Source organism: Nipponia nippon, unplaced genomic scaffold (genome assembly GCF_047370975.1).
Source record: "Nipponia nippon isolate SJK-2023a ecotype South Korea unplaced genomic scaffold, ASM4737097v1 scaffold_4, whole genome shotgun sequence".
Taxonomy (NCBI): domain Eukaryota; kingdom Metazoa; phylum Chordata; class Aves; order Pelecaniformes; family Threskiornithidae; genus Nipponia; species Nipponia nippon.
This window is the reverse complement of record NW_028262358.1, coordinates 76,207,285-76,329,180: the sequence shown is the minus strand read 5'-3', so window position 1 is coordinate 76,329,180 and position 121,896 is coordinate 76,207,285. Positions and strand designations below refer to the sequence as shown.

The window sequence follows — 121,896 nt, the reverse complement described above, 5'->3', positions numbered from 1 at the left end:
GGGTAGGGAAAAGTGAGGCGGCTGCGTCTGGTTTTGCCCTTTGAATTCGAGTGAAGGCGGAGAGCCAGGGCTAACGTAACCCTTGGGGAGAGTTACCGTATGCTTTGAGAGAACTGAGCGCTTCCCGCCGCCGCCTTCCCCCGGCCCGGGCGGCGCGGTCAGGCCCCGGGCCGGCGGGGGACGCACGGCCCCGGCGGGGAGGAGGTGCCGCTCCGGAGCTAAGGGAAGGCCGGCGGGGCAGGCGCCTTCCCCGCCGGGTCGCAGCGGCCTCTCCAGCCCGCCCAGCGCCGGCGGCTCCCCCCGGCCCGGCCCGGCGCTCCCGCCCCGTCGGGGCGGCCCCTGCGCGGCGCCGCCCGCCCGCCCTCCCTCCCCCCTTCCCTCCGCCCGTGGGCGGGCCGTGGCGTGCCGTGCGGTTAGGTTGAGGCTCGCTGCGTGTGTCTATAACTTTGTGTTGCTGCCGGTGGTTGTTAGGAGGAGGAGGAGGAGGAGGAGGAGGGATGTGGAAGTCGGCGGCGAGCAGGGTGACAGGCTGCTCGGGCGGGCTGCGGCGGCGGGCGGGCTCGGCGCGGGCGGATCGCTTGCCTCTCGCCGGCTGCTCGCAGAGGGAGCGGGCGGTTTGCCGCTTTCCCCTCCTTCGCCTTTAAAGGGAAGGCTCCTCGGAGCTGAAGGCGCAGGAGCAGGAGGAGCGGGAGCCATGCAGCAGCGCTGCTGCTTCCTCCCGTGAATTCGGATCCCGATTTCTGCCGGTGTGGAGGTGGCTGTTGATTCTCCCCCCCGCCTCCCTCCGCTCCCGATGTGGCTCTCCCTGCCGCTTCTGCCTGCGCTTTTTAAATGACTTGAGTGAAGGGGGGGGGGAAACTGTCAAGATGGCAGCAGCAGGAGCAAGGAGGTTATGAATGTGGTGTTGATGCTGGAACAAAACCTTTTCTCTTTGGCAGCCCTAGGGAGGGCTTAAAGCTTCTGGACCTGTTGGAAGACTGGCGATTTGATTTGCTCCCGTTGTGTTTGCTTTTTCCCTGCGAGAAGAAGGATTTATTTTTTTTTTTAACCGACCAGCCCGCGGGGTGGCCTTCTCCCGCCCCCTGCTCCGTCGGCTGTGAGATTTTGGGGGTCGCTTGCCTGTGGCTTGGGGGGGCACCGCAAAGTGACAGGCTTCACGCTAGCACGCAGCTGGATGTATGCTAAGACTTCGGCTCCCTTTAGGGCGTTTTGAAGAAGGAAAAAAGTCTTCGGCGGAATCTGAAGGACCGCTCTCCCTGCCCTGCCGCCGAGGGAGGGGGCACAGGACCAACCCCCCCGAAAAGGGAAGATATCTGCGGAGGAGACGAGGAGCGAGCTCGGGGGCGGGGGGCGTCCTCTCCCGGCTGGATACAGCGCGGTTCCCGCTGGAGCTACTTCTGCATCCGCATGGAGTGAAACATAAACAAACGCACACACGCACCGCGGGAGCGGCCGCCGCTCCGCCGGCGCGGAGGGCAGCGCCGCGGGCACCTCCGGCACCGCCCGGCCCCGCGCTGCCCGCCCTGCGCTGCCGCTCCGGCTCCGAATCTGATTTTTTCTTTTTTTTTTTTTTTTTTATTTTTTTTTCCCTCCCTCCCCTTCCCCCCCGGCTCCGGCGTGCGCATCGCCCGCGGGGAGCGGGGCTCGGGGTGCAGCGGGGAGCCTGCCAGCCCGTAGCGGAGAGCGGCATGCCCGCCCGGCGGCCCCCCGCCTGCTAGGCTCCATCGGCACCGAGGAGGCGGCGGAGGAGGAGCAGGGTCGGCGGCCGCCCGCCCCGTCGCAGCGCCCCGCTGCCGCCGCCGCAGCCGCCCGCGGGGGAGGCCAAGATGGCAGAGGCGTCGCCCCCCGCCCCGCTCTCGCCCCTGGACGTGGAGCTGGACCCCGAGTTCGAGCCGCAGAGCCGCCCCCGCTCCTGCACCTGGCCCCTGCAGAGGCCCGAGCTGCAGGCCAGCCCCGCCAAGCCCGCCGGCGAGCCGCCCGCCGACGCCGCCTCCATGATCCCCGAGGAGGAGGACGACGAGGAGGAGGGGGGCGGCTCGGCCATGGCCGTCGGCAGCGCGGCCCCCGCCGGCGGAGAAGCGGCGGCGGCGGCGGCCACCGCCGTCCCGGAGGAGGCGGCGCGGCTGCTGGCCCCGCTGCCCGGGGGCGGCCCGGAGGGGCCGAGCCTCTCGCCGGGGGGCCCGGCGACGGCGGGCGGCGGGGGGCTGAGCGGGAGCCCGGCGGCAGCGGCGCCGAGGAAGTGCTCGTCGCGGCGGAACGCGTGGGGCAACCTCTCCTACGCCGACCTCATCACCCGCGCCATCGAGAGCTCCCCGGAGAAGCGCCTCACCCTCTCCCAGATCTACGACTGGATGGTCCGCTGCGTGCCCTACTTCAAGGACAAGGGCGACAGCAACAGCTCGGCCGGCTGGAAGGTGAGGCGGGGTCCCGGGGACGCGGCGGAGCCTCCGCGCCGCCCCGACGGGCGGGCTGCCCGCGGGGGACGCGGCGGCGGACGGGGCGGGGGTGCCGGCGGCTTTCCCCGACGGCAGGCGGCCGGGCGCTGCTTGCTGCTGGCCGTGCTGGTGGTCGCGCTGTCGCCTTTGCTTACTTACTTATTTTATTTTTTTTAAGGGAGGGGGTAAGAAAAGTTTTGTCTCTTCACTGTTGCTGCGTGCAAGCGGTGAGGGCTCCTAACTCTGGGAGCAGGGGAGACGCTGGAGCGGAGCTGGCTTCTCTGGTGCACAAGCACATAAGCAGGGAAAGAAAAAGAGTGGGGGGGGAAAAAAAAAGGAAAAAAAATATTTTTAAGGGTGGGGTTTTGTTTCGTTTTGTTTTTTAAGTTATAGGTACCTTTGGTGTAACTCGTACTGGAAATAAGCAGAGTTGCTTTCATGCAGGGTCAGCCTGAGTCTCAAAGCTCAAATACAGAACTACTCTATTATTTGCATCAAGAAATACCCCGGCGGTTTCCCACATGTTCCTCAAAGGCAATAGAGGGAAATTCGGGTCTTGACATTTCTTCATAAAGTTAATCAAAGCGTGGAGTTATTGGCTGCTCAGCCATGGGAACGCTTGGTTTGCGTTTCCTGCGGTGCCAGCGAGGGCACCGTCTGCTGATAAATCCCCTATATCCGAGCATTTTCTGTCCAGCATTGCGACAGTTAGCAGCTAAGATTACTACCGTTTTAATAAGCGAGAAAAAAAAAAAAATCTGTTTTTGTGGCTTGTTTACTTAGCGCGTGCAAAAGCACGTTGCAGGCAGGCAGGCAGGCAGGGTTTTGCTCTCAAAGGCAGAGTCTCATAAGGCCTACCAGGAGCCGGTGCTGCACGTAAAGCACATTTGAAGTGATCTCCAGAACTGCTTTTTTCTCCTCGTTTTCCACATCCATCTATTGGTGTCTGTCAGACGCGGAAATGTCGCGTACTTGCAGCTATACAGAAATGCAGGTGCTGCCCGGTGTCGATACTGTTGGCAAAGGGAAATCCTGGTATGGTTCAGTTGCTGCCGAGGGCCGATGCTGGCAGCATCCGAGACCGAGCTTTTGAATGGATGGCTGAAGGCGAATTTGCTGCGAAGTTTTATTGTGTTACAGAGAAATTAAATTTCCTCTTTGAATCTCTCTAGCTTTGGATCGGGGGATAACTTACGGTATGCAAATCGGTCAGAAATACTGTATGGGTGAAGCATTTCTGGCAGTTTTTGTATTAGCAGCCCTGTCTCATATTTTGGTGCCTGAGTAGGACTTGCTGCTAGGAACTGAAGTACAGCTGTATGATTTTTACCTTCCAAATGGAGCACTGTAGAGGAAGCATTTCGCTGACAGACTTGTCTCGGGCTGGGGAAAATATAAACACAAAGTTTGTCGGTGGCATAGCTAATTCAAAACAAGGCTTTTAAAAACACAGATCCTTTTTACAGCTTTTGCATCCGTGTTAGGTGTTGAATTTTGATCTGGCTTTACAAGTGCGGCACACAGCGTGGCAAAGGGTTGCGTCTTCTGATGACTGCCCGTGCCTTCGTAAGTTGTCTGGTTTCACGCAGAAGCAGTGGCTTCAGATGTCAGCTGCTGTGACAAATCTAGCCTTTTTATCTGATAGCCTGAATTTTCAGTAAATTCTCGACACCTGAGTCAAACGAAGACGTATTGAGCAACGGGGCTGATACTCTTTCGGCTGGATTTGGTGGCAAAACTCCCATTCGCTTCAGCAGAGGCAGGATCTGGGCCGTAACACGAAGTGCTTACATTGATTAGTATGCTTAATACAGTCACAATTTTTCTGACAATTTATACTGTTAATTTGATATTGATTCCTTTGCTGAGCAGCATTAACTGGTACTTGGAGCTAATTAAAATGTTAAAAACTTGGATCCCTTGAGATTCCTCTGATATAATTTAGTTCAGAAGTTTCTCACAAGCCTTTAAGATGACCTTTCTCAGGAGATGCAAGCACACTGGTAGCAGAAAAATTCTGCCTCTTTAATGACTGTGAGCTGTCTCTGGAAGTTAGGGTAAGGCGTTGGATTGCCTTAGCGGCGGGTGCAGTTGTGCGTGGGTGGTAGGGGTGTACTGAAAGGGGCAAAGGAGAGGTCAGGAGCTAATAATTTGCCAGGCATCCAAAACTGCAAAATTTAATTCCTTAGCAGGGCTAGAGTTTCTTTTAATGTAGGCATATACGTTCAGAAGAAGACTATTTCAGAAGAGGACTATTTCAGTTTCTTGGCTGGAACGTAAATTAGTTTGTGCAGAGGCAATGCTCTTAAATAGAGACTCCATCTTAGTCTCCTGATGCTAAAACACATTATATGTTATTATCATCTTTGTTTCCCTCACAGGTAATGAATACAACTCTTCAGGAACTAATGTCAGCTTTTCACATCAGACTTTTTCAGATCGCTAGTTACACTGAGATTTTAAATGAACAGAAGATAGTTCTGTATCAGAAGGCTTTTATCTTAATTTAGAATATTTTTACACAGCTAAGTTCGTCTTTGAAGGCAGCAAGCCCATTTAACAATACTCTGCTCTGGCACTGAGTGGGAAAATTGTCATTTTAAACAAAGGGAAGGAGAGAACTTGGGTTTATTATCTTATGTATTATTATATATGAAGTATTAATACCGTTTCCAGTGAGATGTGCTGAATACCGTAATCCGTAAACATAGCTGGGATTATACTCCTGAAAACAATTATTTTAAGAGCTATAAATTGAAGTTACAACTATCACCTTTTTTTTTTTTTTTTTTTTTTTTGCCTAGGGCAGTAAAGCAGAAGTGAATATTTCAGATGTGGTTAGGAAGGCATATATTACGTTTCCGCTAATTCAGATAAGGTTTGCCCAATGCACCCCCCACCCCCCCCAACAATCTTCTTTGCTTCCCCCTCCCCCTGGCCCCGGTGGGACGTTAGCTAACCTAATACTGCCTGACAGCTAACTAGGGCAGCAGTGTACGGTGCATCGCCGTAGAGCCGGCACGCTGCGGACGCTGTCGTGTGCCACGGGCAGCCTGGTTCGATACAATCCCGTACGCTCCCGAATCACCGGGAAGGGTTTCGGTGCCTGCTTCAGTATCCGCTTACCGTCTTGAAAACTTGCAGAGGGTCAGTATTTGTATTTATCATCACTGGAGGGGGGAAAAGGTCTGAGAGTGAGCTGGTTTCGAGCTTGTGAAGTGCACTGTGCCCGGCGGCTGTTGCAGGTGCTTCCACAGGGCTCCTCGGTCACCAGATCTACCCGTCTCTCCAAATTCAGGTACCCGTTGCCCTGCAGCCACAAAACTAGTGTGCTGACTTAAAAACCAAGTTCCCCCCCCCCCCCCCGATATTTAGGATGCAGTAACTCACTTCACTCGATAATCTTGAAATAGAAAACGGAAACACCTTTGTGTCCATGTATATAGTAGAGGTGCCCAGTTTCACTATAGCTTAAGTACTTCCACATCTCTTCCTATAATGTTATTTTGTAATTTCTTGCAGCACTATCTTGTGAAACAGTCTTTTCTACATGAAGAGTACACTAGGGGGACTATTTTCCTCTTTGTTGAGCAGTGTGGCAAGACCACGAATCTGGTCCTTTATACACAGATACCAGCGATTCCCAAATTTACATGCAGCTGATTTGCTTTGATTTGTTTTTTTTATATCGGAAGCCTATTTGTTTTACACCTGTTGCATTCATCTTCCTCATGAAAGGTAAATACTGGCTGCTGGGATATTTACTTCGAAGGGGAGATTTTTGTAAACTTTGTAGGTGGACATTTCATCATTCCTTACCGTGTTTTATTGACCAATATATACCGAAGGCCTGCAGTCCCTTCAGCGTAGCAAACGCACGAGCCTCTTCTCTAATTACTGAGACTTGAAAAGACTTGAGAAATTTGCCAGCGATGTAGACAGATGTCTAAATCTGTTAGCCAGATGCTGATACGCAAGATGTGTCGGACTTTTTTTATCATCTTTTTGCAAAGGATGTGGGTAGGAAGCAACACCATGCTCTGTTCTTCTTATTTCTCCTTCCTCGGAGTGGCACACAGTGTCTTTATCAGGAGTGGCAGCGTAAAACTGGAGTTTACATCAGTTTCATTTTTTTCTCTGCTGTCTTTTTTTCTTTTTTCTCTTTTTTTTGTAAAGACTGTGTTTTCCGGTTAACTGCTAGCATGAAGATTTTTTTCCAGCCTTCTGTTATATTCTTGGTTGTTTTTTTTTTTTCCACCCTAATTTTGAGCTGCCTTGTTCATCTGTGCAGAAGTGTTTGGGTTACAAACTGTAGCCTGATTATTTTAAGTTTTGATCTACCGAAGCGAGCACGGGTTTAAGCACGTGAATGGATCCTTGGGACCTCACTGGGATTACTTGTGTGCTTAAACTTACTGCTTAAGCATCTTACCTGATCAAAGCCTTACTATGTTGTGCTTTAAGAAAATACTCAGTAACATTTGTAAGTGAATTTTGTGCTGAGCAACGTAGAGAGATGGGCGGTCCCTGCCCCAAAGTTGAAACCGCTAGATAACAAGCTTCTTGCATCGAAGAGGAGTATACTTTAGCATCAAAGCAACAAATGACTTTTTAAACTTTCCAGTAAAAAACATACGTAGATATTAGCACACATTATTATTTTATATCTGTAATGTACATCGAAGATCTCGCTTTTCCCCAGCTCGTGCCGGCAGGTGACAGCTATCAGAGGAGAGAGAGAGAGACCGAGTAGCTCTCCCAGAATCATTGACATTGTTTGATCCGCAGCCTGACAGTGAAGAGCACCTCCACTGAAGGACCTGTTAAATGCAGATACAAACACATCGCCTTGGTGGATGTCATCAGCTGCAAAGAGTCACAGGCTCTGATAAACTTAACTTTTGATGTGAGTGGGAAACCTCCAGTGAATGATGCTGGATAGTATCGGTGTCGGGTGGACCTGTGTGGTAAATGTTGGAATCAATGTTCCTCGGGTCTTTAGAGACAGAAGGTTACCTAAAACAGTCGTGCAACATCAGCGTTGTCTGTAATAGCTTATTAGTGTCAATATTTGAGCATATTTAAAATAGGAAGCTTGAGAGTCAGAGGCTGGCTCCTACACTTACTTGTGTGTTTGAAAGTACACGGTTAATGCTAATAAAAACTAAATCACTGTAGTGGCTTTTATACCCACTGTATTGTATTGGCTTGAACAAGCACCGTCTGAGACTATCATCAGGCTGGGGAAGAGAGGCGTCTTGGCGCTCCTGCCCCGGGACGTCCTGCTTCTGCTTGGTTTTGTCCTGGTAAAGCGAGCCGTGTCTTACACGCGAGGCCATTTTGTATTCGGGTCATTTTGGTGGTGCTGCACCACTTTGCTGTAATCCTGGGAGATTAGGGGAGGCTGGGCACGTGCTGGTGCATTTAGAAAGGCGAGCGATTAGGGTTAGCCGGGTGGTTTTGTGAAAGCTCTTTGTGCTGACGTGGACGAAGTAGAAACCCGGAGCGGGTGGCGTCCCTTGCAGAAGGCAGGCAGCAGCGCTGGGGCGGCTGCAGCCCCCTCGCGCACCCCTGCAGCGGCCGGGCTGTTTTCCGCCGGCTTGCGTGGGGTGGATGGGGAGAACGAGGGTGAAATCGCCCCAGAAAATTACGGTGGGTGCGCTGGGTTCAAAGGGAGGCCGAAGCGATTGCCTTGGAGATAAGGGAAAACTTGAGGATAAACAGCCAAAGCATTTCTCTAGGTGGCAGCCTCCTAAAGGTGCCATGCAAGATTTTGGCAGCCAGCTATTTTGCGTGGAAGTATGGAAAATCTTTTGTGAGGATTGTTTCTTATTTGCAATGCAATTACAGTGGGTCTCAGCGTAGTGGCGGCTTGCCAAGGGAGAAACTGAAAGTGTTTCCTAATGCAAGTTGTTACTTAGGCTAAAAATCTTTGCGTGTTCTTGTTTCTCTGCCACTTTTTTAAAAGCCTTACTGCTACCTCTGTCACAGAAGACGTGCCCAAGGGCAGGGTTATAAAATGGCAGCGTTAGTTTCTTTTAAAGGCACGAGGCCCTCCGTGTTTCGAGGCAGGCTCTCTGGAGGGAGGGCAAGCTCTGAGCGTCCTCCCACCGCTTTTTTGTTCCCCTTGCCATGAAAAACGGCGATTCCCAAGTGGGCGCGGGAAAGGGGCCACAGCCTCGCCAGGTCCCGGGGCGGAGGTACATCCAGGCCCCGCCGCACGTAGCGAGCATCCCGATAAAGGCCTGCCTGATAACACAGCGCTCGGGGAGCTGCAGGGTTTTTTTGATGTGGCTTTTCTTGGGGCTGACAATACGTGCGTAGCGCAGTGGTTCGGGAACAAAATAAAGTGTTCGAGTAATGTGCACCGTCATTCAGTTTTCAGTAGTGCTGGCTCAGCACACCATAAGTTAAGTGAAGATTATGCTTAACCTTTTATTTACTCTTTTTTTGTGCTTTTACAAACTTAGACTGTTCTTTTCTGTTACTATTTTGTGAGCGTTGCCACACACACAGCTTGGAAAATGAGGTGCATTTAGCCAATTTATGGTCTGACATATGTTAATTAACATTAATTACCTGCTTGAATAGTCCATTTAACACTTATTATTAAAAAGTGGCTTGTCTACAGAAGGGGATTTTTCTTCAGAGTGAGATGTTTTGTTCTAACTTGCTTCAGACAAAGTCAGGATGGGGTATCCCATGCTTCTCTGCACAGCTGTACCAGTTTCCCGATGTTCCAGTTGTGTGTGTGGGATACTACCGCACTACTGACAGCCACCAACTCCTTAGCCATGTGGATTTGACATTTATTTGACATCGGCTTAGCTTTCCCAAGCAAACCAGCGTGTTTCCAAGCAGTTTTTGCTAGTGGTGGGTACAGCTCTTGCTCCTCTGCTTGAGGCAGCTGGAGAAAGAGCCACGCTTCCTAGCTTGCCAGGAATTGCAAGGGGACCTGGAGGCCTGCAGTGATGTGGCCTCAGCCCCTCTTTGGGGTGGAGGGGTAGGAAAAGCTCAGGTGTGCAAGGCTGGAGGGGGTGCATAGGAGTTGCTGGGGCGCACCGTGGTGCCCTGCAGGGAGGGCGTCTTCAGCTCTGCATGGCCGAGGCTGATGGCCCTCGAGGCTCCCGCAGCCGCTGAGGGCAGGCCACCGCTGGAGTGGAGCGTGGTCTCCAACAACAGCAGGTTATGTCTTGCTGTATTCATCAGCTGCGTTATCTAAATTATCTCCTCGGCAGTGCGTTGGGCAAGGGTTGTCACAGGTCATTGGTCTAAAACCTGTGGGAGGAGGGGAGTAACAAGCAGAGAGCACTCGTTCAGTTTCCAAATATCCATATTTAAAAAAAAAAATTCCATTCCTCAATTCCCCATCCCCCAATTCCTCATTCCTGTCTTGGGAGACTCCAGGGACATTATGTCCTACTTCACCTTCTCCTTCCTTCCCTTCCTAACACCAGCCAGGCGGGTTGCATGGTGTATGGGGTGCCTCTGTGGGAAATGGAGGGCTGGCTCATAACTGCGCAGGGCACATTGCAGAGTGTAGCTGCATTTTGGCTGGGGATACAGCGTGGAGGCGATTAGGCTGCAGGACTGACGAAGAGCAACTTCAGGGCAGCATAAGGGGCTGAGAACAAGCGACGGAGCGCGTTAGTGCTCTGCCTCGTCCCTGTGGTGAAATAGCAAGGGAGCTGCCTTCCAGTGGGGCTGGAGGAGAGGAGCGTTGCTGCGTCGCCATTGCTTTTTGCCGGAGTGGTTCCTCCCGATGCTGCGCCTGGCTGTGAGGTCCCGGAGGATCCAGTCTTGCCCTGCAAAGCCAGAGTCCTTTCTCTGGGCCACCCCCCTTGCACATTTGCTCAAGGACTTATAATGCTCGTAATGCTGCTTTGCAGGGAATTTGAGGCAGGTCAGGAGTTAACAGCATTGGTGTCTTGTTAATAACTCTGTGTGTGTGTCCTACCTGGACTTTGCTTATTGGGGTAATTTTCTTTATCTGTACACTGGTACCTACTAAAAATAAAGGCTATTTAAATACTTCTAGTGATATAAAACACCTTTGTAAGATTTCACTGTCAGAGAAATGCCTTTCTGGGGATTTGTACTGGTAAAGAAATGCCTTGTGAAAATTAGCTCTTATAAGAGACTTGTGCTAAGGAATTGAATGGATTGCTTGCTCGATCACAACATGCTGTGTACGTGAGAGCTGAACGATGAAATGCAGGGATCTCACTTGAACACATTTATTTGGCAAGGTATTCTTTTGCTTTTCTTCGTTATTTTTCCCCTGCTGATGAAGTTGCCACTTGTTACGTGTAAAGGGATGTGTGCGGGAGGTGTGTGTTGGGACAGGAGGGCAGAGGCAGCCTGTGGATCATTGTTGGAGGGCTGGAGGAAGGTCCACTTGGAGCAAGGATGGTGTGTAGCACCGACACCTTGTCATCAGGACCTTTGCAGCTTGTGCCTCCAGGTCTCCCGGAGAGTGCTGCCTGCCAGTTTTGGGGGGCAGGAGGCTGCCCGCGGTGGGTATGGGGCTCTGCCTGTGCAATCTCTGGCTGCTGTACACCTGAGTGCTGCCGGTGGTCAGGTGTGTTTCCATGGGTGAGTCATTGGATCATGCCACTTCTGCATCCCTTCACCCACTGCCCGTGCTGAGGTGAAGGGTGGGTCTGTGCTGACGTCTCCATGCCAAAATCCTGTCTGGAGCTCTGGAACGAGGGCAGGAGGCAGGAGCTCTGCCAAAGGTGCTGTTTTTCTCCTTTGACACCTGCCTCTGAGGCTGCCTCATGCTTTGTGTTGTGCTGGGGGTCTGCCTGGAGGCTGCTCCTAACCCAGCCCTCAGCCTCGCAGTGCCTTCGGGCCAGCCCACCTCCCCATCTCTGGCTTTCCGAGACCTTCTGCTCTCTAGGGAGCAGCGGAGGCCATGGGGACGCCTGGGATTGTGACCAGCGGGTGGGATGCAGTCCTAGGAAAAATGTTTTCGGTAGGTTTGCTGGCTCCTGAGTCGCATGAGCAGAAAAGGGCAGGTCCGGGCTGGATGCCAGCACTTGAACAGGGAGGTAACATCTGCTTATCCCGACCCCAGAGGCGCAGGAGGCGGCAGATAAGTCGGGAGGCTGAGGAAGACAGAGAGCGTTCTGCTGGGGGAGGACAGATAGAGGAGCACCCAAACACGTGAGCACACGTCCACTTGGGCTTCCCTCTGCCTCCTGGCCGCTGCAAATGCTCAGTGCAAAGCAGTTCGTAGTGGGAACGAAAGCTGGGTGGCGTGGATGTGGCCCAGTTTATGATGGTGCAGTTTTCATGGGTACATGAAGTAAAAAGAGCAGGGCCTGACTCTTGTGCCTGCTAAAGGCCACGTTTAAGCAGCAGTGGGGCTCTCCTATGGTGCCGCAGCAGCATGCATTTGCAGTAGTCTAAGACCGAAGCCAGCAGTGCTTAAAATCCTGGTTGCAGCTAAGCCTGGACTCCCGGTGAAGACTGAGCATGGCCAGGGAGTGTTAGTAACAGTGTTGCGCTTAAGTAAACAAAGCTTTGTTTAAAAACATATTAATTACCTAATAATATTCTAATACAAACTACTCTCCTAGTCTAGACAGCCAGCACCTCTGACACTGTAGGTGATTTGCCCTTTATAACTGAGTGTTTTCTCGTGCCGTACCATGTTGGTTTCTGCATTTTTCCAAAATAGGATGAAGAAGAATAAATACATTATTCTAAAGAAACCATTTTAAGACATGACTTCCAGGGCCATATTTGTTTTATCTAGAACGTGGACTGAATTATCTTGATATATACTCCAGTTATGTGTCAGCGCTCTGTACTGTTGTACAGAGCTGTACAAAACCTGCTGTACTTGTTTTTTTTCCTCTCTGTGCTAGCTCTTTAAGCAGATATTTCAGCTCTCCAAAGATATGTTATGACCAAAGGTAGCCCCACTTTCTCACATGAAGTCTGCAGTGTAAACATACCTTAAAATGTGAGACTTGATCCAGATCAAAAGTTTCTGACTTTGCGGGTATTTGTGAAGTTAGGCTATGAACCCCTATCTTGTGTAAATATATTTGCTAGTACTTCATGGAGGATTTATCAGTTTCATATATAAAGTTCTAGATATGCTTCGTACATAAATTTGGCGTCTGATAAGTGAGAACAGCGCTCAACAAAGAACGTCTTTGTGTGAGGCTCTCGCAGGCTCCCACATTATCACCTTTTTTGCTGATTGGTTTTGCGCTGAGAGCAGTGATGTGGTTTCCTGAAAGCCTATAACCTACTGTTTGTTCTGCAAAACTACTCTGGACCTTAACTAATTTTCAGAGAATGTTTTTTTTCCAGGAATTTGTAGGAGAAGGTGACGCCAGTTCAAGTCATGTCCTGAGATGCTTGTAAGCTGAGACACGTAGAGCTGCTGTCCCTGCTTTTGTGCAACATGATCTGTTGTGTTTAAAAGTTTCGCTCTGTGGGGGAACTCAAAACCATTTGTCTGAGATGTCAGGTTTCAGAGCGAATGGTGCTTCTTTAAGTATTCATCAAGACCTACAGTGGGAGGCTGCTGGTCCTATGGTGCCTTTGTAGGAGAACGGCGTTGGCACCAAGAATGATGCTGCCACTGAGGAGCTGTAAAAACTCCGGAGCCTTTTCTGAATCTTACGCAAGCAGCTTCTGCGTTCGCGTAGCCTGAGCCATATATGTGGCCCAGATAAATGGGCCGCATCTAAAATCTTCGATTTTCAAATGGAAATCATGTCAGAGCTCTGCATGGATTGGGCCAGAGGCTTCCAGCCTACTTTGTAGCAGCCGAAAGCTCCAAACCTAATATTATTATTTTCATCATGATGTTGACAGTGTAATTCTCGCTTCCCATAGCATGTTGAGATTTATTTCTTGCCCCGTTGCTCTTATAGCCTGGTTCATGCACGGCAAAAATACTTCTGATTAAAATGTACTGGAAGGTTTGCACACGTCGGGTAGGAGAGAAATCTTTTATGAGGAGCTGTTTTTCAGAAAGCTCTGGGGAAGGGAGCCGTGTGCTTAAGAAGGTATTTGAAAATCAATAGTGAGGCCATTTTACATACAAAAAAAAAGAGGGAAAGTGTGTAGGCCATGAGGTAGTGGCATATGGGGCTGGGAGGAGGAAGGATTCTGTGAACTAGCAGTAGGGAGTAAATCAACCTGATGTATGTTCATAGACATCTGATGTCTACTGGGCCTGGTGGGGTAGCTTGGAGCAGGTGGAAGAAGCATACTGTTTACCTAATTAGAAACATAAATAAAATCTTTCCAACATTTTTTTCTAAATTAAAATGCATTTGAAGCATATGTCAGACTTCTCACATCCAGGAAAGATCTCTAAAACGCTGCTGATCCCCAGGGAGGCTGTTTCTAGCCCACCTTCTTCAGGGCTCTGCCAGGTAGCAAGTCCTCCTGGTCGGAGGATGGAGTGGGACGTGCGTGAGCAGTTGGAGATGTTGGGGTTCTTCCTGAGCGCATCCGTACTCCTCTGTAATCAGTGGGAAAAGGTCTGTCATTTGAGTTGATAGACCATGGAATTGGAAAAAAAACAAGAGAAGACGATCATAGTTGAAATCATTGAAGATAGGATTTCACCTCTGTGTATTTACTGAGGAGGCGGTGTGGTGGGGAGCAGGGCCTGGGCTGCTGTGCAGTCAGAGCAGCTCCATATCTCCAGTGTATTTTAGACACCGAGGAGACAAAGATGATGCTAATTGCAAGAGAAACTACTTAACTGCTTTGTATTATGCTTGAAATGAAGGGGGAATAGCGCTGATTGAATGACCTATTTTGACTTTCTCAGTATAATATGGTTAATGTTTTAGTCTTTTTCTGGACGGTGAATTATAATTTTATCAAATCCTGCTGGAAATGAGTATGTTGCTGGGCAAAGTATTTTATCCTCTCAGTTTTAACTGCAGAGTTACTTCTTGCCGCTTGACTCGATGGCAGGAGTTTTCTCTTTCGGCCGGAAAGGTCTTTTGCTATGCAACGCGGCGACAGCAGGGTTTTTTTAATACAAAATAGGGACCTGTCAGGAAGAATATAAAATAGGGCACTGAAGGAGTCTAATTTAGAAGGAGAAAGGGCATAAATCTCCACCTCTCTCTGATGACAGAAGGCCAAAGTAGAGCAGAAGCATTTCCTTGCTTGTAAAATGCTGGTCCTGATAAGAGAGGAGTTGTTCTGTTTAAAGGCACAGCTGTATCTACCCTCCTTACAAGTTTTTCGACATTATTTTCAGTACGTAACTGGATGTTGCATAAGGGGATTCTTAGACGATGAAGCGCCTGCGTTAGGGTCTGCTCTGCTTATTGTGCCGTTACAGAAGTTGTTTGCTGTTTTGGACCGGTGTCAGGCAGAATAATACTGAATAAGTCCCAGATGAATGTGGGTGGTGAAAGGAGAAAAATAACTTCAAATAAAGAGGGGTATTATCAACTGAGCAGCCAGTGTTGATCCTATGGTGCTGAAAAATGGAAGCAGGAAAAATAGTCTTTTTTTTTCTCTTTTTTTTTTGAAGAGGGAAAATCTTAGCTGAAAAATCCGTTCTGACGGAGTTTGGTACCCAGCTTAAACTCGCAGCAAATTGGCATCGGCGCAGCAACGTTGCAAAGTATTGAGAGGGAGAACAGAAGTACAAACAAGCTTCCAAAACTTGAGAGGATCCTCAGACTCCTTGTCCGTTTAGGACAGCATGACCTGTAGTGTCACTTGCAGCTGCTGGATCCAAGAGTATAAATAGTGAAAAGAACACTGATTTGGCCAGGATAAAATGTTCATTTTGGGTTTTTCCAACAGCTGTGTCGGGACTTAACCCTGGCAAAAGCTTCTCACATGTCATTTTTTATTCAGGCTTGTACTAAGCATGTGGAATGACAATGTTCTCTAATTGAAGGGAAAAAAAAAAAAGGGAAAAAAGTAGTAAATTGAGAAATAGTGTGGATTTGGTGTCCCTTCAGCCTGAAGGAAAAACAGTTTACTTGAACAGTATGACAGCAGTTGTTAGAGAAATTAAGTATGGATTTCCTTTGATTGTAGTTGAATCATGACATCTTACTAAATTTATCCAGTCTTTAGTGCCTGGTTTCTGGTTTGACATTTTTGTTGGATGGTTGTTGGTTTTGTTGTTGTTGTTTTTTTGTTTGTTTTTTTTTTTTTTTTTAAAAAAAAAAAGCTCTGCATGGGATGAGAGATGATAGTTTCTTTACTTTCTGTGGGAAACTGTATCAGGTATCAAACCACCGATCCTTCCAGGTGGGCACAGGCATGTGAGGGCCAGCAGCTTTCTCCCTAGGATTGCCACGATACAGGGGGTGGGTTCGAGCAATGCCAGTGATTGGCCTTTCCCATTTTCCAGGAGCAGACAGTGAGTAGGAAAGTTGGATTTCGCATGGCTTGACCATTAACTGCAGATCACTGGAGTATCTCCGTGGATAGTTCTCACTATTCAGTGAAGTGCCGAGCAGAAGTACTAAATAAGAGCGTACTTCATTTATACGGAAATCTACACTGCAAAAATGTCTCAATATAAAAGCCAAGTGCTCAGGAAGTACAAAATGTCAGAAATAAAGTTACCCCCAACTCTTGAAATTACTTCTCACGCTGGCTGTGACTCCGTTGTTAGTAACGAGCTCACACGCTCTATCCACCCCCAGTCTCCTTGTCGGGCTGGATGCTTCAAAGGGTATTCAGGGTTTCGGCTCATCCCCCGTGATCTCTGTGTGGGCCCTGTGCCACATTTGTTGCACTCAGCGCCGAGTAAAGACATATGCCCTTCCCGTTGTGCTCCTCTGTGTCATTCGCCTCCCCAGTCTCTGTGGGCTTCCCCGATGGGCACCGTCCCAGCCCCGCATCCTCTTCCCCCCTCCCCAAGACTCTCGGCCGCCGTGGTTTCCTGTCCCAGCCTTCTTCCCTGAGATTTCCAGTCCTGCTCCATGCATCCCTCCTTCCTTCTCCTGTCATCTCCCACCCCTCTGCCCACCTCCCCTGCTTTCCAGATCTGCTCTCCTTGTCCAGCTTGCCTGTTTTTTTTTCTCCAGCTCCTCATTCCACATTTTTTCCCTTCCCCAGGATTCCTTATTTCCCATGTCTTGCCTGTCCCAGGCTACTTACTTACCCTATTTCTAATCCCAGTTTCAGTTCAGATTTGCAAAGCAATTAGCAACGGGGAACAGGGTTTTATAATAGGAAGTGTTGGACAATATGAGGTGTAGGTGGGGCTCACGGTACCACCTATGATTTACAACACTGTTTATTTTTTTAACTAATCCACCCTTAGGTGAGCAGTCCTGGTGCCATCAGTGTGCAAATCCTTAGTCATTTGGGTAGTCCTGTTTCCTCTACTGATACTGTGTACAGAGGGATTGCTCATTTGTGTAAGAGATGGAGGATCCAGCCTCGCAGAGACTTCGATCTCTGTTTTGGTGTGGCCTGAACTAGACAGCAAACAGTGTCTGAGATTATGCAGTTCATAGGGCTACTGAGCTGTCCCTAAAATATTTTATGGTACGCGTAGTAATTGCTGTCATTTCCATGGTGAGAGGCTGTTCCTTTTTCCTTCCCTGTTGGTGAGAAGAGAGGAGACATACAAGTTCCTCACTGATAATATATGAGACATGAAAGTATACAGTCCATAGACACACCATATTCTGCATCCTCTAGTAGGTGCCCTCTGATCTGATGTATTTGGACTAGAAAATACAAAGAGCCTTTTCCTTACATAGCTCCCCGGTTTGCTTGTATCTTCTGCCTCTGCTGCTAACTTCACGCCTGGCCTTTAATGATTCTGGTAAATGCCTCCACATCTAGGTGGGAAGCTGATCACTGTTTTTTTGTTATCAGAATTAGACCGAGAAACTCATACTGAATTGTTGCTTAAAACTGCAAGGTGATGCCTTGGAATGTGGGAGGATGGGCACCTTTGCTGCTTTCACTGGGTGCGACTTAGTTTCTGTCAGTCAGTATGCAGCTTCCAATGGACTTGGTGCTAGATCAAGTCATTTAATGGTGTGAATAACCTTATACTGACCTTTTAAAGAGCTTATGCATAGCGTGTTCAGTTTATGAGTCCCTCGTTCCTTCGTGATAAAGTTCAAATCAGGCAACAGGGTGGCCTCTCCTCTTTCCATTGCAATAAAGTGCGTGCAAACACGCATTGCAACAAATAGCGCAAAGGCAAATCTGGCATGCCCTGCTTTCTCTCCTGCAAGAGAAATCTGTGGTTTATTCTCCACCACTGCTCCCCAAGCCGTTTCAGCAGCTCGGTCGGCTGAGGGGTTCGCTGGTGGTGGCTGATGCCTTTCAGATCCCGCGCTTCAGTTTCCCAGGCTATTGATAGCAGCTGTTTAGTCACAGCTCTCTGGGTCACGATGTACGGGGATTTTCTGATGGTTGTGGTGACCTTGGGGGGGAATTAGAGTGGATGTAATGTTTCCAAGAATTGGAGACGCCTGTGCCATTGAGCTGGTGCACATTGCCGAACCAATTACTAGCATTGGCAGGATTTTGCTTTAGGGGAATCTCGCAGCTACATCACAGTCTTGTTATTAGTAGACTATTGTTAATTGGTTTTAATACAGAGCCAGATATTTGCAGGGAGGAGGGACCTTAAATAGTTGGTTTCTGTCAAGTGTTTTCCCTGTACGTGGCACTGTTGCAGGGCATACCCTGGCACTGTATCTCACTTTTGGGTTTGGGAAATTTTTATCAGCTCCTGCGTGGAAATACACATTGGGTGTAGAATTGTCATCCTCAGGTGAGGAATTGCTGCGTGGTGCCCCAACCTCCTCCAAAGCCGGTGGTGACAACTGAAACTCTCCGCGTGGAGATGTTTTTTTAACTTTTTTGTAACGCGTTGAATCGTGATAAGGGGACTCAGTACCTTTGTAACTCGGGCTGCCGTGGCACGGGCCCCCGGCGAGCTTTTGCAGAGGGGCCTCCCAGCGAACCCGTCAGTTTTCATGTGCAGCCCCCGGTCTAAATCCAGGTCGCCGGCCTCTCCCGCACCCGTTGCAGTCAGGTGGCACGGAGCGGTCGTGATGCAACACGCTCAGGCGCTTTTAATTTATGACCTAACAGCTCGTGAATGCGCCTCTTGGCCCGTGACGAAGGAGCGCACCGCGACCCCGCTTCCCTGGCGCAAGCTGTGAGCTGCAGGGTTTCGCTCTGCGAGGTCGGGGTCAGGCTTAGGGCTGCTCCCCTCTTTCGCTTCGCAGTTTCATGCTGGGGCAGCCCGGTGTTTTCACAGGCCCGCTCGGCCGAAACCCGCCTTGGGTCAGCCCTCGCTTGCGCGGTCGCTGAAGTCACCGGGAGCCCTCTGTGGAAATGCGGCCCCCCTGATTCAGCCGGTCCGTTGTTTACCGTGTTCGTAATGGACTGTCGAAGTGTTGCGTTTAATTCAAGCGCTGGTAGGGTTTTCCTCAAAATGCCTGTGTAGCGCGTTAAGCCAGTTAGGAGTTACAAATGTAAATATGTTTACACAAAAATGAGGAATGCATGAAAGCTGGCATTGCTTAAGCAGCCAAAAGCAGCATGATTATATGCTGGAGGGACACTGAAAACGTAGGTTGCCGGAGTGAGCCTCCAGAAGTAAATCCCAACCAGAAGCGCTTGCAATCCCTGCCTTTCTCACGCGCTGTCTGCCTGCCACGGCTGCTGAGGTGCGCTGGGGGAGAGGGCCCGGGCGTCCGCGGGCACCCTCCTGCCGTCGTCAAGGGAAGTCTGAAATGCCAAAGGGAAGCGTCGGCTGTATCTCGACGGGCCCTTCTTAGAGATTTTCCCGGGCAGTAGCAACAGAGCTGGCAGTCGGGGGACCTCCGAGGCCCGTGTTTCGTAACTGGAAGTCTGGCATTTTTCACAGGCTGTCCTATTTCGGGTTGTGAGCGCGGGCGCGCACACACCCCCCTCCCCACCCCCCCACACCTCGCACACCCCCCGCACACCCACCCAGCGCATTGTTTACTTCCTCCGTACCTTCTGGGACATGCAGTACTAAGGAGCATGGTACGCTTGCATAAACACCCCAGCCAGATTTATCTCTCAAGCCTATCTTTCCTTTCCCATCTTGGAAAGTGATTAATCCGCAGCACACATTTTGTTCTTTGATTGCAGGGCATTATTCTGTAATCATTTACAGTTTTGCAAAGCTGTAGCTTGATGGAGTATTTCTGTCACGGAGCCATCGCTGTGAGCTGAAGCTTTAGCTGCGTAACGTGGAGGGAGCGCTACCGTGCAGCTCTGTGTCATGTTAAAACTGCTTTCTTTTTACATCGTGTGCTTTCTGCGCAGTCAAAAAAAGTCAAATCTACATATTTAAAGTGCAGGTAAGCGTCTCTGCAGCAATACGTGCTGGAGGCTGGTTTGTAGATTTTAGAAACAGTGTCAGTACTGCAGCGTGCTGGCTGCCAGCTGAGGCTTTCCTATGTGTTTGGGGAGGGTGGAGGAGTTTAAATAACTTCTGTTTTCCATGCTGCACATCGTGTATTGAAGCCTACACCAGTTAGAAATTGTCAAACGTGTAGATACAAGAACCCGTACGTATCACCTAGTGTCTGACGAAAACAGAAAAGTGAAGAGAGTGAAGGTGAATCAGAAAATCTGTCCTGTCTGTACTGCATCAAAGCTTTCCCATGTGCCCTTTGTGGTTTTTGTTTGTTTTCCCGTGTTTTCCAGCGTGCGAGGAAAGGAGGTAGGAGAGGTAACAACCTTGAGTTAACGTGCTGGGGGTTGAGATAAGGCTATTAAGCAGAGGTTTGGTTTTTTTTGATGCAAGTGTCCAATCTGTAAACCACTTCTTTCAGTAAAAAGAGGTGAAAAGTAGGTAGAAAAAATTCAAAGAAAACCATGTGACTTTGGGTTCCGACATGTTGGTAAGTTTATTTTTGCAATATATGTGCACCTTTCTCTCCTACAAAGAAGGAGTTTCTAATGGACCTGCAGTCGGTGGGTCTGGGCCAGTCACCCACGCCAATGAACGTCGTGTTCCAAAGAGTCTGGGAGATCTGGCCTGCACACCATGTTGGCCAAAACACTTTTCCCTCACCTTGTGAGAAAAGACAGAAGCCACAACACTTTGTACTACGTGCAAAGACCAGGGGAAACCAAGGGCGTTGCAGGTGCAAAGTGGCTGTTAAATGCGATGTCCAGAGGATCCCATGCCAGAAGTCGGGACAAAAAAAATCTTCCAACAGCCTTCCCTGTCAGTCTGATCTTGAGGGCAGGGCAGGGCAAAGGAGGGGGGTTCCCTCTGACTACAAATCCAGCAGTTGTTTTAAATGGGCAGGTGCCAGAAGAGTACCCTGCTCTGCCTCAGGGACCTGAGGGCGCCAGGCCGGGAGGAGCGCCAGCCTCACATCTCCAGTGGATGGGCTTTGGAGAAGGGAGAGCAGGCAGCACAGATGAGTAGTGACGTGATAGTTTTCTCTTAACCTCTGCCCCCTGATTTACTAATGTATAGGCGTATCTAGAGCATCTGATTACAAATTTCACTTCTCTATCCTAGAAGTGCAAATTTCTGTAAAGTCCTCATGCAAATTCCTTCAATATAAATAAAGGGGAACTTAAAAGCAAGGAGAAGGAAGACTAAGGCTCTTGGGGAAACAACAGCTGTTGAGGAAAACTACCAAATTGTGTAAGGAAGCGACAGGTTCAGAGCGTGTGTATTTATGGAGGTATCCAACTGCTTGGTTGGACTCAACCCCAGGATTAAGGTAGCTGTCCTGTGGTTGTTGGAGGGGAACATGCCATTTGGGATTGTGAATTTGCACCATCTCTGCTCCAGAGGGACGAGGCCCTTGGTTAGATCATGTCTGAGGAAGGGGCCAGGTAAATAACATTTTTCTGTGGTTGTGAATTACTGGCAACGGCAAGAATCTTAGCAATAGGCAACTCCTCTTAGCATCTGAGAAAGACCAAAAGTACACGAACCAGCGCTAGCCGCTTCCCGCACTCTGCATTCCCCTGAAACCAGATGGAGCTGCTGCTTGTCTCCCAGTGCAACTTCAGTCATGCGGCCGATTTTAAGCGCTGGTAAATGAGCAGAAGCGACTCCGCACAGGAGCCAGAGCGGAGCGCGATGCTGCCAAAATGCAGCCTTGCGGCGCTGGTGCCTGCGGCTGGGACCTGCTGGGGTGGGTTGCGGCTCAGCTTCAGGAAGGGAATAATTCATAGCCAGTGCCCTGCGGTGGGAGCTTCCTCTTGCTGTGCTTGGACGTGTGCCATGGGGTCACAGAGTCCAGGTTGAGCCTCGCTCACCCCAAACCCCTTATCGCCTCGAAATGGTTTGTAGCAGTTACATGTGTTTTACTTTAACAGCGAAAGATGAACCCCATTAATCTCTGTTGTTTATATCACTGTTCATCCAGAGTACAGCTGCCCACGGAAAGATTTCTGGGACATACTCGGTTCAGTACAAGGGAGCTTCATGCTGAAAACTTGAGGCCCCATCCTATCAGGCAGAAAGGAGCCTTTGCCTCAGTGTGGGTTAATTATTTGTTAATAGCTGGCTGAGTAGGCAGCACGGTCATGGACAAGGCATGAGGCTGCTCAGCTATGTCCAGAGTAACGTTTCTGAGAGTTAGGAGGGGTTTTCCTTAGCCCTCCAGAAGTGTCAGAGCTAATGTCATGCCAAAGTTATGAATCGTGCAAAAGCTTTGGGACGAAAAGAAGCTTTGGGCTTGAACGTGTTAGATTATGAAAGAATACATGCACTGAGAGCAAGATCCTCTTGAGGGGAACGGGTACCTCTAAGGGAGGTTTCGGATAAGGACCAGGTGCTGGGAACATCTGTCTGAACATCCTGACCGCTTGCCGTCTGCGTGCAGTAGAGAGCTGCTACGTGGAGCTCGGCTGAAAATGTAACGTTCCTGTGTACGGCCCCCTCAGCTCTGTAACTGTGGTGTTAATACTTTGACCTCCACACTCGCCTGGTGCGAGGGTGGATGGAGACAAGGATGTTTGCATGAGGAGGACCCTTTGCCAAGCTGGACGGGTGAGTTTAGGAGATGATGCTGTGAGTTTCAGTGCAGAGGAGCCGCTGGCTCCTTGTCGTGCATCACATCAGTGGAGAACCCCTGAACCGTGAAAATGTCCTAGAAGAGTGGAAGAGCCTGTTAAGTTGCACACTGCCGTTTTGTCCTCTTCCAGTGCAGCCAAAAAGCATGCGTGTTCTTTACCCAAGGAGTTTGTTTTTAGACAGAGTCAGATCCACCACTGCTAAGTGTAGCTGTTGCGCAACTGCACAATTTTTGGCCGTAATAGCTGCAGTTGGGTCAGATCTTGAGAGAGGACTTGTCCTGTGCAAGCCCCAGTAAGATATGTAATAAGCCCAGCAGAGACTGGAACCAACACCGGTGGTATCGGAGGAAACGGCAGATGACAGGCAGCTCCCCTCCACCACCACCCCAGCCCGCTGCTCACATTCAGTCCTTTCTTTTCCCTAAACCGTGAGGCATCAGAGGTCAAGTCTTGTTCGTAGGTCACCCAAAAGGGAAACTGGACATTAAATTCTGAACTTCCAACTAGGCTGACGTTTTATTTATTTATTTCACGCTAAAGGCTGGTTCTGGGCGCAGTCTTGAAAGCACCTCCTGTGCAACGTGGAACGGGGCTCGGAGAGAGGAAATGAAATCAGAAATGGAGAAAAGTTATTTTAATCATAAATAGCTGCGGTAGGAAGGTAGATGTTTATATGTGCAATAGTACAGTACCTACTGTGTGTATTTTAGGAGAACCTGAGAATAGCAGCTGCGCTGAAATACTTGACAGCGAAGTCAAATATAGTTTAGGTTAAAAAAAAAAAAAAAAAAAAAAGAAAAGTTGCTGGGGAGGATGGATTTGCAGCATGAAACCTGTCAGTGTTATCTTCACTGCACGGCACAGAACAGCCTGTGACTCCGGCGCTTGTTTGGGAGCGCGCAGTTCCTGTAATGGGATACATCCCACTCCTATCAGTGTCGTGTTGTGCCCGGGTAGGCGCTCCCCCGCCTCCCAAATTTCCCCGAGAACCACAGGAGGTTGACAGCTTTATTTCTCCGAAGGCTGCCTTTTCTGAAGCATCGCTGGTTTTGCAGCCGTTGGACCTCTTGAGTTTTAGATCTATAGAGCTCGGAAGCAGCGAAGCCACAAGCACTAAAACCGGAGCTCTTGCTAACGCACAGAGGTCAAAAGGATCAAAACCCGAATTAAACTTGGCCCTGAAATTTGGCTCTGAATCACAAATTCAGGAAGTTGTATGTGAAAATCGGTCCGGGCGCTGCTTCTTTCTTAAGAGTTCTTCAGCTAAAAATAATGTCTTGCGCTATAGTTATAAATAATACAGGCTTCCCCCCCCCCCCCCCAATCTAATTAAATTGTTACTCTTGCCACAACGAAGGAAAAGGGAGAAGATAATAACATGAATCTGGTTGAACAAGTATGTAGCTTGCAGGTTTCAGCTAGAGTGTTTGCAGCTGCAACCAATGCTGAATGTTACACTAGTGCATTTAATTTCCAAAAGTAAAAGAAGGTGCTCTGGAGAGATCAGCAATGGTTCCTCTGTGTCCGTCATTTGGGAAACCCTCTTGAAAGCTCACCCAAAGTGGGTTTTTCCTCTGCTGTCAAAAATACAGAAGAAAGGGATTTTTCTTATGAATGTGTTTTCTCTAAAATTGTGGTTGAACCATACAGTAAGATGTTTTCGTGGTCTCTGGTGCCCTTTGCTAACTCACTAAAATGACAAGCAGTGTCCACAGATAGCTCTGCCGTTATAAAGAGCAGCACTCAGCAGGTTTGCTGTGGGTAAAGCTAGAAAAAGGAACTTTTTGGGGCACCGAGATGCAATTTGAAAGCCACGTGGGCAACCTGGCCGTGGCTGTGGCCGCCTGCCTGCTTGCTGAACAGTAAGGAAGGGCAGCAGCCTGGTGAGACGGTGCCTATCACATCTATTGCTGCTTCTGTGTTAGCGCCCAGAAACGTTTCGTGTGTTTTGCTGCTGGGATTTGTCAGCGGCTGCTGGAGCCTTTTAGCAGCGTTCAGGGTTTGCGGTGGATTGCAGGGGCCATCGGAGAGGCCATTTAACGTGGCACAGCTCCTGGGAGCGCACCGATAATGGTCAGTGAAAGCAGTAATCCCAGAGGCCTAAAGGGATAACGACAGGCAATAACGTGGCTGCCAATCTTTAAGCTTAATCATGACATCTTTCAGGTGGCGAGAGGGTTATTTTTCCCAAATGAGGCCATGGCGGGGGAAAAAGAAGGGCCCTAAAAAGCAGGGTACTGCGGCAAAGCTGGCCTGCGTGGGTGATAGAGCTGGGCACAGGCTCAGAGATTGATTGTGCTGAAGTTCGCTGTCGCTGAAAAAAAAAGGCGGCGAGGCAGCCGCGTTATTTCACTGGCAGTGATGCAACGCTGGTGACACACCAGGACGGGAGGGACCGACACGTTCTGTGACAGCACGGCATGTACACGGCGTCCGCGGCGGAGCAGCGCCCCGCCAGCCAGCAGCTTCGCCTAGTGCCGGCCCTTCGCCTAGGCTTTCATTTCCAAGCCAATATTTGTACATAATGGCTGGAAGCATGTTTTGGGAAGTAGCGCGTAGTTACTGCACGTGTACAATTTCCAAAACACCCCCTTCGCCCCTCCGATTTGCTGTGCTTTAAGGGGTTTAAGACTTTTTTTTTTTTTTAAATGTATTTTATTACAGTGCAGACAAGGCATTTACTAATTTTTCATTCACTTGTCAACGGCTCTGCAAGAGTGAAAATCTCACAGGAAAACGCCATGCTCTGATAAGGTTGTAAACAGAAAGCAGAAATCCTAGTATTCATTTTAATGGTTTACTGCGTCGTCCTGAAGTCATCTGCTGCCCTCCAAAAGTTAGTGATGGCACAAGCAAAAAGAATACTGTAATACTGAAATGAAAGACCAGAAAAGAAGAAACTTAAGCATTTTTTTTAAGAAAAAATGCAAAGGCGGGGTGGGGGGGGGAGAAAGCTGGTGAGTAAGTGCATGTGTTTGTTTAAGGAATTGAATGGGTAGCAAATACTTTTCCGTGTGTGTGGAAAATATGAGCTGGCTTTTGCAATAGCATTTTATGGGAAGAAAGATCAAGGGTTCAGGAGCTGAAATACTTATTCATAAAACGTAGGGAGCAAAGACAAGCTACTTGTTGTGCTTCTGCCCGTTTGCAGTAAGTCCAATCTAGCTGAATCACTTCTAGGAATGGAGTGGGTAACTGAATTTCCAGCCTCCTCTCCGTCCTTGGCTTCTCTCCTGCATGGCTGCTGCCGATTAGTACTGGTCATACTGAGCTTTATGTGGAGGGTATGTGCCTGTCCACTTGATCGCTAAAGCTTTTACCGCCTTGGGATCTAAGCACAATCCACTTGAAACTGGATTAAAACAGCCAACTCGTTTTCCGGAGGCTTTTTAACAGCTCTCGGGCAGCAAGCAGAAGCTGACCCGGGTGGGATTTTGATCTGACGCTGGGGAAATGAAAGGCCCTTCCCCATCACCGGTCCCATCACCACACTCCATGTGTGGTTTCTGACAAAAGCAAACCCAACCCAAGCATTTCCCGCGCTGTCTGAGGTCTTCTGAAAGGTCTGCCGCGTGAGGGCAAGCTATGCCGCAGGTCTAACGTTTATTAGTTAGGTGAATGTGATCTTTTATTTGTATCTCCGAAGAAATTTGGGGTTGGGCTGCACGGGCTGCTCACCGACTGCTTCCCCCACCCCACGCTGGCCAGATGATTTGAGCCCCGCTCAGCTGCCAGGGCGTGAATATAGGTCAGTACAGCAGCCTGGGCTCAGCCGCCGCGCCATCCCGCGCCCAGCTTTGTTTAATCTGGACCCTTCCCAGCTCGTCTTAAATATTGCCGCATGCCTGAAGTCGGTGCAGCACGGCAAGGCTGAACCGCAGAGGCAACGTCTTTTTTTTTTTTTCTCCTTCTTTTCAATAAGTGTAATGGGGGGGGTTTAAAATGGCTGTGCAGAATATTTTTGAGAGCTTTGAGAGGGTGTGAGTCCCTGTGCCATCCGTGGGTTTCAGGAGGGGTTGATGCCACATCCAAGGAGTCGGTTTGTCCATCTGTCGAGAGGCAGAGGGGCTGGGCCAGTGCCACACGGGCTGAATTTGGCTCGGTTTGGTTAGAAAAGGCAGCCTCACTTACATTGCTGATGAATATAAACCGCTTTGGGTGTTAGCTACCAAGTTTTAGTATTTAGTATTTTTGAAGTTGGTTCTGAAAGAAGCACAGTTTGGAGCTTGTGTTCTTTTTCTCTCAAAAGAGGGAAGTGTTTTTTTAAGGGTGGTCTTGGTATGAAATGCAGGTTGTGTTCCAGCAGCAAGTGAAGGAGCTTTCCAGAGGAAAAAGGTTCTCAGTAAAACTGTCACCTCCACGTTTGCAGTTACCTTGCACTTAACAAACGGCTTGGGAGGGCTAACGAAGTTCATTAAAAGCAATTTGTTTACCTAAATAAAGCCTGCGTGAAAATACCATGACTGAATGGACTCAAAACCCTCTAATGATTTTGTGGGGAGGAAAGAAAGTTTTTTTCCGTGTTGTTGTTTTCAATCCTTAAATGTGATTCCCCTTCGCCCCTGGCTTTTCTAGCTCTGCGCCCGTTTGTGTGTACGCGCTTGTGCGGCTATCAGCCCAAATGCGGTTCCAGGTCCCTTGGGGCGGCAGCCTTGCCTTGTCTTATGGCTCCGAAAGGCCTCCGCACAGCCAAAAAGATCCCGGCAGTTTATGGTTACCACCCTGTTTTTATTGCATGCCTCTCGCAGGCTCCTCTGCCGAGGTGATGCTGCGCCAGATAAGAGACTTTTCTCCTGTTTTGGAGCAGCTGTTGTACCTCGAGGGGTATTCCTGCTGCCGGGGGCTGTGGGGGGAGGATGCTGGCAGACTGGGCAGAGCAGCTTTAGCTGGGATGCTTGCAGCTTTCCATCCCCTCTGCTCGGGTCTCCTCACTCCTGCTAGGGGCAACCAAAGGAGAAGGGTCTGTACTCCCCAACACGCTGTTGCAAACACGAATAGGGACATCTGAGGGGCCAGCATATGCTCACTCCCATACGTACTGCTCTGTCGTGGTGGCGTATGAAATATCCACCCCCGTTCCCCTTTCCCTAGGTGCTTCCTTCCCTTGCTGGCTGCCTCTTGGCTGGGTATTTCGTGTCTCAGCAACCTCCCGTTGCTTCCAGCAGCACGGCATATAGGCGTAGTTTCAGCGAGGTTAGGGGAGCACTGGCTAAGGCTGAGGGTCTGGCTGTTGCTGCAGCAACGAATTGTAAAGGGCAGACAACAACCGGCCTTTGGGGTGTGAGGACGGAGGCATCTTGGGCTGCCATGCTCCCGATGCAGTTTCTTGCGAGGCCAGGCTTCTTCTCCAGATGTTGGCTTTACATGTTATCAGCCGAAGCCAAGGAAATATTTCACCCTGCCTTTACAGCTCACCTCGGTGAACTTGAGTCCTTCCCTGTTTAAAACAGCATGAATTAATGTGAAAATTGGCCAAATCAACACCAGAAGGTTTATGATGGCAAAATGATAATTAGTGGCTGCTGTTTCTTTCCTTCTCGTGGGTGAAGGCCCCCCACCCCAAGCTGCCAGGACGACCTGGCCCCGGCATGTAAAACACATCGGTGCTGGTACGCAGGAGTTGGGCTGGGTGCTGAGGACGAGTGCTGTGTCCACCAGGACTTCTGCAGCCTTTTGGGACACCCGGTGGTGGGGACTTGCCTGTCTTCCTCAAGGATTCCCCTCTTCCCGTGGGGAGATGTCCAAGTCAGGGACTGGAGAGCCATAAAGAGAAGGTTGTAAATGTATGTGATACTTCAGTCAGATAGCATGTCTGGGTTTAAATACCTTTTTGGCTGCAGGAACTAGCCTCTCATACCTAACGCTGTCATTTAAAGGAATAAATAGCAAGAGATGGGACTGAATTGTTTTTTAAGTATTTTAAAGCTAGCCAAGATATAGATGCTCCCAAGACCTCTGGCAAAAATAAATTAAGTTGTTTTTAATCTAGTGTATTAAGAGGATCAAAGGCAACCTGTCTTTTAGAAACTTTCTGTTTCTTTTTTTCCCCAGCCACCTGGGGAAGCAGACCTCTTCCTTTAGAGGTAAATATTTCTTTATGGTGCTGGGACACAGTTGGTCTTCCCGCCTTTGCCTGCCCTTGCCACCTCTGGTTAATATTTTATTTAGGCAATTGTGTTTATTCTTTTCAGCCCAAGAGTTCGTTTCAAATTAGTGCTGTGCTTCCACATCGAGTCAACTCAGATCCTTCGTTATTATCTCTAATACATGAAGCAATTAAGATTGTTCAGTATTCTGCAAGATGAGCAAAACCCAAGATGTTCCTCTCTCCTCCCAGCCTCTTCCACGTTGTGCAAGCGGTTTTGCTCGGAGGCCGCGCATTTCGGGAGGTTTTCCGACTTCCTTGCATGTCGGGCCAGCAAAATTTAAATCCTAAAGGTTGAGAGGCAACTGTGTACGTGATCTTGCAAGTGTTGCCAGGTGCGGAGCGATCCTACCAGGCCATTTGAAGACGGAGGATGTTGACACGGTCTCTCAGGGTGTGCTTTACAGCTGTCCTCCCTTAGGCGGGAGGTGCCGGGGTCAGGCCGAGCCAAGTGACCGAAAGGCTCCATTCATTGCAGAGTCCAGGCAGGTAACTCAAAAACACGAACGTTTCCTTTGCAATATCTTAAAAAATTCATTCTGTTGTGAGCAATTAGGTATATTCAGAACAAACGTACAACTGACCACGTATTTCGTGCATCGTTTTCCTATAGCAAACATTAATAGGTTGCCATTAGCATTTGATCACCGTTTTGGTCAGGACCTACTTCTCCATACCAGAATGAAGATGTATTAATAATTACATCAGTGCATAATATGCTAGGTGAAATGGTTCCTCCTCAGCAGAAAGCATTTCAGAATTCAGATTTAATGGAACAGACTTGAGAACGGTTTTGTAAGTCACTTGCTTATTTTAGGTACTTCTCAGTCGTTAGGTTTATTTGCCCTCCAGTAACCCCTCCCTTTTCTTTGTTTCCAGTGATTATTTTTGTGTGGGGTTGTTTCGTTAGCCCTGTGTGCATGGTGGTCATAGTTTGCTGCCTGACAGGAGTTACTTGGATTCTAAGCAGGAAAAAGGGAAAATTAATTTGTAATTGCATACTTGTCATTTTGATTTTGTCCGAATACAGATGCAGGATTATGCCAGAGAAGTCTTACATGTACCTACTATTCCATATATTTTTGGTTTAATGCAGGCTGTTCTGCTGTGCCTTCTGACTCAGAAAGGAGGGAATGAAAATTGAGTTAATGTCATAATGTGACATTAATTTTGGACCACAGTTCTGTTTTTCCACAGACTCTTAAGGAACAGTGTGAACAACTTTCCCAAACAATGAAAGAACATATTGAGAAATATATTTTTTTTCCAGTTACCACGTTCAGGCATCATTTTACAAACTCTTGCTTTAGCATGACAGTTGCTCCATCAGAGTCAGTACGGCTGGATATGGGGAGAGGTTTTAGGCTGTGCTTAAACAAGTTCTGTCCAAGAAGCTGGGCACTTTCCCAGAAGCGTCCTCTTCTCGAGATGGGAAGCAACAAGACGAGGGGACATCACTGGGACTTGGGACGGTTCTGCAGTCAAGCCGGACACATCTGTGTGTGGACGACAATCGTGTTAAGGCAGCACAAAAGCTGGCTCATTTGGTGTCAAAAGGCTCCGCCGCCTGCCTCTCTGTGTCGGGATCCTCTGCGCTCGAGAAGAACGTCGTCTGGGAGTTGGACTTTTATTATTATTGTTTTCAGCCTGGCTCCGCGTGTTGCTGGAAAGTAGCTCAGACCTTCAGTGTGTTATGACAAGCTGACTGAAATTAATACCATATTTTACATTGTTTTAGAGAGTGACCTCTCCTCACTTGGGAAACATAAAGGAGCTCATCTTATTTCCCCAGCAATTCTTTCTAAATCTATGTTTATTTTCCCTTGGTTGGGCTGAATTTATAATGCTGGAAACAAAGTCAAATGCAGAAGATTTAAAAGAGCTGGTCCTTGAACTTTAAAAGTTCCCTTGAATAGACTGGGCACTTGTAAATGTCTTCTTACTTACAGCTTTTTTTTTTTTTGTCTTTTCCTTTCTGGAATTCCTGAGTCAGATGAAGGAGATTTCCAGTGTTACTGTGCTGGAAATTTATCTGTGCCTTCCATGATGCTTCAGCAAAAAAGATCACAAAAAACCCACCTATGCCAAAGCTGTATTTCTTTCCTTTTGCAGTGTTAATCTGATTACTTAAGTGTAATCTTAAGACGCCTGATAATCAGATAGAGTATACAAACACTCTTTGTTGAATATTTTGAATTGCATTGCATTTCTTAATTGCTGGCACCTGAATGAAGGACAACAGGGCTGACTCCACGGCAATCGCCTTCCATCTTCCTTTGCTTGAAGGATGGGTGGTAGTTGTAGCCTTGTACCCTGAACTCTCTAGGCACTTGTTATGATAAATTTGCAAGGTATTCTTTATTTTCTGGTTTCGTTTTTTTTTGTTTGTTTGGGTTTTTTTTTAGAAATTACAAGCAGTGGAGTAAAACTGTCCAAGATCTGGTATATTTTATCAGAGTGATTACCTATGGATTTAAATGTGTTGAACAGCAATGAGGGAGGTGCTTGTGTTCACCACTCGGTTGCCTCTTTCAGAGTTTTGGTCAAAAGTTTTAGGGAGCAAGTTAGTAGATTTTTCTTACCAAAAGCACATTTTTTGTTTATTTCTAAAATGGAAGGACCTGGTGTCTTCTCTCATCAGCAACTTTTCTCAGTTAAAACTTGTGATGGACTCTTCGGAAAATTGCTGTTTTTCTCTAACAAGGTTGACATAGTTGAGACAAGAGCTGCTTGGAGATTTTTCCCAGACCAGTCTGAGCCTTTGGACCCAAATGATCTTGGTATTGATGTACTTTCTGGGAGTCAAAGGCGGGTTCCTGTGGGGCTTTCAGGATCCCCGAGAGCTGCTGGAGACCTCAGCTGTCTTTTTGATATCCATGCCCCTTGCAGTGTGTTGTACCCGTATTTATGGGTTTCTAAGCACTGTGAGCACTGGCTCCGATGGACAGAAAGGTAAACTCTTGACTGATTTGTGTCAGCCAGCTTTAGCTGTGGTCTTCAAGCAAAGTGTTCAGTGGAGAGTTAAGATCTTCATGTAGCTGGTCTAGCAGCTTTTTGAGCATAGTCAGCCTTTGCCTTTATTAGCAAATTGGTGATTATTGCCTTAGGGTACCTTTTGCATCGTATTTTGTAATTTATTTTTGGTGGGAGGACCTGTTAGGCACAGCCCGGGTCTGCTGTTGTCTTGCTGTGCCCATTGCTCAAGCGATACTGGAGGACTGCATGCTCCTACACATCTCTTTCAGCTCCAGGGGCTTCTCTGAGTACTTTGAGTGACTGGACTTTTTACTTCTTTACCTCTTTCTGATGTTCTTAGAATTTCCTGCCTTCCAAGGCTTTTAATTTTCCCCATCTTTCAGTGATTCAGATCAGAGGCAAGTGACCAGCGGTTGTTGCAGGCTGTGGACCCAGGTTCCCACTCACAGAAGAAACCTGAGTGGTAATCCCATTTCGTCAAAGAGAACAAAAGCTGTGCATCCCTCGCCGGACAGCAAAATGGCTGAGCTGAGCAACTCTGCTCACTAGGTCTGTGACTTGCTTCATCTCCCTCCCATGCAGTTATTCACAGAGTGAAAAACTCCCTTTGCATATTTTAATTCACATCATCCAAGCTTGAGGACTCGGTCTAGAAAGATTCAACTTGTGTCCTGTGTTCGCTGCCAAGACGCTGCAATCCACCAGGGAAAAAATTAATTTTTTTGCTGAGTGAGAATTCGAAGCTATTTATTAATAAGGAAAAGAAAGTGCCAGATCTTTCTCCTTCCTGTCTTGTATGTGTGGGCACGTGAAGGGTACCGGTCCTGCTTTTGACCCTCCACCCCCCCTTTCCAAAGGACATTTTGTATAATTCAGCATTAGAATTAGTAGGTTTCTGAAACCAGGTGCAACAGAAATGGCTTTAATTTAAACGCCTTTTGATTTAAAGTCATTCCTGCTTTCCGGTGTTGCCGTTTGAACAGTAAAGAGGAGACTTTCAGGTGTACTGGAAGAGTTAGTCTCTCAACTCATGTTGGGTTTTACTGGGATATGAAGAAAAAGCTGTTGCTGCTGTCCTTGAAAAATCTCTCTGTAAATGCCTGGCATTTTGTGATGAGCTGGTTTTTCTCTCCGGGAGTCTTTGAAGCTGGTATTTTCCTGAACTTCTTACCAGAATTACCAAGCAAAGCTTTATATTCAAATATTTAAAAGATTGTAATTGCTTTAATTAAAAAAAAAACATGCACGCACCTGTATTTGATTTATATTACAAATACGTGTATTATCAGGTTGTATTTGCCAGAGTAAATACCTGAAAGGTTTTAAGAAACTCATTACGTTGAAGCTCATGGACTGAGCTGGCCTGTTTCTCAGGTTTCACAAGGTTTTGTCCTATCTTCCTATGTGTATGTATGTTTATATGGGTGTATATGTGTCCTTGCATTTACCCTACCAATAAGCAAGCAGCCTGAAGAGCTGTAATCATCCTTGGTCGGGATAAACACACATTGCCGTGTTTTCTACAACTACTGCAAACACCGGTAAAACTGTCTTGAATTGTGAGAAGAGATTTGGTTTGCTCCCACGTAGGCAGTCTGAGTCTCTCTGCTATGCAAACTAAAGCAAAGTGGAAAAGCGTTGCGGCGAAAGAGAGCCAGGCCTGGAGTCACCAGCCCTCTCTGCCCAGGAGCGCCCGTTCCCCTCCGTAATGCCACACGCGGCCATGTGAGAATTGCTAGCACGAATAAGAGGTGCGCAGGTGATCTTCTGCTACCTCGAGATTTAATTTTTTTTCCCCCCCTGTGTGGAGTTATATTGGTTGCTTCTGCTCCCACTTAAAAATACATGTTGGAAAGGAATACGAGGTAGGAGACAGCATTTTTTAACCTGTTCTGTAAAGGATTTAATGCACACTGTTGACAGTGTATCTCATCACCTGTACACTTTAGCATATATTTAGGATATATTTCTACAGCTGTAAGTCATGGTGCATCAAAATATGTCATGCGGGGAGTTTCAACTTGTGTCCTCAGATGAGTTGGGGACCAGTGTGAGCCACGCCACCCCCATTCCTTGCAGGAGTCAAGGTCAAGGCAGGGCTTCTTGCACTAAGCTAAACTTCAGGAAATCTCAGGAATTCAGAAGTTAAATTTCACTGAGAAGTAAGTAATGTAAATCAAATAAAGGGCAAATATTTTTTTTTCCCCCAGAACAATAGAATAGTCCGGTTGTATGTGCCTTAAACATGAAAATAGCAGGGGAGGCTCTAAGTAACAGGGGTGATGGGTGAGGATGGGAGGAGAGGGAAGGGAGTGGGAAGGTGGGAACCTCTTTTTTCTCACCTTTGTCCAAGGAGTGGAGCTGTAATGGAGGGTCTCACTGAATGGGTGGTGGGATTGGAAGATACACGTGCAAAATCTGAAAAGAGCTCTCAGTTTTGGGCACAAAAAAGCCATCTTTGTTTGAAAGTGGTCTTGGGAAGGAGCAGAGCAAACAACACTATCATAATGCATCTTCTCTTCCTTGGCGTGCAGTTGTCACGAGAGATTTGTAACTCTTTTCTTGGTTCATTGTTCGCTGGCTAGTGTGTACTCTCTATTCAGTAGTGCCAGAATTAAGATGAAGCCTACCCGTTTCAATAAGGCAGCTTTGTTGTCCAAATGGCAGCACTTGTATAGAAATTGGATTGACTCCAACAGAGCTTGCATGATACACTGCAAAACTGTTGTCATATGATCCTTTTTATTACTAAGAAAAAGCCTGTTCTCAAAAAAAGACAGACTAGTCCTTTTTTTTTTTTTCTTCTGTTTTGTTGGGGGTGGAAAAATCACCAGAAAATTCTTTCTGTTCATAATTAGCTGCAAATTTGAAAACTATGCCTAATGATTGAGTATAATAAAGAGATCGGATTAAGTGAAGTGACATTAATGTAGAAATATGATGGAGCCCTATCTACTTCATTTTATGTAGTAGCAGCCTTGATTAATCAACCCACAAGTGTAAGTAAGCACGTACCGTTCAACCTTATAGCAAGAAGGGATGGGAGGTGATGGCACGATGGGGAAGGGAGAGACGTTGGAGTGCTGCAAAGTGCCGCTGTGGTTGCTGAAAAGTATGTTTCTCTCACCTACCTGCATTTCCTCAAGACGTGGAAAAGAGACAGCTTGCTCTAAATAAGCTTTTTGAGAGAGCGAGCATCTCTTGGTATTCTGCATTCATATAGCACCTAGCACTACGAGTCTCTCATCCAGGCCAGGCACAAAGCAGGATGCATACTTACGAGAAAGACATTTAACTGCTAATGTCTGCTAGTGGTAATAATGAAAATTGCTGTCTCAACTCAAAGTATTTTATTCTCTACAAATTTTTTTCTCCATGCTGGAATAAAGCATCTGTAAAGAGAGCACTTCTTACCAACTAAGGTCCAGGTGGTGGATCTGAAAAGAGAAATTCTCCTCCCTTTATTCTTTTTTTTCCATTCATGTGCAGAAAATAGATGAATGCATTTTGTTACAATTATTGATACTAATGGTTAACCAAGAAATGTTAGTAAAAAAATGTGCGTTACCACTAAAGTAATGTGAGGAGAAATTGCCTTAGATCTAGATGAGTTTTATAAAGTGTCTTTTTTTTTTAATTTATTAGTGCACTTTTGTCTTAAGGTACACTAAGAAGCCTCCTTTTGCGATGCTTTGTGGCTTTTAAACTGTTTCTTCTTTAGCTTGTGTTTTGCAGCAATGTGATAATATTTGTATAGGTTTTGCTGGCTACAAAATGGAACTGAGTTCCTAGCACATACAGAGTAGAATTAATAGATTTTAAAGCTGGAGGGACCCATTATGCTCATTGTCTGAGGTCTGCGTGACATACAGGACATCAAATTCAATCTAGTAATTCCTGCGTTGAGCCCATAAACTCTGGCTGAGCTTGAGGGTACTTTAAAGGCATCCAGTCCTGATCTAAAGACTTGAGATGATAAAGCTCTTGGAAGTTTTTCCAGTGGTTAATTACCTTTTTTTAATAATAAGTTTGATACTGCTTTTCCATTCTTAATTTGTCAAGCCGCTGTTTTCTTTTTTGTTTTTTTTTTTTTTAATTCCGTTTTCGTGTGCTAACTTCAGCTGATGTCTGCTATCAGAGATCTTTGCATCGTCAGAAGGTACATATGACCAGGTCACCTCTTGGTCTTCTCTTCGATAATCTGAATCATTCGGGCTCCTCCTGTCCTCCCTGAAAGATGTGTCTTTTAGGGCTTTACTCTGATAGTCCTTTACTCTTCTTAATATCACTTATGCAAGTATTGCTCATTATGTTTTTGTTTTTTTCTGTTACAGACACTCTAAGCTTTTTGAAATAATGGAATTCTCTGAAACCATATTTATTGTTCCATCAGGTACTAGTTCCATATCCATCTGTAGGCACTACTATTTGTGTTTGGTAGGTGTGGAGAGTACGTGTTGGCGACTATTTGTGCATTGAGTGACTGTAGGATTGTCTATTTTTAGCTGCTCCAAGAGTCGGGAGGATTATATGCTAGATAGGTGTGCCAGGTGATGCGATGAGAGACAAACATGTCACGTTTTAGAAAATTCTCTCTCCTTCTCTCCCCCGTCCCTTCCCTGGCTGATAGTGGTTATTTGGAGATTGACACCAGGCTCCGGACTCGGGATGTTCCCGTGCAGGTCGGTGGGTGAAGCAGTGGCAGGAGCCTTGCCGTGCAGGGGCATCCTGACGGTGCAGTTGTCTGGGGGCATTTTCTAGCAATGAGGGGTGCTGTGGAATAGAAATTTGCATTTCACAGAAGGCTTTGGGTTTGACATTTTTGGCCTGAATCTGGAGAAAAGTGAAAGCACTACAATTTTCGGTCCAGCGAAAGGAGCAAAAGCTGCCGTTGTGAAATGTTTCAGCATTTTTCACCAAAATAAAATGCTGGGGAGCTCAGTTCAGTTAAAATGAAGATACTGCAGGGGCCTGTAGGAGCAAACCAGGGTCTTGACCTGATGTCCCAGAGCAAGAGAAAGCAGAAGTGCTTCTTCACTTACCAGATGATGGGGGAGAAGTTTGACAAAGTACTGATCTCTCAGAAACAGCTGAGAATTGAGGACAGTCATCGTTAGCTGTGTAACTTCCCTATGGACATTCCAGTGATCGTAAGCAGCGTAGTGATGGTTTCTCGAATGCGAGGGATTTCATTGGGAAGAAAATACTTAAAAGGAGTAGATGAAGATAAGAAATAAGCTAGTTCAGCCTAAATTGTAGGTCTAACAAATAATAATTATGTATAGTGGAGGCCAGTCAAGCTGTCCTCTGTAGTGTCAAGTGTTGTGTACACCAGGCGATGAATAAACTGCTTCTCACAGCTAGGGACTCGGGATCTTTGAATTCAGTTTGGTTGTGAAGCTAAAGGTACGAATGCGCTTTCCTTTTGCTCAGTAGCCTGCAGTGCTGCTACTCCACATGTTAGTGTCTGCTCCAGAGCATTTCTGCAGTCTTGATGGGAAAATGAGCTCTTATCTACAAGTTATTTCTTTTTCCTAATTGTAACTTTTTTTCTTCAAAGGTTTTTGTTCACATGGGACATAAAGGAACAAGTATTATTTTATACAGTTAGTGGAATTCAGTAGGCAGAGGTTAATGGAGCAGGCTTGATGGATGGGCTTTTTACAACATGAAAATCTCATCTCTGCTCTCCAGTGTCCCTGAGCTGCTGGCAGCAGGAGGGGTCACCCCGTGCCATCCCTCCTCTTGGCCGCTTCCCCAGACACCTGCTGTGGACCACTTGTGGCTACTGGGCTAGAGGGACCGCTGATCCCACTGAAGGTGGGGGAATTTATCGTGATGGTCCTGTATCACAAGTAGGAATTAAATCAAAGGTTGTGTTTACTGTTGGATAAACCAGCCTGTGGACTATGAACTGCAAGACTCGGTACTATTGGTCACTTCTTTATCTTGTATTATAACAATTCATATGAATAAATTAAGTGCTTTATTAATATTCGGGAAGGACTTAAAGGGGTGACTAGGTTACTGAACAGAGACATTAGGGATAAATATATTACTCAACAGACACTTCAAAACTCTGCATTAGGTGTTCATTAGGACACACACTGCCCTTTGCTCTTCAGATTTAACGATGAGGCTTGGAACGTCCTGTTGTCGCACAGACACGTCAAGGTCAAGTCTGTTTGCCTGTCTCCCCTACCTTTAGCAGTCACGGGGTGGGCACCAAGTCTAAATGCGTAGTCAGTGGCCCCTGTGTAGTCAGTGGAAGGAGAGACAGAGGGTGATTCCTCATACCCATCTTACTGTCAGCTGAGGCAGTCGTGACCCCCAGCTTTGTACGGACACCTGACTTTGGGGTGGCCAAAGCTGGTGGTAGGAGGGGACCTTTTCCCATGTTGATCTGGAGTTTTGTGGGAGCAGAACCCTCTTTGTGTACCTGCCTCTGCAGAGGCTTTCTTTGTAGCTAGGCACGGAGCTGTACTCCGCAGGACTGGGGACAGGAGCTCTCCCCTGCCTTTTCTTCTCTCTCGCCTACTTTAATACCTCCCGAAAAGTGTTTGCAAAGATGATTCATAGTATTTGAGTCTCTTCTCTTGCTCCACAGCTACACCAGTAGTATCTGTCTTTGTAACTGAACTCTCCATGAAAGTTCATTTCTATTAGAAATTTTGTTTTAATAATAAATTTTGTAGTCACTGTTAGTTGGGTTTTTTTAATTGAATTTGCTTTGTGGATTTTTGTTTGCTTGGCATTGTAATTGAATATATGTCTTATGTCAGAGTTCCAAAATCTCCGCTTCCCTCTCCAGACCTCTCTGTAGGGAAAGATAGATTTCTTTACCTACCCACATATGCTAAGTGTTTCATTTTGATTTAAGTGGAAGTAAAGTGGGTCTTGCATTCCTTTTTCTGTATTCTTGATCTGCTTTCCTGCTCTGCTGTGCATGTACTGGAAAAATTAGCTTTTTCTTATGTTACATGTTGATCGCTGCATTTGTAAAGGATTAACCCTTTCCAAAATTGCCTCAAACATACACCTCACCAATCGTTTACCTGGCAGGAAGGCTGATACCTTATGATGGTTTGTAGATGCAGGAACTGCAGCTCTTCTAAAACCACTGAACCGCCAGCCTCCATTTCCCACTGCTTTTTATTCGCCCGTTACCTTGCATGGCAGTTTGCACGGGGAAGCAGCGCTGAAGCTCTTGAAGAGAAGAAGGGAAATGATGAGCTCTGGAGTAGCAGAGCCAGTCGCAGGAGGCTGCAAACCCTTTTGCCAGCAAGGTCAGCAGCGTGTTGGGAACCTCTTCTGCCTGCATGAGGGTGTAAAAAAGTCAACGGAGACAGAGTGTGGTATAATGCGATTTTTTTCAGAGGTTGAAGAGGGAGCTGCTGTTCGTGTCATGTCTGGCAGAATTCTGTTCCTTGAAGGTTAGCCACGGACAGGGAGGTGCTTGCATCCGCTGATGGTTACAGCGCTGTCTCCGCGCAGGGAAAGGCGTAGACGTCTCCTCTCATTGGCAGGCCGCTGGAAGCTCCGTGGCAATTTTGGTTTGCTTCTGTCTTAGTCCAGATGCACAGCTTTCCAAGTGCGTGGCACAGGGGAGGTTACTATGGGTCACTTAGCAGTTTCTGAGCTCGGTGAAGCTGCCGTGTAGCGCTTATTAAAGGGATGGGAGTATAACAGGTAAGCCGAGTAAATGGATTAGCCGTAAGCAGTCCTATTGTTGGCACTGCCTGGAGATGGGTTGTGAACCAAGCAGTCGTGTCTTGCAAGCGATATTCTTTCATCCCCTGATTACAGAAGAGCAGCATAAATAGAGTGGCCTACATTGAAATGATTCCTGGAGGAAAGAGGCATTTAAAGCCAGGGACGGTTACGGGTACTTGGACCAAAGTGTTCAACCATAATACCCTTTCCAAGAAGGAGGGGAGAGGAGAAGGAGCATTAAGCCAAGCGTCTCTCTACCCATCTCTGTCTGAATGCTTGAGATGTTATGGACAAATGATTCCTTCGAGGCATGCAGCACGGCTTCTGTCGTCTTTAGGACCTTCATGGAACAGCTTTTACCTTTAACTGTTTTTAGTGGTTGGCTACTGTTGGCTTGAGGGGGAGTTACATGAGGAAGGTCGCTTAAGAGTGCGCTTTTGCGCTTTATTAACAAGACTGGTTGGGGAGGGGTAGGAGCATTGTATGCTTCTAGTGGTGCATGTTGACATTTTTAGAGAAAGCATCAGTCTGCAGCACAGGAATTGCTAATGAAAATCATGGTTTGTCCCTGTAATCCCTGTCCAGGAAGGATACTTAGCCTTTGAGCCCTCTCTGCCCTAAACACACGAGAACGTGGCTGGCCCGCGCCGGCTGGGCAGGCGGACGCCCGCCCACGCTGTGCGGTGGCAGCCGGGGTGTGCGTGGGACAGGAATGCCAGCCGGCCGGTGTTTGTCCCCAGGCAGAGTACCGTCTCTGGAGGACGAGCTCTCCTTTCCCCCGCTCTGTGGCTTGCCTTTCAGCAGAGCAGCTAATGCAGATTAGTTTTCACTGCGATACGGCATGGTGTGCTTGGTGGTGTGTTTTTGGTGTCTCCCCCCAGCCTCCTGGCAGGGCTTGCAGTGTTGCAAGTGTCTGACAGTGTGGCTCGCCATGATCAAAGGAGCTCAGGAGGCTTAGGGTTGGATATTTATGCATTTGTTTATTACCTACTATTGTCGCTCATATTATCTAAGATTAACTGAAAGAGCTTGGGCAAAACACAGTCACCTCCACAGTTTTCCCTGCCGTGTCCTCCGCGCTCCTGGCCTCACTGGGGGGAAGCGGTGGCACTGGGGCTGCCTTCCCCACCAGCTCCTCTGGGCGCTGCGGCATCCCCTGGCGTGTGGGCACCCAGCGAGGGCCGTGCGTGCCCAAGGCACCCCCTGGGCGAGGGAGGAGAGGGTCTGCCACATCACAGCTTGCATCGCCGCTGGGTTGAACCGTGCTCTCGAGGAAACTTGCTCCGCTCCCCACCTTTCCCATTCTGGCATATAGGTACCACTTAGGTACCACAGGTATCTAAATCTAGTCTCTTTAGGTCAGAAGACGACTCTTCCTCAATCCTAGCATCAGTTTCAGCTTTCCACCTGGGCATAAACAAGCCCTTTCAGGTGGGCCGAATGGAACTATAAATACACAAGAGGTTCTGGGCAGTTCCCCTCGTCCGTTCCCCGCCCTCAACCCTACCCTCTCTCTTTTTTTTTTTTTTTTCTTTTTCTATTTTATTAAGCTAATGGGATTTTGAGCTGATAGCAGGTCTTTGATGAAGATAAAAAGACATTTGCTATTGTGTTCACTAAAGCCCTATGTAAGGTAAATGTCTTCCATGCAAACCCCATAGTTTGAAGTGTCCTGCTGTTTCTGCCAGGTGGATCTGCAGGAATTAACACAGTTTTATCACCTAGAAACAATCTTTATCTATCTGCAGGCAAAAAAAGATTCTGGGAGATAGAACAAAAACTCAGAAGCTTTCTATGTGGAGACTGAGGCTGTTGAGAGAACATGTTAAGCATTAAAGGATTGTGGGGACAGCTTCCCTCTGGGACTTGTCCTCTTCAGTGTAACCCCTGTTCAGCACAGACGCCTGTGAGTGGGTTGGGGAAGCTGGGGGGGATGCGTGCATCCAGAAAACGTGCATATTGGGGATCAGCTCTTCCTCTCCTCCGCCTCGCCCACCGTTTGTGTCCATTGTCACGGACTCCAGAGCCATCTGAGTCTGTGGCAGATTTGTTTCCACATGTAAGTGGAACAAATTTTGCAATTTCTTCAAGTGCGTATCTATCTTTTGATGTTTCTCCCACTGAGTAATGGGATCGAAAGTCACAGCAGCGATTGAAGCCAAGTTAGAAATAGATCCCTCTTCTGACACCTCTCTGTCCCAGACCTGGCGTGATGGGCAGCCCGCAGCACTGCCCTGACACTAAGAGGGCCCACTGGTGTTTTGTTGGAGGCTGTGTCTTCCACGGCCACTGCCGCGGGAGGTAACAGGCTCCTTCAGCAACCCTTAAGAAAGCTCTCTGCTGGTGCAAGGGAGACGGGAACAGGCTAGGTGTTTTCTAGTTTAGCTGTTAGCACAGACAGACGTTGGGATCAGAAAGAACCATGTAGCTGCGTACCGTATCAATTTATCCAAACCTTCCTCTATCAGGTTGGAATCTGTTGGAAATACAGCATGTTTTTTAGAAAGGCATTGACTTTAAACAATTGGTCTAATAGGATTACTCATTTTCTGATGCGTTCGATTTTAAATCTTTGTAAATCTCCACATGGCTCATTTCCCCCTCAAAATTATTTTTTTTTTTCTGCGTGAAATATTCTGCAGTTATACCGAACAGAATTCATATTTAACATAGCATGGAAAGAATGTAATTTGAGTATGTCCAATTTTCATTTGATTTTTTTTATTTAAAGGATTTCTGTTAATGCAGATCTTAAAATACCATGCAACATTGTCTGCAAATATAGGCATGAAATGACTGCGCTGCTGAGGTCCCTGCAATTCACCAGCGAGGCTGAAGAGCTTTCTCAGTGCCGTGCAGCAGGTCAGAGGAACTACTTCAGCTGCATTCTTCCACTGCCGTTTCTGTGATTGCGCATTGCTTCCACCATAGGAACGATGAAGTGGTATTTCACATAATTTTGCTCCTTTGGCAGTTCTTCACAGAGAACTTTGTGAAGCTGCAATGATCCATTTGAACGCCACTTCAAGCGTTGAGCGTGTCAAAGAGTGGGTACGTGCCATCGGTTTTTGGCCTCATTTTACGTGGAGAATTGATGAGTTTCATTTCAGGAATGTTAACCGAGCCATTTGAGTTCAGGTATGAAGTCTTTACATAACTGCCTTTCGTCGAGGGAGTGAATTCACGTGACCCTGGCCTGTCCCTCCTCACTTGTGTCGGTTCTTTTTCTCACCGCAGCCCTGCTCCTAGCTTATTCCGTAATCTAGATTACGGCTGAAGGCAAGACCTACATAAGCATATGGTGCACGTTGCACGTTGCATTATCTGAAGTCATGAGGGTGTGATTAATGGGCTTTAGGGTTTTAATTTGGCCTGTCTTACTCTCGTGTCTCTCTCCAGTGAGGTTGCAAAGCCTGACCGGTGACTGCTGGGCGCGCGCGCCAAGTGGTGAGGTGACACTAATTTCCTTGAAGTGCTGGGCAGCTGCCGGAGGTAAACCTCTGCTGAGAGGAGGAGGAGGAGGGGGGCTTGTTTTTAGATGGCATTGTTTTGTCAAATCCTAGTGTCTCAAAGCAGCTCGGTCTCCGCCTTCTGTGCTGCAGTGGAGAGAGTGGGTGGCCTAATTAATGGGTCACGTCAAATGACGGCAGTTCCCTTTCAGGTGTCGCTCGGCCCCGTGGAGTGGTGTAGATGCAGCAGGTTTGTAGGAGGGAACTGCTCCCAGCGTACTTGCTGTGGTGGGGTTCAACAGATGTGCAAGTCCTGACAGAAGAGCACGTAGGAGCTGGACCAGGGGATAAAATCCTCCCTGCATTGTCAACACCCTTAAACCAGAAGTGCAGTCTGCCTTGTGAACTTGTCATCTGGAATTCGAAGAAGGTCAGTTGTACCTTCTTCATCAAAAGTAGTGCATAAAATGTTTTCTTAGTGCAATACATGGCTGTCCAGGAAAAAGACAGTAGGCGTCTGTCCCGCACAGACAGCAAGAGGCACTGGCTGGCCTGGCAGCTCTCTGTGTCTGAGAGACGGGGGCTTTATCGTGCTGTTTGGCACAGTGGGAGAGGTGGAGTAGATCAAAGCAGCAGGCGCAGAGGCTCCTGTATGTACACTGTATTCAGACTGAGCATTTTATTCCAGCCTAGATTTAGTCTGGTTCTTTGGGCCAAATGTCCCCACCGCATATGTATGTTCCTGAGGAGGGGAAGTGGAGAGGGAGGTGCTGATCTCTTCTCCCTGGTATCCAGTGATAGGATGCGTGGGAATGGTTCAAAGCTGTGCCAGGGGAGGTTTAAGCTGGACATTAGGAAGCATTTCTTTATCGAGAGGGTGGTCAGACACTGGAACAGGCTTCCTAGAGAGGTGGTCGATGCCCCAAGCCTGTCAGTGTTTAAGAGGCATTTGGACAATGCCCTTAACAAGATGCTTTAACTTTTGGTCGGTCTTGAATTGGTCAGGCAGTTGGACTAGATGATTGTTGCAGGTCCCTTCCAACTGAAATATTCTGTTCTAGTCTACTCTAATCTGTCCAAGCAACCACCTGTTTCAGATTCTTCAATCTCTGTTAAAAGACAGGTGGGCATTTGGTGCATCCCCAGAGCTGAACTTCCCATTTAGTTTTCTCTGAAAGAAATCTAGTTTGGGCCCAGCAGAGCCGCCCCATGAACAAAGCCAGGATGCAACAGGAGGGACGGCCACGGGGGTTTGCTTCAAAACTGCTCCGGACCACCCGCTTGTGTGGACACAGCCAGGGTGATCCTAGCTGGAGGCTTAGGAAGTCCAGGTTTCCTTTGCATCTCTGGCACCAATGGGAGACCACTGCCCCTGGGACTGCTCCGTCTGCTTCAAGTAGGGTGGCGTGAGCTCTCCAGGTGGAAACTGGTTCATTACATATAAACTACTCTCATTATATTTCCTAGCTGCTGGGCTAAACATTGCGTGTGTGTTGTGGTGGGAGATGGGCACCCTGCACCGCCTTCATCTTTCACGTTGTCATCTTTGCTGCTTTCACAGCAAAACTCACAGTTCATTCATACAATCTCGAACGTATAGCCCTGAGTATGGGACATGCTTGTCAAGGTATGGTTTGCTGTCAGCCACGCTACCTCGATGATATTTCAATGGCATTAGAAAGATTTGTGTTGACTTGTAGTAACTCATCTTAGAAGGAAAAAAAGGTGAAGCTTCAGTTTCCAGCCAGCTTGCTTAAGATGGTGAAATTAGCTTTAGAGATACAGGAATTGAAGTTGTATATCTATTTTATCCATGGTGCGGTGTTCAAACAAACTAAATTAGGAGCTTTGTTTGTGGACTGATAGTCAAAATTCTAAGTTTTTATTTATCTTGGAAAGATCTAATGGTTTGTTTTTAGTAATAACAGTTCTGCTAATTTTTATGTTAGGCAGCCAAATGTTGTTGGCTTAGATATCTGTGTCCCTCAGAACTGCTGTTTTTAATTTTTGGATTTGGAACAAACCCAGCATCCTAAGTTAAAAGCAAAACTTTTCTCAGCAGGTTGAGACAAAAAAGAAAGCGATTGTATCACAGAATATATGCACTTAACAACCGAGGTTTTTGATTCCATGGTTACAACAACAAACCCCCCAAAACCCATGCATATAGCCAGTTGGTGATTTTATTGTTTGAGTCGGATGGCCTTTCTTAAAATGAATTTTAATGGACAAGCAAGAAAGAATGTATTGCTGTACTTGTGCAACTGAAGTTTATGAAATAGGATTGGAAAAACAGACAGAATAATTGGGCACATCCTGTACTTAGTGAATCACCGAGCTAGTGCAATAAACATTGCTGCGTTCGGGAATTTAGATCTATACCCTGCTTTTGCCAAGAACACTGGGAATTGCTTGGGATCGCAGATGATCTGCAGCACGGGCTACCTGAACTCTGCTCTGTGCAAAGTTTTTCTTCTTTGCATATTTCGTGTTCTGAGGTAATTTTTGGTTTCATGACACAGGCGTTAGTCCAATTCTGTGACACCTCGCATCTGCTTAGACTAACTCGGTGGAACCTAGGAGACAAAGCAGGAGCCGTACAGAGCAGGACCTCTGCAGGCATGGGTATGATACGGGAAAAAGGTTCCTGAGCACCGATGTACGTGGTCTAACCAACATCTTTCTTCAGAGAAACGGTCTTTTGTCTTCAAACGTGAAAACAAAAGCTACAGACTTTTGATAGCTTCAATATTGTTTGCCAGATAAGAGGGATAAACTTGTGAACATGTTTAAGAAATTACTCAATTTCCAGAAAACAGGCTGTTATTTAAGGGATATGAGAACCATTACGAAGCCAGAAACAAACACAACATCCAAATCTGCTCTTGAATACACACGTGGCTCTTGCAAATTCTGAGAGAGCTGCACATGCACAGGCTTAATGGGATCTTGATGGAAACCATCCAGGGCTGGAGTCTGGCTCCTGGTGAAACTTGGACTGTTGTCTGGCTAGGACTGATGTTCGGGTCTCAGGCAAACTGATGGAGATGTTTTCTTCCCTCAAGGAAATCTGTGTTTAATTGTCAGCCAGGAAGACAGGACGGCTTGTGTGCAAGGCTTTTGCAGTGTTGCTTAGTGTTAGCTCTGGGCTTCTTCCATCTTCTTTACTTCCCCAAATCACGATAGTTCTTTTAAGGGGAAACTTTACTGTTTTTCCCAGTAGCAGAGGGAGTGAAACAGGTATAAACTGAAGGCTGTGCTCCTGTTCTTTCACCCTGCGAGGACAACTGCCATCCAGGAGATGCAAACGTCATGCATTTCTGGTACCATTGAACTGAAAGGCAGAATTTTAAGTTTTCAGTCAAAGCAAGCAGTAGTTTCCTCAAGTGTCTGCAAACATGGATTGATAAGTCCCCAAAGGGTCTTTTACAGTTCTGCTTTATCTAGGGAACAAGAGCCAAGAAACTAGGAATAGGTTGGAAAAGTCTCAGTAGCCCCAGAGAAGTGCCTCTGTTCGGAGTAGCGGGACAGACAGAAAGAAATGGTATCACCGAAATGTCTATGTTAGCAGAATTTGTGGAGGTTAAACTTTAAAAGCGTAGCCTTTTTTGCTAAAGATGTAGCCTCTCTTGGGGAGAGAGAGAAATGGATTCACCCAGCAGAAAGCGCCTGCTGGTCTTCTCGCCCTCCTGGATAAAAGCCGTAACAGTTCAGGACGTTCCTGGGGAGGGAAATGAATTTTCTGCACTCCTCAATGCAACGCAGATGCAGCCGTGGCCGTACAGTCAGTGACTCATTCTGTGGCCATCTTTTTAATGCTGAAACTATTATGTGCTACATAGCCCATTCAGGCATTTTGTTTTCCAATTCTCTACCCCTGGTTCCCAGAAACATGAATAATGAGGCTTTTAGCAAAGAGGTGGAAATGCTCCCTGAGACACACCGCCAGGGTAGGACATGCTGTTGGTTGATGCTGTGGATAATATTAGGGATATGGGGGCATAATTGGCTTGAACTTTTGCTCACCCCTAAAATTAAATCCAAAGCTTTTTTATCAAGTTCAGATAAGGTCCCTGCCTCTATTTGACTCCCATTAGAGCTCCGTCCATTGTGTAGCTCCTGGTGGTGTCTCTTGCTGTCTGCTTGGGGTTTCAGGTGGGAATGGCAGCGCGTTGTGCATGCAATAGTTGAACCCTGGCCTACAAAACCCGGCGAGCTCAGACGATAAGGAAAGGCACTTTATTACTCCAGGAGCTGCCTTTCCCACATCAAGTGGATTTGCATCAGGCAATTGCATGAATCAGATCTTGATCTTCATTACCATAAAATACAGCAAGGAAAATCCCATTTCTGAGAATCTTTCTACTGTACACAGATCCAGATGTAAAGCACTGCTCTGTGCACAGCAAACGGGACTCCTATGTATTTTATTAATGTAAGTGTAATGTAATTATTCTCTTGTCCATCTGGCAGGTGGTGTTTTCATTAAGAAGTGAATAATCTAAGCTATAGGCTCTGTAGAGGGGGATGAGTATGGAGGAGATTCAGGTCATCTGCTGTGGGACCATAAATAGAAGCTAACAAGGGAGCCCTTGCTGTCCTTGTCTACTAAAACTGAAAATCTGTTGCTTTTATTTTTCCTTTAGCAGACTGCTCGCAAGCTTAGAAGCTAGTCTATTAATGAAATCTTTTCACCATCATGCAGTTTAACTCCTCATTTATGGTAGCGGCCGGAGGCACAGTGTGAAAAAACAGGTGTTCTATAAGAGAATGAAAATTAAGTCCTTATATAAACCACTATGCATAGGAAGATAAGATTAAAACCACGCTGCCAGAGGTGCCCGGTACGTCTCTGGGTGCAAAGTACTGTTTGAAAAAGAAACATGGATTACTTAAGGTTTTTTATACATGTAGAAGGTCCTGATTAAAACAAAACAAAACAAAACAAAACAAAACAAAACAAAACAAAACAAAACAAAACAGACACAGAAGAACAACAAGCCTGAACTGGCCTCCAAAAATTTTTGAGAATGGTGGTGTGTGGAGCTTTCTAAAGGAAATCTGCTTGCTCTCAGACCGTCTGTGTGGCATCTTGTGTTTCCAGACAAAGTTTTCTGGTGTCCACATGGAAACGGGAGCAATTTCCTCTTTCCGTGTCCTAGCAAGACTTTTCTTGGCACAAGTGACAACGCAAGGCCTAGTTTGAGTTTTGCCCTGGAAAGATATAAATATCTTGGCCCCGTCCCAGGAACATTCAAGCAAGGATTAGGTTTTATTTTTTATCTGGTAACATTCAGGGAAGCCTATCAGGGTGACCAGGCTGGGAGTGGTGTTCATTTAGTAAAGCCTGTAAGTCAAGAAGAAAACGGAGCTTTTTAAAAAATTATTATTATTTTTTATTTTATCATTTTAACTTTAGAAGGGGATGCTGAAATGATGCTGAGCATCCTTTGTTTGTGTATGGTGTAGGTATTGCCAGGCAGGTTAGAGATTGTTCTTGCCCTTTTGTAAAGGCACAGATTGCCATTCAGATGGGCTTGTTCTTTCCCAGAGGATCCTGCTTATTTTCCTTCCCAGTAAAGCTCAGGTTCAGTTGCTGTTCAGCCAGGGTGGAGCATGGAGGCTGCCACACCACCACTTCCAAGGAAACACCTCTGAGTGTGCTCATCTCCGAGTGTGCCCGTCACCCTGGCTGCAGATAATGGGAAACTGAAACCAAACCTGAGCAACAGCCCCTTGAAAACAGCTTTAGAGGCTGGGTGCCAAACAGTTTAATGCTGTCTGGAGGTGCTAGTGTGATCCCGTCTCATTAAGGATGCCGCTGAGCTGCTTTCTTTTGTGGGTACTGAGAATACTTGAAAGGAGATGCTTAACTGCTGCGTGACTTACTCAGTACAAGGAGCAATGGGAGTACGGACAGTAAATAGAGCATCCCAGACAAATGGTGAGCTAGTGCTTTGCCAGGCTGTAATTAAGCATGGGTGACCCTTTGCCAGACATGCTTTTTCCTCTCTATTTAAAGATGTTATTTATCCCCCAGACTTCATGAGGAGTTATCTGGAAAGGCTCGCTGTGCAGATCAGTCTTTACCCTAAGCCTCCTTTGATGCGCTTCGCTTGGGGGGGGTTCCTTGGTTTCTGCAGGAGTCAGTGATCTCAATGTTTAACGGTTTTATTGTTTCAAGCGAGAATCTGCTTCTCTGAATGCATCAAGCCTCAGTCATTTGTATGTATGCGTGAAGGTCAGTGGGCTTGTCAGATACCCTATTGTAAATCCTGTCACTAAATCAATTTCTTTTAATTAAAAAAAATGCGTTGCTCTTCAGAAAAAGTGCACCCTTTCATCTGGACAAAACCCGTTCTATCCCAACACAAACAGGATAGCCGTGAGCTCTCTGCTAGTCTCACGTTGGCTGCTTGTCTCAGCTGGTAAGTTTGTGGTTTGGAAATCTTGGTGGTCAGAGGCGACCGCATTTCCCTTTCCTCTGTAGGAAATGGCTGCTGTTATTACTCTGTCATAATCTAACTTTGCAGCATCAGAAGCAGAAAAAGTCAATCACGGAAAACAGGTAGCCAACAGGTGAGAGACGTTCAAGCCCCCTCCTCGCTCCCCGGGTGCCTGCACCAGCAGCACACAGAAGTCTGACACAAGGGCTAAGAGCAGGACAGGATTTTGCATTCATTTAGTAATTCCCTTGGGGTTATATTCTTAGATGACTTAATGACTTAGTGTATACCCCGTCTGGAAGATAAGCAGGCATAATTCATTGCAAGGCAGGTCATTCATCCTTTGAGATAACCGGCAACTACACGCCATAGGGAGCAGGGAGATAAAGATACTATACATCAGCAGCAGTAGTTCAAGGTTTCAACCTCTCCGCCTCCTGCTGTGACCCAGAAGTCATTTGCAGTTGATTATTCAGCCATTTGCTTTCTTTAGAGAGAAATACACTGGCAGTGGTTGGTTGGAGCGAATACATTTTCCATTCCGCCCGTGCCTTTCAACGCAGCCATAGCATATCTCTACCTGGAAGTATGCATCTTCGTGTCGCTTAAAGGCTTTATAGCTGCATTAAATGCTGGTTTTGAAAACTTGTTGTAAACTGATTCCAGTTTTTCTGGTGTTATTTAAATGGGACTGTTCACCTACTGCTTGGGGTGCTTCTACATTGTTAATTTTAAGTTTCAGCCCACGAGAAGCTTTTAGGGGTCCAGTTTATGTGTTAGCAATATATATGGTCCAAACTGAGCCACAAAGAGAGAAAGAATGTGTATATAACATAGTATATTATATTTCTTGATTTTCTTGTAACAATAAAATTACTTTAAGTGTTGGCAGGTACATTTTTAAAACTGAACAAGTCACACAAAACTGTGCTCCTCCTAAGCCAACAAGTATTAGGATCAAACATACGACGTGACCTCTCCCTAGTTAATATTCCCTCCTCCAAAAATCTGCAGTCCAGAAACAGAAATCTTGAGATATCCTGCATTGCAAAGATAAATGATTGACTCAGCAGGTACTTTATGATGACTAACTCTCAGTGAAACATTTTTCTCTTGTCTACACGCACAGCAAAAGAAATAGCAAGTACGAGGCTTTTGATACAGACATGGCCGCGGTGTGATTCACAGTCTACGATGTCGTTTTATTTGAGGAGGAGGGGAGGGAGAGAAAGAAATGTCCAGTTTTGTTTGTTTTCTAATTGCTTGAGCTGTTTTTTCTTTGACTCAGCAACTCTGAACAGTACATACTGTACTACTGTAGCCAGCAGTCAGGGCTGGGAAGTCAAACGATGGTGATGATAAATGTAAATATCCTGCATTCTCAGAGGGATTAGGAGGAGATGGAAGAATTAGTTTCGTTATGGTTTTGTGTAGTGTCACAGTCCTTTTCTGCATCAATGCTATCCTGTATGTAATCTTGAGACCTCTGTTTCTCAAGTGACATACTGAAAACAACCAAGAAATCAGAATAGTTTTATTTTCACATATTTTTTCATTTACGAAACCCACTTGTTTAGATGATGAGCATGTTCACCTTGCACAAGAAACCATGCTGCAAAGAAAATGAAGGAGTCTTGTTGTTTTCAGTAGTGCTTATGGCCTGTTTGGAGAGTGTTTTGAGAACAGAGTGGAGAGCGATAATTTCGATGGACATGAAATAATTTGATAATTGACATGAAAAAATTTGATTGGCACGAAATACCCCATACCTCATGATGCTTTCCTGTCAGTCTGCATGCTGCGCCGTAAGAGTTGTACTCATCATGGCACACTTTCGCTTGGTTGTCTCATTCAAAACAGTCTGAATCCCAACTTCCAAGGTGAGCCCTTACTACTTTTAAAGGCGTTAAGTTGCATTTGTGCTTTCACATAAGGAAACGCTCAAACCTGTAATGGATTGCAAGGGATTCTGTCTGCAAGGGGAAGAAGTGCAGCCTGTGGACTGCTTTGCGCAAGAAGGGATGCTCACTAATGCACGTGTTATCTTCACATTCTGTGCCAACCTGCTTCATTAATGCAAGACATTCACGTGTCAGGATATGTTTAATACAAGACTTTCTGGCTCCTTGGGGGAAGAGCCTCACTTGAGCGAGGGTTGTTCACTAGAGTTAGTTGGGTGTGAATGTTAAGCAGGATATCCAGGCGGAAGAGTTGGTGTCAATGGTCACTGGGGAGCAGATTCGAGAGACCTTCTTTCGAAGATGCACGGCCCCTTGAGAACTGAGAATTGAAAACTGTTTCTTACTCTTATCTTATAGGCTAAAGGCACTTTGCAGGGGTGCACGCTGCAAAGGGTGCTCTTCTGAGAAGTTTCAAGCGATGAGGAGGCTTTGTGTAAAGACAGTGGGGTTCTTGGGAAGGATGGGCTTCCCACCCAGGTTCTTGCATGGGTAGCAGCTTCCATCTGGTTCCTTTCTAGAGGCTGCTGTTACAGATTTTTAATGCTTTAATGCTCTTTTTTTTTTTTTTTTTTTTTTTTTTTTTTTAATGCTCTTGCTTCTGATGTTCATCACAGTACTGGAAAACCTAAATGTGTCTTCTTGCAGCCTTTAATTACGTGATAAAAGCCATGTCCGTTTTAAAGCCTATTCTTTTTCCAGGCATGGTGACCTGTGGATGGCATTCTCTTGTGAAGAAATAGGACTTCACATTTGCTGTTGCTGGCTTTCCCTTCTTCTCTGTTCCTTATCATATTTTTTTCAGGTCAGAATGGTTATCTGTGATTGTAATTGCACTAAGTACATTCGGTAATGCAGAAGTGACCTATTTTGTGCACAGTTTAGCTGATTCTGCAGTTCCTCATAGGGTTTCCTGGTAATGTTCTTCACCCACTCCTTGGCTTACAGAAGCCTGATAAGTTAAGCATGGCCAGCACAACATACTGGAGGCAAGGAAGGTTCTAGGTAACCGAGGAGGATGAGCCACACAGGTGTGAATGGGTTGGACCGAGTGTTTATCAGGCAAGGTGGAGGCCTCTGGAACAGATTGGGAGGACTAGAATATATGTCGTTAAACATATTAAACTGTTGGAGGTCCTTTGTACAAGTTTGTTAATACTCCAGTGACATGGCCAGATATTGTGCCCCCGTAGGCTCAGCAGTTAATGTATGATACCTCTGGCATCTGTGGTACGTACTCAACTATAAAAAAATAGACGAGCTGGGACCCATTACCATAAACACTGTCTGCAGCGCTAGTCCTGGTAACAGATTGTTCTGTGCCTCATTAAAAAGGAGATAGCACTGTCAGAGGAGTCAGTGCTTCATTTTGCCGTGTTTGCTACATAATCAGTTAATTTTGCTTAATAGTGCATTGCGTCGCAGATGTGCAAAAGGGCAGAGTCGCTTCACTCTCTGCGTAAAACCTCCACTCTGGTGCAGCTGAAATTTTCATGGAGTGTGTTAGCAGGCAAGCTGACCTTGGCCGGTGTCCCTGCCTTACCCCCGTCCTGGGTTCTCCCAGCAGCGCTCTGGCCAAGCGCCGTGCTTGGAAAGACTCAAGGTGCAAGTTCCTCAGACTGGAAGTTAGACATACATGTTTATGAGAGTGGTCATTCAATGTCTGCTGTGCTTGTGCCTTTTTTTTTTTTCCAGTCTTGCATAAGGCGCTGTAAAGGACTTCCCCACTTTTCATTGGGAAATACTTTAGTGCCAGTCTTTCATCTAAGCATTACTTAGAATATGAAAGTTAGCATTACTGATTTCTAAGGCGAAGAATCCAAATATGTCTATCTTAACGTAGATCTTTACATTTTACTGCCCTTTGAGTGCAGCTTTTGGGAAGATTATTAACAAGTCAAATACGGTAAAGCAAACTATGAGGAGAAGCTGAGTTTAGACTGCTGTTTAGGGACAGATTATTAAAGATTACAACTCAAGGTTTTAGAAGATCAGCATATTACACAGTAATAGGGCATATCCAACAATTAGTGCTAATCGTATACTGCTTAAATTTGTAGTGAAACTGGATATGGGTAAATGGTTTTCTTCGGATGAAAATGAATATATTCAAAATAAGTCAGTATATTCTGTACTTACATATCCCAGTCTGAGAGTATTATAGGGGTCTAAAAATAACTGAGTTTATAAACTCTGTAGTGTGGTGTGAGCATCTTGTTTAAAAATAAAAAAAAAAAAAGAAACATGCAAAAAGTGATACTAGATTCATGAAGGGCTCCTGTTTAGAAAAATAGGTAGACATGTAATGAAGTTCATCTTTCTTCAGAAAAGCAGGCAAGCACCTGCTTAAATATAAATGTGCTTAAGTTGTGTTTAATTCAAGAAATACTTCAGTACCTTTGAAGTTAATCATCTACACAAAAGATTTTCCCCAATAAAGAGTTGCATGCACACAAAGGGAGAAAGGCTTCAAAACTTAAGTATGATTGTAGGTGTAAGTGATGGGTTTGATTTTTAGAAGAACCTGAAGGAAGTAAGTGCACAAATATAATTGAAATTCAATGAGTCTGGAGCATCTAATTGTCTTGGGTCCCTCTGAAGGCCTCAACCTCTTTTAAATGCTAACAACTGAGCAAGGTGCTGGCTCTTATGAACTGATGTCACATTAGCACACCAACACCTTACTGGATGTTTCTCCCCAAATGCTCAGTGTGAGAAAATAACTTGCTGGGTATGGTTTCTCCAGTATTGCCAAATACTGGTGTCGCTTTGAATATTTTTGTGAACTAAAAAAACCACATCAAAATCCCAGTGTGTTTACAAACTTTAGTATTTATCACCCAGGGAGAACTGCAGAAGATACAGGGCGGTGGCAGAAAGGGCGATTCCATTGTACAGCTAGGGAGCTATGAGCAGAAGAGCCTTCTGGAAGCTGGCAAGGCCCAGGTGAGATTTTTAATTAACAGATGCCTGACCTGGCCCCCTACCTTAGTCCAGGCATCCTACACAGGAAGATTTGGATCTAAATTTTGTATTTTGCTCCTTCTCTGCTTTTGAAAGATGAACCAAAACTTTAAAAAAATCCTTGAATTTGAGGTGCTTGGTCAGACTGATTCCATCTGAAGCAACTGGTTGCAGTTGGGCTGCAATTTCACACTCACTGAGGCTAGCTTCGTCTCAGGGCACAGAGAGGAGCGCTGCTTCTCACAGCCACATCTTCTATGGCAATGAGCTGACTCTTAAGAAGGGCTTCGGTTGTCTTGTGTCCTCCCTATTCTCTCCACGTCCCCCATGGTTTCCTCTTTCCTCCCTTTCTCCACCAACATCAATTCTTCTGCTCTTCAGCAGGCCAGTTCAGACAGCTGATCTGGCCAAAATCTGTCAGGAAGAAGCAAAAAAAAAAAAGACTGTGGGAGCTCTATTTGGACCCGCGCCACCCAACATGAGCCTGCACTCACATCGTGGTCGTGGAGCTGTGTGTAGGCAGGCAGCTCTCTAGAGTGGGGAACTACTAAGGGTGGAAAACAATACACCAGGGGAAAAGCCAGGGTATTTTTACATTGGTCTGGTTACCCACTCATGCAACCACCTAAGCAGCTCAAAAAAGTCCCAGGGGCCAGTGCAGGAACAGGCCTGGGCAGCAGGAGAAGAGACCTGCTTGAGGCAGCTTTGCCTCCGAAGGATGTGTTCCTCAAAGCGCGGCTTTCCGCCTGCTTGGCAGTTACCTGTTTCACAGCTGTAGCGGCGGAGGTGCAATGCTGCTGCAAACAGGTGCATTGGGACATGAAGATGAATGCCTTTAAAGAGAAAGAGGAAGGTTTGGGTGTGACTGGCATTAGCTCTTAGGACAGTAGAACGGGACTCTCTTTAGTGCCCTGTGCCCGGCAAGGGCAGCCAGCCCTGATGCTTGAGCTCTGTGGCCCATGGGGTCCACGGCCATGGGCAGGCAGTGGTGCATGCTACTTCCAAATTGCAGGTTGCTCAAATCATGGGGTCTTACGTAACGGGGCCTGCAGGATCTCTGGGATACCTTTTTTTTTTTTTTTTTATTATAAAAAACAACTGGCAGCAATATGCCCTTCTGAAGCTGGCATACTTCTCCATTAGCTCTTCCACTTGCACGTAGACACAGTCAAACTCGTGCAGCAGCCTGTCACATGCAATTTGTATTCTTTGTTTGAGAAGCAGCCTATAGACAAAACCCGTTTGCTTCTCCCTTTTGTTGCATTAAGCTATTACTGAGGGGATTTCGGAAGCACGGATGGGTTAGGCACCTGATTTTTGCTGACTTGAGTAGGAATGAAGGCCCCTACTACTGCTTCTGGTGACTGAAAATCTGTCCACAGGTTTTGGCTCGCTGAAAGCTGCTTCATTTTGTTTGGAAAAGGGTGAATAAATCTTTAAATAAAGGGTGCGTGCTTTTTGGGGGTGAAGGCCTTGTCTTGTTAAAGCTCTTGGTATGCAAGCTAAATAAAATGAAGCCTTAAATGCTAGGGCTAGTGGCAGCTTCGTTACATCTCTCCTTTAGTCACATTTTTCCACTGCAGGGAGCGAGGCAGATGGCCAGGACTTTCTGTTGCCCTGCCTGGTGCCTTCTTTTGTTAAATTTGGTGATGAGAGGAGAGACTCGCGTGTCTACGGGGCTGCGACACCAGCTGGCTTCCAGCTCGGGTAGTGTTCACCAGAGCCTGGGGAGAGAGGCTTGCAGGCAGGAGTTTGCATGTGGGGACTTTTAAAGCTGGGTTGTACCTGTGCTCTGTGTATGATGGCTGCTCCTTGGGATCTCTTTCTGAGCCTCACACCTTTTCCCAGGTTGTCTCCTGCAACACCAAAGTGCAATTCCTCATTTACTTTTCGATTTGATTAACGGAGTTAACCCTGGTTATTATATTTATTGGGGGGACATGGACTGTTAGATGCACGAGGAGCTTGCAAGTGCTGGAGAAATACCATCACACAGGTAACAGCAGGTTTTGCATAGTTAGTAGGTTTCAAAAGCTCACACCAAAGCCTGTTTTTGAACAGGGAACCACTTTGAAGGAAACCGAAAACATCTCGCATAGTGCAATCTGCACTCTCTATCTCAAATCTTTTCCTGTCTCTTTATAGTAGCCAGTCCTTGATATAGCATAAGCACCATAAAAACTTAATTTTCCCTAGATGGTGTTATGTTTAGATCAGTGTAAGTTAAAACGTTTAATAATTTAAAATTGTGCGTGCAATTAATGGTCAGGATCCCCGTCGGTGCTGCGTGGCCATTTCTGCACCCTCTGCCCGGGGTGCTGGGGTGGTGGAGTAGGTTCCCTCCGCTTTGCTCCCGCACGAGAGCTACACAGCTAATCTGCTTTAAAGCTTGTTTGCACTCACTTCTTGAACAATGTATGCTGTGTGCATTGTTTGTTTTTCAGGCTTTTAGTCAAGCAGAAAGGCGAATTTTTGCACTTCATGCCAAAAGCGATGGAAGTATTTTCCCCATGTTCGTAACTGGACTCAGTAGCGAACTTAACCATTTAGTACCTGTTGCAAAGGTACTAAAGCTACTAAAAGTACTAAGGTCAGAGGAAGGGGAAGGGTTTAAAAATTGTTGTAGTTTAGGCATGCACTGAAATGTACTTCTGCTTTACTGGGAGGTGCATGGGTATTCTGAGCAGTAAGAAATACAGAGGAACTTGCAGTGAAATCTTAAGCAATCATTAGCGTGATGATTTTGATGTGTAGATTAACATGCAACAAATAATACATGTTCTGGTTTTTGCGCCAAGGCTATAATTCAGCTCAGAGGCTTGATACAGTACAAGTGAAGGTAAGATCAAAACTGGCTCTCTTCTTTTTCCTACAACTTCTCTAACCTTTCTTCTAGTTCTTTGTTGGGTTCGCTAACAATGCCGGCGGAAAACTATGAAAGGCTAATGGGCATAACCTCTGATTTTCATGTCATTCTACCTATTTATATATGTTTTTTCAACAATTCTATATGTCTTCAGTGGAAATGAGCTAGCAGCAATACTGTGAGTCCCAGGAAAGATGCTTCCATTTTTCAGTTGAGAGGGCAATGCAGAATGTATTACAGGCTTGGAATAGCCCTTATTACAGTCACGAGTATTAAGGTTAATGTCATGACATGTGAATTGTTATTTTGCAATGCCAGTCACTGCAAGCATCCCCTGTTGCACTGAATGTAAGGAGCAGCATATTGGGTTGGGACAGTGGATTATCTGAGGGGGGGAAAAAAATGCAGACTGCAGTGTTTCCCGTAACATGCTGTTTATTTTCACCGCTTACCCAGACTGACCTTTTCTGGCAAAAGCCCAGCACCTACACCTGAGGACTCTGTGCCAAGCTTCGTAGGTCTGACAAAAACAGTACAGCAACATTGATTTTTTTGCAGAGATTTCTTTCGGTAGGAAAGGGCAGCGTGAAGGCTCTTCACCAGGATTGCTAATGACAGGGCGCAATATCCTCACCGCTGCCTTATTAGCGCAGTATTACGAACATGTTTCATGGAGTCTCCGTCAATAGCATTGCCAGCTTTTAATATGTATAGCAGGAGGAGCAAGGTCTCCACTAAGACTGTGACTCACGGGGTGGTGGGGTGAAGCTCGCGCCTTCTCCAGGCTGGGCAGGCAGCCGTGCTGTGCCATGCCGTGCCGTGCCAGCGGAGGTTCACCCTGGAGGGAAGGCAGGCGGCGTTGGTCCTGCCAGCCCTGTCCCGAGGGCTGTGTCGGGGATAGACGGCTTCATCTTATGGATAAGGCAGGAGACATAGCCTGATCCTGTGGGTGGGGATTAGAGCCAGAGGCTGCCAAAGGAGCGTACCGAATGAGTTTATATCCTGGCCATGCACCTTGCTGGCTGGTGGCACCCTTTTGGGAAGTGCTGGTGAGCCTCCCATCCCGACAGTCCTGGGCTACACTTGTGGGGTGCTGTCTGCCCCCCTCCAGGCTGGCTTTCCCTGCCCTCTGCACACAGTGGATGCCGCTGGACCTGGGCTCTTTCCTCAGCCCGACCTCTTATGCAAGCATTGGCACAGCCTTTTCCCCTGCATCCCACAATAGAGGCGAGTTTTGGCGTCCCCCTCCTCCTGCCACAGCAGCCTGGGGGAGCGAGCTCTTCGGGGGGCCGGGGTACCACCAAGGCAGCAGGGACAGAGCCTGAGCCCTGGCCGCTCAGGCAGCCCTTGAGCACACTCGGGTGCCTGTGTTGTGGCTCACACGCCTGCTCGCATCCCCTTGGGTCTGGGCTCTAATCCTGGCTTGAAATTTTAAATATTGACAGAGTTAATTCCTGACTGCTTCAGACTGCAGAAACCAGTCTCTGATAAGGCTGTGTTTAATAAGGATATTCGTGGTAAAGAGCTTTGTTGGCTAGACAGAGCTTTACCTTGCCGAGCTCTGCTCTGGGGGTGAGGAAGAGGAGGTCCCCTCCCAGTGCACTCCCTTCTTGCAGCCTGGCAGTGCGGTGGAGTAGGAGACACAGGGGAGTGATACCTCTTTCTTCCCCCCCCGCAAAATAGCCACAAAATACCTTTACACAGTTGGCTGCAAGCAGCACGAGGAGCCAGAGTATAAATGTACTGCTGCAATAAGCCTAAACTCTTAAACAAATGCCAAAAATAAAAGCTGCCTACCTTACTTTTTCCACCTTACATAGCAGTTTCCAACCACATCAAGTGAAAAGTCTAGGTGGGTGTATAGTGTTTATCATCACTGAGTAATACACATTACATTAGCTGGGACGTTTGTTTTGTTCCTGACTACTGGTTTTAAAATGGTTTTAGTGAGGGCAGGAAAAATGATTTAAGTTTATATTGTCACCTAAGAGATAGGAGACTGTTCCTGATCTGGGGAGGAAAGCTGGGAATGTAAGTAATACTTTTTTTTTTTTTTTTTTCCCCTACAACTGCAAGTAGGTTGAAAGGCAGACGGTGGAAGCGCAGAATCCAGCAACGCAGGCTTGCTTTCTGTAAGAGATGGTGTCAAAGTGGTTTTTGTGCCCGCATTCATCTGCAGCAATTGTGTCCTCCAGTATCTGAAAATTGTTTATGGAGGTGGCAGCAAAATTATATATCCAAAGCAATGAAAAACTGAAAACAGATCCACATCCGAGACTGTACTTTTTTTTCCCCTGTAGTGTCTGTTGTATGAAATACTGCAAGCCTCTTTCCAGGGAGACTTGGCCCTGGCTAAGTTGCACCCGAAGGCAAGTGCTAACCAGTGAACAGAGGAGGGCTCGCTGCAGTGTGGGAAGGAGGTGATGGTGCAGCGTCTCTGGCCTGGGGGTAGTACCTGGGGAGTGGAGATCGCTGAGGGAGCAGCAGACATGGTGCATGTCGTAGTGATGCTTTGCAAGTGAAGAGGGCAGGCTTTGTCAGCCGTGCTGGGGTAAGGTCTGCACCGGCAGCCCTCAGAACAGCGAGAGGGCAAGTCACGGCGCACAAAAGTTCTTGGCCCTACGCGTTCTGCAAACGGCGGTGGTGCGATGCTGGGGCTGAGCGGGCTGATGTCACGGGTACATGGGGAGGGATGGATTGAGGAGGTCCGTGAAAGCGGGGTGAGAGGCAGAGTCTGAGTCTATCAGTTTTTTAAAGGCTCTGAAAGTCAGAAACGTACCAAATATAGACCCAGAGGATACCTAAGAGCTAGCGTAAGGGGAATGCTGGTGCATCTGGAAGTGCTGGACAAAGAAAACCTTGTTACCTTGCGGGGCTTTAGCCTTTGATGCATTCATTTCAGTCACAGGATGTTCAAGTTTAGCCAGGAGTTGGCAGACGGATGGACCACAAGGCAGTTCACAGAGTGACTCAGTCTAGGCGAGCGTGAAGAGTCATCCACATAAAGGTAACCCATTACAGTATTTTCACAGAAACTTCTTTTTTTTTTTCCCCCGGGTTTTCATGTTTTTGTGGTAATGCTTGGGTTTTTGTTCATGGTAGTTTTCCAGTTGATACGTTGCTTCGCGCCTGCTCAGCCACCCGGTCACGGCTCCACCTCCGCAAAACGGAGATACAGGGCTTTTGTTTGCCTGACCCATTGCCCGGCTGTTGTTGGTGGCCAGGCGGTCTTGCCTTTTCGAGGAGCTGTCTGGCAGAAGTACAGTCAGCGTAAAAATTGTGGCAGCGTCCCTGTATTTCCGCCCCGCCTCCCCACTGTCCTTCGGCGGCCGCGATGGCTGCGCTTCCTTGTGTTAGCTTCCATGGAGGATCGAGAAGCATCTGCGATGTGTGATTGAAGGCACTCGTCTGGCTGCTCATTGCTTGGTGTGACGCTGTTTCTGCACTTAGGCAAACTCTTCAGGAACAACTCGTTCACTTGGCCTTTCTTTCTAGAAAGCTGTGGCCTTGAGGCTGCATCACATGGTGGTGGTGGTGGTTTTTTTCTAAATGAAGAGGGTAGGAAAAGCACTGTATTTATTTATGCTGGATTTTCTCAGAGGGAGCCAAATAGGAAAGTTTCTGCTTTAAACGAGAGTAGAGAGATTTCTCCTTTGGATTGAGCTTTTATCAATTTGTTATCTTGTCAGTTGATGCCTGTTAAATTGCTGTGGAAGCACCAGAGTGAGGAGCTAGTGATCTTTTCAGAAGTAAAAGAAATAAAAAAAATGAAAGATTGAATAGTTTACTCTCTGAGGCTAAAATTACAAGTATTAAGTGCTTTGTCTGTTTTATTGGTATAGAAACCTTTATTGTCTGTTACAAGTCATTTACTTGAGAAGGGCAAGAAGAAAGTCCGTAGCTCCTTTCTGTTGGTTCGGATGAATTACTGCCTGTGTTGCTAGTACTAATTCCTCCCTGCCTGCCTGCCTCCCCCCTGGTTTGGGGCATGAGTGTTGTGCCTCCGGTCATTTTAACAGAAGTACCATGGTCTTGAGACAAACTTCACCTTTTTTGTATGCTATTATTATAATTTGGTTTATTTCTCTGGGCATGCAGAGATGAGAACAGCTTGGACAGAGCTTGCAATCTTAGCGATGGAAAGGGAGAAGCCAAAGGAAAAAATAACTTTGGGGAGAAAGGAGAAAATCGTTCACAGTCTAACTTCAGGTGCTTCTGTGCTGCACATGAGCGGTGGGGCAGTTTTAATCTCAGGTGCTCTGAAAGAAGTCTCAGGATGCCTCAGGAGCCTCAGCTCCCAGCTTGGACATCCAAGATGCCTAAAGGTGGGCAGCATGCCTCATCCCGCTCTTCCTCGCCCTCTGTCCCCAGTGTGGTGCATATCTCCCGCCAGGGACGGAGAGGGTGTACGCCCCAGAATTGGGATGTTTACTGTAGGGCTGTGTGGGGTTGGTTTAATATCAAAGTAGTTTTAAAAACAACCAGGCAGGCAAGACAGTGGCTGCTGGTAAAATGACTCTGGGAAGATGCCTCAGGGGGGATTAAGATACAATTGCCGAAGCTATTAACTGGGAAGATCCTACCTCCTCAGCTCCAGTTTGTTTTGCCAGTGTTAAGAAGGAACAGATCAAAGGAACTATAAACAGTTAAAAAAACCTCTCCAGGCAGAAAGGAGGCAGTTGTTTGGGAGCTGCTCACTGGGAGCAGACACCTGCCTGCGAGTTTGCAGGAATCTCGGCTTCTCAGCAGCTCCCGAAACATGTGGTGGCGCGGGACCAAGCTAGGAGAGACATATGTCCTCTTTTGTATTGGTTTTAGAAAACATTATGCTGCCTACCTTCTGTTAGTAGTATTTTGATTTGAGAAAGCTGTTTCGTGGGGCTGCTGGCGCCAGCGGCTGATGGGGATCCCCGGGTGCCGCCCTGCAGAGGTGCGGTCCCCGAGCCCTGGCGGGTGCTTTTGGAGAGGGCGAAGGGATGCAGCCGTGCCGGGGAGCGCGTCCCTCGCTGCTCGCCGCTCTGTTGTGCACTGACCCCTGCACACCCCGGGGGAAGCAGTAAATCCTTGCTGGCCTGCTGGGGAGGATGGGGTGATGGGCCTTGGGCAAGTAAGGTCAGGCACCTCCCAGCCCTCCAGCAGCAGTGCCGCATCCTTTGCGGGAGGCAGTTATGGCCATGGGTACCCGCACAGCCTTCGGCTCGAGGCACGTAGCTCCAGGAAGCCTGAGCTTTTGGAGCAGTCTCCTCTTCAGTCTGTCCTGCCTTCTCTGAGGGTTTTAAAAATCTACTTTTCCTGTAAACAAGAGTCTCAGTCTTTCCCCTTGTGCTTCCTCGCCTATCCCGCTCCAGAAAAAGGAGTTGCTTGGCCTTGCTGGCAGACAGCCTCTCATAAATCTCCACAGGCTGGATGGTTTGTAATTTATTGCCCACCTACCCCACCAAATATTTTCAAATTACTCATGTTACTTGCTGGCCTGCCTTTTACCGTCCCTTTTGCCCTTCTTTCCCTCCTAGCAAAGTGTTTATCCAAGGCCTTTTACACACATAAAAATCCGCAATTTAGGTGCATCAATTTCAAAGAAGTCCATCTCCTCTGCTCTGGGTATGGTTTGTCCCTCTTGACTTTGACTTCTCTGTAACAGGAACCTGTGTGGCAGAGAAATCTGTGGCTATTGGGTTGCCTTCTGCATCTGCTAGAGGCGTTAACGTGAAGCAACAGCCTCTGAATTTAGGAGGCTTAAACTGTGTCCTTTCCTGGATCTCTCCTGCCACATGTCATTTCTTGTATGTGAAGTTGTTTATTTGGCTAGATGATTGCAGTCTCTGGCTTTTGCTATCTCTGCAGACACATATGGTCCTGCTGATAGAGAGTCCTGTGTGTCTGCCTCAGAGTTGCGGGTGACAGTGGCATGGGCAGAAAGAAATGGGTGGAGTTGACTGCGCCGTACGGCGTGCAAGGCTCTGCAAAATCCCTATCTGTGGGAATTGCTAGTCAGCTCTTATCGGTCACGTCCCGACGCAGTGAGTTGTAGAAATCAAATTAGCAGACAAGTCAATTGCTTACGTCAGTCAGAAGTTTTGCACTGGGGATGATGTGATAGTCCAGGGCCCCTCGCTGGGTAGCGTTCCTGGGTTTGATTACAAGGGCTTTAACAAATTGAAAACCTAACAGTGCAGTTTTGTGTCTGTCTTGCCTTTTTTTTTTTTTTCTCCTTCTTTCTTGCTCAGAGCATTTTTTTTCGCTGTCATTTGGGGCAAGCAGAGCAGAGAATCTGTCCTTGCTGTAAAAGCAGAGAAAGCTTTGCCCTGTTATTTTACAAAACAAGTTGTTGTGACATACCACATGGTTCCTCACATCAGTCAGTAGTTCATTAGTCTGTCACTGTACAAGCATATTAAATGACAAGCTAAAAAACACAAGACAGTACAATTCTTAAAGGATATCAAATATTCAAAGTAAGGGATGTAAAAAGAAGCCGTTTGCTGTAAATACTAATACCTGTAGTTGCATAAACATAATGAAGTGCTGTGCACCGCCAAGCAGTGAACCGCAGCTGACAAACCGGCGGCTGCCTGGGAATCCCTGCAGTTATTTATCTCCAGAGAGCTGCTGCCGCTTCAGCAAAAGGTCTCCTTCAAAACCTCCAGCCTGTCATGTGAACCTTTTCTCCTAAACAAACACCATGGCTAACTTGAAATGGGAGGTAAGATTGCTTTCAAGCTCCCAGTGGCACAGAGTAATGAAACATGATGTTATTAATTTCTCATGTCTGGGGCAAAAGCAATGGATGTCTTGCTTACCATTTTGGAGGGCTTTTGGTTTTTTTCCTGTACTGCTTTGCCTGGAGTATTTACGTCATATGTCATGGTATCCTCTAGTAATTCTTAACTTTCTTCATAACTGTAAATGCTCGTATTAGCAAAGTGGAATTGAACTCCCCAACTACAGGCAGCAGGCAAACTGTAAGATTTTAAGGGCAGACCTTCTGAATAAGAGCTTCAGACCTCCCATCAGTTCTTTCAACAGCAAATCCCAAATTCAGTTTCAGCTTCATCCCACCTTTTGGAAGACTATCTAGCCTTAAATGCAAAAACTTAAAGCAATGGAGAATCCACCCCGCCTTTAAGTGTGTTTTTCAGAAGGCTAATTACCTTCACTGCTAATACGTACATGTCATTTCTGCTGTGGTTTCGGTTTCCACATACTTGGGCCTTGTTAAGGCTTTGTCTGCTAGTAATACAGTCCCCAGCCTCCGCTACCCCAATCTGTAATAAATTAGTTTTCGAGGCTTTTGTCTGTAGCGATTCTAAAAATAATTTCTTATTGGAATCCAATTGAATCCGAGGGAAGCGAGGTGATAATCAAATGATGTCACCCTCACGTCTTGCACTGCGTCTCACCGCCTGCCAAAACTAGCAACTGTTGCTATGTACCCAGGGGAAGGTGATACTCCCAGCCTTTTCTTGGTGCTGGAAAGCGCTCCTTTCCAGTGCTTGTCAGGCCCCTGAGAGCTGCTGACGTCTGTCCCAGGCTTTCCGTTTTACCCTTACTTTTTGGGATAGCCGTGGAGGAACATGGATCGTGTCCTGTAGGATGCTTTGAATTTTTCCTGTTCCTGAAGAAGACCATTTATCAAAACCACTGCCAGTCTGGAGGACTGGTGTGATTGAGCCCGTGAAGTGCCTGTATTGCAGTGCTTGGGCTCTGGGATGGAGACCTCGCTGCAGCGTGTGTGGTGATGTCCGAAAATCCCTGCGTCAGGACAGCAGCATGACACCATGATGTTTCCCAGCCAGTTTATTTCTTTTTCTCACTAGCATCCCTCCAAACTTGGCTGATGGTGGGACTCTCCCCCCAGCTTTTCTCTGGGTACTTCCAAAAGATCAAACACCCCCCCCCCAAAAAAAAAAACAGGGCTCGCTGTCATTTGACAGGTGGAGCTCTAGAAGTTCTTTAATCATGAACCCAGTCCTGTTGTCAGCAGTAGGGAGGTGATGTAGCAGGTTGCTTTTCTCTCCAGTACGAGTCAGGATGCACTGGGGGATTCAGTACCTGGCAGATGACGTTCAGCACGTTGCAGGGACCGGTTGTCAACAAGACTAGAGTTGCGGATTATTTTTTTTTCCCATGCTCTCCTAGCAAAACATGCTGTTGGGGTGTCCCAGATCTGCTTGTTGATAAGACTTATTGACAGTGTGTGCTCATGAAAGGGTAGATGCCCTCCTGACAAGCATGTGACGACTATTAATACCCGCAGGAGTTAGGCTCTGGCGCTGTTATCTCCTTCTCACCGGCTCTGCTCTTCTGCAAGGCAGAGCCCCAGGTTTCCAGAGACCTCTCCAACACACCCAGCGTCATGCTGACCTCTCTCGATCCGTGCCTGGGACCGAGGAGAGAGACCTGGCCTTATTCCCCCTGCCTTGGCCGGGTTGTTTGCCTGGAGTCGCCGAACGTTGTGCCCTCCTCTGGCTCTGCCAGCTGGCCCCTTCCCCGGCGGGAGGGGAGCTGCAGGTGCGGGGCTCTCCCGTGTCCGCCTGTGTCCCCAAGTGACTTCCACCCACCCGGGACTCAGGGTGAAAACCTGGGAGCGAAGCAAGTTAAACGTTCATAAGGCCCTGGTTAGCGCCAGCACGTCTTGGCAGCCGCTCCCTGCGTGTAAAAGAGATTGCTTACAGCTTTTGTCTTCATTTTGCTATCTAAATGTGCAAGCTCCAACTTTGTGGTTTTGGGCAGCGTAAGGGTGCCGGATTGCAGGCATCCTGAGCTACGATCCTGGTTTTGTACAGGACTTCATTTTTTTTATTTTAAACATGCATGATTGCAAACAGCATTGTACCTGGTTCCAGCAATGTCCTAACGCTGGGGAGGGAGCGGGGGATGGAGAAGGGGCATGGCAGAAGAAAGCGTTCTGTGTTTGCTGGCTAGCGTACCAGAGCAATGGGATGGGGCTGAAGCACTGAGGCATTTTATGGCGTTACAATTCCCAGGGATGCTTTTCCAAGCATGTACACCATCCCAATATGTAGCAGCAATCCAGAGCTAATTGACATGTAACTGCCCATAAATGGTGGAGTAAAGTTATTTAAAGTTATTAAAGTTATTTTGCCTTTCACCAGGTGAAAAAAACAAAGTTATCTAGGTGGAAAAAAGGAGAGGAGGAAAAAACCAGCAGAGTACCAAACCGTGACTTGTTCAAAGTAGCTTGTGAAAGTATCTTGAGGTCGTCTTTCCTGAAAGACTTTGAAATTCAAAGACCATGGACTCTTGCCTGTTGGCTCACAGACTGATTCCTTCTCCTGGCAGATTCTGCCCAACGGTTGCCCCTTTTTTTCCTCTTTTAAATACCCCTGAATCACAGAGCTTGCTCATTCTGCTTTTCTTCATTCAGGTTTAAAGCCTTAAAGCCTTAAGGACTGCATCGAAGTAGCGAAGAGGACAGCATGTACTGGATGCTAGAGCCAAGGGAGAGGGGGTGGGCAGAGGGAAGAGATGACCCTGTCTTCAGGCTTCGGTCCCAATCCTGCAAACTTTTTCTCCCGCGAAGAGTCCTGCAGAGGTCAGCCAGACTTCTTGCACGCAAGAACGGTGATTACTTGCTGTTCAGCATCATGCTCAGATTATACTTCAAGTAATCATAATAACATGGCCAGAGTTTGTGATAAGGCATGGATGGGGTGCTTTAAGCCAACTGAAGGGAGAGGCTGCTGAAGACATGCATGGGATTAATTAAATAGAAATTTTGCTTGTTGGCCAGCAGGGCCGAGTTAGGCCAAACTGTGGAACTCAGAGAAAGTGGCTCTCTAAAAAAACACATATAAATGCAGTACCTTCAGTGTCCAACATGCACTCCCTGGCATCGGCCCCAAGGAGGAAGGTTAGTCCAAGTGCATGTGATCTTTCCAGGAACTGTCTGCCCAGGTGGCCCAGTTCCCTGTGCGCCGGTATCTTGTGCTCTCCCGTCTATGGCGCTGCTATCAAATGAGGAGGCAGCGTTTCGAACCGCCCCGTACTGCCGTTGCGTTTGCGATTACGTTGTTGGCTCTTGCAGCGGGAACCATTTGTCGGGGCCTGGAGCTGCAGAGCAGCTCGCCCGGTGCAGTCCCAAGCCCGGGCTCTTGCTGACAAGCGTGGCACTGGAGCAGCAGGAGGGAGGTGAAAATGAGCAAAAATTTCACCCTGTTGTGCCATAATGCCTTATGAGTATGTTTAGGGTCTCCTAGTATAGAAGGCCTGTCAGGTAGCTGCAGTTGGTTTCCTGGAAAATCAGCTGCAGTCCTTACTGTCCTGCCGGGCAGATATTTTCTGGCATATGCCTATATTAAGGTACTTCACTAAAACGCAACTTATTAAAATGCAACTTACGAGCGACATGGAGTCCGAAGTGCCCAACTGTTCTGCAGCATTGGAAAAAAGATGCTCCTGTATGCGTATAGCTTTAAGGTTTCGCACCGTCCTGATTTTAATTGCTTTTGACATGCTCATTTAAGGGCAGTGGGGCAGGGGGGACGACTCTTTAGCCCGAGTTAAACAAGAGGAACCCAAGCGCTGCCTGCTCCTGCCTGTGCAGGCAGAGTGCCACGGGGGCAACAGCTGACGAAGATGGCAGCTGCTGCAGATGCAGGGGAAGACAAGTACCCCATCTGCTCCCTCCCACTGTCTTCCCCCTCTGTTGACAGTATTGCTGTTTGTCCTGCTGAAACCTTATGTGGCTATCACTACCCGTCTCCCCAAAGGCCCAGAGTATGGTGAAAGGCTGGGCTGCCTCCAGCCTCTTCCTCCTTAATCGTGTGTCACAGGAGGAAAAAACCTAGACGGAGATAGGTTGTCCAGGGTCATCCAGTTGTAGTTATGATGATGGCAACAATTCATAGCTGAAGCATTTGATTTGTTAACCTTATAAAAAGATGCCATTAAATACTGTATTTAGCTCCTCAGGGGAAGCAGCCTAGTTTCTTTTTCATTTTCCTTTTCTCATCCCTGTTTTAACGTGAGTGACTCAGCTGTCATTCTGCTTTGGAAGGGCTGCTGGGGTTATAGCTGTGTGATTGGATGCCACCAAGAACCCATTTCTGCTGAAAATAATTAATATGGTGCATTTTCACCTCAGAGAGAGCCTGAGACAAAACTACTAGAAGGTTTTCATTAACTTTTGCAAGCTTTGAAACTTGCCTATGAACGAAATTGGAAATTTCTATGTGTCTCCTCTTGTTTATCCTTGTCAACAAGGTAAAGTCTGGCAAAGACTGGTGCGTATCTAATCCTACACATTGAGGGTATTCCTGTTCGAGCCTACAAAGCAGCTCATAGGGTATGCATTTAGATACATGCAAAAGCCTTTGTAGGTGAGAATGTCACTTCGTAACAGGGCACATGGTCAGATCCTAAGAACAAAATTAGTTTCCACCAGCTCTGAAAAAAGTCTGACTAGAGACAAGTGTGGACTCTTCCATCTCCATAATTTTTTCATTCCCCACTTTGCTAATTTTAACCAAAAAGTAGTCTGGTTCATTTCTTTTTTTCTAGGAAAAAAAAAGTTTCCCCTCTAAACTTTAATCACAGGAAAAGATTAAAAAAAAAAAGAAAAAAAAAAAAAAAGGCATCAAGCTAGTTTGTGTTAGCCCGTTTTATATTTTGCGTATCAGCTCATACTATAAAAGTATTAGCAGACCTGTCATAATGTATACATACTGTATATCTATACAGATTGCTCAGGGTGCTTGGTAGTGGGTCCCCTCCCTTTCCCAGAAAGAGGGTAAATATCCCCATGAGCATTTGCCAATGCTCCTTTCTTTGTGTCCTCCTCTGTTCAGCTGCAACTTGAAGGTGCTTGTTTCTTGTGTACCTTTGTTATGAAGATGATACCTGGCATGCTCAGGAGGCCTGGCATTCTTGAGCTATGAATACTGTGAACAGTGTCATAAGAAAATGATGATGTACAAAGGCACCATCATTCTTGGCATTGTCCTTTAAAATTTGCCCTGTGTCTTGAACACGTAGGTGTTGAAAAAGGGCTTATTTCAAGCAGTGTAGTTCCACTAACATAAGTCAGTGTTTTCCCCCTAAAAGCAGGATGGGACATGTGTCCACCCAACCCATCTGGGGTCTGGGACCAGTTTCTCTGAGAAGCAGAAATTCATCTGCCAGTCTGGCGCCGTAAGAGAGCACCTATCTGCAGGGACTGTGGGGCCATCTCAGAGTACATGCAGCTACTGCAACCCCAAGACACATAGGTTTTGATTCAGCAAGTCAATACTTAAGACATTTCCAGAGCAGGGGATGGTGTCTGTGAAGTGATTCCATCTCAGGGTACTGAGAAGTTGCCTCGATGCTTGTCCTGGAGGGCAGGTAACACAAAGCTGGTTTGTGCTAGCAAATGAAACCAAAGCAAGCCACTTGATTTTATATTCTGTAGCGTCTTTATTGAATTAAGGCTTCTTTGTCTGCCTGTTGAGGCTGTAAACTTCCAGATGCAAGTGTCTTCTACTTGTGCAGTCCTTCCCACAATGGGAGCTCAACCAGACTGCAACCTACAGGGTCGGTAATTCTTGTCCTAGTATATGGTGATGACCTTGGCTGTTGGCACAGTCAAGGTCCTGAAACCCGTTGCCCTTGTGGCTCCACGGCTGCCTCTGAAAAATGTCTATGTACTGAGTGACACAACTGCAAAGGCCCCGTCATGTCCCCAGCGTTGGCTTCGGGAGGGATTACTCACGCGTACAGGTTCAAACCGGGAACGTGAAAGGGCTCCACTCATCCTTCTGCTATCTGGGCTCCGGTGTCGGGGTGGGGCACTACCAAAGCATCGGGAAGTGCCGAAGCATTTTAACACAGCCTAGCTTTAGGCTCAAGGTTTAGCACTTGCGATTGTGATTGTATCGATTACAGTGATCTTAGTTTCTCGGATTAGGTAAGCAGCTTACAGGAAAAGAAAAAAAGATGACTTTCATACCTGTGCATTTACCTGAGTTGTGAGGTAGTGCCAGTTGCATGTGAAACAGGAATGTCCTGCTTGCTGTAGCAAAGGGCTGATTCATTGGCAGCGTAATAGGTGTCATCTTTTTGTCAGCTCCCTGGGTATATTTTACCCCTGCAGTGAACGGAAAATAAGTTTAAAAAATCCAGTAAAACCAGTAACATGCAAGTCATCCAAGTGAGGTGAGGTTTATTGAAAACTAAAACAGTTTGTAAATGGAGTTAGGTGAGACTGGCATTAATCAGGAGGGGCAGAAGGAGAGTTTGGTGAAGACCAGTGGGGACGAGCTCTCTGAAGCCACCATGCACTGGGAGGTGCTGGGAGTGGCCACAGTCCCAAAGCCTCCCTGTGCAAAGGGTGAGATCCACCACCACCAGCGGAGAGGATCAGGCACTTGCAGAGGAAAACGGGAAGACGGCCTGGTAGGGTTTTCTGCTGGAAGTGCCCATTTCTCCCCACCGACTGCCAAGGGGGGCCGGCGTCGCTAGCTCGGACATCAGGGTCTGACCTGGAGCTGCCCCGGCTGGGTAAGGGGGGTTAAATTTTAATGCTGTAAAAAAGCTTTTCTCCATGGGGGGGAGGGGAATCAGATGCTGTCAACTTGGAGATTGCAGACAGGGCATCACAGCATGGAAACGAAAGCCACGTGCCTCGGCGGTGTTTGTGGGCAGGGCTGGTTTTGGGGCTGCCCCAATGTAATGTGCAAGTACATAGAAGCTATTTTGGCATGGCATGAGCTTGGTTTGTGTATGCAGAAAGCAAGTCTGTACGATTTTTCAAATATGTTCCCCAATGCAGTGTTTAACATGTGATCCCCTACACAAAAGGAAAATTTAGGAAACTGCAAGCAACCAAGAGGGAAGAGGCTCAGGAGGACCCATGCCTTAGTCTCAGGACGAAAGCAGAACGTGCATCAGAATACATCGAAAGGAAAACTGATCACTTTCTACTTTCAAAAGGCATTAATATTTTACAGCTACCATTACGTTTGGAAGAGCGCGCAGGTATTTATTGGTGGTGCCATAGCTACCCAGTCCCGAGTCGTGAGGGAGGAGATACCTGTTTTTCAAGTTGTTCTGTTCACTCATCCCTGGTCTCCTAATTCACACCCTGTACCCACCGGCACTGCAGTAACTCGGTGAATACCTGGAGTCGCAGTTGTGCGTTCCCACCCCGGCTGCCCTTCCCGTGAGGCTCCCAAGGGGTTTTTGCCCCTAAAAGCCAGCGGGTCAGGCCCACTGAGCGTCACGCTTAGGTGCGTCCCTGGCTTCCCCACGGCGCTCGGGGCTGTGGGGCAGGACCGTTCCCTTTGCGACGTCAGCTGCCAACTGAAGCGCATCATATTTTAGAACGCACTTTTTTTTTAAAAAATCAGATAATATCTTCTCGTTCAATAATAAACTACTTATGTGCTTAAAATAGCACAGGAGAGGGGTCCTGTTTCAGATTAGTCTACCTAGCAGAAATGCTGGGAGCTGTTTTGGAGGTTGCTTGAAGGCTTTTCTTGCGAGAAGGTCTCGGGTGCCTGTGCCGGCTTTTGAAGGGCTTGCTCAGGCCTGATCAAACTCGGTCAGGCGACAGCGTATCAGATCTATTCCTCCCATCAGTCACATGTCAGCCGTAACTGTCACCAGATTTGCAATTTAATGTGTGCAGCTCAACGCTTCCAATTAATCCAGCCTGGGTATTTAACAATCTATCATTTCACAGCTAGCACTTTAGGGAGCTGCGTGCAAGGCAGCCTTGCACTTTGGTAAGGCAGGAGCACTGGAAGGCTTTCTTCATGCACACTGATTTTACTCTTTCCCTGCCACTGTGCAGTGGAAGTTATTGCTAATCTGGTTGCATTTTGCAGGCTTAGGAAGTGTTAAAAAAAATCAACACACAACCACAAAAAAATTTTCAAAAAATAAAGATTTATAATAGGTGATTCAGCAATGAGAGGCTTTTGTGATCTTCCATGGGAAGCTACTATTTTTAGTGAATTATTATAAGCAGTAGCATCACTCACATTTATTTATAAAGGCATGAAAGAACGCCCATATGTGTTTCTAAATAGTTGATGTATAGTAACGGCCATATGCTGAGAATGAGCAAAAATAGAACTGAGCACTCTGGTTTCCACAATGCTGCGTGAGGGTTGTGCTGGGATCTTTGCATCTAAGAAACGAAAAACAGAGGGAATTTTTTTTTTTTCCTTCTAGTTCTTCTTTCTAGCAAAACAAACCCAAAGCCTTCAGGGTGAAGTCCGCCTCGCAGTAAAATTGCATTGTTTTCATTGAGGTCTAACTGAGTGACCGCTGACGTTTGTGAGGACTCTTCCAGTACCTTCAGCAGCTGGTGGATTGGGGCTGTGATGACTGGTAGCTATTTTTATGAGAGTTACTGTACATATAATATTTGGGTTGATCAGTTGTGTGTGCCTGCGTTTCTCTTGGGGCTCCGTGGCACAGAGGAGGAGAAACGCAGCGATTCCCGGCTGAAGGGGCTGCACAAATATGGCGTGGTGTCGTTTCCAAAGTTCCTACAGTGGAGACGCTTTAAATGCTGGGGCTTGCAATTAAGAAAAAATGAGGGGAAAAAAAAAAAAAAAAAGATGATGTTATCTGCTGGTGACAGTGCTCCTAAACAGAAATTACAGCTGTTTTGATCTGGCTCTGCAAAGACCCAGCCTCGCGGGTCCATTGCAGCTTTTTTGTATGCAACTCCTTGTGCTGAAGTTCAGTTGGTGACAGCATCTTCCATTCTCTCGCTGACTGCGTTCGTGTCCCAGTCAAGCCTGTGCTTCGGTGCCTTGGGATTCTCACAAATTCAGCACCTTGCAAGATCAATGCCTTCAAGTAAATTCCTACTCTTAATTAAGTTAAATCCTTTGACTAAAATTAATTGCGTTCTTGAATTTTGGGCAGCAGCGATACGAAGCCTGTGGAAGGGAATGAGAAAGGTGGCTCTTGATGAGGTGCCTTTAACAACCTCCCGATGACGGTGCCTGTCTCCTGATTCCCAAATCCCATATTCACATGGAAAAGTGTCGGCATAGCAGAGGCAAGCACTTGTATTTTTTAGGGAGCTTCCTATAGCAAAAGGTGCCAGGGTACATGACTCCTGACGCAGAGAGAAGATGCTGGAGAACCCAACCTTGTTCTCGCTCCGCAGCTGCATTACTTAAAATATCAGCATTTTCCTCGCTCTCTGCTTCTCATCTCCCAATACCCAGTGGAAAAAAATAAACGGCAACCGGCATGCTCTACTCACAGCAAAACAAATGTTATTTATTAGAGTCCTCCTGTGGTCAGAGGGCGTCTGACTGTAAAATAACTGGAGATTTTTCTGCTAACTGGAAGCATGATGCTCTGAGACAATTTCCAGGCAGTGTATATTTTCAGCTAAGTTTTATTTACGTCAGCGTAGCGATTTGCAATATCACTGTTTGCAAAGAGTGAGGCAGCAGTTGTTTTAGCTAGAATTAATTTTTAATTTTTATTTTTTTTTTATTTTTTTTTTTTAGGAAAAACTTCTGAGTAAGTTGTGGCTCCGTTCCGTGAGCTCCACATGTTGAGATGCTTTTTTTATTTTTCAAAAGGGAGGGCATAGACCTCCTTGGCGGGCACGTCGCTTGCCGCCTGCCCTTGTGGCAAGGAGCAGCTGGGGCGGGGGGGAGCGAGGCGCGCGTTGTTAGGGAGGGTTTGTTTTCCCTGCGCTAATCACCTTCTCCTGTCGTAATTTGGCACGGCGCGACGCCCTGCGTGCAGGACGGAGGCAGATCCGCGTACTGCTCTCCTATCTGAGCCAGCACATTTCGGAGGATAAATCTTCGCCGGACTTAAGTGTTCTCCCAAGGAGCTTTAATATCCCTCAAGGCTTTCTGCTCTTCCTAGGGGTGGGGGACGACGGGTGGAGGTGCAGGCAGAGAGCTAATTACAGCGGGGGCCTCTTCTGGTGTTCCCCTACCACCAAGGTCAGAAATACTCTGTTGAAGAGAGCATGAGGAGGCGAATCCACAGAGCCACCCTTCAGATGCTGAGCTGACTTTTTTCCCCCTAAATCTGTGGGGTTTTTTTTTTTCCCCTTGTCCTACAGGTTTGGGTGGCAGGGCTGAGCCTGTGTCATCCCACCTACCCTTTTGCAGGGCTGTGAGGACGGTGGCCTTTGCCAGCTGTGTGCGAAGGGCTCCTGGATGTCCCCTGCGGGACCCTGGTGCGCTCTCGCCGCCTGCTTCTGCTGAACAGCTGGTGGGATTTGCGGGAGCCACCTTAGGAGCTTGCAGATGATACCAAACATCGACCATCAAAAGCGTTTGGGTGTCGGGAAAGATTTCTCTTTCTGTGTGTAAATTGTTTAATGCTCTTTTTTTCCCCTGCAGCTTCTATAATTTAGGGAAAATATAACAATCCAGAATACATACTGTTTGGTTTTATATGGAAGAAGATGTGTATCGGTACAACATGGCTAGATAGGCATTGTGGGATGACTTTCCCTATGTTTTAGTTCTTGCTTTTTCTGCACCTCCAGAGCACCCTCACTACTTTTTAAAATTATATATATTTTTTTTCTGGTTTGCAAAAGCTCATGGAAAAGAGGCAGCAATTCTGAGACCTCTTTGGGTTGGGGATTTCTAAGTTTCTTGAGAAGAGCAGCACTGCAGTCTTACAGAGCGAGGCAGAAAATGACTGTATGGAACCAACAGATTGGTATTTCTTAAAGATCTCCTTGCCTAGACTTGCAAATCCCTTTCACCAGAAATTCCTACATACATGCACACGATCGGCAACTTCAGTTATTCGTCATTTTGGAGTCACTGTATCTGTTTTCTTGTTTACTTGTGGTTGAATCTCATTGGGGACTTTAAAGCGAACAAAATATAAAACTGGTAGTTGAAGCAAATTTTGAGTTACTTTGTGAGAAGGCACAGACACTGGCCTGGATGGATGGGCAAAATGTGTTGATTATTCGCAGCCTTCTGTTTCAGCGACAGCTGAATGCAAAGGAAGTAGTTTGTTTCATTTTTTGTTTAATTTTTGGTGGAGGCTCCTTGTAGGGTGTTCATCCCAAAGGAGATTCGTGCTACAACATTTCGAGAAAGGTGACGCAGGCTGGAAACTGAAATTCAAGTTTGCAAGCGGGGCCATGGAGAAGCAGGGCTCCCTCCAGTCAGCTGGAGGCTGATAAGCTGGAAGCCGTATCCATGGCTTCTTTTCAGTGGTATTAGATCTGACGCCTTTCCCTACAGTGTGGCTACCAGACAACTTCATATGGTGAAGTTAGAACATTAAATATGTTAATACAGTATAAAATAAAGTATAATTCTCCCAACTGAGCATTAGCAGCATTTATGGGTCTGCAGATAGCGTTTGTTTTTCTCCCATCATGTCCTAGTATCCCCGTTGTTAAAATAAACAACCGCTTTTGATTTGTAGCCATAACTTTACGGTTTAGGAGTATCTGAAATAAGGAATTAGCCACTCACTACAAAACACTGAAACAAAAACAGACCAGTGTGTAACTTGGACTCGGCAGCCACCAGCTGCACCTCATCTTGCTAATCTTTAGGCTTTTTTTTTTTTTTTTTTAAAGCGGGGGCTTTTAAGAGTTAAGTTACACAACTCTCTTTTTATTTTTAAAGTGAGTGGATTCCTTGTTGCGTTGTTGAGGATGATAAATTGATACCACATGTTGCTTCCAGACAAAAAAGACTCTGTGCTGCAGTGGAAGTACTTGCAGCTGGTGTCTGAGTTAATGGACGGGCTCCACAAGGTAAACACGGGTTGGAAGAGGCTGAAACAGGCACAGACAGGGGGAATTTTCTCTGTTTAAAGGCTCGAGCATTTTGCTGCTGTTGCCTGACCAGGCCAGAGTGTTGAAATCACGCGCAGCCCAGCCTTTCTGGGAGACTCATTCAGTTGTTTGTATCAAATCAGGTATACAGCACTTGGGAAATGTTTGAGTGTCCTCTCTGGGAGCTTACCCCTTTGCAGTCTTATCAAAATATCAAGAGAGACCTGTGTAATTAGGACATGGTAGCCGATTTCTTTTTTCTTGGAGAGCAAAACGTGCCTGGTTCCCTTGAGGAGTATTAACTGAACCAAACGCAGTGCAGTGGATCGACATTTCTAAGAGCTGAGACCGTGGCCCCAAGTTTGGGGAAAGTGCTGTCACCTCACATGTTGCTGCCCTGGCTACTAGCCGGCACCCAGCTGCACCCCATCTCCTGATGCCATCAGCCTAAGCCAAGGTAGGGTAGCGGCGCTGCTTGCCTGTGGCACTGCACCACCCTCTGCTCACACCAAATCTGACCTGCCTGGTGTGTTCCTCTGCCCTGGGGCTTCCTTGTCTCCAGGGCTGGTCATTATTCCCTGCAGGACCACTTCCCGGGGGAACCAGGACTTGGCTGGGCTGGGCTCAATGCCGTACGGGATGCTCTTGATCTTATCTGCAGGAACCTCAGTCTTCTGGCTCTTAGCAGAGCGCACAGCGTTCTTCAAGTCCGGTATAAATAGTAACACTAATAAAGGGAGGAGCTCATCATATTTCTTTTCTACTCTGCTCTTGTACGGTCCGTATGTTGTACCCATCAGTGGTATCTGAGCTCTTTCCAAGGTGTCTGCAGCCTGGCTAGCATCTGTCCCATCTACATATGGTCTCCAGGACAGATTGATGGAAGTTCCTTTATAGATCTTTTAAAGTTTCGCATTGCATTTTGGCATGGAAAAATGTGTTATGTTTCCATCATCATGGCCTAATCCGTCTCCCACATAAGTCAAAGACAAATCCCCATTAATTTGATCAGCAGCGGGTTCAAATGATAAACCATATTTTCTTTGCTTCCCCACCTCCGTGCAGTTTGTCACATGGTCATATATTACTAATGCACGTGATCGTGAGCAAGGATTGTCCCATGATATTTTCCTATATTTTAAGCAGATGGGAACATTCTTTGACAGCTCAGAAACCAGGTCGAAAATACAGTTATTTCCATCCAGATTGCAGCCTGGTAGCACAGCACAACAGCCTTTACTGATGCAAGTTGTCAATCGCGGTGACTTCTGTAGCAAAACTTGCATGTGAAAGGATAATAGGATCCAGCCCTAATTTGATTTGGCAGAGCATCCAACACAAGGAGAAACCATGAAACTCAGATACTGTTGCTGAAGAGGTTAGCAGGGGAGGTTACGTGAAAGAAGTGGGTTTTAAGGCGGTGGTTGAACAGAGGGTGGAGATGGGGTACAGAAAACTAAACTGGCCCATAATTATGCTTAAGAAAACAATCTTCCTACAGAAGAAAAGTAAAGAAAAACAGAAGCTGGAGCGTAAGTGGCATATTGCATAATGTAAAGGAAAACAAACTGCTTGGATTTTTTATAACCACCAATTTTAAATGCAAAAGTATTATTACATTCTTTTATTATTTGTATAATACCAACACTGAGCAAAAAGATGTAATAAGGAGAAAATTATACATGTGCGCACACATATCCACACATGCAGGAGCCCTCATCCTGAAGGGTGCCTCAGTCTCACAATTTTACCATTTAGGATTTTTCATGGGTTTGGGCCAGATAGTTTCATACTACAGCTACCACCAGCAGAAGTAAGCCATTTTATGAGAACACCATAGGTTGAAAACTGTTAGCTGCTGGTGCTTTGGCTGAGTGTTTTTATATCTGAAGCTATGTGGCGCACTGCGTATGCCACCTTGGGTGTTTCTTTTCTCTGTTTCCTAAGATTTTTTTCATTAGAAAGAGTCATGGTGCTGTGTATGCTTATAGCCAGCATTTTTAGATGGGGAACAGCATGGTTTCTATGGCTCATGTAGCCTGGCTTGGTGTGGTGGTCTGGCTCTGGTTGTCCTCGTCCTGCTGCCGGCTCTTTGCAAGGAGAGATCCCCACGCAGATGTTCTCACGAGTGGTTGTCTGTGAAGGTCACAGGGGATGAATGTGAGAGCCACCTGCATTGACGCAGTACAAGCTGGAATAGCAAAAAAGGTTATTTTTCAAAAAAATAGCAATTCTCCAGCCAGCTGGGAGAAACCTGAGGAAGAAAGCAGTGGCGCCTAGTTTTTAGAAGTTAGAAACAGACTCTTGCCAGACTCAAAATATAGTTAAAATGTCATCAGTTAAATAATAAAAAGCTCTTTCCTTCCTTAGGCTGAAGAACTATTATGCTGCAACTCAATCCACCGTATTTTGATGGCATGATAGTTCCTTAGAAATGAACAAGTTTATAGCTGAGACACTGACCCAAACTTCTCTTGAGTATGTCTGCGAAGTCTGGTCTGCTGTTTTGTGCAAATTGTTTAAAACATAACAGTTGCTATTTTGAACCGTGGCCCATATGATTTCTCTTTTCATTAAGTGATAATCACAAACGCGCCTGCTGTCTGCGTGCGAGAACTTCAGGCGTGTTTTCCATTTCACGATCTGACAAAACCCACAACACTTAACAGGGGAAAAAAAAGGCATTTTGTACTGAAAAGAATTCTTTAAAATAAGCTGGGCTGTATTTCTTTATACATGAAATGTGTCTCCAGTTCACTTATGTCAAACATCCATTTATCCTAAGGATGCAAATGTCGAGATGCTTGTGAATGATTTGTTGATTGATTCATTCTTTGCCCGTTTAAATCTGGAATTTCTTCCGTGGTTTGTAAATGAAGGACACTTATCCTGGATGGTTTGATTATGCTATGATCCTGTTGACTTTGTGTTTTTAAAGCATGCTGGTAGAACAAATGGGATTTTATCCTCTTTATAGATATACCTGGTAATTGCCAAAATTTAAGACAAAAGAACTTGTGCAGCTTTTTAAACTTGATCATCTTTAACCTGGAGGAATAGCACAACTGTTTTGCTAAAGGAATATGGGATAGCTCCAAAAATCTTTTGACTTGCACATGGGGAAAAAAAAAAACAAAACCAAACCTGGAAGCATTCTCGCTAACAAATACTACTCGCTTGTCCTTCCTTTGAGCCGTATTTTAAGCCCAAGCTCAGCAGGATGAGTGGAGTGGGATTTTAATCTCAGTTGCTTTGGTTTAAATCTGGAGTCATTTCACTAGGGCTACCGTGGGCTGGTTTTCTCTGCCTCTTTCTCATTCTGGGATGATTATCATTGGTTTGAACCAACATGGTTCTTGGACGGTAGATGTTGCTGACTAGTGCAAGCAGGTAATATGCAAGAGCAGACTGTGCACGGGCTCCTCTGAAAGTACTGCATTTTGTAGCATCTCGTACAGCACGGGGTATCCAACTGTGTACAGCAACTTTATACCACTCTGCATCTAGCAGCTTTCACAGGGACAGGGATACCGCCATCTACTGTGTCACATCATGTTTTGAAGACTGTGAAGACACTATAGCGAGGGGACAGCTGGCCGGCTACTGCGGTACGGGCGTAATTCTGGTGCCTCTAATCAAGAGAGAAAGTACAGCTTAGTCATGCACAGAGTGCCTGTGGGAGAGGAGCAACAGCACTTGCAGTTTTCTCAAGAATTATTATAACAAATACACAACACACATGCCCATGAAAAATTAAAAAGACATTTGCAGAGGCTGTGATGAGTGTGACTACCCCTCCAGACAGATTTTTGCAGTGTCTCTGCAGTTTTTATTTCAAGGAACTGCTGGCAAGATTGCTGATAGTATAGAGGTTTGTCCTGAGTCAAAAGTAAGGGAGAAATGTCTAACTCCTTGCTGGCAGGAATGGAGCCGTGTCACCCTCCTTTCCTTAGGATGCAGTTTTTGGGGGTGTAAAGATGGGCACCAGGAATGCACAGCTAGTGCAAGCACAGGGTTTGCTTTGCAGCAGCGTGCTGCTGTGCTGCAGTCACGCTCCAGCCTGCCCTTATCCACCACCCGAGAAACCCGTGTTGATGTCCAGGAGGGCCCAGTGCTTTTATTCGTGTCGCTGTTTTCATGTGATGTTGGTTTTGTGATTGAGATTTGGGTAGCAAAAAAAGAGGAGTGCTGGTCTTGACATTTTGTTTTGTTCCTTTCCTGCAGAATTCAATCCGGCACAACTTGTCGCTCCACAGCCGATTCGTCAGGGTGCAGAATGAAGGTACCGGGAAAAGCTCTTGGTGGATGATCAATCCAGATGGTGGAAAAGGCGGCAAGGCGCCCCGGAGGCGCGCTGTGTCGATGGACAACAGCAACAAGTACACAAAGAGCAGAGGGCGGGCAGCGAAGAAAAAGGCAGCCCTGCAGACCGCCCAGGAGACGAGCGAGGACAGCCCTTCTCAGCTCTCCAAGTGGCCAGGGAGCCCCACCTCCCGCAGCAGCGACGAGCTGGATGCATGGACAGATTTTCGCTCCCGTACAAATTCAAACGCCAGTACGATCAGTGGCCGCTTGTCACCGATTTTGGCAAGCGCCGAACTAGATGATGTTCAAGATGACGACGCTCCGCTTTCTCCCATGCTGTACAGTAGTCCATCGAGCTTGTCCCCATCGGTAAACAAACCGTGTACTGTGGAGTTGCCTAGGTTGACTGATATGGCTGGGACAATGAATTTGAATGATGGACTGACAGATAACCTCATGGATGATCTCTTGGACAATATAACACTCCCTCCCTCCCAGCAGTCACCCACAGGAGGGATAATGCAGAGAAGCTCCAGTTTTCCGTATGGTTCCAAAGGTTCAGGGCTGGGTTCCCCATCAAGTAGTTTCAACAACGCCGTGTTCGGGCCGTCGTCCCTGAATTCCCTCCGCCAGTCGCCCATGCAGACCATTCAGGAGAACAAGCAGGCCACCTTCTCTTCCATTTCTCATTACAACAACCAGACGCTGCAGGATCTCCTTGCCTCTGATGCACTTAGTCACAGCGATGTCATGATGACACAGTCTGACCCACTCATGTCACAAGCCAGCACAGCTGTGTCTGCCCAGAATTCCCGCAGGAATATAATGCTCCGCAACGACCCCATGATGTCGTTTGCCGCACAGTCCAGCCAGGGTGGTCTGGTCAATCAGAGCCTGCCTCATCACCAGCACCAGTCCCACAGCTCTTCTCTTAGTGGCAGCCGTGCCTTGTCCAATTCCATCAGTAACATAGGCTTGAGTGACTCGAACAGCTTGGGATCCACCAAACATCAGCAGTCACCTGTCAATCAGTCTATGCAAACACTTTCTGACCCGCTCTCAGGCTCCTCTTTGTACTCCTCTAGTGTGAACCTCCCGGTCATGGGACACGAGAAATTCCCAAGTGACTTGGACCTGGATATTTTCAATGGGAGCTTGGAGTGTGACATGGAGTCCATTATCCGCAGTGAACTCATGGATGCAGATGGGCTGGATTTTAACTTTGATTCCCTCATCTCAGCTCAGAACGTTGTCAGTCTGAATGTGGGGAACTTCACTGGTGCTAAACAGGCTTCATCACAGAGTTGGGTACCAGGCTGAAGGATCTTTGAGAACAGGGAAAATGGGCAAACAGGTCAGTGCCCTGTAGATGTGGTAAAATACTTGGTTCCTTAGTTTTATTGGAGTTTGCACCAAACACTTAATAGTTAGTGCACACTAATAATATTAATTTGGCTTGTGATGGCTTGGTATGTGTTGGTATGCAACAGGCGCAACCAAGAAACATTTGGAGGTGTGGAGGGAAACGAGGCTAAGCTATAAAAGCTGTTCGGCTGCAGCACTGTCAGCACGCATCTGATGCTATGCGTCCTGCTTAATTTAGGCATGAGAAATGTTAATGACAAATCAGGCAAACCAAGGTGGAATATTTGTGGGTTTTAGGAATCACAGAGCTCCAACTGGCCTTCTTTGAAGTCACAACAGATGGATTCTTCTCTGTAGCCAAGGCCGCACGTAGCCGAGCTGTGTTACTTAGGGACAGGGCAAGGGGCTTTGTGGTCAGTGGAGCGATAGTACTGCAGGGGAGGAGGAAGAGCATCTTTGCAAGATCAGTGCACGCACTGAGGATCGGGTGTTTGGGACAGATCTGGACTGAATTAGAGTTGTATTGCTGCTGCGGTACAGCAACACTAGCGAAGTTGTTTGGGTTTTTAATTGTATTTCTTAGAAGAAAAAAAAATGTAGCAAAGGGAGAAATTATATATTGAAATAGCAAAGGTGGGATCCTGGTCCCAGGAATGTCCTGGGTTTAATGTTCTAAATATGCAAAAATTGTTGGTCCCCTCCAGGACTGGAGTGGGTATCATTTTCTTTTGGACTCCACCAAGAGAATATCTGTAGTTTTGGGTTCTGACATAGGTGCTCTTCAAATGTTAGCCTCTTCAGATTAATTTTTTCCAGATGGATGTGGTTTTTTCCATTGCTTCTTTTCCACGGCTGGGGGCATTTGAACTTGTAAACATTGTTTCTGTCATCTTTTTGTGATTTCTGCAGGCTCCTGCCCATACCTCTGCCTGCTCACATGTACATATTCACTGACTCATAGGGTAGGTGCCACACAAAGTGCCCTTTCTCCTTTGTTTATTTATTAGTATAAGGGAGTAGATTTCAAAATATAGTAGGATAAAAGGTTAGCTATAAATTATTGATAGTGTTCTATTAACTTCAGAGTAGTATGTAGAGTATCCCAGTGGTGAGGTTAAACGAGGCATTCATTCAGTTTGCAGCTTACTTCCAACTTCCTTATTTTCTGGATGAAGGATGGAAAGAAGGAATTGGTGTCGTTTGACTTTACGGTGCCTAATTTGCCCCTTTCATCTTTAATTGAGTTTTCATTCTCTGTTTCACAGTTAGATGTTCAAGGGGAAGCTTTGCAGTAGGTGAGCAGCAGTGGATCTAGAAACCCTTTTTGCATGAGGTGAAAAAAAAAAAGGCCAACATCCAACAGTACAATCTGCCAAATGGGGCCTAAAAAACATGTTATTGACAGCCTTGCATGACACAGGGCAGCCTCCTGCTTTTGTATCTTCGTTTGCAGTGTATAGGTAGAAGATGCCTGCGGGGAGACCTGCCTAGGCAGCACGGAGAAGGCACACCACACCACCTCCTCACCGATGCTCGCCGCTGCCCCTTCACCCCGGCCTGTGCCATTCACGGAAAGCGTAGCCGCCGTGATCTTTTTCAGGTTGCTCCCTGCGAATAAAGGAACTGACACATCTGTGTGAGTGGAGTCTCGTTGCAGAGGACAGATTTATTAACGAGACAGCTCTCCTTGGCGGATTACTGTCCAGTCATCTGTGGAAGCCTCTTTCCCTCTCTCTGACAAGTGGACTGGCTGTTGCGGGGTGCCTCTGGTATCAGGTGCAAGCGCAGATGATTTCTGCTGAGCTAGTTCGTCATGCACCCTTCCTCATCTGTTAAGCAGCGCTGTTTGAGAGTTTGCCTCCCGATGAGGATCTCACGCTTTGATTAGGGGCGCCTCGCGTGACGTCAGATGCAATCGTTCTGAATTGCTTTCTTGGTTACTTCTCCACTTTGCTGTAGCAATAGGGACCCCTGAATTAAAATCTTCTCTCTGCAGTGTTCGTGATCTCAACAACGAATCTTTACAGGGTTGAAGACTGGGGAACGCTTTCAGCAGAGCAGCCTGGCGCTTGCTCACACTAAATCCGTTTCATGAGGGTGGCCAGGTGCATTTTGCAGGCAGGCAGAAACAGTTACAATGGGTTATTGGCATACCTGGGAATAGCGAGTGCTGTGTTTTCTATGAAAAATAAGAGAAATGTTGGAGTCAGTTTTTGGGAAGAAAAGAAGCCAAATACATAGGTATTTAGTTTATACATACTCTAGGTATAGAGGGGGGTTTACTTTGGGACAAAATCAACTAGTTTCTTCATAGGGGAAGTGAAAAAACCCATGCAGGAGACACCACCATTGCAGGTTTAGTGGCTGTGCACGTTTGCTGCACGTAAGCCTGCGCACGGTCCCTGGAGAGAGCCTTGCCTGGTCCCGCCGCACTGGCCCTGTGCCCCTGAGGCTGGCCGTGCCCAGCCTTTCAGAGGGCTGGCATTAAGGCGTATAAACAAATTTGAGTTTGTTTTGTTTTCTTCTCTTACAAGAAAGAAAGGAGAAAACCAATATGCTTTTTTCTTGCTTTATTCACTCAGCCATAATTTTTCCCTCTTAAGCTGGCTGGGGCCTCTGTTCCTCTATCTCTGCCTGCTTCCCAAGAGCACTGGATATGCCCTCCGCCCACTCAGATAATCATCCCCTTGGTTTTTTTCAGCTTGTTTATCAATAAATAAAGATGTCACTGTTCCCTTGCCTGTCTCTAGAATACCTTTTATTTTGAAATTAATGGGTCTTCTCTCAGCCCGGGGTCCCCACAACTCTGCACTTTGCCCCGTGGTCCTTCTCAGCTGGTGAGTCCCAAGGGACTTGGCATTCGCCAACAAGTAGTCCCAAACAGACCGACAGGGGAGATTATCGGGACATTTACTGCTGCCTGGAAAGTCAGGAGCCGATGATCAGCTACCGCTTGGGCAAACATGTCCTCCGGCATCAAAACCCATCCAAGAAGTTGGTTTTACCTCGATGGTTTCAGTGATCCAGTTTATAACGGTACCATGCAGGCAGCGATGCTGGCAGGGCTCGGGCAAGGGGTGGAGGACGGCTCAGCACAAGCAGGGCAGGAACTTCTTGAGCTGGTTCCACCATCCGAAAAACTCACCTAGCTGCATCTTCTGAGAGAGATTTCAACGTGCTGTTTAGCGGGATGCCTCTGGGCTCTGTAACAGAGCTGTGCTGGATTCACGTTGGTTTGTTCAAAAATTACAAGTAAAATACTTCACAGATCCGTTCAAGTCACTCATTTTGCCCTAGCATCATCTAGGTCCCACATCATCTTACGGCAGCAGTAGAGCGCACAAGGAACTAATAGCAACGTCATGTAACGTTCGCACCGTTTGATGATTAACATCTCTGATAAAGCAGAATCCTAGGAAACGCAACGAAATGCCTGTTGGTGTTTCATTAGTCCGTATCAGTTTGGACTACTTGCTGATTTGTTAATTGGCGTTCAACATATTTCTGGGTGAAATTCATACCAAAGACAAATGCATAGGTCTGAGCATGACTTACTATTCACTACAACACCACCTTAGAAGTTGAACTAGACAGTGAAAAGATCTCCATTTGGATGGAGTTTTGAATCGGAGACCTCTGGACAATATGCCATGAGGAAGATTATTTTTATTCTTTACCAGAAAGCTTGTTTTCTGCTCAGTAAAGCTGATATATGGAAATCAGAATCAGGGGACCTCTTGCCTGAGGATGCTGACAGCCTCAGGACCGTAGCTGCGCTTGCTGCTCTCTTATTTTCCAAAATGAGGTCTTAGAGGTAGGGCTGGCAGGTTTCTTACATGGAGCCAAGATGGGGCTGCCTGCCTTTAAAAAATCTAAAGGAAATTCAGGAGCAGCAGATTCTTCCGCTCCATTTCTAACAGGTTAGTGGTTAAGGCAGTGGCACGCTTCTAACATTTAAGTGTAGTTTCAGCCAGCCCAAGTTTTGAAAGGTGGTTTTGTGACTGGCTGAACACCATGCGCGCCAAGTTTAGTCTTTGAACAAAAATATCTGTGTAGAAAACGTATTTTTGCTGGGAACAGGGATCCCATTAACTCCAAGGAGGGCCTGCCCCGAGCAGACTCCTCACTCCCTGGGCACGCAGCAGCAGCACGGGAGAAAACTCGGCACTCGTGGCTGCTGGGGAGGAGGAGAGGGGAAAGCTGGGCAAACCCCCCTTGCACTCAGGGGCCAGCCCTGCGCTTGCAGGGATGCTGTGGCTTTCACTGCGTGAAGGCAGCAGGAGCTGACACACCAACGTGATGAATCGCTCCCTCCTTCTGGGAGTAGGGCTTTTTGGTTTTGGTGTTTTTTTTAATCTGGGTTTATGTTCCGGGGTTTTATTAACCGAGGAAAAAGATCTGTAAAAAACAGGATTGCCTCCGCAGGCTTGTGTGAGTGTACAGCAGCTGAAGCCAGGACAGTGGTCTGATCCTGTGGTTTGGGTGTTCTGTTGGTGTTTTTATATAGATATATTTTTTAGTACCTCATGCTTTGTCATGTGATTCAGCAGCAATAATTAGGCAGAAACTTGCTGTCCCTGCAGATGCCAAGATTACAGGATGACATACTCTCACCAGATGACAGCACAAACTGATATTTTTAGAACAGCCCGCATCAACTGGTCTCCCCAGTGCTTTCCTCCTTGGATCGGCAGCACGCGGGTTTTATGACAGAATGAGTCTTCACAAATCGCCTTTTTTACGTGAATGAGCCGTAATGATTGTTTAGAGCTGCAGATCAGTGTTGGTCCCCAGACGTGCTGTTGCCTGATAGCCGGGATGGTTACAGGTGGTTTTTCTTTTCTCTTTCCTTCTTTTGAGCCAGACTTTTAAATAGCCCCCCTAAAAACAGATTTTCTTGAAGAAGTGCGTAATAAGAGATCTTTCTTAGAAACATAACGTCATGCAGCTGAGGAAAGGTCGAGATCTTTTTTCATAGCAATTCAGCACTCAGCCACGGTGATGAAGTGGCAGCCGGAGAGGTTTAAGTCTTGTGCTGATGACAGCCAAAGAGCACAGGTATAGCATAGGCCAGCAGGAGCACGCGTATTTGAGTAGTACTGTCTGTAAATAGCCGGCCTTTCTCTCCTGGCTTGGGGAGGGAGGGTGAAGGAAGGGTGCTCACCCTGGGCACCCGGTGCCGCTGGTGGAGAGTCTCCAGCAGGATGCTCCCATCAGCGCTGCCCCTGATCGAGTCCCACACGGTCTGTGGGGACACTTACCCCATTAAATCAGGTACCTACGGCTGGGTGGTGGGAACGCTCCGCTCTGGTCCAGTCTACGGGGGCTATTTAATCAGCTTTTCCACTCAGATTACTGCGCAGGGTGGCAGTTGTTGGAGTCTGGCGGAGTGGACATCTGCTGAGTGGTAATGGGACGAAGACGCGGCTCGGCTAGCGGAGGCTGCTGTGTAGCTGCGGTTGTCTGCGGTTACTCCAGGAAAAAAGCCACTTTTCCCAGATGATGCTGTGGAGAATGGCTTGCAGGCTTGCATTTATGCACTTTTACAGCTGAGCTGAATATTTTGCCCATTGTTTCTCCCTTGTACTGCCTGCTTTTGCAAACTGCTTCTCCTGGCTTTCATGGGTAATTTATTTCATACAAATATAGAGAAAATCTGGTTTTGAGGAAGGACCTTTCCTCTCTTGCCTTTTCTACCTCTTGTAAGTCATGATAGAGGATGTCCTGCCTTATATCAACATGGTGGAAATCCTTTTGTGTGGCCTCTGTGAGCATTATTGGCCTGTCATTTTCAACTTACTGCAGAGGAAAATGAGAAGACTCCATAGCAGGGGGGATGTTTTTAAAATAGGCTTGGAACCTAGCAGAGAAAAAGAAACTTTCTATGAGGACATTCAGAATAAAGCGTACATAGCACATTTCCATAGCACTATAAACCTACAATTCAGGATGTTTCCAGCCATGCAGGTACCTTTTACTCTAAAAAGCAGCTCTTATTCTTCAGATTCAAAAGTGCAAGCAAAATCCTTCTCTGGTCTTGCACAGGGGCAGTAGTTATCCATCCTTTTTTGATCCACAGTAGAGGTCTCCTTCCCAGTGCTCCCGAGTGCCTAAAGAAAGCACCGTTATTCCAGCCGATGTACTTTACTCCTAACAGAAGATGTATTTTGCAAGTATTTTTGGCCTCCTCCCTCTAGTCCAGCAGCATCCTGCCTAAAAGGAGCTGTGTTGAACACCCAGGCTGATGTCTCTCAATCAATGGCAGCGTCACCCATAACTGGCAGGATTTCCACCCCACTCCTCCGGCCCCTGAACAAAAGGCAGGGGATAAAATTTACCGTAAGGTTGTCAAGTAAGAAGCCTGGAGACCTTGTAGAGAGATGATGTCTTGTATCTAAACTTTTCTCTGTTGGCCAGGGCAGAGGATTGAACCCAGCCAGATGTGATGGTTCTCAACAGCAGTTGGGTATCGGCAGTGCTTGTGCTAGAAAGCCGGCATAACTGCACACTGACGTGTCTGTAGGTGTAAAAACAAGTGTGGCAGCATATGGTCTTCTTGTATGGGCAACGACACAGTGACATATGGAGTCTGCATGCCCCTGCTCCTCTTGCGAGCAAGTGCAGAATTTTCTGTGAATTCGGTTGTTTGGTATCAGGTCCTGACACATTAGGAAAACCTGATCTGCTTTTAAGTGTGTGAGCATGGGTGGACCAGTTTCTCTCTGGGTGTCTCCTTTTCATCTGTAAAATGGGTAGAAGGTACCTTACCCACCTTTGAGGGTAAAGTGAACTGCCCAGAGGAGTGGTGGTCTCTCCCTTGCTGGAAATATTCCAGACTTGGCTTGACAGGGCCCTGAATAACCTAACCTAAGGCCCTGCCTGCAATAGAAGGTTGGACCAGATGGTGCAGAGTCCTTTCCAGCCTGGACTTTTCTATGATTCTGTAGACAACTGGGATATCAGAATAACACACGTTGTCACTAGTCATGGCACCTCACTACAGTTCTGGGCAAGCCTTTCGTCCTGGGGAGCTCATGCAGGGTGAGAGAATGATCTGCTGTCTTTAGTTGCATTTGCTTCCAAAATACTTGGGTGTCTGCTATGGTTTGCAATGTTTCTTGGAGTGGAAGAGCAGCAACAGAAGGAAAAGAGACACTTTCATGCTTTACGTGCCTGCACAAGTACCAGCACAGCAACTTTTTGCTCCCATAAGTTTTAGTTCTGTGCCGGCGTTCTTCCTCTTTCCATCCTTCTCCCTCACTCTCTGCCCCTGATTCTGAGCTGGAAAAGATCTATTTTTATGAGTAGAATTTGAAGAGAAAAAGTGAAGTTGCAACATGCCTGAAGGTTCAGGCCTTAGAAAGAAAATATGTTGTTGCCAGCTCTTTTTTCCCCTTGAGCTTCTCACCCTGACCTCAGCGTTGTCTCTCAGCTCAGTGCCATCCTTGTGCAGCGTACGCTAAGCCTGTAGGGTGTCACCGTGGCATACCTGCCATGGCATCGGGATTCCTAATTTTTATTCTGCTTGAACAAAAAAATCTCATGCTGCAATTTTGTCATTATAGAAGGATTGGCCACAATAGTTATCTTTCTTATTTGTTTCTAAACCAATACTGTGTATTCTTCAGTCTTGAGCTGTGAAAACCTCAGGCAGAACTTGTACCCATACCTAATCATGTCTTGCTTTTTAAGCCTACCCCCATTTTGGAGTAGAAGCTGTACTGCTGGCAGCGATGACAAATCAGGGGACAGAGGCACTAGATCGAACGTACATCTGTCCCTCCAGGATGCAGGTTTCCTTCAAAATGTTTGCATCCCCAGTCTCTGGACAGTAGAAGTAGTTATTGGGATTTCCTCTCCGTGGGGAGTCATTATGGAGTGGTGCCCGGGGAAAATACTGGTTTTACAGACCTCTAAGTGGTGATATTTTTCAAGATGCGATCCACTCAACAAGCCTTCCAGCCAAATCAGAAGGTCCTTGGTAGGCCACCGTACAGAGGAGCTGTGTGTTGGTAGTGCGGTTTCTCATACCATAGGAGCACGTAACTTTTCTTTTAACAGAAAACTGTATGTGCCGATTGTTGTATTAGCGTACCGATAAACTTACCACCAGTGTGCGTTATCTCTGCCTCGCTCTGGGGAGCATCAATGCGTCACCTTTCTGTTCTGAAGAAATTTCCAGTGCTGCGTAATTGGCACCATTGGGAATCAAAGGGAGAAAGCAACAGGCGGCAGATGATCCTCCAGAGCTGCTCTGAGGGTGCATGAGCTGGCATGAGGCTGGGGAGACAGCCATCTGGTTAAGGGGTGGAATGATGTGAGACAGAGGTGAGGAAATGTTGTTGCTCGAGAGAAATCACAACCAACGGCTCGGCCACAGAGTAAAGCAAGAGTAGCATTTGTAACTGGTCAGTAGCAAGGTAGAGGATGGGAGGGCAGAGAAAAGGACAAAAGAAAGGGGCATCTCCTCTCCCACATAATTGCTTGCAAGCTGAAGAATTAGAAAATACAGAAATACTTGCTTTTTGTTTTACACTTTTCCGCCAAATAGGATAAACAGATTCAGCATCTAGGGTTCAAAATGCCTCTGGGACGTGACAAAGCAGGAGTTTGTCCTCACCCCTCACTTAATGCCTTTTCTGTTTCTGTTTTAAAGTCATTGTTCTCACCAACCACATGCATAGATGCTTGCATAAGCTATAGCTTGATATAGTACTATGGATTCTTCTAATGTCCAGGAGATGTATCTTGTTCCAGCCTTCTGTACCCAGGGGGTCAAAACAGCCGTCGTGGAATTGCCTCTACTTCCAGTGTGTGTGTGCGTGTGTGACAGATCCCGGGTATCAGTTATGAAGTTCATATGCAGTTATGAAGACTGCACTCCAGAAAAAAGCCTTCGCTTTCTTCAGAGGAAAGTCTTAAGAAAAGGAAGTTGAAGAAACTTTGGGAGAAAGTCTAAAATTCTTCCTTCCTTTCCGCTCCCTGATGATGGAAAATGGGCTTCAGGTTTGGCAGAGGAGCTTTCAAGGGAGAACTGAGTTTTCCGGGAAGAGGCTTAGGAAGTACAGGCAGATGATGTTTTCCCGTAGTGCCCTTTTTGGAAGTTCCCCCCAGCCTAAGAAACAAGAAACCATGCCACACATAAGAGGGGGCTCTGTGCCTTTGCTGTGGCAACTTAGCAAACTCTGCTCTAACCCACTAGCCTGGCTAGACTTCACCTTTCTTGTATCCCTCCTTGACTTCTGCTCTTTTCTCAACTTCTCATTTTCTTTTCTCAGCTTTTCGTTTTCATTTTCAACATTTCTTTTCTCAGCTTTTCATTCTCTCTGTGATTTTTTTCATCACTCCCTGTGCTCATGCTTCTGCTGCTCTTATCCCCAAACCAGGACCCAATAGTAAAGGCCAGGAAAAAGGATAAAGTGGGGGACTGGAGTACTTTACCTGGAGAGCTGCGTGTTGCCCTTAGAGGACAGCATCGTCCTGGCTCACCAGAGGAGAAACCCCGTCTACCTCTGCAAATTCAGGGTGACGCTCCAGAGGACGAGCTTTTCCCACAGCCGTCAGGAATGGGAGAAAGCCTCGTGGTGGCTCAGGATGCAGCTGGAGATGTTTGGGTGCAGGGAGAGAGGAACACTGGGGAGTTGTGGCTGAGGACCATTGATAAATGGAGATGTAACTGGAGTGTTTGCTTCCCTGCTTGATACAGTTTTCACTGCTGTGAAGCAGCAGGCTGCTAACTCAGGGTTAACAGAGGCTTTTTGTGGCGAGACAGAAAGCGAGAGTGTGGGTATGTTACAGACTTTAATGGGGTAATTTGAAGGCAGACAGGTTAAGACTTTGATCTGCTTCTTTTCATTTTTTAATCCATTTGCAAAGTCCATGTAAACAGAGCTGTGAAAATGTAGTGTGGTTGGGTTCTGCTATGAGCAAATTCTGCCTCAGCTGTGCATCTGTCTCCTAAAGGTTGGCACTGTCTGAAGGACAGGTGTCCTCAGGAAAAAATATCGGGCAGTACCACTTCTGCAAGTGGTGCTCATCATCATCCATCCTCCAGTTTTTTCTTTTGTCACTTTGTTTCATAGCATAATATTTTACATACATTTTCAATTTAAATGTTAAACACTACTCTGGTACTTGCATCAGGAGTTTCTGTACTCGTTTACTTGTAATTAATAGCTCCATTCAAGGTCAGCAAGACTTCTCCCAGGTGCCGAAGTGAAGCCCACGCTCAGCGTAACTGGCGGCTGCATGAGAGCGAGCCGGCTTGCCAGGCTGCGGCATGTGGGACCCGAGCCTTGCCGTCGGGTGAGGTTGCACTTTGGGGGGTCACCCCTTTCCAGCCCCCCTGGTGCTGAGGCTTTAAGGAGAAGTAGAGAAAAGAGCATGCACTTGTTTGAGCTGCATACAAGCCACGAGCCAGGTTTTACTGGGGGCTACCAGGCCTGTCTGGGTGTCTTCTGCTGACCTTGTTACGGCCGTCAGGACACACTTACCAAATGGAGTCGTTGCCAGGCAGTCACATTAACGAACAGCTAGCGTTAATTTGCCCTTTGAAAATGAAGAAATCAATATGTTGATCCAGTCGGAAATCCCTTTATTCACAAAACAGTCTACCCCAAACCCCTCCACGTAATTAAGGCTAAAGCCAAATTTTGTTTGGGTGAAACGCGCAATCTGTCTGCTCCCTAAGCTGTGCTGAATGAAGTTCTCCCCTAATGGTGCAGGGAGCAGCTGTCATGCCGTTGCTCTAATAACCATGAGACAAAATGATTAGATTTCCATCAATCATTTAGCATTATCAGAATAGGTCATTTTAATAAAATGTTATCATAGGATCAGTGCCTGTCACCTTAGAAAGGAGAGGGGCAGTGATGGAGAGTCATCTCATGACAGCCTTTGAGTGATCCCCCTTGCAGGAGATGCTGGTCCAGATTAATCCGGCAGTCCCCCTAAATCCACCGTTTTTCATAAGGGTGCCTGATACCAGGATCTTTTGAGAGTAAAGACTGTAACCAACTCAAATGGCTTTTTGGTTTTAGCAAGTGTCCCCTTGTTCTTGCACTGTATAAAAAAATCACCAATCGTTCATCGTGGGGAAAACCTAAACAGGTTGTAAGTGGTGTGGGGGACTAAGCCCTGGTTTCAGAAGCCATTTCAGAGCCAGAAGTGACATGCCCAGCAACGCAGGTGGCTACCAAGTGGGCTTTCTGAATACGAAAGGATTTCATGGGAATGTTTAAATGTACATACTTTCCAAAACCCTACTTGGTGCCTGCCTGTATCTTTAAGCCACTGAGTACCTGTAAAGACTTGGCTCCTTAGCCTCCTTGGTTGAAATGTTCATCTGTTTTCAGTGTTTCACCTACTTACCTTGTCCCTTTGTAGTCATCTCCTTGCTGCATCCGAGGTGTCTTTCCCTATGCAGAGAAGTTTCATGGCTACAGAATGAGCAGGGCCCTAACTCCATTTTTAAAGCTGGGTGGGCCCTGTCTGTTGACAGTGTGTCGTACGAGCAGGAAAATGGAGAACTCCAAAGTCCGACGCCGCTTCTCTTGAGCAGCCTCCTTTGGCTGTCCTTCAAGGGTGGTGGTCCATGTCAAACGCTGACGGAAGATTTGTCCAGCCTTTTGGTGATGCTGAGAAAGGGTGATTGTGAAAAATGGAGAAAAGCTGGAGGATCCTTCTGTGCTTCACCTGGAAATAACACTTAACAAATAGACGATGCACTCCGTTTCTGTAAATCAGACTTGGCCATTGCTTTTCTTTGGAGAGAGGTTTTTTTTGTTTCCCGCTTGGGAGCAGCTAAGCCAGCAAAGCAGCACACAAACCTTGGCAAGGGAGAAGCGTTTTCAGGCAGGGTCACGGTGCAACTTATTCCTTGCTGTACGTTTGAAGCTTCTGGGTGCAAACAAATCAAAATTGCTTGTCAGTGTAAGTTGTTGGGTTTGGAGGTTTGCTTGGTTGCCTTTTTTGTTGTGGTTTTTTCCTACATGCAGCAGTCTCACTGTCTTTTCTTCTTTTTCTTCTTCCTCTCCAGGCCCTCAAACTGACACGAGATGTAGAGAGAGAACCCTTTGCCAAATCTGCTGTCAGCAAGTGGACAGTGATACTGTTTACAGCTTATGACCTTTGTGAACCCTGCATTATTTTCCTAACGAAGCAGACTGTTAATAGGCCCCTGACTGAAGATCCTCCTTTTTTTTTCCTTTTTCTTTTCCCCACTTTTTTTTGGGAATTGAACTCATTCTGAAGTATGCAAAATCTTCCTTTTCTGGGATGGCCAAGCACCTGCTGTGGAGACAATGTTCAGCACCATCCTGTTGAGAACACACTGTGTAGCCTTTACAGTCGTTACTTGTCAATGAGTATGTGGTGTTTCAATATATTAATGGTTTAGGGGATGTTTTAAGTTGGCTTTTCTTTTTGGAGGTTTTTCCCATCTGCCCACCCTCCGCCCTACAACCTCCAGTTTGATTTCCTTAGATTTTTGACCATTTTTGCTTTCTCTCCCTGGGGAATCTGAAGTACTGCGCACATGCAAGGAAATGATCATAACCCAACGCTGCTCAGTCGTCAGGGTTTTCTGAATATACAGTGTTTGTTATACCGATCAACTGGCTGAATTCCAGAGAGAGGTGATGTGTGTGGTCTGTTCGTTTGTTGGGTTGGTTTGTTTGTTTCTTTCTTATTCTTTCCTTAAATTCAATGGTACACCCCTGTTTTCCGTAAGCGTCAAACCAGGGTCGATAGCAAAACAGGGGAAGCCCGTGAGTTTGCCTCTTGGCTCGTGGGGACGGACTGACAGCGGGTGCCGTTGCCCGCACGTGCGCCCAGGCAGGAGCCTGTTTGCTGCCCGCTGGAGCAGGCTCCCCTCCTGCCTTACGTTAGCAGGGCTGCCTCTACTGCCGCAGCGAGCTGGTAAGGAGTTATAAGCCAAGCTGCCAGGCAAGCTGAACATAGCCACCTGTAAAGATGTGTTTGAAAAAGTGAAAATTAAGGGAAATAACGCCACTTCGCAGAAAAGCGAAGCATAGAGGCTGGGCATTGGCAGGTGACTCTCAGTGGCAACGCCGGGAGTTGAGGCACAGGTCGTTGCAGGGTGTGTTACTGCATCAGTGATCCTTTGTTTTGTTTTGTTTTGTTTTGGACATATCCTTGCTTATTTTTTCCTTCTCATTATGTATAATCCGTTGTGGCAGAAGAAGCAGGAGAGGGAATGGCAAGGTGACAGTATCATACAAATGGCTTTTCATACGAGTATAGAGTGTAACAAGATAAATGACACTGAAAGACGAGGCAGTTTTATATATTTTGCTTCTAAGATTTTCTTTTGTAAAATGAATAATAATTAATAATGAATAAAAGGTATGGTGCTGTATAGATCCTCTCTATAATCTGGAAAGTTTGATTACTTTTTATTAGTATCTTGGGGGGGGGGGAGGGATAAAAAAAAAGAGGGGAAGACACCAATGGTACATAGGAACTCGGTGTGAAGAGGTTCTGAATAGGACAGTGTATACAGAATTCTCCAAAGCGATATATGAAGTTTTTTTTCTTTGCATAAAAGCATTATGCATATAAATATATAAATATATTTTATTATGTACAGAAATGGATCATTATGCATGGATGTTAGGAAAACAAACTAGCCTTTTAACCCAAAGTCTCAGTGCATGAGTTCCCACTGACCCGTGTCCCATGCAATGTGGAGTGACTCCCTCTCGCCACTGCCGCCGCACATGCACAGTCATGCACACACACACACACGCACGCACGCACACGCACACGAGACACATGCATTTGTGGGCCCTTCCTTGCTCCTTACGTCCCAGGTCCCTGAGGTGATATTGGTGAAACAACAGCTCCCAGTGTGATGGAAGTTTTGGTTTTGTATCGTAGCCCCCACAGCGTTCTCTCGTAAAGATGCACTTCTTGGTTTCTCCCCGCCGTTATGACTGTGTAGACTCTGTGCGGTTGTGGTTATCGTAGCCCTGTAGCATATCAACTCTTCCAAGCAGCCAAGGGTTTATCATTTGCCTTTTAAAAAAAACTTCTCTTTTCCTTTTACACTGAGGTGTTCTATTTGTCAGCGTGGGGGCTAGTTTATTACATTTATTGGAATTAGCTGATGCTCGTTGCCCATCTCTGTCAGCAGCCAGCTACCCAGGATGCTTGTGTGGCACAGTGGTCACCTGGGCTAGAGGTCGCTTTGCTTATCGGAGTCCCGTTGCATGTACCTTTTACCAAAATTGGTTGAGAGCTTTATCACCAGCCTCCTCTGAGCGTGTAGCATTAGCTCTCAGCTTCCCGGTACACCCCGCAATGCGAGTGTATGCTGAAGGACTTCCCTCCAGTGCTCCTTTCCCCGAGGCTCCTCTGTGGCTGCTGCCCTGTGGCTGGGCTTGTCCCCATGCCCCGCGGTTTTGGCCGCCAGCAGAGCTCACTCAGTGGCTCCCCGTGCCAGGGTGCAGCATTTGGCCCCTGCACGGGTGAGCCTCCAGTGAGACCCAGGGTGCCTGCCCAAAGACCACCGACCAGGTCGCTGACAGCACCAGTAAGGCCTGACTTTAATGTATGGCCAAGGTGACCAAAATCCATAATTTTATTTTTTCTCTTCGTATGGATGCAGTTCCTGTCAAAGGCAAGCAGAGGCCCGTTAGCTTAAACCAAGTTTGGGGCAAATTCTGCTCTGCTACGGCAGCCTAGCTCCCCTGAGTTCAACGGAGCTAGCTCCTGATGGCAGAAATGAGAGAGAAAACTATGGTCCGCTCTGTTCAGAAAATGGAGAAAAAACATTTGATTTAGAGACAGCCCGTCAATGGCAGAGAAGTTTTTTTTTTAAAAAAAAAAAGCATTAGCAGCTGAAAGGCTTAACCTGCCTCCCAGCAATGTCAAGGAAAGCATTTCCATTGGCGTGGCAGGGACGCCTTGGGCCCCTGCTTTGGAGAACATCCCAGCACTCGCTGAAGAGGGGGGGGACTTGGCCAACCTCTTCGGTTTGGTTTGGTGTGGTCTCTGTTGCTCATTTTTGGGGCCAAAATTTTCAAAACCAGAAGTGCCTGGTGTCAGGCACCGAACATGGGGGACTCCGGTGTGGTTGCGGGGGGCGAGCTGCTCTGCCCTCATCGCTTCTCGAAGGAAGGAGAGGTGCCAGGTCTCCCAGGCCCAGGGGAAGGTCACCACCCTCTACGCCTGCTGAGGTGCCCAGCAAACGCCCTCCTCTCCAGAGGTGCTCAACAAATCTCACTAGATTCAAAGGGCCACTTATTTAGGTGTCAAAATACAGACTTGAATGGCTAATTTGGGGAACCTACCTTTTGAAAATCTGGCCCTTGAGTCTTTGAACATGTTTATGCCTTGAAGTTTTCCTTCTGAAACCATGTAAAACAGATAAAGGTCCAGAACAATTAACATAGGTATCATTTAAACACTCGGTCTAAGCAAAAGGTCTAAAAGGGTGACATTCATGCAGTTTCTAGTCACAGGTTTGGGGCTTGATTTAACAATTTTGTAAAAAAATTTTCTCTTGACAATAATTGGATAGTTGACCACGGCTTAACTCCAGAAATTTTTGTGCCACCACTTCAAAAAGTTACCTTTTAGGTCATGTATTTCTCTAAAATGATGTCATTGCTTGGCAATCGGTGTCCTGTAAGTGTTTCTAGTACACGATATACCTTAGGAATTGCCAACAAATGTGAAGGGGGACCAGATACATTTCGTTACTATGGGTTGGAAAAAATGGATTGTACATTTGGCTTCACATGTTTAACTTTTTTTTAAAAAAAGTTGCATGATTGGAAAAAATATGTATACAGTATCTGTAAAACTGTTTTATCTGTTTTTGTTTCAAGCCATGTAAATTGGAAGAATATTAAATCCACAGCCTTATCGTGCATGGCCGTCTTTACATACCGAAGAGCCGAACAGTTTATACTTTTCATTTGGGCTATCTTGTACTTTCATTTGAAAGCAGACACTCTCATGTTGCAGTCTTACCGAGGATTTTATATTAAAAAAAAAAGAAAAAAGATGCTGCCCTGGAGGAATATACTACCTTACTACACAGAGGTTGGAAGAAAGTTTGTTTTGGAGCAAAACCTGCCCCTTTCCAAACGAAGTAGAGACGCAGTGCTTACTCCACGTGGTGTTAGTAGATATTGCCTTGTGTATTCCATTTTAAATTGTAATCTAGTTTGTAAAAGAGGTGGTGACGCATGTAAATAAAGCATAATGGATCCCTACATTGCACATTTGCCTTCGCTCTGTTTCATTGTGTCGTGGGCAGACATCTAAGGACAGGACCTGGAAAAGGGGTGGCTTCCGAGCAGCGGGTGAAACCGGCTGGTGGGGGGTTGAGGCTGGGGAGGGGGCCTGGTGCTACATCTGCTGGAGTCTGCGAGCACGTATTTACGTGGGCCTCTGCACTTCAACCCTTCAGCCAAGCCAGCGGAGTTTTGGTGGTGAAATAACCTCCAATGGGATCATTTACTTCTGCTAAAATCACAAAGTTCACTTGATTTTTTTTTGGGGGGGGGGGCGGGTTTTGTCCCCTGGGATGGCAACAGCACCCTCCAGCTGCAGCCCAGCTTGCCCGTCCTGGAAGACAACCAGCCCCGCTGCGAATTGGTCAGGAGAAGAGTTACACCCCCGTGGGCTTGGCTGGGTTTCAAACTGTCTTTGAAAATTGCCTGGAGTACTTGAAACTACCCGTTTGGGATTTGGGATAAGAAAACCAGCAGCCTGACTCAGCAGAAAGTTATACCGAGGGCTCTGGCCAAGGCACAGGAGAGCGTGCTGAGAAACATGAGGCGTGTCGACAAAAAACTCTATTCCCACCGTGATGGTAAGCCACAGATGTATATGTTTTTCGGGAGTCATTTTTCAAGAGCAAATGATATTTTCAAGAAAGAGGAGCCTTTACGCGCAGCGGGGAGGGGTTTCGCGTGACTCTGGGGGGATGACCGCTGTGTCGTCCGTGCAAAGCCCCCGGGAGCGTTGTACTGCAGTATAAAGAGCAGCTTGGGGATATCCTTTGTTTAACATAGCAAGAGCTATTCAGGCTTTGTCCTAGCTAGAGATAGGCTGAAATATTACAAGATCCAGCCAGAAAACAACCTTTGGCTGGGACGAAGTGTGTGTTAGCATCCCCAGAGTGAGAGAGCGCTTGTCCTCCCTCGGAAACGGAGCTGTTTTGCTGAGTGCTCTGAAGGCTTCTCCAGCAGCTATCTGGCAGCGAAAGACCCGTGTCCTCCTCCTCGTTGGCATCGCCCCACTGGTATTTAGGACAACAATGAGAGCATTTGGCCTGGTGAGGTGCCAGGTGGAAGGGCCTCATCTTTGACCTGAATTTAGGCAAGGGCAGCAGCAGCGACGATGAGCGGATCAAATCCTGTGCGAGTTTTGTTCTGAACCTACTTGGTTGTGTTGTGCAATGCCTTAGCTGCGACCTTCAGTTCACCCGGCCTTGGAATAGATCATTCTTATCTTTCAGAGTACTTTCAAAATAAGTCCAAACATTTTAAACTTCCCCAAGTTGTCCCAGAAGACAAAAGGCTTTTCGAGCTGCTGCCGAGACTGGTAAGGCAACCGAGAGCTATTTTGGGAGCTCCCCACCACATATGCTGAGTTGCGAGTTCAACCAGACCAGGGAAAACAGTGTTTTACAGCTCTTGTTTGGCTACCACTGCCAAGGAAGTTAGTGATGCTTTCACGAAGATTGAGATAAGCACATCTGGGAGACTACCTCTTTTTCTGGTGGAGTCATCGTGACTGGTATCTCCCTGTTCAAAAGGAGGACTTCTTGGGTGAAGTGGAGCCCAAGCCAGATGGAGTCGATACCGCTCTTGCTGGCGCACAGATTCATCTGGCTGCCAGTGACTTCTGCAGTGTCTCATCGCGTCTCTGTTTGCCTGACCCAGCCCACAGAGCTCTTTTCCCACTGGCTCTGCCTGTGGAATTTTTTATAATGAAAATACTTTTATCATGTAAACATAAAACATAGAAAATTCCATTAGAACAAAAAAAAATTAAGCTTTTTTTTTTTAGCTGCTGTTTAAATCTTTAGAAAACTTTGGAATTATCTGACAAAATTCAGAAACTCCAGCTTGGATTTTTTATTTTTGCAGTTGGATTTTCTTTTCATACCAATGACACCAGTAGTTTTGCATGTGCCACAACATTTACTTATTAGAACAAAGCATCTCCTGCTTTTATTGTTTGATGCTTTGATGACATACTGAGGAACCGATTTAATCTAGAAAATGAGATAAAATGTCTTGATTCAGTAGGAACAATTGGCCTAAATGAGGGTAACTGTTGTAACATTCTTTTAATGTTACATTATGCCATGCAGGTTTAAAGATATCTATATGCTGTGAATGACATGTGGTGAAATGGGGGGAAACCAGTAAAAACGTATGACATCCATAAAAATCTTTCCAACTTCCAAGGCAAATACGATCCTGATCAGGATTCCACCCCCACGCCCCCAGTTTTCACTCTTTTTTAGGTGATACCTTAAAACTTTGGGTTTGCTGAAATTCAAAGTATAAGGCAATTCCCGAGCGCTGTCTTTCCCTGGGGATTAGCGTTGTGGGAGTGCTGACCGGCTGTGCGTGCTGCCCTGCTTCGCACACCCTGATGGGCATCGGGGCTGCCACCGGCACCCGTGGTGGGTGACACCGCACGGATGTCAGCCTTCGGCTCTGTTTCATGCCCTGGGGGCCGCTGTGAGCCCTGTAAGACCCCGCGGCTGGTGCAGCGAGGTGCCGAGGCAGGAGGGTGGGGAGGACGTTGGTGGGAGCGAAGCACGGCAAATGCCGGCACCCTGCTCTGGTATTCTTGCGTCGCACGAGACCTCTCTGAAGCTTCATCTGCTGCAGGGACAACGGATCTGTTTGTAATCACCTTGGAAAAGGATGGCATCAGTTAGAAAGTGCTAATTAAAAAATACAGCTGTACTCTACCTCTGACCTCCAAAGCAGAAGATGGAGGAAAGCTGTCCATTGGCACGGCCACCTCGGAGGCCGTCCCTGGGGAGCAGCAGAGGATGCTGCTCCTGACACCTTTCCCTCCAGAAGGGCGAGGTCCAGCCTGTCCAAGCCTCTGCTGCAAACGACGGGCCTGGTGCCCCGGCAGCCTCTCATGTCGCATTTGTTGTTTCGGTAGAAAATTCATACTTTACCAGCACTTTATTTTAAATCTCCATAGGCTTCTCTTACGTAAGGCTATCCAGGCTTGTACACCATTAACTAGTTCATGGATGAATGTCCTGGAGAAAAGTCAGCACTTAGAAAGTAATTCATAAAAGACATAAAATAAAAAAAAACAACTCGGTCCTTTTACTCATTGAATGAAACCCATTGTCATTCACACTTCTCTTGAGAGTCATACTTGCAATATCAAACTGCGTTCTCAACCTCAGTGTGCATCTGTTAAGCAAAATTTATGGCGAGGCTGTCTCATTTATACAGAAGTTTTTGCTATGCACTGTCACTCAGCCTAGCAGACTCCTCTGGAAAAGCCACAATTTAAGTCAAAACTCTACTGTGCCTGAGCGGTTATAAAATTATAGTGGCTTTCAGAGCTAGGAGATGTCAAAGTCTCTTCCTGGGGAAGGCATCTACCTTCAGGTGTCTGCTCCGAAGCTTCTGCCTCTAGGACTACAGCTGGAAGGAGAAGGTAGCACAGGGGAAGGTCGGATGTGGATGTACAGGGGGTCTTCCCTTTGCAGTCGAGTTGGGTTTGCTCTGCAGTCCGGGTAAGGTGGGCTACCTTCTTTTCCCCCAAGGGTCACTGCAAACTAGCTTACCACAGAGTAAGAGCAGGTATGTGGGAAGTTACCCTGGCGTAGCTAATACAGGTAGATAAAAAGCCTCACTTCCCTTTCTCTAGCTGATCCATAGCTAGCACTTCAGGGTGAGCCCATTTCACTCTGGTTTTCACTAGACGACATCAAGGTGACAAGTCGTCTGCAGAAAGTGCCCCGAATTGCTGGGTCTTGGGGGACTTGGCTGAGACTCTGTTGCTGCAGTTCCAGCCTCTTAAAGCTCGTGCCTGAATATCTTTGCTTTTCCACAATCTCTTCACCTTACCTTGCCAAAGCTTTGTTCCCATCTTGAGAAAGGGCCTTAGGGACGATGACATGATGTTGCTGTTAGCGGGAGCCTCTCGCAGTTTGGTTTTCCCACACAAATGCATGTGTGAGGAGCAGGGGGGCGGCTCCCACCTTACCTATCATCTCATGGACCATGCCTCCGAGGGGGCTTCTCTGTGTGTGCGGAGAAAATGTCAAGAGATGGGAGCATACAGGAACGGCAAATAAGGCAGCATGTGAAAAGGGCCTAATAAAATGCTACCCTTTAAATGATACGTTGCCTTGGGGGCACCTGAACCCCTCCTTCATGCCCTTCAATCATTCTTCAATCCACGTCTGAAGTCACCAGTGTTTCCCATTGCTGTCAGCAATGTTCTTTCTAACTTTTGATCCCCATGAGCCTTTCTTTGAAAAGAAGTCTTTTTTTTCTTTTTTTTTTTTTTCATTCTCTGACTTTTTTACATTCTCTGTTTTTCTCAGGCCAGGTATTAAAAAGTTTGCGGGGTCAGTCATGTCAGTTGTGGATACGGTTATTTTTAAGGGTGTTTTTATACAAGCAAGAAGCCCAGGTAGCACAGTTATCTGGCAAGAGCTCGTTGCCAGTACAACTCACTCCATTCCAGCTATGCTGGCAAGAAGCGCTCTTGGTTTTGCTGCTTCCAGCTACATCTGAGTCTGAAGACATGGCATGCTGGTCTAGCTATGTCAGCCCCACCTTTTCCTACTGTAGGCTAAACCTTGAATATTGCTTCACACGGAACAGCAAGTTTGCAGCCAACGTGAACTGCTGGCTGTGTTCAAAGGTCTGCTAAGGTCAGGAGATGCGGAGCTGAGGGTAAGTAGAAATGCTTTGTGGACCTCTTACCAGGTGTGGCCACTCAAAGGGACATGAGCACACCACTTCGGAGCAAACCGCTACAGCCAAAGGAATGGGGAAAAAACGAATATCTTGCTCTTTTAAAAAGTGTCTCTTTTTGTTTGTGCTCTGCTGAGTCTTTCTGTGAGAAATGGATATTGTGAAGTAGCTTTGTACAGCCTAGATGCAGCCTAGAACAACCATCTACAGAGTCGGCCGTGGTGCCTGCCCTTCGGCAGTGCTGGCCCTTGTCACCTGTCATACTTCCCTGGGCCATAATCTGCAAACTAAAATTGACAAACTCTGATTCTCTCTATTTCCGTAAGACAAGAATCCTGCTAACTTTTCCTCTTGAAGCTTAACAGAATTTGAACATTTTATGCCGATCACCTCATCCATAAGCTAACAAAAGGCTTATCTGTTTCTTTTCCACTATAATTGACAGTCCTCTGTAGACGCATGTTCAGCCTTTCAAGACTAACTTAAAGGTCAAATTTGTCATACGGGCAGATTGGATGAGCTCATGGTTGAGGAAAGACCATCTAAAGGTGACTTGTCTGACATATCTATACACACACACACATTTCTTTTTGGTCTAGCCTTGTCTCAGACACCACCCGTGTGCCAAGAGTCTCAGGACGAAGCTGTACTAGAAATGTCAAAGGTGGGTTGAATTTGGCACCTGCAATATAAGATAATAATAAGGGTCTGAACAAGGGAGATGTAGTCAGAAATGCAGAGGGCAGAATTTCATTCTTCTGACCCCTCTCATCTGAAATCTTAATTATGCCAAACTGCTGAAGTACCTTGTTTGTGTTTAAGCAGTTTACTCCCAAATTTTGTGTATCCAGGCATGGGTATGTGCTGCACCAGTGAAAGCGTGCAGACCCCTACATCTCACTGCACACCGCTGTGTTCAGCAACAGCTGGTAACGGTACCTGAAACAAACCCTGGGGCCCTCGTACCCCGCACGTGGGACAGTCATCCGCGGACGAAGGCCCGTAACACCACGCACCCTGGGCACCTGCTAAGGCTTGCTCGGAGCACAGCTCCCGGTGCAAGTGTTACACGTGCTCGGCTTCTTCACACAAAATTAATGTATGAAACTCAAAATATAATAAAACTGTCGGTACAGCTGAAAGTGTGAACTGAGTAGGGGAAGTGGATAACTTCGCCCCATTAAAATCAGCGTCTTCAGCAGCATCCCCTCTGCCCTATTTGGTAGGGCATTACAGGATGCAGGCTCTTCTGTTGGGAAATGGTGATCGGCTGAAAGTCCCTTTCCCCTGGGGATTTCTCTGCTGTATCCCACAGGCTTTTTGGCTGAGTGTCAGTTTTCAGCCTCTCCCCTCTCCTCCTGGCAGAACCACAGGTGGTGGCCATAGAAGAGGAGTCTGGAGGGAGAAACCAGTTCTCCACCGACACTTCAACAACTATCAGCTGTTGCACGTGCGTTTCCAAAGCAGGACCTGCATGCTATCTCCCTTCCCACCTGTCCCATCTCCTCTTGTGAGCCTAATCTTGTGCCACACTTGTCCCCCAGTCCCCATGCTGCCCGCCCCACCCAGCCTTGGCTGGATGCCCATGGCCATGGGGGCCTGGAAACCTGAAAGCTGGCAGCAGCCTCTGATTGCCGGTGTGTCAGCCAGCCCAGCAGCTGGAGGACACGCACCCCACACCCTAAGCAAGGCCCTCGTGCAGAACAAGGAGTGCCACCGTGTGCCACCACGAGGAACGGGGAGGGAAAATCAACCCGGTGGCATCCAGTAAAGAAAAGCTGCACAGCACTGTGGTGAGGAAGGAGAGATCAGCTACATGTATGGCAAGCGGGGTGCAAGCAGCAGCACTGGAAAAAAGGTGTTGTGGGCTATAATGGGTGAGAAACTGTCTGAGCTCCTGCACACAGTGTTGTGGCACTGGGGCAGTCCTGGATGCTGGAGCTGGTCTGAAGAAGAGCGACAAGAATGAGCAGAGTCAGCAAGAATGGGGACTTATGGGAGAAGGCTGATTGTATTTGTTAGAACAGGTTGAGAGGGGACACAAACTGCCCTTTACATAGAAGGCTACTAAAAAACCCCTTCCTGCCCACTAAGGAGAGGACGGCTGTGTTTCATCTGCAGCAGCTGTAGGTTATGTTCTAGCCACGAGGGTAATTAGCACATTTCCTAGAGGTGTGGACTTTCCTTCATTAAGGGTGTTTTGGGGAGCAAAATGTTTGCTTGCATTTTTGTTGGCCTTGCCTCAGAGCAGGAGGGTGATCTCCTAAGGTCAGTTCTAACCTCATGCTCCTATGACTGGCCTTAAAGAGTTAAAAGAGCTTTAAAAACAAAACCAAAAAAAGCGCAGAGACTTCTGCCCTTTCCTACCTGAGGCACAGTTCTCTATGTACAGTAGCAAATTGTTATCTCTCCCCCTGGTTTGAGCGTAACAGGTATTGGGTAATGTTGTCCCGATGTGTTGACGCGTGAGCCAGGGTGTGCCCCAGACCCCGGAGAGGTATTGATGTAGCGCAACTGCCTGCTAAAAGTCTGGTGTTTGGTTTCCTTCTGCTTTCTAGCGTCTCCCTTTGACCCCGGAGAAGCTGCACGTTGTCCTGATTCATCCTCCAGGCACGTCTCGCTGCAAACAGAAGTCGCTCTCTCCTGTTTCTGCTGAGGCTCAAAGCTCTGAGAAGATGCCCTGCCCTGCAGGTTTCCTTTTCCTGATGAAAACCAGTGCAGAAAGTGCTCCTCTTGGGGCACCACGTGCTCCGGCATCTGTCGACCCCTCTCGTGGCTGGATGTCTGCAAACCTGAGGGCCCAGAAGTATAAACACAGGTGAAAAGGCAGATGTTCCTGCAGCGGGTCAGGTTTGTTTCAGAGGTGACCAGCTTCCCCTGCCGATGGCACGTGTTAGCCCTCCCAGCAGGGAGGATGAGGTGGACCAGAAGATTTACAAGCAGCAAAGCCCCACCGACTATAAGCAACAGGGCTAGCGCAGGTAGGGATGCCAGAAGGCACGGTGGGGAGAGGCAGCTTTGGGTGAGTACTGGCTTATCAGAAAACCCAGGCCCTGGAGAAAGACGCAGCCTGAAACCATTTAGGGTGGCCCCATCTCTGTTACCAGGCCACCAAAGCAGGTGGGCATCGCTCTGGGTCAGGAGGAACCAGACAGCCCATCCTGGGAACCGTGGGCAAAGCTCAGGCACCCGAGCCGGTGCGTGACGGGGCTGTGCCAAAGGACAGCAGGTATGCTCATGGTGGGATCAGCCTCCTCTCCTGCCAGCAAAGAGTGGCTGCTGCCTCCTTGCCCTGCAACGGGGCCAGCAGTAAACCCCCCCAACAGGGTCCTGGCATAGTCAGCCAGTAACTTGTACCAGACTTGGGCTCCCAGACAGAAAAAACAAACCACTGCTTTTTGATGTTTACATTAGATGTTTATTTTACAGTTCATTTCACAATCCATTTCTCGTCTCCCTTTGCTGTTGATTTATGGTGCTGCAGATCCTATCTGCCTGCCCTGTCCAGAGCACGGACTTGGAGAAAAACCTGCCAGGGGTCTCTCCTTGTCGTTGCTGCTGTTTTGTCTACAACTGCCCTTACCTATGTGTTAAACTAGAGCAGTTTCTTCCAAACTCCGATAAATTAGTCTCTTGCTCCCTTGTGCTTGAGGGGTGGGCAGCTCAAGGTCTCTGAAGAAAACAAGAGCAAACAAACATGGTGCAAAGGACTTCTTCCCTGGCTGGACCAGAGGGTGTTGAGGACTCCTGGCACGCTGTGGGACCATGGACCCTGTGTCCCATCTGCTGTGCCCCCCTGATGACGAGGCACCGTACCTGGCCGCGGGGCAAGTCCTCAGGCTGTGGGGATGGTCAGTGACCACAGGAGATGGCTGGTCCCTTCCCGCCCTGCGCCACAAGGCACTGTCAGGGACTGCTGGGGTTAACCCGATTACTTGCTCCATGGTACCTTCAAATTTTGATTTTTATGCCGCTATGTCTTAGCGGCATTTGGGGAGGTGGTTTAGCTTCACCGGTTTAATCAAGGCCTTTCCTCCACAGTTGAACATGAAAAAAAGATGCGCTGCATTTTACTGAGAAAATAAGAGATCTGATCTGAAGATCTGGTGGGAAATCCCTGAGTAAAATTTGGCCTTCCTTGCTGGCTGCGTGCTTTGGAGAAGGAGAAGGATTCACCGCTTCCTCGTACGGAGCCAGGTGCTCCCCGTGAATAACTGGACCCAACCTAAAAGCAGAAGGAAGTGTCTTTAAAAAAAATAGAGGTGTGGTAATGACACTATCATGCTTCACGTGCGTTGTGTAATCCGTGATGTGCGTGGCTCCTGAACAGCCTGCTCCCCAGTCACGGCTAAATCGCTCCTTGAAAACAACAATAAAATCCTAATAATCCTAATAGAGAGGTTTGTTCCTTTTCCCCAGGAAAATTATATTCACCATGAACATGTATTTTTGTGGACTGAATGCTCATGAGACAGACACTGTGGCTTGTATAAATCAAGCCAAAAGTTTTGAAATAAGAGAATGTCAACCTCTCCAGTTTTCCTTATCACCACTAAATTGCCCTGATGATGCATTTGTTTCACATAGAGGACACTGAGAACCTATGGTTACCTAAATTAATATCTAAATAAGTGTCTCCCCACATACTTGTTTAGCAATTTACACCTTTCAAATTACAGTTGTGCCAAGTGGGGGGGGGTGTTAATGTTCAACTTGATGCAAACTAGAGTCTAGAAGAAGGGAATTGTTTTGGCAATACGTGTTTGTCACCTCCAGTTCACTGGTCCAAATTTAAACCATTCCTGCACTGGTAAAAGTTCTTAAAGGCAATATGAAAATACCTATGTTTTCCTTCTTTCCTACAAAAATTATATATACTTTTATTTAACCGCGGAACGATTCTTTCTTATCTGTAATAATTCTGCAGGCATTGGAGAAGGATGTCAGAAACAGAGAAATGAAATGATCAGGGAAGTATGAACTTCTCTGCTTTTGTGCACATGGGGATTAAATACTTAAAAGGAAGATCTGCTCTGTTTCACCGTTTTATATGTCAATAACGCTTCCAAACAGCGAATTAAAGAATAATAATCCGACACTGTGAGTAAAAAAATTGACCCTAGATCAGCCAAAATTACATCTGATAAGCCCCAATAAAACCTAAACCATTTGCATCCATACTGTGAAGCTAGGGGAGGGGTTGGGGCTTTCCTCTAATTGAAACTGCGCGTTTTAGGAAAGGCAGCAAGGCTCACGCTGCTTGGCAGCCTGGCGTGGAGACGTTCCTAAAAGCTTGTAAGAAAGTCAAAGGTAGAACTGAAAAGCTGAGGGGTGGCAGCATAAGTGAGGGCGAGGACAGTTTCTGCAGGATGATCAGGAGGTGCATTTCGTAAGAGAGAAACCTTCTCCCCAGATAATTTTTCATAGCTAACAATCACGCCTTGCAGTTTCTGTCTTGCAACAGAAGTTGTAAGAGGAGATTTTGTCTCCCTACCTGACCTGTCCACCTGCAAGAGGGCCATGAAGCCTCAGGGGAAAAACCTGGCCCCTGGTGACTGCTGCAGACACCTCCCTGCCCACCTCTCGTCCCCCACAGGCCATGACTGATGGGGCTGCAGAAGGAGGGTGGCTGCTGAGGGTGGGCCAGAGACTGGGTAGCCGGAGGAACGGCAGCGGGACTTGCCTGGGCTGGAGTCCCCCAGGCATGGATGAGTGGTGGGGCCTCCCAGGGCTTGGTCCTGAGTTTGTCTGGGCACCCTGACGCTGCAGAGGTGCTGTGGGTACCCCGGCATTGCAGTGGCACCATGGACAGCCCAGCATTGCGGAGGTGCTGGGGGTACCCTGGCATTGCAGAGATGCCAAACGTGCCCTGGCTTTGCAGAGGTGTCATGGGTACCCCAAAAACTGCCTGTAATCTCTCGCACGCAGTGTAAACTTTGCCCAAGAGGCACTGGCAGAACACAGGCTTCCTCCTCGCAAGCCTGCCTTCATGTGGAGCAAAAGTGGAGAGGTCATCCCCCTCACCTCCTGCCAGCCTCGCCTGCCCAACCAAACTTGAAATCCCAAGGGAAAGGATTTCACTGGTGTTTTGCAATCCCCTTCCTCTGTCTGTTTTTGCTGACCCTGTTTCTCAGTCTGTTGGCTAAGATCAAGTATAGTATCTCAAGGACACCCCAGTCCCATCCTCATCTGTTCCTCAGGAGGGAACGAGGGGAGATGCAAACAGTTTTGAAAACACTTCTTTATATTATTTTGTAGTTTCTTGGGAATCTTAAATGAAGTACCACAACCCATGAACTGAAAATAACCCGAGGAAAGCAATTAGTACAGGGATTGTCAATATATGTGGTGAGGACTGAAACACGGCAACCATAACTCTACTAAAAAGAATGGGGATACAGCTTCTGGGGTCTGGGTTTCTTTTGTTTGGAAGTAAAATTTAGTGCCCAGTGAGGATGTCCAGCTTCCAGTTCCCAAAGAGTTCGACTCCTGAAGCCCTGCTCCTTGCAGTAGGGTCTGTAGGTTTGGGTCTCTGCAGTTTTTTCTACAAAAATTCTGGCAGTTCGTGAGGAATGGTTTACCAGGGCTTTATTCCACCACATCTCCCAAGAATGCAGTACAGGATTAAGGCAAATCTACGATATCTCCTTGGAGCAGTTTGCACTTAGCAGTGCGGTATGTGTAATATTTACACAGGTAAACCTTCCCCTAAACGTACATGCTCGAGACATAGGGCAGGAGGACAGGGCTCTCCCAGCCTCACTGTAGCAAGGTACCTGGTGTGGCAGCGACAGGGCAGGCAGCAGCCGCGTCCCAGGGAAGGGCAGCTTCGTGCTGGATCGGCAGCTCGAGGGTCTGCCACGGGGCACGCAGACCAGATGTAACGGAGCGAGCTGCTGGCATAAAAAGAGCTCCTGCTCTTTATTCAGCATCCAGAAATGGGCTATGATATCGGGAAGGGATGGATCAGAGATCTGTGGAGTGCTACTTTTTCTTGCTGATTGCAGGGGACTGCATTAATAGGGCTGCTGACTGTTGATAAGAGCTGCTATAGTGAGAGAAGCCAACCGATATGATAAGGCATGTATTTTTGTGTCATGTTTCAAGCCGTTTAATAGCATTGGGTGGGGGTGGGATGAACAGGAGCAAAAGCTGGGTTAAAAGATGTCCTTTACGTTAAAGGAACCTACTTGAACTCACTTTCCTGTAGCTTAAATGAAAAAGTGGGTTAAATCAGTTCTGATAAAGCGCTAACTGCATGCATTATGTTCACAGGCAGGAAAAGTGCAAATTTCTATCACTATTCTGCTCATGCAGCCTTTTGGGTTTGGGGTGGGTTTTTTATGACCCCCTGTAGGACTGTACTCGAGGCCTTTCCCAAATAATAGCATCAACTGTAAGAAACCGCATGAGGATTCTGCATTACTGCTAACCCAGGGACAGGGATGCCAAACTTGCTTTCATTGCAGATGATTTGATTAACCTTTTATTGAATCCGCAAAAGGCTATTGAACCAACTTGGACACTTTTTCTCTGTTTCATAGACCCGAAGTGTTTTTTTATCCAGTCCCTCCCCTTTCCCTCAGAGCGCAGAAAGCCTGCAATTATGGGCAGCTTTCAAGGCTGGCAGCTCTCACTAACAGCCAGGACTCGTTGGGGTGCAGAGCAGAGGAGCTGAATTGCACTTGGACCAGAATGAAAGCCATTTCAAACAGTGCCACTCAACGCCCTGGGGCTGGGACCACCCCTCATTTCTGGACATGCACACTCAGAGGCCTGGATTTGGCCTCGGAGCAGGTGTAGCCCATCGTTCAGGTTGTAATTGGCTGCTCCTCTCTTTTCTGAGAATCGGAAAAAAAAAAAAAGTAAAACGGATGGGTTGAGATAAAGACAGTTTAATAGGACAGCAGAAGAAGAGAAAAAAAAAATATACAAAACTAGCGATGCACAATACAATTGCTCACCACCCACTGACCGATGCCCAGCTGGTCCCTGAGCAGCGATCGCTGGTCCCTGAGCAGCGATCGCTGCCCCCCGGCCAACTCCCCCAGGTTATATACTGAGCATGACGTCATACGGTACGGCATAGCCCTTTGGCCAGTCTGGGTCAGTTCTCCTGGCTGTGCTCCCTCCCAGCTTCTTGTGCACCGGGCAGAGCATGGGAAGCTGAAAAGTCCTTGACTGGTGTAAGCACTGCTTAGCAAGAACCAAAACATCAGTGTGTTATCAAGGTTATTCTCGTCCTAAATCCAAAACACAGCACTATGCCAGCTACTAAGAAGAAAATTAACTCTATCCCAGCTGAAACCAGGACAACCAGGAAAGGGTAATATTTGGCACAAAAACTCACAGGAACTGGGTGATCACAGAGCTCCTCATGTCATGAACAAATCCTGAGCTGACCTGAGTGCCTTTGCAGAAGATGAAATGTCATTACTTGTCTCCTGTTTCCTGGAGCTCTTCAGGGGGGGTCTGGGTCTTTCCATGGCCTTTTTCAAGCCCCCCCACCCCCACCCCAGCCTTACCTGAAGCACCTGAGTATGCTTGCAAGCTGGTGTTTTTTCATCAAGAAGGTGTGGTAGCATTAGCATGTGGCAACATCTAGGTGAAGAGCATACAAAGTGCATCGTGTATGAGCTCTGGTCTTCTTGGTGAACCTCAGGGCCTTGCCTTAGAGGATGGGGACTTGTTCCTAAAATTCTACTGTGATGAAGTGGCTCCCTTTTGTAGGACTCACCACCCTGCTCTGATGTACCTGGATCTACATTTAAACCTAGGTGTCCTGGTGGGTACTTCATGGTGTCAGATCTGTCTCTGGAAGGGATCTGCCTCCGGCACTGCAGGCAGCTCTGCCCCCTCAGCCTGCAATTTAGGTAGTTAGCTAATTTTTACAACACTGTAGAATGTTTGTGAAGGGAGGGGGATTTTTCCTCCTTGCAGAGGTGATTCTAGGACTTTCTGCAGCACAAGGGCTGGCAGCTTTTTGTCTTGGCTCACAGGGTCATTAATGTTGTTAATGGTCATAAAATTATTGAACCCTTTCCTAATATCAGTTGACTTTGGACTTGAGAGCCAGTGCTACCCTTTACACTTTAGCATTTCACAAAGACTTTAAATGTTGGCAGGGAGAGCTGAGTATGAACTAATCTGGGCAGCAAGTTACGGCTGCGGCATTGCTTCACTGAAGCTTTTCCACGTGTTGACTTCAGGAACAGAGTTTCTGTGTGACTCCACCACGTGTATGTGTGAGAGTTCATTTTTTCCCCTGCCCTTGTTGTGACTGGGCTTGAAAAATTAGTTCCTCTGAAAGGCAGTCTCTTTTAGGTTCTGCTAAAGTGAACTTTTCTTTCCAGACAAGTGGAGTAGTGGGCTAAGATTAAACTTTGTGATTCAATCCTTCAACTTGCAGCCACTTCTCCTCTCTCGTCATGTGAGACTGAGGTGACACAAGGTAGAGACCATTTCCTTCAAAGAAAAAGCAAAAAAGTTCTTCTAAGAAGGTCTGAAACACCCATAGCCTGAAAGCTCCTTCAGGAATGTAATTTATGGTGCGTGTTTGGGAGGGGGAATATCAGGTAGATGTGTCCCATACATTTTTATCTGTGCAACATGCATGTCTCTTTCTATGATCCTTCACCCAGAATTGTATTTTAATATTTCAACTGAAGACATATATTTAATTGTTGTGGTGCCTATAAGAAACTACAGGCTCCTCTGAAGTCCTCTGAAACTGTGAAGTGTTTCACAATGTATGAAGAGGTAATTTACATTGAGAACCAATATGCTAATTATTGTGTCAACACTTATTGTTTTGGTGTGTTTCTTGGCTTTTTGTCCCAGCCACGTATGGTCCCAGTTCGTCTGCAAGATGTAAGATGTGCCTTGGCTCTACAACAGTCACGGGACTTGTTAAAAGAGACGCAAACCAAAGATGAAGACGACTGGCACAGTTTGTACTGCCTTAGCCAGTCTAGCTTCATTCTGTCAGCGAACATCAATTAAATCAGATGAAGAAATTAGGGAGCTTTTCTCTAGCCGGTAAGTTAAATAAATATTGATTAAAATAAAATGATTGTTAAACCGATGAGTCAAAATAACTACCATATCAATCCATGTGGTTTATATAATGTCAAGTGGTGTTGGAATACAAGTGTCAAATATGGGCCCAAAGGTGTTCTCCTTCTTCATTTTATTTATTTCAAAGATGGTTGTGCCCTGAGTCAGGGACCAGGAATAGCCACGCCAGGCGCTGAGCTACCTCAGAACAAAAAGATGAACTTTGCCTCTTGGCTTCTTCTGCAGCCTGACAGCTCTTTGGGACACCAGGGCGATGCATACGGGAGGAGCATGAGAAACAGGCGGATGGTATGGCTTTTAACGTCGTGGCTTCCAGCATGAAACAGTATAAACATGGGATGCACACAATGTGGGGCTGCGGAATAGTTGGCCGCAGAGTTTCTGCCATATAATACTCTGTGACAGGGCTGAGAGCCATCCAGAAGGAGACCAGCTGAAATGGTCCTGGGAGCTTGGAGAAGGCAACCAGAAAACACTGGCTGTCTCTGCTAGACCTGTTAGTTCTTAATTTTCCATGGTAACTAATAACTAAGCTGCATAGGAAGAATTATAATGCAAACTTGGATTGTGCTTCCAGTCTTTTTAAAGTGCTCGCTTTAGGGGCTATGTATACATGCGAGGCATGGGGAAGGCCAGTGAAGCGGAAAGGTGCTGTGGGTTGGGATAAGTAGTTATATGAGGAGAATGCATCTCTTTACCCTCCCTCGGTATCTCCAGATACACGAAAACACAACGCAGGCAAAAGGGGTGGGTACACACCTGAGAGGTCCTGCTTTCCAGGTGTTCACAGCACAAATGAGAGTGGCTGGACCTCCTGTGGTTGCCCAAACGGCCACTGCAAACTTTCTGGCAGATAACTTCTTTGCTTCTTGTTGTTTCCCCCTCACCTGGGAAAAAGGCTGCCGGATTATCACTTTTCCAGCCAGCTGCTAACCCAGTAACACACAACCAAGTCTGACACCCCACTGGGCTCAAAGATGCTTACCAAATCCTGTTACTTATCCCCACAGAAACAAAATGGCTCCTAAATCCATCCTGTATACGTCTTCCCAGGGACACATGTATCTGCTGTGGATCCCAGTCACGGGGGGCCAGGGGCTGGTGGTGGGGTGGGCGATGCTGGGTCAGTCATGAACCCTCTCCAGGTTTGCTCCTCTCCTCCAGCATGAGGAAAATAGTTCTTTTCTCTCTCTACCGCAAAGATAAAAAGCAAAAGCTAGGAAAGGCTTATGATCCATTTATATTTACAAATAATTTTCAGATAAAATTTTTGTCTGTGATCAAGAGCTAGGAAAAAAAACAATTTGTAAGTGGTGCTACTCCCCACCCCAGACAACCATCAAAGACTATTTATTTTTTTTTTACAAGTAGCTCTAGTTTTACTTTATCAAGGCTGCCAAGGACCTTCAGAGCCTGGTGTTGTACAAGCCTTTTCATTTGAACAAGCACATTTTTGGGTGGGTTTTTTTTTGCCAAAGGTGAGAGCTGATACACGTGCAGGGTGAAGCTAACCTAGAGATGAACTGCCATGCTGCTGGCTCATCTCTTTTTTTTTTTTTTCTGTTTTGTTTTACTGACAAATTTCTGGGCTACTTTTGTTCAGCTTGTGTTCTAACACCTTGCCTAATATTTTTGCTTTACATGTCAGCTTTTCATTTCCCAGTTGCTAACTACTACCAGGACACTGAGGTTAACAGAGGTTTCTTTCTTTAGCTGTAACTGAGTTAGCAGAGAAAGAGTACTTCACCGAACTCTAGGCATTCTTCAAAACTCCCACTCAAAATTTCACAAGGTGCTTTCACTCATTTCCCTGCAGTAATTAACCTCGCCTCCCCGCAGCCCCCAGTAAGCAGCTCTGCTAGCGGGACACCTCCAGCAGCTGCTCTCCCAGGTGAGCACAAAGGCTCGCAAAGCAGAAATGCCTTTGGGCCCCCGGGGTGTCAATAGGTCTGCTCAGCTATGCCGAGTTTAGTCATGCATTTTAAGTTTCTTCCTGAACCAGGGTCTTAATTCTTGTGCCATTTTACTGGAACAAAGAGGTCAGATTATTTATAGGTCGGTCGCCTTTGTGTGCGTGCAGCTAGCAATGCCTTCGGTGCTCCAGTTCCTGGGACTCTTTTTCCCTCTGGCTCTTAAGTCTCAGCTATTCTCTCCTAATGCAATAACAGTAATTATCCTATCACTGGCCACTGCAGCACCCTCCATTAGTGCCTGCCTTACCTAGCATACAGCGCAGGCTGGGAGCCAGGTAAAGCCCGTGTAATTTATAGCTCATCGGAGAAGGCAACCAGCCCACGGTCTTCCTGTTTTGTAAAGAGACGGACTTATCACCCAGATGCTGCTGCGACGGGTGCGCTGGAAAGGCAAGAAGATAAAAGTAGTGCACAGGCAAGCTCTGGCCCTGTCTCTGTGTTCTCTGTTGTTTCATCCAGGCATGCAGTCAAGCAAAATCATCGTGACTCGATCCAACCAGCAGAAAATATTGATGTGTTTTTTGCTCCCCAGTAGACCCACGACATTTCACAATGTAGTTGTTGTTTCGCATCCGGCTGCTGAGCGCGGAACGAGAGACGTGGAGCTGGCCCTGCTAAGGTCAGGATTGAACACAATGACAACCTCTTACACATTTTATTTGACTGCTGTCCTATAGCATCCTATAAGGCATGCTGTATGGTGCACGGGCTGACTTCACAGCTTCTTCAGTCCCAGTACATTTTCTAGGTGCATCTGTGGCTCCTTTGGGGTGAAATTGGGATCCAGCCCTCTGACACATGGCTTGGTCTCAAAATTGCAGAAAAGGGATGAATGAGGAGGAAAAAAACTGCTCTGAAGGGACAGGGATGTTTGGCTCCCGCCTGTCCTTCTGCCACCAAACCCCCTGGCCTGGGGCAGCCTGGGACTACACACCAGTCTGTCTGAAAACAACACCCTGATTGTGTTTTTGCCTAAAAACCTGCTCTTTCTATGGCTAAACTTTTTCTCTCACTCTCCTTGCTCCAGAAAGTGCCGCGCTGGGCAGGGAGCTGCCTGTCGGGGATTTTTGTGCATCCCCCCAAACTGAGCAGGGATAGTCTGTTGAGTTGTTGGTGACCCGAACCATCAGCGGCCATCCTAATGGCCCAGCTTCCCATCTCAGGCACCAAAGAACTGCTGTTGCTGACAAAAATATTGTCAAAAATGTAACCAAATAGAAAACAAAAATCTATAAATTCTCCTTCACAACAGCACTTGTGGGGTGTGTGCTCTTGGGAGGAGAAATCATTTTTCTTTAACTGCTAAGGGTTTGGAGGGCAGAGGTAATGGATGAGGTTAGGTGAAATGAAGAGCAGATCTTGAGAGAATGACTCCTGACACTGATCCCAGCCTCATGCAGGCAAGGCCGGATAGTCCTTTGTGCAGAGGGTGCAACACGCAGCTGTCTGCGCTGGAGAGATCGGTCAAGGAAAATCTTCTCCGACACCATTTGGACTTGGCCCGCTTCTGGCCTCCAGGTAGCGAGGAACATTTTCTGCCATGCCTTAGAACACCTCGGGCTGATAACCACATGCTTCCAAGCATAAAAGTTTCTGGCAATGTTTTGCTGAGAAGCTTTTGCACTTCTGATGGTCACACGTGGCCTCTGAAACTCAGCAGGAGCAAAGCTGCAGGGTCAGAAACACACTTTGTCTTTGTTCCTTTAGCTGCTGCTCATGTTTTTGGCTGAGATAAAAACTTTTTTGGAAATTATTCATATCTTCATTCAGCGCGTTGGCAATCTGAGGAGACTGCATTACTCGATGATGTTTCAAGCTAGCAATGGTAGGGCCCAGATATTCTTCTATTTGACAACCAACAAACGTCTTCATCAGTGAACTCGTACAAGGTGACGTTGTTTTGATGTGCAATTAAGTTACTAGGGATCTAGTCACAGAGCAGAGCTTTGAACTGAGTAGCTCTCACCGCTTGAAGCAAATGGGGGAATAAACATAAATACGTATGCATCTGAGACTCAGTTTGCCTGTTGGCACCCCACTGAAGTGGGGTGATGTTCCTCAGCAAAGCTGGCTTGAGCAGAGAAGGTGGAGGCTCGAGTGCAGGGGAGGCACAGGCAGAGGCATGGAGGTGAGGGATCCCGCACCCTGCCTGCTTGCTCCATGTGTCCGTGGCACTCAGTTCTCTGGTCAGTCCTGGGGAGCCTCGGGAAGGCTGTTGGGAAGACACAAGGGTTCACAGGCTGCAGAAAAAGGACCTGATCATGTAGAGGTCAAGAAATGCCAGTATAACTGTCAAAAGCAAACCTGAGCTGAAACTCACAAAGTGTTCCAGGAAAAATGGGAAAAACTTCTTCAAATCTCAGTGTAAGAGTGGAAGAAAAGCAGAGTCAGGCTGCTGTGCAGTAAATGAGATTAAAGATAATCTAGGCATGGCCTGAAATCAAAGGAGTATTTTACCTCTGTTCTTGTTTAAGAAAGACAAATCCTAGGGGCAAAAGCAGGCTGCTTAATGGGAACAGGGATATGGAAATGGAGTCGCTACTGCGAGGAAGCAAAGCTCAAAGAGCAGGCTGCGTTCCTCTTGGGGGTGCAGGTCATGCCTGGCCAGGACTTCTCGAAAGACCAGCACGTGAGGTGGCACATCTAATAGCAACTGGTTTTATACATCTGTCAAGCCCGTGGGGGACCCCGTGACTGTGGAATATCCATTACAATGCGTTTGGTTGCGCAGGGTTAAAAAATAATCCAGCCAACCGTCATCCTTGTAACTCTGACCTCACTGGTATGCGGGGCTTTGGAACATGCCTTGAAGGTTAATTAAAAATACAAAGGCACATCAAAAATGGGATGAAATGCAACTAAAGGTACATCCTGCCAGACTAACCTGATGTTTCTCTTTGATAAAACAATTATTTTTCCAGACAGGTGATATCTGCCAGATTTCCTTTATCTAGACTACTTTAATGTATTTGCTATGATGTCAAGTGTGAAACAACTGATGTTGCTGGAGACAAAATAGATTAGCAGAGGAGTTGCATCATTGGTAAGAAGAAGAGACAATGAGTGCTGAGGGTGGAGATCTCAGGCCAGGAGGAGTTATCTGGGAGAGTTCTTCAAATAGGAGTTTTGGGACCAATTTTGTTTTAATGTTTGCATTAATGGCACACTCCTGGCTCATGCGAGCATCGTGCTGATGGAATGTGCTGCACAAAGCCGTGACGCATTGCTGGCACAGAGGTGGTTTGGAGGCCAGGCAGGACGAGCGGGGCACCTCGAGAACGGCTGTAATAAAAGGAGGATGACATTCAAGTAAAAGACAAAGAGTCATGCAGGTGAAAACCGGTGTAGGAGGTGGATTTTGCTATTAACAGGGAGTGAATCAGTTGGGAAAATAACTGAGGAAAAAGAAAAATCAGCATTAGATAGTCATGGAAGAGTTGTGTGCTGCCAGCTTGATCCTTATGTTGCATCTATTTCCAATTGAGACGAGGAAATATTAGTGCCAACATACAGGGCCCACATCAGCTCTCCTCCCTTCCCACCCCTCCTTTTGGGAAAGACGCATTAACAGCAGAGCAGCTGCAGAGAAGAGCTGCAAGGGAGACCGGGGGACCAGAGGCCCTCTCTCCCAGGAGGCCACGGGAAGGTCCTGGAGCACATGCATGCGGTGACTGGGATTTGATGAAGCAGGCACCCTCCTGCAGGCTCTGTCCTGGGAGTTACCAGCCCTTCCACCAGCACCTCGCGCTGCAGCTAGGCTCAAGCTGTGCTGCAGCATCAGAGATCCGACTCCAACGATGGCATGCCAGGAGGAGCGGTTGTAGTTGCGTGCAATTACATTTGTTTTAATATTTTTCCTCAAAGCTTGGAAAAACAACTGAAAAATGAATAAAACCAAGTGCCTGTCTGCACGATTCACCGCCAGAGCGATAACCTACGTATTGCTCTGCCTAGCGATTACCAGAAGTTTTTCTGCATGTGTTGTGGAGAAGGGAATTTGCAGGAGGGCCCCAAGTGAAGCCTAAACAAACAAGTACGGACAGAGTCCAACCCTCTGGCCATGCCTCAAACCAGTCAGACGTGGAGCAACCTGGCTCTGGAAGCTGTATTGCTGCCTTTGTTGGAGATGCTGTTGGAGAGGGGCTGTCGCTGGGGGGCTGTCCGATAAGGCCCAGCAAGTTGCTAAGAAATGGCTTCCAGCCCAAATAACAAGCAAGGCGAGCAGAGGTGCTCGGGGCTGTTGAAATGGGGCTGCAGGGCTGTGCCCTTTACAGAAGGACTGCATGGTTACATTTCTGAATTTCTTTAGCTTCCCTAGGAGCTAATATTGTCTCCATCGCTGATGTCTTTCTAAAGAAAGGGGTGAGAGGGAAAGGCAGAGAGTGAGAGAAGAGTAAATAAGAAAGAGAGATGGATGACTATGCAAAACTACAAGAATTAAAAGTGGAGGCTCTTAAAGCTTGTGCAAGACCCACGCAGCATTTGCAGGTTTGGCAAAGCATCCAGGAGGGCTCCTGCTCCTCTCGCGAGAGCAGCCGGGAGCAGAGCGGGACGCTCCCACCGGGGAACCCTGGCAGCCTGTTGATAAACACGTTGGTGTTGAGGAGCTAAGTCAAATACAATTATTAAACTGATTATTCATATTCCATTCTGTTCACTGTGGGAAGATACTCCTTTTGGGGTTAGGTTTATGGGCCATACAGATTGTCGGAGTGAATCTAATTAGCAAGAGAAATCCGAATGGAACAATGACTGGTAATTGTTGTTAATGATGCAAGCGTATTATACCAGCTAAAATGAAATCTTGGGTTGCAAGCAGCGCTGAAAGGCAAACGAACATTAATGGTTGTACATTAAAATGCTACGAGTCCCTACCTCACTGCTGTCAGGTGTGGTTAAGCTGAGCTCCCACCTGTAAAACAGCAGTGACTTGCCAAATGCTTCCCGGTGGCCACTGGAATAAAATGCTGCAAGAAATGAATGACCTGCAGAGCTTTGGTAGGAGAGGTGGTCTGGAACTGGTGTACAGGCTGAAAGCTATCCCCTGCTTTGCTTTCACCGAGGCAAACCTCAGCTGCCTCCAGACCTGATTTTAAAAAACAGGATCCTTTTTACTTGCACAGTCTCTGGATTGTGCCTCTGTGCAGGTGCAGGGCCTCCAGCCTGGGAATCGGACCATCCCGGGCTCCCCAGCTGTTGGTGCTGCTCTTGGCACGCCTCTCCAGCTCCACCAAGCAAGTGTGGGGCGGGCCGCCATCCAAATATTTTGGATTAAATTTGGATTGTGAATTATGCAATACACACAGACACGCAAAACCTATTTTGTTGCCTCCGCCACCAGAGGTGGGCACGCAGACCTTTCCGACCGTACGGCGAGCTGTGCATCTGAATTCATTGGAAAGATCTGGTCCAGAGCCTGCATTTTGGTTAGCAGCCCCCAAACTAGAGTGCTGATGACTGGCACTCTCGGTCTGTGGAAACTGCGGTGCTTAAAGAGTCAGTGGAGCTGGGACAACTCGTAGCAGTCGTGGATTTGGTCCAGCACTGACCTTCAACTCTCACATGGGGTGGCCCTGGTCCCATGCCTTGTACCTCTTTTTCTAGCCTTCAAAATGTTTTGGACTGGTCTTCAGTTCAAGACCTACCTATTCCTCTGTGGTTTTTGGGTAGGATGGGTTTGTAAGAGGTGAATTGTATAGAAAAGTTGTTGGGACAGGTTTCAAGCTGCATAATTTTGTTTTACAGGGGTTAAACACAAGTGAGCTGGTTTTTTGGCAATACTATAAATGTAAATGTGATTGGAAGCCTGGACAGTTGGAACATTTTCTACTTATTCATCCTTCCAAATGTGTGTGAACAAGACAACCTGGTACGGAAAAAAATGCAGACTCTCCCTTATAGTACTTACTTTATATTTTCTGTGACATAAAAGATGAGAGTTATAACGGCCAAGGGTGGGAAGGAAAGCAGAAGGAAGAATGTGAGAGTGAGAGTTTTAAGACCACGGCATCGGATAAGACCTCCATGCCCGCAGACCATTGCCTTCTTGACCAGAATGTGCAAGCTGGCTGTTAAATATCACTTCATTGATACAGTGTTGGAGATGAAGCTGGGCACTCAGCTGAAACAGAAATGTTTTAGTTAAAAAAGAAAAAAAAGTTTGTATTAACAGTTGTAGAACTTGAATAAAAACAAACAAAAGGGCTGGCAAAATCTAATCCAGATATTTTTGTTTGAAATGGCATGTAAGTGGTCTGGGATGGTTAGTTTCTTATAAAAACCCTCAACATTTCAACAATAATTTTCAATTTTTTTTAATAGGTTTGTCAAAATTTTTAAAAACATAGAGAAAAGAAGCCTTTCGTCTGTGTAGTCCTCCTCTTCCTGAAGTAGGTTTGAGTCATGATAATGAGTCCATTGACAGGCACTCAGTTTTGCCAAGGACGCATAAGGTTAAAAATTAAAAAGCTGTGAAAGTACTCAGTACATTTAATATCTTTTAAGGACTTTTGTTTGAGTTTTTCCAATGACTGGCATAGAAGTTTTTTTCATATATCCAAATTCTTACCTAGAAATGTGTTTTCCACAGCTAAGAGTGTCATCATAACTTCGTTTTTGTCTCTTAAAAATAATGATGAGATTTGACTTTTTCTATGCTTTTATTTCTACAGGAGTATAAATGGTGAATTTTTTATTTCTCTTTGCTATTCAGATGTGTCAAGGAATTTCAAAGGAAAACAAAAACTTGCCATTGAAAACAAAATTCCTACACTGTCAGGCAACCCTTGTTTTAAACATCAGGACTGAATTGTTTCTTTGCAAATTATTTGAATAAAAGAATGCATAAAAACAAAATCTCCATTTTTGGAAATATTCAAAACTCAGTTGAAGAAGCCGCTGAGGAGCCTGAACTAGTGTAGAAGCTGGGCCAGCCCCGAGCAGGGGGTTGTACCGTATGAGCTCCAGAGGTCCCTTCCAACCCAAACTATTCCATGATACTAAAATCACATTTTCTTACTTCACAATTTTAGTGTATTCTTTCTAGTCTTATTTGGATCTAGAGTTCTTCCAGATTTTAACACTTTTTTTTTTTTTTTTAAATCAAAACCTGGGTCAGAGTTCATTTATCTCTTCATTATTATCAGTTACAACAAATAAACCTGTTACCTTCAACTGGAAGGCTAGGGAATGATGAAAAATTACAAAGAGACTTCTTGGTATCTCTTTAACAAGAGTGAACAAATGCTCAGGAGGAATCTTCACAAAGCATTTTGCTAATTCACCTACAAATATTGTGTAAGAAGGTATAACAGAACCAGCAAGATACCTCTGATCATATTATAACCGAGCTTTATTCTGCAACAGCTTCAATACACTAAAAAAACCTTATGTCTTTATTACCAAAAACCATCGCACTGTATCTAACTTAAATTGCCTGGTGTTTTAAATGTGCTTTTACAGACAAATCTCTGTAATACAAGTTTCTCACATATATATGCC

The 121,896-nt window shown here is 46.8% G+C and overlaps 2 protein-coding genes and 1 long non-coding RNA gene across 15 annotated transcripts; 2 read left to right on the top strand and 1 right to left on the bottom strand.

Annotated features, from left to right (window-relative positions):
• The first annotated feature begins 441 nt into the window (after nucleotides 1-441).
• On the top strand, nucleotides 442-97,643 carry FOXO3 (forkhead box O3). 5 transcript variants are annotated; one of them, XR_015708418.1, is made up of 4 exons: nucleotides 442-2,414; nucleotides 79,947-81,381; nucleotides 82,846-93,323; nucleotides 93,430-97,643. XR_015708418.1 is itself a non-coding variant. In XM_087775664.1 (3 exons), the coding sequence occupies exons 1-2, from the start codon at nucleotides 1,827-1,829 to the stop codon at nucleotides 81,345-81,347; spliced, it is 1,989 nt and encodes a 662-aa protein (XP_087631790.1). In that variant the 5' UTR covers nucleotides 443-1,826; the 3' UTR covers nucleotides 81,348-81,381; nucleotides 93,430-97,643. The 5 variants fall into 5 exon arrangements, 1 of the variants encoding a protein (XP_087631790.1); XR_015708417.1 differs by having other exon boundaries at nucleotides 79,947-83,168; XR_015708416.1 differs by having other exon boundaries at nucleotides 79,947-93,323.
• On the bottom strand, nucleotides 53,418-55,926 carry LOC148053386 (uncharacterized). The gene is made up of 3 exons (XR_015708420.1): nucleotides 55,894-55,926; nucleotides 54,870-54,941; nucleotides 53,418-54,522 (listed from the first exon to the last, which is right to left on the bottom strand). It is a non-coding gene; the product is annotated as an uncharacterized LOC148053386 (long non-coding RNA).
• Nucleotides 97,644-97,963: 320 nt separating the features above from the next.
• On the top strand, nucleotides 97,964-106,739 carry LOC148053385 (uncharacterized). Of its 9 annotated transcripts, XM_087775475.1 has the most exons (4): nucleotides 97,972-98,238; nucleotides 102,946-103,010; nucleotides 104,905-105,164; nucleotides 106,388-106,739. In XM_087775475.1, exons 1-4 carry the CDS (start codon nucleotides 98,199-98,201, stop codon nucleotides 106,389-106,391), a joined length of 369 nt encoding a protein of 122 aa, XP_087631601.1. In that variant the 5' UTR covers nucleotides 97,972-98,198; the 3' UTR covers nucleotides 106,392-106,739. The 9 variants fall into 9 exon arrangements, 1 of the variants encoding a protein (XP_087631601.1); XR_015708370.1 differs by lacking the exon at nucleotides 102,946-103,010 and adding an exon at nucleotides 102,221-102,325 and having other exon boundaries at nucleotides 97,964-98,238; nucleotides 104,905-106,739; XR_015708363.1 differs by lacking the exons at nucleotides 97,972-98,238; nucleotides 102,946-103,010 and adding an exon at nucleotides 103,047-104,204 and having other exon boundaries at nucleotides 104,905-106,291.
• Nucleotides 106,740-121,896: the final 15,157 nt, after the last annotated feature.

What these genes read in the sequence shown, in the direction of transcription:
- FOXO3 (XM_087775664.1), top strand. Translation starts at nt 1,827, where the DNA reads ATGGCAGAGGCGTCGCCCCCCGCCCCGCTCTCGCCCCTGGACGTGGAG. An exon ending in ACAGCTCGGCCGGCTGGAAG is followed by an intron (nt 2,415 to 79,946) that starts GTGAGGCGGGGT and finishes CCTTTCCTGCAG; the next exon opens with AATTCAATCCGGCACAACTT.
- LOC148053385 (XM_087775475.1), top strand. Translation starts at nt 98,199, where the DNA reads ATGAGGCGTGTCGACAAAAAACTCTATTCCCACCGTGATG. An exon ending in ACTCTATTCCCACCGTGATG is followed by an intron (nt 98,239 to 102,945) that starts GTAAGCCACAGA and finishes TTTTTGGTCTAG; the next exon opens with CCTTGTCTCAGACACCACCC. An exon ending in CTGTACTAGAAATGTCAAAG is followed by an intron (nt 103,011 to 104,904) that starts GTGGGTTGAATT and finishes TCTGCTTTCTAG; the next exon opens with CGTCTCCCTTTGACCCCGGA.